The 129,099-nt window shown below is 37.1% G+C and overlaps 3 protein-coding genes and 1 long non-coding RNA gene across 6 annotated transcripts; 1 reads left to right on the top strand and 3 right to left on the bottom strand.

Annotated features, from left to right (window-relative positions):
• Positions 1-23,569: 23,569 nt before the first annotated feature.
• On the bottom strand, positions 23,570-43,319 carry LOC121390357 (TBC1 domain family member 25-like). Its single transcript, XM_041522152.1, is given in 6 exon segments — positions 23,570-26,018; positions 26,020-26,510; positions 28,680-28,832; positions 31,911-32,059; positions 36,540-36,649; positions 43,181-43,319. Coding segments are annotated over 6 exon segments (2,310 nt in total). The 5' UTR covers positions 43,235-43,319; the 3' UTR covers positions 23,570-24,665.
• Positions 43,320-61,952: 18,633 nt separating this feature from the next.
• Positions 61,953-77,141, top strand: LOC121390346 (mitochondrial tRNA-specific 2-thiouridylase 1-like). Its single transcript, XM_041522141.1, has 8 exons — positions 61,953-62,176; positions 62,856-63,021; positions 63,838-64,022; positions 70,657-70,829; positions 73,460-73,513; positions 73,930-73,996; positions 74,480-74,580; positions 76,673-77,141. The coding sequence occupies exons 1-8, from the start codon at positions 62,092-62,094 to the stop codon at positions 77,015-77,017; spliced, it is 1,176 nt and encodes a 391-aa protein (XP_041378075.1). The 5' UTR covers positions 61,953-62,091; the 3' UTR covers positions 77,018-77,141.
• Positions 77,142-79,600: 2,459 nt separating this feature from the next.
• LOC121390341 lies at positions 79,601-83,555 on the bottom strand. The gene is made up of 2 exons (XR_005960197.1): positions 83,270-83,555; positions 79,601-79,897 (listed from the first exon to the last, which is right to left on the bottom strand). It is a non-coding gene; the product is annotated as an uncharacterized LOC121390341 (long non-coding RNA).
• A 9,606-nt stretch (positions 83,556-93,161) lies between these two features.
• On the bottom strand, positions 93,162-125,509 carry LOC121368071 (nuclear protein MDM1-like). 3 transcript variants are annotated; one of them, XM_041492601.1, is made up of 18 exons: positions 125,408-125,428; positions 123,366-123,480; positions 117,545-117,629; positions 114,886-115,127; positions 113,695-114,021; positions 112,352-112,480; positions 111,606-111,758; positions 110,769-110,793; positions 109,954-110,056; positions 109,329-109,434; positions 108,589-108,839; positions 106,578-106,712; positions 106,045-106,182; positions 103,182-103,390; positions 102,096-102,136; positions 100,125-100,281; positions 98,728-98,841; positions 93,162-97,826 (listed from the first exon to the last, which is right to left on the bottom strand). In XM_041492601.1, exons 3-18 carry the CDS (start codon positions 117,570-117,572, stop codon positions 97,690-97,692), a joined length of 2,295 nt encoding a protein of 764 aa, XP_041348535.1. In that variant the 5' UTR covers positions 117,573-117,629; positions 123,366-123,480; positions 125,408-125,428; the 3' UTR covers positions 93,162-97,689. The 3 variants fall into 3 exon arrangements, with proteins under 3 accessions (XP_041348535.1, XP_041348534.1, XP_041348536.1); XM_041492600.1 differs by lacking the exon at positions 117,545-117,629 and having other exon boundaries at positions 125,408-125,509; XM_041492602.1 differs by lacking the exons at positions 106,045-106,182; positions 117,545-117,629 and having other exon boundaries at positions 125,408-125,509.
• Between the last annotated feature and the right edge of the window lie 3,590 nt (positions 125,510-129,099).

The raw sequence follows: 129,099 nt of genomic DNA, 5'->3' as shown, positions 1-129,099 counted from the left end.
CATTCCTACTAATCTCTGTATTAATTGAGTATTCTTTTGTTAATCTATCTCAGCTCGTTGGAGATCCATTTTGTATGATGTGTGATGAAAAAGAAATCAACAAAATATAATTTCAAACTCCATGAGCATAATAACTATGGGAGAGCCACTAGTATTGCTATTTGATGTACAACTTGACCAATGATTTTACAAACTGCACATAAAAATAGAACATTTTTGTTATTTTGAAAATGGTTTTCTTTTTCTTTTTATGTCAAGCCAAAGTGGAATCATACATAAACAATAAACAATTATACTGCTTATTATTTTTTACATCCACCTTTCACACCTTTCAATTGTATCTCCGAACTTTCAACTTCTTTCGCTGTCCACCTCCACATCCCAGTCTCTCATTTTATTTTATTCTTCGTACATATTTAGAAGTGTACATAATGTATCAGTGAACACCTCCCCCCACCTTTTTATGTAATAACTTAACTCCTCCCCTCCCCCCTCCCAGAGACATACTTTATAGATTCCCCTTATGAATGACCCTGTTGACATGTACTAAAGCTTTCTAAACCTAATTGTTGTAAACCATATGGATAATAATGTAGTACCGGTAAGTTTGTATCGTGCCTTGTGCTATCAGTATGCTCACAAAATTATATGTTTGAAGCTGTATTGTAGTAAAATTCACTTGTTAAAACTTTTGACTTTAAAAATAAAAATGTTATGAATTTATATGAAGTGTAGACTGTTTGACCCAGCCTAATTGTGAACAGTTTTTGCACAAGTTGTTGACTATTATGTTTTAAAGTTTATTTAATGTTTTAAAATGTTTTAAATTTAAATGTGGAAGAAATAAGAACTACACACTAAGGATATGTTTTACATCACCGTGAATCCTCAACCACAAAATGCAGAGTTTGTCTCAAAATAGTTTTGCACAAATTGTTGAATGTTATTAAAAGAAAATGTTCTGACTTTAGTGGTTATAACATGTTTCCAGGTAACAAAAAACATTTTAATGAGTAAATTACATATGAATTAATTAAAATATTTAATATATATACAGGTATTATATATACAGGTATATATATATATATATATATATATATTATTGTAACCAATGTATCTGGTTATAATATAGTGTTTGTGATAGCTTCCAAATATGTTGGGGTTTTTAAAAAAATGTATAATACTAATTTTAGTACATATATTATAAATGAAATTTAACTTTTATGTAATTTTTATTATAAAATTAAATTTTTATGTAATTTTTTTTTTTTTAAATCGGATTAGAGAAGTAATTAATACGTATGAATTTGGAAGATATATGATAAAAAAAAACCTGATGATAATATTATAATTATAAAGAAACTGATATAATTATATCCAAGAGACATTATCTTCAAAAAAATTATTATTATCTGTATACATATGTGATAAAAAGAGTCCCAAACTAAAATTATTATTATCTGTATACATATGTGATAAAAAGAGTCCCAAACTAAAATTATTATTATCTGTATACATATGTGATAAAAAGAGTCCCAAACTAAAATTATTATTTTTACAAGCTGTACGTGTTTCTTCCTGTTTATGATCTCAAAATAAACATTTTATTATATATAGTAGGCCTATCGTATTTGACATTAGTTTATGTCTGTAACCATGGACTTAAAGATCATTCCATTTCATTTCTGGATTAAATTTATTTTGTTTCTAATTCACATATTTAGTAATTTCAGGCAAAGATTTTATTATTTGATATTTTAATGTGGCCATCTTGTATTTTTATCATTGAAAATGTATGAGTGTGTGTGTGTTTATGTGTGTGTGTGTTTGTGAGTGTGAATGTGTGTTTGTGAGTGTTAATGTGAGTGTTAATTTGTTTGTTTGTGAGTGTTAATGTGTGTGTTTGTGAGTGTGTGTGTGTGTGTATGTGTGTATGTGTGTGTGTGTGAGTGTATGTGAGTGTGTGTGTGTGTGTGTGTATGTGAGTGTGTGTGTATGCATATGTTACTCGTGTGCATGTAATGTTTAAAAATAATATTTTCCAATAGCACAAATACCTATTCAGACTGAGTTTACAGTATTAGCAATGGGGTTATCTCCCTTTATGGTTGCAATTTCATAACATATACCATACATCATGTACGGTACATGCGAATTGAATTCAAATATTGTTTTTATTTTATGTTAATTACATATCTGCACCTAGTCATTCACTACAAAACATGTGCTTCATAGTTCATAGATTATGATTTCGAAATTATAAATGAAAAAAATATTATTATACTTAGCCACGTAGGTGCACAAATATGACAGACATTCATAACATAAGTATGGGAGGAAATATTTCAAAGAAAATATTTTTAATCCTGTCCTCTCATAACAGATCAACAATAATTTGGTATACTTTGCATTACAGTAAAACTGGACATTATATTTTCATGTTCACTGCATTAAAATATTCCATGACATAATAATTTGACTGTCTCCATCACCTTACAATATACACATGTACATGTACATGCATATATATCTTATGTATCGTATGTATTGTACTGTTAGGCCTATATATGATCTCTTTATTGGAGTCAATATTTTCATCTTGTAATAATACATTGATGTGCATGTTTTCCTCAAGATGTTTTTGGGTTTTTTCTGTTTGTTTTGTTTGTGTTTTGTTTTTTAATTATTATTTTGCTATTATTGTTTAATATAATATACTAGTAATGTAATGCATTAATCTTTATTCAATTAATTTTGTATAGAAGTGAAGCTTTTTGGCTTTTACTGGCCAGTGCTTGAGTGATGAATTGATGTAAAGTTCATATTATGTAAAGGATTCATGTTTTGCTACCATTTTATAAGTCCTTGGCCAGAATCGTAGTAAAAGTGACTGTATGGTTACATTTTTACATTTCTTCCTCGCCATGTGAGAGATCAACCACCGTAGATCATTTTCATCTCCGACGTAAAGTACGTTGAAGGTCACTTTTGTGACTTGTGATTGGTTCCTCCATGGTGATGACCTGAGTGAAGTAGGAGTCTTGCAGCCAAAACGTTTGCAAATTTTGTCAGCAGAAGCTGACATCGCATTAAAACTCCCAAGGCAGGCATCGAAATTAATCGAGAATAGTCGTTCCGGTGACCACGAGGTTACCACATACCAAAAAGGTTGAGAACGGTACATCATTCGATCTCCACAACTTGCTTGAGGTGCTTGCATCGCAGGATTGAACCACCTCGGTGGATCCATTCAACTGATCGGGATTTTTCTCATTCCAACCAGAGCACCACAACTGGTCAAAGGCCACGGTATGTGCTTTCCTGTCTGTGGGAAAGTGTATATGAAAGATCCCTTGTTGCATTAAGAAAATGTAGCAGGTTTCCTCTGATGACTATGAGTCAGAAATACCAAATGTTTGACATACAATAGCCGATGATTTATTAATCAATATGCTCTAGTGGTGTTGTTAAAGAAAACAAAACAATCATTCTCCACAAAGGAGTGAGATGTAGCCTGGTGGTAAAGTGCTCGCTTGATGTGTGGTTGGTCTGGGATCAATTCCTGACAGTGGGCCCATTGGGCTATTTCTTATTCATGCCAGTGCACCACGACTGGTATATCAAAGGCCGTGGTAAGTGCTATCCTGTCTGTGGGATGGCACATATAAAAGATCCCTTGCTACTGATGGAAAAATCACCAAATGTTTGACATCCAATAGCCGATGATTAATAAAAAATCACCAGATGTTTGACATCCAATAGCCGATGATTAATAAAAAATCACCAAATGTTTGTCATCCAATAGCTGATGATTAATAAAAAAATCACCAAATGTTTGACATCCAATAGCCGATGATTAATAAAAAATCACCAAATGTTTGACATCCAATAGCCGATGATTAATAAAAAATCACCAAATGTTTGACATCCAATAGCCGATGATTAATAAAAAATCACCAAATGTTTGACATCCAATAGCCGATGATTAATAAAAAATCACTGTGTGCTCTAATGATGTCGTTAAACAAAACCTTTTTTTTTTTTATTCTTCACCATTTTTTTTTTTTTTACATAAACACCTACATTTTGCTGAAATGTGTGCTGTTTAAATATAAATTACCAGTGCACTTCGACTAGTATATCAAAGGCCATGGTATGTGCTACCCTGTCTGTGGGGTGGTGCATACAAAAACATCCCTTGCAACCAATGGTAACATGTAGCGAGTTTCCTCTCTAAGACTATGTCAGAATTACCAGATGTTTGACATCCAAAAGCTGATGATTAATAAAATCAGTGTGCTCTGGTGGTGTCATTAAACAGAACAAACTTGCAGCAAGTGATTTCCAAACATATCTAACTCATTTTCACTTGTTAGTTTCGTTTGGAACCCACTCGTAATATAAATCATCTCCTATGAACACTTGTGTATTCTTCTCTATAGTTAATACAGGTTACATAAGAATAACTTCATTCATTTGTTGCATTCAAGGTTGTTATTATGTGTATAAAGATTATGCACTACTAGTGCTAAGAACTCAAGTGCTAAAATAAACTGTTATGTTTTGAATTATCGGTGATGTTATCTTTACAGGCAATTGATTGTTGCAAGTTACAAGTTACAAGTTACATTCTTAGTGGCAGGTCCAGAGGTACCCCAGGGAATCAGCAAAACTCCCCTCCCCATCCCCTTCATCCTTCCTACAGCTATGCTGTTCTGTCCAGACATTTAAAAAAAAACCCAACAGAATCCTTTTGACATTTGCTTACAAGTAGTCATTACACGAATAAGGAATTAATTTACAAAAATTAAATGTTTTGGGTTTTTAAACCCACAAAAATATGATGTATGCACATTGCTAAACACTAACATTTATCACAAATTATTAAATAAACATAAACATGTTTTGGAAAGTTGCTCACCACTAATGAAAAAATACCTTTTTCCTAAATTCTGTCCTAATTATTTAAGCACAGCCATCTTGTACACGGTGAATTATATATAATCTTGCAATAAAATTCTTTGAAAAATAGGGAAAGAGAGATGATGGAAACCGCAAAACGTTATGAATTTATGCTAAATTGCATTCATATATACGATACCGTAATATATATCTATTTAAAATGTAAAATTATACCCAAGTTTACGGGGGGGGGGGGGGGGGGGGGGGGGGGGGGGGGGATCAATGCTATTTTACATAAATTAAATTACAATATAAATTACATGAACATTTAGTTTGTTTATAGCTAAAATTCGTCTTGGAACAACAACAACAGTCATATTTCAGACATTTTGTTGCTAGGCAACCGTCACTGGATCTGCTACTAATTTGTTAATGTTTTGTTATATATGTATCGTAACTGTCAATGTCACATTGTAAAAATCATAATGGTAAAACAATTGTTATTTGTGAAGCACATGTATACATGTATATATGCATATTAAAATCATGTTATCGATATCATAATATATTAACATGACATTTTATTGTGAAGACCTAAATACAGCTTCATTGATAATCACAATTATCAACATTATCATAAGTGTACAAACTGGGGCATGTTCAGGACAGTGAGCGATCACAGTTCCTCACTATAGACTGGTTTTCTGCACCTAGCATTAAATGAATGCGATGTGATACAAGAAGATGGTACCAATCGAATAGTTTGCGTGTGCTTACCCTCCTGAACACACCCCACCGCATTCTTTTTAATCCCCTACCGATCCCACCAGAGGATACTGCAGGTTTCATCTCCATCCTTCTGTCTGTCTGTCTGTCTGTCCATCCATCTGTCCCATATGTAGTTATCAGGACGTTTTGTTCATAAAACTAATGGATCCAAATATTGAGCTGAAATTTTGTTTATGACTTTATCAGGTACTATTACAGATCAAGTATGACTTTCATGGTGATTTACTCATTTTTGACAGAGTTATGGCCCTTGAATCTAAGAGATACGAAAATGTGTTGGGGCCCGGTATAGGACATGTATCGCTTTAGTAGAACTTTCAGAAAGAATGCTTGTTTGTTTTTGGTACCCTTCTTCTCACTTCTAAAAGCATATATCAAACATGTTGAATTGTATTTTTATCAACAATATTTTGTTTTAATGTATATGTTAACATTAACCCTCCTCCCTATGATTTGTACTCTCTTGGAAATGTTGATAATTGTGAACAACCCCTCAGTAATATTAATATATTTTTAATATGTGTGTACACCTCAAAAAGACTTTAAACATGAGCATAATATGTACAGTTAGAGGAACAGTTGATATTTTGTTGAACCTGCGACATGCAGCAACCTGTAATACAGCTCAATGCACCTGTCTGTTATGGGCACTGATGTCTTATATACAAATACAGTCAAACCTGTCCTATAGCGGCCACCTGTACTCAGCGGTCACATGCCTTAAGCGGACACTTTTTTCCCTCCCAAACAATTATAATGTAAATGCACCTGTACTAAGCGGTCACCTGTCTAACATGGCCAGCGGCCACCTAAATAGGATCCCAAATCACTTAAATACCTGTATTAAGCGGCCACAGTAAAGTTTTACTATTATATAAAAAGGGATATTTTAACAACAGCGACAAGGTGCAGCAAATAACCGATCTTCACACCTTCAGGAATACTAGTACCCATTCAGTCCCGACATCTCCACTGTGTATCAATTATGAAGGTATGACTCTGGAATGCATCTAATTGCCTCCAGGCAGGCTACACTTGACAATTGTAGGTTCACTTACTATGACAATACACCACATGAAATAGGAATTAAAGAATTAAATGGAAAAAGAAAACAAACTTGTTGAGAACGGTTAAATTAATACATTCCATTTGCATTATTTCTGAAGGAGACATGTCAAAAGTTGATTTATAGTCAACTGTGAAGCACACATCCGTTGATTAGCAGTACAGACAGTAAAACAAGAAACAACAAATGTTTTAAAGACTATATATGTGGCAACCTGTAATCAGCGGTCACCTGTGTTAAGCGGCCACTTAAGACAGGTTTGACTGTATATGTATTTTCTTTCTGTGAAAAGGTCACCTGCGTATAAAGACAGCATTCTGTGGGTTTCCAGACTGTCCTTTATTGTCAGTTTAAACTGCACCTTTATCAAAGCTATAGTATTATTACCAATAATTGATAAAACAATTATAAAGAATTATTGTGAAAACATATTTAATTGTTTTATAACTGAAACACAAAAATGATGTTTGCAGAATTGGTGGTACTTAGCATTATAATTATGATATAGGTAGTCATGCCTGTGTTAAGCAGACATAAAAAAAATTGTCCTTTTAAGGCAGGTGGCTGCTTAATACAGGTAATTCTGTATGACACTGGAGGATTTGAGATTATGAAAAGTGTCCTCTCAAACAGGTTGCTGTTTGAGCAGGTTTGCCTGTATATATTGATATTTTTTATTTCCATTGTCTTTTGATGTTAAATTTTCAGAATAATATTTATGGAAAATTACCTATCTTTTGGAGACAAGATAATACCTTACATAATACTGTACCTTTCTAGTACTAGATGGATAGTGTCTTTTGACAATCACTGAATTTGTGGCAGTTTTTGCTCAAAGAAAATTGTTTGCTCAAGAAACAAAAAATTATGTGAATTTTTACCAATTTTTACATGTCAGTGTTACTGTGTGTATACTAATTAAACACACACAGAGAAGCAGTGATTTACGAGACTTTTAGATTTTAAGGATGACCACTTATCGACAGTATGTATTACTTTGGAAGCGGGCTTATAGGTAATATTTGGAGAGTGCCACCCGACCCCTCAGCCTCTTGCTTCTACCAAATACTTGGTTCTGGGCACACACCTCAACTATATGACCTGTTCAGGGCCTTGTTTTGTGTTTAACGACACCGCTAGAGCACATTGATTTATTAATCATCGGTTATTGAATGTCAAACATATGGTCATTTTGACAATCATAGAGAGGAAAACCGCTACATTTTTTCATTAGTAGCAAGGGATCTTTTATATGCATGCACCATCCCACAGACAGGATAGCACATACCACGACCTTTGATATACCCGTCGTGGTGCACTGACTGGAACGAGAAATAACCCAATGGGCCCACCGACGGGGATCAATCCTAGACTGACCGAGCATCAGGCAAACACTTTACCACTGGGCTACATCGCCCCAACCCCCAACTCCACCCCCACCCCACCCCACCCCACCCCTGTTTTATGAAGTGCTCTTAACACTAAGGTCACCTTAAGTGCATAAAGTAGTAAAACTTAAGGTGATTTTAGTGAAAAGATTGCTTGGTAAAACTTGGTCCAGGACAGGAGTTAATAGTTAGTTGTTTGTGAAAGAGAATTCAATCAGGTAGTTTGACATTCCCCCTTACAATTCAAACTGGGCTGGAGCTATAGTAGTACAGTATAAATGTGTATACTAGAGTGTACATGTGTATACTAGCCTTAAGACACATGGCTTAACCAAAAGCTGTGAGGGACACAGTATTTATATAATGTGTACAATCAAACTGACAGGAGAGCACATACCACAACATTAGTGAATAGAGATAATTAGTAGTGAATGGATAAAAGGAATTGGTCAGAAACAGTCCAAAATGGTCTCTCGCACAGTATTCAACATAATGGCAAAAGAACATTACAATACTGAATATTTTGTGGGGAACCTTATTTTTTAGGCATATCAAGAAAAGATGGTTTCCTCAAATGGAAAAACTTTCATTTAACTTTCTGAGTGTTAGAAATGATTAAGATATTTTCCTTGAATGGGAATAGACTATAGAAGTCATCTAAATGTCTTCCATAAAGGGAAAAACTCGAAGCATTCCAAGGAATTAAATCGGCTTCTTTACGTTGTGCACATGGAGAAACTTTCTTATTAAGCCATTCATGTTCACGATGTCTAAATTCCTGACGTGGATAACATGCCACTAGCATTACAAGTGGTTCCAATAAATTCCACTTTCTTAGGTATTCAGAAAGGTCACAACAGCTTTTTCATATAAGACAACCTTTGTAAGCATTCCACAGAACAAAGAAGTGTACCGGTGTAAACGTTTTGTTAATTATACAAACAAAAAGTTATTTTTAGTATGAGATTTTGTTGTTTTTGGTTTTACTCATTGTTTTGGGGTTGGGTTTTTTCTCAAATACATACATGTCCTAATTTAAAAAAAAAAAAAATCTATATAAAAACTGATTATATGGTCTTGATTTACAATTGCTAACATGTAGTGTAGCAGACCTAGAGAGAGCACTGCAGTCTTTCCTTTGCTCCTTACTTCACTCCATTTTATTTCAACTTATTTTCATGCTTATATCCAATTATGGTTCAAGCATGCTATCCTGGGTACACACCTCAGCTATCTGGGCTGTCTGTCCAGGACAGTGGGTTAATTGTTAGTGGTTAGAAAAGGGTATAGTTGTCTTACACCTACCCATTGAGTCATTAAAACTCACTCTGGGTAAGAGCCAATACCAGGCCGCGAACCCTGTACCTACCAGCCTTATGTCTGATGGCTTAACCACAACACCACCGAGGTCGGTTTCATTCCATTCCAATATGCTTCAGCATCACCAGTACGCACCTTTGAAGATTTCGAAACATTCAAGGAGTTCCTGACCACAACCTGCAACATTCTTAAGAATTTTTTTTTTTTTTTTTTTGATACGAGTGCCTTGTACAAAAATAGCCACAAGGATAGCTGATTGTGATAAGACAAACATTACGATTTCATTGCTATTGCTATGCATTCGGTTATTCTCAGTTATTCTCGTACGAGGCACTCACTTAGTGTGGCATCACCTTTATTAGCAACAGTTCTCCATATTGCATAAGTATATGGTAACACATATCATACATTGATTATTTCATTCATCATAAGACAAACTAGTCTACTAATTACCCATATTATCCTCAGTTGATGCAGCAGGTATACTCCTCATCACCAATTCCTTCAGTATACAGGAGTATTTATGTCATATAGCAGTCATGTTAAAGGTACTTGGTATTTTTAGACGATCATGTATCTTTACTTCAATACTAATTGATAATTTTAGACATATATATTCTTATTTATGGTTGTAAAAACTTCATTTTTTTTGTTTTAATTTTATCACAAATGTTAAGATATTATTTTTAAAATGTTAAAAGATACCATAGTAATGTAAAGTATTTATCATGTTATATATTATTTAACTGTGAGTTTTCTTAAGAAGACTTGCAACATTACAGCTGATCATAACTGTTACCGGGGTATGTTATTTTATTCTGTTTGTTGCCATAAAACTGTTTTACTGTACTGTTAACTGTTGTCTGTACATGTTGTCAGTAAATGTGCCTCAGATGACAGTGTTGTGCCATGTGTGCCTTGTCCATTAAATTTACATAAATCACATCATTCGACTTTTATTTTTTTAAATCGTTTTCTTAATATAGAGTGTATGCTACCAAAGCAAATCCCATGGACAACAATAGTAACATGTGGCTAATGCCTCAGTCACAAATGCATCATAAGTGGGTAAGATGCCCGTACGGTGTGTGTTTTTGACGATATCCTACGAATATCCTACAGGCATCGGTGACATCCTATGAACATGGTTGAGTTTTTGGTAGATTTTTGGGCATCGTAGGGTCATCGGAAACTTTAATGCGGAATTTTAATTTTTTGAAGACCGTACGATTTTTAAAATCAGAAACCCACCACTGACATATCGTAGGGCCTTGAGGTGACCTTGCGGTGGCCTTGAAATATCTGGAAACATCGCAGGGAAGCCATACGATGCCCCTATGATGTTGGGACAACATACGGGCATCGTACGGTGGCCGTACGGTCATCTTATGATGTCCTTAAGATTGGATGGCCCGAAAAAAATTTGTCAGTCCGTAGGGTCCCCATAAACACACCGGATCTAATGTGATCATGGCAAAGATTTTTGGGAGAACCCTACGGTTCTTTCCTGATGTCGCGAACACCAGGACGCCGTACAGTTACCCCCCACCGCATGGCGACGAGTGCATTTGTGACCGAGGCATAAAACTCCTACCTGCAGCATATCAATCGACATTTATAAACGCCACAGATATAAATACTACCACCCCTTACCCTTAAAGTGAATCAGAAAAAAATTGGGGGTCAAGCTGCTCATTTCTAAGATAACGGGTAGCGTCTACGACTACTCTAGTTCCGCACAAAATGTTAGTACTTTTTTCTACAGGTACCCCATACATGTTTCAAGCACAACCAACACACTCACATTTATCACCAATCACAGGACTTGTGGTGTTCACTTCTCTATCAAAAGTTGTGTGCACCTCGAACTTTGACCCAGTCGGAAGTTATTTGGTTTAGTACTACCTAAAATACAGGGATTGTTTTCCCCACAGGAATATGGGAATCTCATTTCCATAAATGAAAATCACAGAAATCCAATTATTACCCAAAATAACATGTGGTTAAAAATATCTTGGTACATATCAAAGTAATATGTAACACCAAGTGGGATGCAACACTTCAACGTCATTGATTGGCGCGCTAACACCAACCAAACGAGTTAAGCGATATAAATTAAGATCGATTATGAGTAATAAATAGGATATTAAACTTGCGACCATTTTGTATCATGTTTATGTCACTCGTGAAATAATTTTCATTGTAAATTATTTCACTCAGGACATAAACATGATACGAAATGGAATGTTACAGAGCATTAGTTCGATTATTCTCGAGTCCAGTCATGACATTAAACTTACATGCTGTTAACCAGGACCAACGTGTCACGTGAGCACACACTTCGCTCTACATCACCACAAGAAAGTATAGTGCAGGTTTGTTTCGCATAGAAGCATCTGGTTTCTTCATGTAACGTTTGTACTGGTTAACAATATAACATGCAAGTTTAATGTCATGATTGGACTCGAGAATAATCAAACTAAAATTCTGTGGCATAAGATTTAGGAAAAAATGTGTGTATTAGACACAGTACCTGGCTACCATTTGATCGTCGACGATTGCCCTCCACTACAACACATCAATAAGGGGAGGGCTAGAGGTGACGACGCACTCATTTTATTTACGATTATATGGCGTCGGACATATGGTTAAGGACCATACAGGTATTGAGAAAAAAAACCTGCTGTCGTCACTTAATGGGCTACTCTTTTCGATTAGCAGCAAGGTATCTTTTATATGCACCATCTCACAGACAGGATAGTACATACCACGGCCTTTGTTACACCAGTTATGGAGCACTGGTTGGAACAAAAAATAGTCAAATAGGGCTGCCAATGGGGATAGATCCTAAACCAATCGCGCATCAAGCAAGTGCTTTACCACTTGGCTGTGTCCTGCTCCTTGTTTTTTGGATGTCAAACATTTGGTAATTCTGACATATAGTCCTAAAGAGGACTCTACATTTTTCTATTAGAAGCAAAGGATCTTTTTATTTGCACCAGAGTACAGCATCTACATGTACCAGTTTTTGATATACCAGTCATGGTGCATTGGCTGGAATGAGAAATAACCCAATGGGCCCACCGATGGGTATCGATCATAAACTGACCGTGCATCAGGCAAACACTTCACCACTGGGCTACATCCCCACCCATCCCATTTCAATAGTTAAAAGTTTGTTTTGTTTAACAACACCACTAGAGCACATTGACTTGTAATCATCTGCTATTTGATGCCAAGCATTTGGTAATTTACAGTTTTAAGGAGAAAAACCGGTTACATTTTTTCATTAGTAGCAAGGGATCTTTTATATGTATCATCCCACAGACAGGATAGCACATACCACAGCCAATGATATACCAGTTGTCGTGCACTGGCTGGAACAAGAAATAGCCTAATGGGGCCCACCAACAGGGATCGATCCTAGACAGACCGTGCATCAAGCGAGCACATTACCACTGGGCTACATCTGCACCCCTCTCCATTTCAATAGATGCAGTGCTATGACACATACTAACAATGATGAGTTAATTCAATCAAGAACAAAAACAAGACCAAACAAGAACATGAGGAAAAACAATCGTTTTAATTTCCATAGAATTAAACGACCTTCTTTCACAAGTATGGCTACATGTATAATGTGTATATGAATGACAAAGGTTCCAGTTCATTTACATAAATGTCTCAATCAGGCAACCAATGAAGTAATCTACAGCAAAAGCAAAAGCAAAATCACAATATGGCAAATGGTTAACTCGAGATCACAAAGAAGCCTGATTTATATACATTCACAAAATAAGACTATATAAAGCTGCAGTACAAAGCAGAGGTAACAATAAAGCATGCTCTTATTTCTGAAGAACAACAGAGCCATGCCTTGGAATAGTTTTGTTAGAAAACATAATATATCATCAGTAAACTAAGAAATATTGCACAAGGTAGTGTTGGCAAAGAATATATTGCCAAGTATTGTCATAAAGCAATATAACGGAGCATAAATTTCATATTACATGTATATGCGCAACCAATAAGCATGAGTAAATAATGGAATAGATTTCTATCAAAAACCGACTAAACAAATTGACATATGGTATTGTGAAAGATGTGCCAAAAATGATTATCTAAAACAGTACCCAAAAAAAAAAAAAAGACTCCATTTTGCAATACTGACATAAAGGCTGTTTCGTAATGCATATCTTTGTGAAACATTTTACTAACGTTACAAGAACCGATGACAAGAACAGATGACGCCATGAATGGAAAACATTGCATTCGAACAATTTTATAACTTGTTGATGACTATTTATATACAGACAGTACCGTATGGGCCAAATTTACGAAGCCTATTTTTCTTAAATACAGGTATTTAAGCATTGTAAATGTATGTAGTTACATGTGTGCAAGTCTAAAACACGCTTTGTAAATTCAGCTCTATGTTTTTTCAGTAGCTTCAATCTAACTATTGTTTAAACAATGATTAATTCTTAATCTTGTCACATTTCTATTCATATTTCTCTGTTAAAACAAAGTAAAGCAAAGTTAACAACAACCCAGCATAATGTTTTAATTGGGAGGCTATCTGGATGTTGTGTCAGAAAGAGTTTACTTTGGACAGGACTAGAACCCTACCAGCAGCAGAACTTGGCAGTAAGGGTTATTTACGTACACTTTCTAGCAGACAGAAAAAAAAAACCCACAGCCTTTGATATACCACTCGTGGAGCACACCATTCATGGAGCACTGGTCAAAAAGATAAACAAACCTGATATCAGTAAAACCACTCTAAACCAAACACCCAATGGACCAAGTAAAAAATCATATTTTAAGGAACCGTAAAAACATTTCCCATTTGAAGAGAATTTTGAGGGCTATTACCATGACAGATAGATCTTGTTATCCTGGCCGAGGGTAGATACAACAAGAAATAACAGACATTTGTCATCTACATCATCTGCTCCGACACACTGGCTTCCATTCCATATGGGAATCAAACTGGATTTTTAGCTGAATCTTGGCATTTCATCGTGATTTCAATCCTGCATGCTTTGAAACAAAACGTACGAGATACAAAGTCCAATGAGTACTAGAACAGAAAACATCTCAGCAGATTAGTTCTTGGGACAGAATAATGAAAATTCTCTAACACAAAATAGAGAATAACTAGTTAATGATGTAAGATATTGGCTTTATCCTGTGAAAGTAAGAATGGGAATTTCTCATTCTGCCTGAACAGGATAATCCTAATATCCTATGTTATTAACTAGTTAATATCTTTATCCTGCATATCATAAAAATTAAGGTTAAAAGTTATTATTTCTGTTATTTCAGCTACATTGTACAATGACCTAGAAGTCAAATGAGCTATTTTGTAATGTAGCTATGTGTGACGTCAAAAGTCATTTTCTGCTACCATACGTTTATTACTGCTTTATCGATGATCATAATCTGTCAATAGAAACAATGGTTGCAGAATAAAATCCAATAACATGACGATTCTGGTGCACACCAAAAGGTCATATCAAGAGATTGTCTTGAGCTTCTATAGACCATATTACAACCAGGAATACACAATATATACAAAATTAATATTCTAAACAAAAAATTACGTTTTAACCAGAAGTAATGTACAGAGGACCACATACCTGTACAATTAATTAATACTGTGAAGTGATTTAAACTGAAGAAATAAAACTTGTAATGAGACATTGCACAGTATAAACAACACTTTTCTTGTAAACCAAGAATGCATATTTGTGTATTGTTACAAAGTGGGAATAAAACGATCTGTGTTAACTTAAATACTGTTACAACCACAAATACAAATAATACATAAACTGGATTGTCAAAACAGATTACATCTTTTCTACAGGTAGTTTCACTGATTAATGCAATATCAACAGGTAATTACAATAAAGTGTCTCAAGATATCCATAAATAACAGTATCATAAAAGTGTACATGGATTTTTAACGAGATCAAATACAGTAGTTGTTTTTTGTTCAAAAACTAAATATCACTATAATAATATTTTAATTGTCACAGCCACCAGTTAATTCATTACAAAATTTTACAGATATGAAAAAAAAGAAGAAAAAACAAACATATGCCAAAATAATTCATTTACAAAATACTAACATCTGTGTAAGACTTTAAACATGCTAAAAACAATGCATTATTGTCAGGACAAGAATTTCATAAATAAATAAATATAATGGTTTTCAATTAATATAAGACTTTAATAGCAATTTACGATACAAGGATCCAATGTTATCAGAAAAAAGTAAAAAGTCCGAAGACAAGAGCGACAAAAGAAAGAAAAAGAAAAAAAAAAAAATGAATGAAGTTTGTAAAAATTGTAGTAGCAGCACACAGGAAGTCAGAAATCTGAAGAAAAAAAATGGCATCCCTGAAGAAGTCATGGACATGATTGTTTCCAGGATTTCACAAGTAAATACATTTTATAATTTTCAATAAATATAAAAATTTAAATAACAATCTATATATATTCAATTTTATGATTATTTGCAGCACTGAAAAATTAAATCATTGCTATAATGTCCAGTAACCCAGGTCAATAGCAGATAAAAATATTGACCGAAATAATAACACTACCGATAACTTTACAGAATAATGTGAAAAAGTTTCCCTCTTAAAATCAATTTGGATTTTAAAACCCCCCAGATAATCTTCTAATACTGAATAATGGACTCATTATTTTGATCAGATATTACCGTACATGTTCAAAACCAATCTGTTAAAAATAATTAGAAAAAAATTCATAAATTAATGCATAATACCTAAATATGTTACAAATGTTGTGAAACATTTTACTGCAAGAAATAAAAGTTTTTTTGGATACTATCATAGTATTAAATTCTTTCTTAAAAAATGGTTATAAGACAATGGAAGATATCACAACACTTAATTAATGGGTTATCTAGGTCATATGTGGATATATAAAATGTGTAACCTGTCCATAAATTATACCTATCTCATGCTCTGTTTTGGTGATTTAAATCAACAAACTGCAATGCGTAGCCTGACTTTTCCCCAGGGTGAGGGGAAGGTAATGCTTACACAAATAACCATTTTAAAACAATTTTCTTTAGTTTTCTTGCATTCATTATATCAATGTTATTTTTACATCTTCTTCATTTATTTTAATTTCCTTTTAAATTAAAAATGTACTACGAGAACAACAATATCTGTGGTTTATATACTAAAAATACTAAAAATACTTTTCTAAAACAAATACAAATGTTTATTTGGATTGCCCAGCATTTCACAGCCTTCTTTTTAATTGTTTCAAAACAAAACTACTCCAATATTTGTTTTAAAAAGAAAAATCTTTAAAAATATTACTGGTGTTTACTTTTTTCTGGTTTCAACATTACAATACTGGCAACATCATTTACAAATTTTACTCTCATGGGGGAAAAAAAAAAGTTTAAAAAAAAATAGCTGAGAAAAATCCCACCAGCACCTTATTTAAAACATTAGTATAAAGCCCACTTTCCACTCATTTCCGTGTGCGAGTTTATTTATACAGTGCATTTACTGGGCTTCTAGAAAAAAATTTAAGCCACTAGCAATGGGATCAGTGATTAAAAAAATGTACTAGACACGATTCAAAATGTACCAGCCATACCTTACTTTACGTTAATACAATTTTACTAAATAATAGTAATAATCAGATATGTTGCCTGAAGATGGAGATAGCTAGAGTTGAAAAAAAACTAACATTGGGGGTTGTGGTGGGGTCAGGATATTCATATTTACAAAATAGACTTAACTGCAACATTTGACAAAAAAATTTATCACTATCCGCCAGGCATGGCAATAGTAGTTATTTACTAGCCCAACATTGAATATCACTAGCCATGGAAGTGGGGCTACCATAATCTAGAAGCCCTGGCATTTATATAGCACCTTTTCCATATATGTGATTCAGCGAGCGGGTAAAAAAAGTTGACTGATGAGTGATTTTTGCACACGTTAGTTTTTCAGCATGGTGAAGTCATACCATGAAGCATTTACTTTCAGCTTAAAGTACACTCCGACAAGGTAAAATTCTGTATAGTAATCTACTTGTGAAAATGCAGCTATGAAAAAGCTCATTACCACACGTGAAATTGTGCATGGAATCATGTTAATGGAAAGAGGGTCTAACAGAACTTTATATACCAATTATTTAGCTTACAGTATACACTGAAACCCCTCTAAACCGGACACCCTTGGGACCAAGACAAATGTCCGGTTTTGAGAGGGATCCGGTTTAGAGAGGTTAAGTCATGTCCTGGTTTTTAAAAAGGGACTCTGTAAAACGTCCGGTTTTGAGTGAATTCCAGTTTACAGAGGGTCCAGTCTTGAGAGGTTTCACTGTACTTCATTTGTTAAAAGCAGACATATTTTTAAATACTGCAATCAGGATATATTACATTATGTGGACCTTAAATAAATAAAAAAAATGAATTAAATTTTTTTTTATATCCCATACATTTTTGTAATTATTTTTCATCTAGGGCATTCAGTATTAATAAGAAACAACATAAATAAGATTTAGCTACAGCAGCAGATTTGTTATCGGATTTATTACTGGTAACATATCCAGACACAATATCAATGCAACGTGTGGTAAACTGGGTTCTGAGGGAACAGATGTGTGCATCATGAATAACAGTGGACCACCACACCATGGCAAGGGCATGTAACAGCTTGAGCAAGTCAATTGGAATAACTGTAATAACAACTTTGTCGTTATACAGACACACATCTTGCCTAAAGTAACTGGGGGTGGATGGGGGCATACATTTTTTTATTTATATAATTAAACTTTAAAATCCTGTCAGGGCACAGTTATAAAGGGTCTTTTCTACTTAATACCCCAGCAACTTAAAGCCCACTTTTTGTATTTTCCTGGGAGGGCAACCGTCTTCATTGGACCCCCACCACCACACCCAAGGAACTCTTTTTATACTGAAGTAAAATACTAAGAAAATAAGTCCCACATAGCAATGTGCAAGCAAGTACAGTCAAACTTGCTATAGCAGTCATCTGTTTTAACCAGCCACCTGTGTTAAAAGGTCATATTTTATTCACCCCAATCATCTAATATAGTATCAAATGACCTGTATTAAGCAGCCACCTGTGTTAAAGAGGACACAATTTATTCTTCCCAATCATCTAATATACTATCAAATAACCTGTATTAAGCAACCACCTGTGTTAAAAAGGACACATTTTATTCTCCCTATTCATCTTATGTAGTATAAATTGACCTGTATTAAACAGCCACCTGCCTTAAAAAAGTCCTTTTTTAATACTCACTTTGGTGGTTACTTAACTATTTACATCACACTGACTTTGAGCCAAAAATAAAATATTTTAGACAATAATGAAAAGATATACAGTTGAACTTGCATTAGGCCATCATCTAGTTGATACAAGGCAATTTGTACTATCTTAGGTTAAGCAGAGTAAGATGGCCTGTTAAGATGGCTGGCTGCTCAACAGAGATTTTGACTTGATCAGGCTTGACTAACAATGAGTTGGTATGAAAAAGCAATCTCTTATATATATGTATTTAACAATTTTAACTATGGTATATATATACTCTTCAAAAAAAGAAACGCAAAAGGGTACAAATGGGTTATAACTCCGATTTTATGTTTCCTACCAGTTCATGCTTTGTGAATATAAGGTCATTGCATGTCCCAAACACATTCCCACGGTTACATTCGATAAAACGCAGCTACTGTAAAATAAAGTTTCAAAATGTGAATATTCGCAAAAACGCAGCCACGTGCAAACCATGTCACCACTGCACGTGCGTTGTCTGCACGTGCAACATGAACACCGACAGTATAAAAGTGCAGGGTGTTCGCTTGCCTGGCCTCTGTATCTGGCCGACAGTTGACAATCCAGGACATGCCACGTCTCGGTGAACCGCAGAGAAACAATGTCATCGGCCGACTAGACGCAGGCGAATCCAGAACGGCCGTTGCCAGGGCATTCCATGTGTCCCCAAGCACCATCTCCAGACTGTGGGACCGTTACCAGAAACATGGATCAACACGTGACCTCCCTAGATCCGGTCGACCACGGGTCACTACCCCCGGGCAGGACCGCTACATCCGGGTACGCCACCTTCGGGAACGATTGACTACTGCCACCTCCACAGCCGCAGCAATACCAGGTTTGCGCAGGATATCCGACCAGACCGTACGGAACCGCCTACGTGAGGTAGGAATTCGTGCCAGACGTCCAGTTCGAGGTGTCATCTTAACACCACAACACCGTCGACTCCGACTGCAGTGGTGCCAGATTCATCGACAATGGCCTCAACTGCAATGGAGACAGGTGTGGTTCAGTGACGAGTCCCGATTTCTGCTCCGACGTCATGATGGAAGATGTCGCGTGTATAGGCGTCGTGGTGAACGTTATACGGCAAACTGCGTGCAGGAAGTGGACAGATTCGGCGGGGGTAGTGTCATGGTGTGGGCAGCCATCTCACACACTGGCAGAACTGACCTGATCCACGTGCAGGGCAACCTGAATGCACAGGGCTACATTGACCAGATCCTCCGGCCACACATCGTTCCAGGTATGGCCAACGCCAACGCAGTGTTCCAACATGACAACGCCAGGCCTCACACAGCACGACTCACAACGGCTTTCCTACAGAACAACAACATTAATGTCCTTCCTTGGCCATCGATATCACCGGATTTGAACCCAATTGAGCATCTATGGGACGAGTTGGACCGACGCCTCCGACAGCGACAACCACAGCCCCAGACCCTGCCCGAGCTGGCAGCAGCCTTGCAGGCCGAGTGGGCCACCATCCCCCGGGACGTCATCCGTACTCTGGTTGCTTCAATGGGCAGGCGGTGCCAGGCAGTTGTCAACACACGCGGAGGCCACACCCGGTATTGACTCCAGATGACCTTGACCTTGGTGGTGTCTCCTATCACTTACTCACAATGGACTAGAGTGAATTGTGAACAATCCTCCAACATTTGGTAATTATCGGACTCACCATTCAATAATTAAATCAATTCTCCAAATGTTACGACAATGTGGTTTTGCGTTTCTTCTTTTGAAGAGTATATATATTTGTCATTACATCACAATGATAATGAATTAATAGTAGAAATACATAAAAACATTGTTGAAAAAACACGCACACACACTCAAAATACATTTTTGTTTTTAAAAATCTAAAAGACAATTATTAGTTGTATACTGTAACACTGTGTGTGCTTACGTTAAGTTCACAGTCTCAATACATTTTAATATCTATTAAGCATTTAATATACCATCAGCTTTAGTGTAATAATGTGCTAGACAATTTCTCTGAATGGAAATGATATCATTACACATATGTATGCAATATTAGAATGCAAATTGCAACGTAACGATGCTTTTTTGTAAATCTTTATGCTCATGTTCATGTATTCAACATGTCTTTTAATTTTTTGCGCCCAGATATTTGATTACTGCCATAAAATATGTTTCAATTCCAGGTCATCCAGGGCTCATTTCTATTAATTACTGTCTTTTTCATTTCAAATATTCTTAGCTGGGCCTCGTTCCACAAAGCGATTTTAGCACTATGATCACCTTAAGTGCATATGGTAGTTGTGCACATAAGGTGATCTTAGTGCTAAGATTGTGTCGTGGAATGAGGCCCAGGTCATTAGAATGAGAATTTGCCAAACATAAAAGTATCATTAATCGATATGAACCTACATGGCATATGTACAAGTATGTACAATATCATTATTACCAGTAGTAACATAGTGCTAACAATGGAAATAATGCTGTGCTAATAATGGAAATTAACTCATACTATATTATCATAAATGAAATAACCATTATGTAGATGATACTTGGTAATTTTGTTGCTGGGTTTTTTTGGTGGGGGGGGGTTTGTAGTTGGGTTTTTTGTTTGTTTGGGGGAGGTTTGGGTGGGTGGTTGTTTTTGTTTTGTTTGGGGGGGGTTTGGGTGGGTGGTTTTTTTGTTTTGTTTGGGGGAGGTTTGGGTGGGTGGTTGTTTTTGTTTTGTTTGGGGGAGGTTTGGGTGGGTGGTTGTTTTTGTTTGGGGGAGGTTTGGGTGGGTGGTTGTTTTTGTTTGTTTTAAGTTGCTTTTTGGGGAGAGGGATATTTTGTAAAATTGTTTTAGTTGGGTTTTTGGGGGTTGTTTTTTTGTTTTTTTTTTTTTGGGGGGGGGGGGGATGTTTGGGGGTTTTCTGTGTTTTATTCATGAACTAAGATAATAATAGACAGCTGGATATTAACAGAATAAAACGTCACATTTTACAGGAATATTAAATATACTTAAATTTAGTTCCGAATGACTACAAAGAAACCATAAATACATGTGATACACCACAGTGGTCTCCTAGATTTAATTCAGGTACAACCGGTCTCGGTGGCGTCGTGGTTAGGCCATCGGTCTACAGGCTGGTAGGTACTGGGTTCGGATCCCAGTCGAGGCATGGGATTTTTAATCCAGATACCGACTCCAAACCCTGAGTGAGTGCTCCGCGAGGCTCAATGGGTAGGTGTAAACCACTTGCACCGACCAGTGATCCATAACTGGTTCAACAAAGGCCATGGTTTGTGCTATCCTGCCTGTGGGAAGCGCAAATAAAAGATCCCTTGCTGCTAATCGGAAGTGTAGCCCATGTAGTGGCGACAGCGGGTTTCCTCTCAAAATCTGTGTGGTCCTTAACCATATGTCTGACGCCATATAACCGTAAATAAAATGTGTTGAGTGCGTCGTTAAATAAAACACGTCTTTCTTTCTTAATTCAGGTACATGAATAACAAGACAACAGTTTATGTTGAACATGAATTAAAGCAAATAAGGTTAACAAGCATACGTGAATGCGTAAACTGTCATATCACAATTTCTAAAGCAAAAAATCACAGGCATTATTAACAAGATATTATTTTTAATTTTTAATGGAGTAATCAGTGAAACTTGCACGTGTATGATAAATATTTTATATTACTTAATATATAGATCACCAAGGTTCTAGTTATTTATTATATACTTATATAATAGTAACACTGTTTAGAATTTCAAAATATGTTCACTAATAATTGCTCACCCATATGAGAAGTGGCTGTACATGTATATTTTGTCAAATGATTTATGAAACTACATATTACCACATTCAAATTTAGTCCATGTTTGTAAATGGACAGATAAAAATATTGTATCACTCTGGTTAATACATGTATATGATTCATAAACTGTTACCATTTATAATTAAAATGTGAATAAGAAATTTACAACCAACTTATAGAAGTTCTTAGTGAACAGAAAACCAAAATCTAAAGAAATGTAGGTATGTGCAATGAAATAATTAAGAGTAATTCTGTAAACATTTTACATATAAGTATCTAATTAATTTAAAACTCGGTCACATGTATATCTTTCAACACAAAAATTCTCAAAATGGCAGTCTTTTTAAAAATCACATCATTTTAAAAGAACTTGATCTCTCCAAAAACTTTTTAAAAGGAAATATTTCAAAATATTTATTAATTATTCATTATCTATGTCAACTCGGTACCCATAAAAATTGAATAAATAAACAACAAAATTAGACAGTGAAGGGGGGCTAAATGACTTCGTTTCAGTAAAGAACGTCATATTCACTGGACCATTTAAATTACAACTTGTGCATTTTTGAACATACATCATTTGCTTTCACTTGTGATGCACAACTGAAAACACTCTCATTGCAATATAAACTGTCTCCCACAAGAACTTATTTAGTAATCTCTATATACAACATTTTCTACCTTGAAAGAGTCCATGTTTTACTGCAATATCTGGGGTGGGGGTGGGGGTGGGGGGGGGGTGGTGGTGGTGATATTTTGTGCTAAAATTATATAATTCTTTTGTTTAAAGAAAGAAAAAGGTATTCAGTAAAAATATAACAATTGATAATAAACAATAACATACATGTATCTAATATCTGGGCTAGCTCTGGCACTCGCCAAATTCGCCAAATGCGAATTTTATTTTAGTTTGGCGAAATAATTTCATGTAATAATTGACCTTTTTTTTGAAAATAACTGACAATTTCTGCAATTTTTTAAGTTTAATAGACAATGTGGAGAATTGTTTTGCTCAGCCAGAGCTACATGTAGCCCTGACTATTCCATATATTACCTGAGACTAAATTTAATTTTATTGTGTCGCTCTTTTTCATAGTCGACAGCTGGTCCAAAATATAAACAGCTACAATCTTTCTCCTAGAATGGTTGCACAGACTAAATAATATATACACAAACTGTATTACACATTTTGTTTCGTTTTAACTGACTAAAATAAAGAAAAGCTGACACACAAATACAGTAATAGAGTGAACATTTTCACTTACAGAAAAAGCTGCAAACTAAATACACGTTCTTTAGATGAAATACATGTTATTTATTAGATGGAAAAGGTAGTTGCGCCATTTATAAAACAGCTCTGGAACCAAACACATATCTCTTCAAGGTGTATTCTACGAGAAAAATAAAGCTTTTGTGGTTTTAACTTAAAACTTACTGTACTAAAACATACAGTATTTAATCTCACTGTGTATTACAATATTTCAAAGATCAATCAGGGAAATGTCACTCATTGAATTCAATATCACTCAGGGCTAACGACCGATGTGTGCGCAGTTATTCCAAATGTACAGCTGTCCCTACATTTTACAATGATTCTAAGGTCAAAACATGAAATGTCACACGACAAATTCACTCTTACCAAGGGTTGATGACTGTTCTCTCTGCATTTATTCCCAATACAGCAGTGACCGTGTATTACAAATTTTTGTTGAACATCAAACATCACATCACACATCGAATTCACGGTTACATAGGGCCGACATCTGTAGTCCATGCATTTATTCCCAATACTGATGTGACTGTGTATTACAAAAAACATATTTAACATCAAACAGAAAAATGTCACACCTCGAATTCACTGTCACAAAGGGCAGACGACTGTTGTCTATTCATTTATTCCCAATACTTCTGTGACTATGTATCACAATGTTTTGAACATCAAACGGGGACAGGTCACAACTCGAATTCACAGTCACAAAGGGCTGACAACTGTAGTTTATGCATTTATTTCCAATACTGTTATGACTGCATATTACAATGTTTCGAACATCAAACAGGGAAAGGTCACACATCGAATTCACCGTCACCAAGGACTAATGACTGCTGTGTGCGCAGATAGTCCGAGTACAGCTGTCGCGCCATGTGGAGCACCTTGTGTACTCGGTGTCGCCGTACCATCTTATCGAAATGCATGGCCACCTCCTCGTAGCCCATGCTATTCTTCATGATGGGCTCCCGATGCTGCAGGAGCAGTGTCAAGCACATGAACATGAGGAAAGGATTTCCGCAGCCAAACTCCTGAGGCGGAGGCAGCCTTTGAGCAATCTTTGACGCTGTCATCGACTCTCCGGAATTAGACATTGCGTCGCTGATATCGAGTCCATTAGATGTACCGTTCTCCACCACATTCGTCATGGAACTAATTTCTTTCGGTATGGAAATGTTTGCAGGTTTTTTCTTTGGCGAAGACAGCAATTTTTTCATGCTGCTAAACAGACCACTGCCTGAAATGTTTTCGTCTGTCACTTTGGTACTTTCGGGTTTTGCGTCCTTCGTTTCCAAGGACATGTTGAACTGCATCTGCTGTTCAGTCTCATTTTGAGACGATTCTTCTACATCACTATTGGAAACGTCACACACTCCCGAGTTGACAGAATGCTGGTCATCAGTAGTGTCGCCGTTCGATCCAAAGAAATCACTTCTCATCCCATTAACAACTTCGTCGACACCTTCATCAACACTATCGTTATCCATCAACTGTGATGGTCCATTCTGAGAGGTCTCAACTCTTTGCATATCCTCCAGGAACCTATTAATCGACGATGATCGCCGTTCCATTGCTCTCACATCGGGATCATCCAGCCGAGGATAATCTTGAGTATTTCCGTTCTTTTCATCATCCACTGGAGAAGAATCGAAAAATGTCATACTGTTGTTGTTCACAGAATTGCTAGCGATCTTGTCATGGTGTTCTTTCCGATTCTTGGGTCGGACCGAACACGCGAAGTGTCTCATAGACAGCAGTTTTGCATACACGGTCTGCTGAAAGGAGACAGTCGGGGAACATGGGGAGGACGAGAGCAGCCTCACGTTATAATCGTAATCCGTGAGTTCGATCTCTCGCACTGGGGGGTCAGGAGGGAGGGTGCTCCACATCACCTCCAACATGTACAGGGCATCGTCGAAGGGGAATTCGCGCTTCAGCCCGAGCAGAAGCCAGCGGTAGCAGAAGAACAAGTCGCCCGCGTTAATGTTCTGCAGGTATTTGAAAAACACTGTGTCGTGAAGCTGCATAAGGTCGGCCAAGTGGCTGAACTTCATCATCATGGCCGCCCCGTCGGGTTTGAAGTTAACGTGCAGGTGCTTCATGAGACCACAGAAACACAGGTAGGCTTGCGCCTCGTCTTTCTGGATGACCTAGAATTGGGGAAGCAATGTCGCTCATTCCCTGGCAGTAGGAAATGTTGGGGTGTGTCAGGGCGTACGTGACCAGAATGTGAAACAGAGACAGGACATTTTTGTTGTCGTCGGCTCCGGCATAAAACTTGTGAGTTCGGTCTGTCCGCAAAACATCTTTTTTAACCATCGACGCTACGTATTTGACTTCTTCGGTAACACTGCCATTGATGAATTTCTCCTTCCACTCGTCTCTAAGATCGTAATATTCGCGTTCTTTCCTTTTTAAGTAGTCAAAGCGTTCTCGGCCCGACAGATGCAGAGGAAAGATGTTCAAAAGATGGCGCCAGGCAACACGTCTAAGCGATGGTTCGATACCACCTTGGTAAATACTGAGTCGGAATTCCTGTGGTTTTACCATCAGTCCAGCAGAGTCCAAGTAGTTGTGAAATTCCATGTCAGACATAGGTGGCTTTATTGGTCTGTACAGCTCTTCTTCCGTTTGTTTAAATCCTATAAAATAAAAAAAAAAAAAAAATTAATGGAAAGGAAATAAATAAGTAGAGTCCATAAGAAAAATAAACACCCCCCCCACCCCCCCCAAAAAAAAAAACATACACAAAAAAACCCCACAAATTAAACTGCCTAATTTACATTTACTTTATGCTCACAGGTAGTTTGAGCATAAGTAACATTGTAAATATAGTATATTTTTAACAAAACTTTATACAATTACAATGTGGGAATTAGAAATTGATGGAGGATACACTTTAGTAAGATTTGACTAGACAGCTATGACAACAAAAAAAGGTGTTTCTAGGGTCTCCATTTTTTCTTTTATATTTTTGCAATAATCATAGCTGAAAGCATACCAAATACCTTAAAGCAAACTCAATTGATAAAAATGGAATACATTTGTTTCATTAAAAGGACATTTTCACTGTGCCACTTTAGAATATGATCGAACTGTATTGTGAGAACCGTTAAATCGTAATAATCTGGGATGCACAGCACAAGTTAGGCCTTTTATTTTATGCCTGGTGGGTCTGCAGCTACTAGGTTGAAATATAATTTAATCCGTGGGGTACTGAATATATAAAATATCCCCCCCCCCCCCCCCCAACATAATCATTTTATGATAAATTCCAGAAGAAGAGATTTATGCAAAACATGAGAACTACAAATTGCATTCTACAAGTTTTATCAAGAAGAGCAACCCAACAATGCGACCCACATGTTAGCATGTCATGAAATAGTTGTAATAGTATAACCTCATAAAACTGGTACTTCAGTAAGTTACAAATCTCTAAACGAAATTTGGGATTTCAACCCCTGCAACTGCCCATGGCAATTGGCAATGTCGTGGAGTTTTTAATTCTCCACGGCACTTTTTTGACTTGAAACTATATTCAGGGATTTTTTCAACATGTTTTTTTTTGCCATGGACATTTTCTTAATTGCAGGGGTTGGGATTTTCTATATTGAGTGAAATAATTTGGCTAGATACTTTTTGTGTTTATGTGTCAAAGCAGTCAAGTACTATGTTGGTACAATCCAGATAAGGCTAATAAACTACTCAACGTGATGGCTTGTGATACAGCTTACTAGTACGGTGAAATAAATTACCCATTGTTCCCTGCAGAGTGCTTACGATTTTACCTACACTACTGGTTAGTGATAACAGGTATGCTTCCCTTTGTTATAATAATTATAAGATCACAAACACCTATAAAATATATGACTCACAGCTCTCTATATGGTATTCATTATTGAACCCGCACCATTGGTTATAGTACCAGTAATGGTTCCCTGATCTAATACTATACAACATTCACAAGTACCGTGAAACAAATTACTCATAGTTCTCTGTATTGTTTTTTTAATTTTACCTATACTGATGATTGCTGTTACCAGTAACAGTTACCTGCTCTTTTGAAAGAAAGAAAGGTTTTATTTAACGACGCACTCAACACATTTTATTTACGGTTATATGGCGTCAGACATATGGTTAAGGACCACACAGATTTTGAGAGGAAACCCACTGTTGCCACTACATGGGCTACTCTTTCCAATTAGCAGCAAGGGATCTTTTATTTGCGCTTTCCACAGGCAGGATAGCACAATCCATGGCCTTTGTTGAACCAGTTATGGATCACTGGTCGGTGCAAGTGGTTTACACCTACCTATTGAGCTTTGCGGAGCACTCACTCAGGGTTTGGAGTCGGTATCTGGATTAAAAATCCCATGCCTCGATTGGGATCCGAACCCAGTACCTACCAGCCTGTAGACCGATGGCCTAACCACGACGCCACCGAGGCTGGTTGCTCTTTTGAAAGCATGCCCTCAAAATATGTGACAGCAATCAGCAATACCGTTGTCACGAAACTGAACTGCAACAGCATTTGTATCATCATCAGGTATTTACTTTGTTATGATCTGTACTAAATTACCACCACGAGATGATCTGAATTTTGATGGCTGTAAACGACTACCACCATAAAATAAATATTAAAATAAAAGTAGTATAATAATGAATTAAAACAAAAACAAAAAATTACACATAACAATACAAATTGTTTTCTTGGTCTCACCAATATTAGTTATTACTATTTGGTGATATGAGTTATAGTTAACTGTTTGTATGATATACAAACACAAAACAGAAACTATAAAATAAATTACCCATAGCTCTCTGTACGGTGTTCATGGTTTTACCGACTCCACTGGTGATGGTACCAGTGATGGTTCCCAGCAGGGAGTTGCGCTCGATGATGTTGGCAATCTTGTGCTGGGGAACATCCACGGGGGCAATGACGTCCCACTCATCCATGCTTCCTGAAATGACAAAACAATGTTTCAGCATAAGCCACTCCATTCTGTTAAACAAGGAGAACAATGTTTGTGTAATGATAATTGGTATCACATACATGTAGTTTAAACATCTTGCTTAGACCATATGCACATTACTCCTGATTATGACCCACGAAGCTCAGACCTGTCAACCCTCCCGGATTCCAATGGAGACTCCCGGTATTTGATCAAGTCTCCCGCAGAAAAAAAAATTCTCCTAGGAAATCCTTATTTTCTAAACATAAAAAAAAATCCAAGCTACTATGGCTGTGTATTGACATTCAGTGTTGCCATATACAAAACTATTCAATTTAGTCCTAATAACACCTCTGACTTGTAAAAATGTCTTAACACTGGTTTACATAATGCAACTATGGATGGAAGTGCCAGAGTTGACAGAAACCTCATGCATCAATACACACGATGTTAAAATCACATGTCAAGGCAAGACAACAAAAAGACCAATTAGCTATATAAACAATACTTGTATCAGTTAGTTTTGTATGTTTGTGCAGTAAAATGTTGGTAACAAGAGTACACTTCAAGGGATTATTTTTGTATAATTAATAAATGTGGTGTTTGACAAAAAGTTACTCCCGGAAATGGGTATAATTCTGGTATATTTCACACAATGTCAGTAATGAGGTTTTATTTATGATCAGTGGAAATACAATGTTTACTGCATTGTTATGATGATTTTAAATAAGTACCACACCTCATTATAGTAAAAACTGAATATTAATTTATAAGATTTCTATAAATTTGTCTTATGTCTAACTTTTCACAAAACACAAATAACGATGATGCAACATAACCTTAAGTGTAATACCGTAAATGTACTCATTAATGTTTACATTTCTTGTTCATGTTCTTAACATTTTTGGATAAAATAGTTATTTATTAAAATATGTATTAAATCATAATAATATTTAAACTTTAAAAAACAACTAATAATTAATATATATATTTTAATTAATTATTTTATTTAATTTTTAATTTTTTTAAATGCCAATATATAAGGTTGACAAGTACACATGACAGTATGTAGTGTTCATATAATGTATTGTATTACTTTTTAAAAATTTCATTTTTTGTTTTAAAATTATGTGCATTTAAAAAATCTCCTACTTTTTGGCAAAATCTCCTGCTTGTTCAACACACACCTACTCCTTTTTCTCGATTAAAGATTGACAGGTCTGTAATCTTTATAATATACATGTACTTGCACTTTCTCAGAGAACTGTTTGGAACCAGAAAAAAATCAAAAGAATCCAGAGGACAATAAAGGGAGATAACTCATCACACCTCAAACAGTTACAAAAATTCATTCAAATATGGCTTCCCAGTCCCAACTAAAATAAATGTGTAAAGTGACTTAAAAATGCATTAAACGAAACATCTACATGTAGTTATCACACAGAAATAAAAAAGAAAGAAATGTTTTATTTAACGACGCACTCAACACATTTTATTTACGGTTATATGGCGTCAGACATATGGTTACGGACCACACAGATTTTGAGAGGAAACCCACTGTCACCACTTCATGGGTTACTCTTTCCTATTAGCAGAAAGGGATTTTTTATTTGCGCTTCCCACAGGCAGGATAGCACAAACCATGGCCTTTGTTGAATCAGTTATGGATCACTGGTTGGTACAAGTGGTTTACACCTACCCACTGAGCCTTGCGGAGCACTCACTCAGGGTTTGGAGTCGGTATCTGGATTAAAAATCCCATGCCTCGACTGGGATCCGAACCCAGTACCTACCAGCCTGTTGACCAATGGCCTAACCATGATGCCACCAAAGCCGGTCACACAGAAATAAATTCATACATAAGATTTTGACAACTTAAAGGGAGATATTCATCCAACTAACTCTGATTCATGGAGAAGACACACCCACTGTCCTGGACAGACAGCTCAGACAGCTGAGGTGTGTGCCCAGGACAGCATGCTTGAACCTTAATTGGATATAAGTACGAAAATATGTCGAACTGAATGCAGAAGACAAAAGATATATTTGCTGAAATAAATATTGTTTTAACCAAATTAAATTTAAATGTGATAAACATTATTATTATTTACTACTATATCTCTAAACTAAATCATTTAAAATGATTTTCTGGCTAAAATTGCTTATAATATTTTGGGTCCAATTACCTTTATTTACATTACAGTGACATGTATTTCATTAATGATTTGTTTGCAGAAAAATACTTCACAGCATAAAATATATTTAAATATTCTGCCTAATTGAAAGTGTTCTTACGTACATTATTCATATATTTATATTCAGATTTAATTTTGTATATTTTTTACATTTATTACTTTCTTTTTCATTCAGATAATTTGCAAAAAGGTTGGCAGGTATTAAAAATAACCTTGTGAGGCATAATGAAAGTTTGTCTTCATAAAAACAAAACAATTACAGCAGTAAGGCATTACTCAATAGTTAAATGTCTATAATTATTAACCTCACACTACATTTAACAAAACAGTTAAGTTTGTTTTGTTTAACGACACCACTAGAGCACATTGATCATCAGCTATTGGATGTCAAAGATTTAGTAATTCTGACATATAGTCTTAGAGTGGAAACACGCTACATTTTTCCATTAGTAGCAAGGGATCTTTTATATGCACCATCCCATACAGGATAGCACACACCACAGCCTTTGATATACCAGTCATGGTGAACTGGCTGGCACGAGAACTACATTTAACAATTTATCAAATAAATCAAGATAACTAAAAATACAGTAATAAAACCAAATTTCTATTGCTAATAAGAAGGATATACAGAAAGAAAAGAAATAAATAGAAAAAAAAACAAGAAAGAAAGAAAGTAATGAGGATCAAACTGTTAAAAATTATGAATAATTAATTAATCTCAAAATGCTTGCTATTAATTTTCATTTGGCAATGTAAACGTAATGAGAAAACAGTTTGAACGATGAATCATTGATTAATTTTTAAACATTTGCTATTAATTTGCATTTGGCAATGTGGTGAAACAGCTTGAACCCTGTATAACAGTATGTGAAGTACATCTAGGTCTAACCTTCTTCAAACGGCTTGAGGTCCACTTTAAGCTTGAGACATGGGTCGGACGCACACTGGAATGCAGCATCCATGTCCCAGTCCGACAGCATGCTGAGATACACATCCTGGCCTTCAGAGTCAGACGCCAAGTAGCTTATTGTGAAGTCACTGTGATAGAGAAAACAACAGAGTAAGATACATCACAAGGATTTCATAGCCAAAAGGGAAATAGCTTATTCTGAAGTAAAACACTACAATATACTTCAAAAGACCTCAGTGTCTAAAGCCAAATAGCTCATGGTCAAATTACTGTAATAGACAAAGGCTTTGAGCATCAAAAGGAGAAAATCTTATTATTGTGACTGTTTTTTTGTTTTTGTTTTAACGACACCACTAAAGCACATTGATTTATTAATCATCGGCTATTGAATGTCAAACATATGGTCATTTTGACACAGTTACAGAAAGGAAACCCATTACATTTTTCCATTAGTAGCAATGGATCTTTTATATGCACCATCCCTGACAGGACAACACATACCACGGTCTTTGATATACCAGTCGTGGTGCATTGGCTGGAACGAGAAATAGCCCAATGGGCCCACCGATGGGGATCGATCCCAAACCAACCATGCATCAAGCGAGCACTTTACCACTGGGCTATGTCCTGCTCCTTATTATTGTGAAGTCAATGTAACAAACAAAACAACATACGAAGATACAACTAAAGCATTTCAGTTTCAAAAGACAATTTATGTATTATACTGTATTATTACTGTACTATAAGTCCTATAGTGATCAAAACAAGACCAAAATGTAAAATAACATAACATAATATATTATAAAAGACATGATATACATGTACAAGGATGTATCTTAAAGTGTTTCAGAATCAACATTATATTTCTTTTATTAGGAATTAGAACGGCCTCGATGGCGTCGTGGTTAGGCCATCGGTCAACAGGCTGGTAGGTGCTGTGTTCGGATCCCAGTCGAGGTATGGGATTTTTAATCCAGCTACCGATTCCAAACCTTGAGTGAGTGCTCCGCAAGGCTCAATGGGTAGGTGTAAACCACTTGCACCGACCAGTGATCCATAACTGGTTCAACAAAGGCCATGGTTTGTGCTATCCTGCCTGTGGGAAGCGCAAATAAAAGATCCCTTGCTGCTAATCAGAAAGAGTAGCCCATGTAGTGGCGACAGCGGGTTTCCTCTCAAAATCGTGTGGTCCTTAACCATACGCCATATAACCGTAAATAAAATGTGTTGAGTGCGTCGTTAAATAAAACATTTCTGTCTTTTTATTAGGAATTAAAATTATATATTGTAATGATTACTGCAGCCTTGCACAACTTAATGTACCGAATCTGTGCATATTCTCAATCAGGGCTAGCTCTGGGTGAGCAAAACATTTTGCCGAATTGTTTATTAACAGTTATTTTCTCAAAAATGTCAATTATTACAAAAAATTATTTCATCAAATTAAAATAAAATTCGCTAACTGCTTTCAAAATTCGCAATTGGCAAATTTGGCAAGTGCCAGAGCTAGCCCTGTTAGTACACTTAGTATACTTAGTATAGCATCAATAATCTCCATGTACTAAAAACCCTAATCAATAATGTTGAATTAACTATCTTTTCATCTGAAAAACTTAAGCCCTGATTCCAAAGGAAGTGATTATGCCATAACATGTCCATGGCCAATGTGTAGTACTGGGTCACAGTTCCATTTCTTTTGTTGTACAAGTATATATAGACATACAGTAAACACAGGCAAGTATAATCTTGATTAACACCTACGCCCTGAAGCATATCTCAAAAGAAGTGATTAGAGGATGCCATGGGTATGAAGGAGGCTGCTATTTAAGCCTCTCGATTTTTATCCTTTGTTGTAGAGGTCTAAAATTAATGAGCTACTCTCGATTCACTAATATCAAAACCTATATTAGCTCGGCCATTTACCTTTCGATCGACCGTTCAAAATTGCGCCAAATCCCTCAATCAAAATTGCGCACCCTTTTCTCTTTGGCATTTAACTGCTCCATTCAAATTCCATAGCACCACCACCACCCCCACCCGCCTGCTACCGATTTGATCGGGCTGTTGGTGCTCCCTTGCACCTGCCAGTGCAGGCGGTCCCTCCTCTCCCCTCCCCCCACCTTTCCTGTCATGGACGGAGGAGCCGGCCAAGGCCGGCTCTTGTGCCCACGACAGGCGTGCGCTACAACAGCTTGTTCTGAATGTGCACGTAAAACCCTATGACATGACATGACATGACATGACATATCCTTTGTAAAGTTAAAAGCTTGTTTTGTTTTATTACACCATATCCAATGGATATTAAAGGGATCTTTTATATGCACTTTCCCACAGATAGAACAGTATGTCCTTTGATATACTAGTCATGGGGCAATGGTTGGAATAGCACAAAATATCAATGGGTCTGCCCCAGGTGAACGTACTACCAAATGAACTAAATCTCACCTCTTTATCATTTGGAAAAAAAACCCATACATTTGTACATTGTTTCAGTAAAATCTTCATTAGTTAATTACCAAATATGCTGAAGGTTTTAGCCAGGACACAGGCCTCAAAACATTGTGAGAACGATCATTTTGTTTGTGCATCAGTCAGGCGCATGCCCAATGTATTTTTGTGTAAACTATTTTTCATTTGCACATTAAATTTAGGACATCACCAATTCATTTACACAGACTAAAAGGAAATGAGCCACCTCGAAGTAGGTTGTGCCAACTGTTAGAGGCCTATGTCACCATGAAAAGTAAAAGTAAAGTTTGTTTTATTTAACGACGCCACTAGAGCACATTGATTTTTAATCTTATCATCGGCTATTGGACGTCAAACATATGGTCATTCTGACACTGTTTTTAGAGGAAACCCGCTGTCGCCACATAGGCTACTCTTCTTTACGACAGGCAGCAAGGGATCTTTTATTTGCACTTCCCACAGGCAGGATAGCACAAACCATGGCCTTTGTTGAACCAGTTATGGATCACTGGTCGGTGCAAGTGGTTTTACACCTACCCATTGAGCCTTGCGGAGCACTCACTCAGGGTTTGGAGTCGGTATCTGGATTAAAAATCCCATGCCTCGACTGGGATCCGAACCCAGTACCTACCAGCCTGTAGACCGATGGCCTGCCACGACGCCACCGAGGCCGGTCTATGTCACCATGAGGTAAATCTCAAAGGGTGTGACCCATCTCCCCTTTCCCTTCAAACGAGGCATATCTCAGATCTCCGATGGAAGCATGTCAAAAAGGAATGCAAGAAAGAAGGAAACAGGAAAAAAAAGAAGTGAAAAGAAAGAAACACCCCATATATACTAATTTTGCAATAATAATGAACGTTAAATGTCCCCAAAAATATATTAATAAAGTAATTTTTTTTTAGCAATAATAACTTTTATAACGTATCCCATAAAAATATGCACCCATTTCACTCAATAACTATACAGTGAAACCCCTCTAAACTGGACACCCTCGGGGCCAAGTAAAATGTCCGGTTTTAAGAGGTATCTGGTTTAGAGAGGTTATTTTCTGTATTGGATTTTAAAAAAGGACCGTGGAAAATTTACATTTTTGGAGGAATTCCAGTTTACAGAGAGGGTCCAGTTTTGAGAGGTTTCACTATAAGTGAATAAATCCTTAATTGATAATCTGTATGATATAATTATGTCAGTCTAGATCAATATATATATTTCCTGAGATTTATCCCTTTATCTTATCCGAAATATATGGCTTAATTTAGAGCCTCAAATGGCCTCGAACTTAATCACTATAAAAGATCAATCAATATCTCAAGACTCAATTTCAATATATATTTTACCATGGAGTTCATCAAGAATCTGAAGGGTGGATCAAAAATGTTATCATGGCCACATGTTTTTTTCTTTCTGTTACTTCCCCCCACCCCCCACCCCCTAGCTTTATGTATTTTTATTCTAGGAAGGAAATGTTTTATTTAACGACGCACTCAACACATTTTATTTACGGTTATATGGCATCAGACATATGGTTAAGTACCACACAGATATTGAGAGAGGAAACCCTGCTGTCACCACTTCATGGGCTACTCTTTTCGATTAGCAGCAAAGGATTTTTATATGCACCATCCCACAAACAGGGTAGTACATACTACAGCCTTTGATATGCCAGTCGTGGTGCACTGGCTGGGACGAGAAATAGCCCAATGCCCCCCCGTCCACACACACACACACACACACACACACACACACACACACACACACCCCCACTGTTTTATAGGTCCTGTGTAATATATACACATGTATATATATTATCTGTCACCTGGTCAAGATACGCAGTATTTAACAAATAGGTCATCTCTTGAAAAACTTCCATTATGCAAATACAAAGATGGCACAAGACACCAATGACATATATACATGTATATACCAATAAGTACATGTACATCTATTATTAAAATTAGTGATAACATAATGACCTTATATCACAAAGGAGTCAGCAATATTACCCCAAAATATATCTTAGAGAAGGTAATTTGAAGACTATGTTAGTAAGAAAACTGCTGACTTTTAAACATATTCTTTTCATAATATATGCACCATTCCAGTAACCTTCATTAACACTACTGATCAGTTAATTACCCTTTAATCTCGAAGGCTTTAGCCAGAATCCCCTGAAGCATCTCGAAGGATGTGATCTGGGGATCGACAGAAAACTTCTTGTATTCCGGCTGTAACAAGCCATCGCACTTCTGTAAAACAAAAAAAACACTTGGAATAACGACGCTGTCTGGTACAAGAATGAACCATCTGCAACAAGAACCCATGAGTGCAAGTAGATCAAACCACAAAATCAATTTATACATTCTTGCAGTAACAAATATAACTACTACTGTGAAATCACTTTTGTTCTTGGTGGTCTACTTTTCATGTAATTTGAACACTAATGCAGTCAATGAATTTAATAACACAACTACAATATAATACATTATAGATATATAATATAATTTATGATAACTTTTTGATTAATAAATTTAAGTACACAATAAAAATAGTTTTTGAGCAAAACCACAAAAATTTCAATTCCTAAAAATAATTATTTTACAGTATTATATCAGTACCAGTATATGTTAAAATGAGATACATATATAGTCCATCCCACAGGGATAGCATTTTTTTCATACTATGTAATTTACAACAAGTTACTTATTTCCGAGCCGATAATTTGTAAATTGCACACACAAATTGTATTTCTTTGTTATTTCCAAAACAATTTTACTTTTCTTCTTACGTCAAACCAAACTGAAATTATTTACAATTTTTTTTTTAATAGAATGATGGGATGGACTACAAGTCCTATAAACATCTGTAGCTGGTTAAATAAAGTTCCTGTTAGGATAAATTAAATGAAAATATATATTCTTAAACAATATTTTGCTGGCCCATTTAATAAGTCATTTTAAATAAATTGGAATTTAAAATACCATAAAATTATAAAAATATTTAATATATATATATTTTTAATGTTCATACACTTTGTAAAAGTGGAATTTGGTTGCCTATTTAAAATGCATGAACTACAATAATAATATGAATTCATGAATAAACTTTAGCTTGAAGTACATGTAATCAGTGGTCCCAGAGGTGGTCCCAGAGTTGTCCCCTTAATGCCCTAATAAATCAGGTAAATAGTGTCAAGAGTTCAAGGCTATATAAAAGCTTGGGGAGGGAGATTTTCCTTTGTCCTCAATATGTATTAGTACTAGAACAAATCCATATAACTTCACAGGAAATTCTCAGTAGCCTCGCATTTTACTAGTCTATGAACCATTAACAATGGGGAACTGCTACAGCTTAAATCTGAAATATATTGGTTGCATAGAAATGAAACCATTTGTGGGTGTGGGGTTGTAGGGGTGTACCATGTGGGAGTTTGTTGAGGATGAGAACATTACACTGACATACATAAAATAAACATTTATTCCTGCATTATGTTTATTCTAAATTATATCATATCTATAAATATACATGCATTAAAATTGTAGTTAAGATTGATTCCTGACAGAGAACCCGAAAGCACAGATGTATAGATGTGTGTTTATGTACTGATTGATTGATTGTAACTTATCTCCATGTTTTATTAAAAGTTATATCCAATTAAGGTTTAAGCATGTTGTCCTGGGCCCACATTTCAACAATAGCTTTATACATGTATCTATATAGGACAGTGGGTTAATGGTTACTAGCTGTTAATGAGTAGTTAAAACTCATTCTAAATGGGATGTGAACCCAGAAACTACCAAGTTAAGGCTGCATAAAATTATTGGAATTCCATAATCCTATTTTTTTGGTGCAACCCATTTAAAAAAATAATATATAAAACACTGCATAAATATTAAAATAAAATTTTATACAATGAAATAAAATCATGATTTTATTTACAAAAATAAATAAAATATACAATTATTAATAATCACTCAGTTGTTTTCTTCTTGGCTTTTTAATTACCAAGATGAGAAAAATACTGTTTTGCACTACAAATTTTGTGCAAATGGCAAACAGGTTATACAAAGCATGGTTCTGTGCAATTCGCATGTGATCATTGACTCAATCTGTGCAACAATGCTACCACATACTACACCACTAAGGCTGGTATAGTGCAACAGTTAAATATCCAAAGTTCTGCCATGTGACCTACTGCTTGTTATTGCTAACTTGTAAATCTTTCTTATCTTGTGTTTATCTAGAGAGTGGTCAAGATGTGTGGCCTTCAGTCCAGTGGTCAAGATCAAGTGGTCAAAGTTTACCATCAACAACTACATGTAGCACATGTATCCATGAATACGGGACAGCATCTTATCAGTACCAGTACACAAGAGTAACTGCTGTCAAACCAGCTACAAAGGACACTATAGTGTTCAGAATTGAAAGGAAAGGAATGTTTGTTTAGAAACACCTCAGTCATTTAAACTATTATTATTTGTGGCTGATTTCACCAATTCAGTGTGTCCAATTTTTAAAAAGGTCTAACATGATTTTGAAACAAGTTTTTAAAAACTAAATAATTTATTTCACAAATTTATATCTATATGTGAGAGCATTATAGATTCAATTCTTACTTTTAAATAAATTCTGATAAAAAATTAAGAAAGGAAAATGTCTTTTGAGATAGGTTATTTACTACAGGTCAAATTGTATTAATAAAGTAAACGATTATATATCTCAGTGATAGAAATAAGCAGAATTTTGCACTAGCCATGGGATCAGTGATTTTTTACAAGCCATGACTGAAAATGAACTAGCTCTACTTTAAGTAAATACAATTTTACTAATAGTAATAATCAGATATGTTACCTAATGAGGGAGATAGAGCATAAAAACCCTTAGATTGATGAATGGGGTGGACAGGATATTCATATCTACAAAATAGACTTTAATGCAGCATTTGACAACTGATTTTCACTAGCTGTCGGGCATGGTGATAGTAGTTATTTACTAGCCCAACATTGAATATCACTAGACATGGGAGTAAGGCTACCATAATCTAGAAGCCCAGATAAATAAATGTTTATTTTCAAACACAGCATCTAACTGTATAAATACATACATACATGTGTGTGTGTTGGTGTTTGTACTTGTGTGTGGCTGGCAAAAAATGTGTAAGAATATGTACGCCATGCATGTATATTACATGTACATCTATCAACATCGATAATAACTATAGCAATTAAGATACTCATTGCAAAGTATTTAAACTTAATGTCACACAGCTACGATGAAATATTAGGTAACAACTACATACATGTATAAGTAACAGTTACCTACGGGTTGTTTAGTGTGAATGGCCAATGATTTTCATTCACTGTCAACTATTGCATGAACAATACAGAACAATACCACATAAATGTATAGATACACATGGTGTCTCAAGCATGTTATCAGCACACAAAGGAACCAGTATTGCACTAATTACACACTGTAGTATCTGGCAAACAAATAAACTTGTGTACATATATATACACAGGTCACAGTGTCTGTGATAGCATCACAAAAGAACCAGTACTACTAATTGCATATATCATTTCTCTTGCCTGATTTGGTGTAAGAGTTACATGTAAAGTACAGTCTAAGCTTTGCTAGAAGCAGTTCAATGTAACAGAACCCGCTTCAGTGATAATGGTATTCCCAACGAATGTGTGTGTGTGTTTTAACGGTTCAGTGGGGAGGTGTAAGGCCATTACATCAACTTCTCACTTACTAACCATTAACAACAAACCCCTTGACTGGACTGACAGTCCAAATCACAGAGGTATGCATGTGCCTAGGACAGCGAGGTATGTGCCTAGCACAGCATGCTCAAGCTGTAACTTTTGAATAAAAGCATGAAAATCAAGTCAATGAAGGAATGTAATAGAGAAAGAAAGAAAGAAATGTTTTATTTAACAATGCACTCAACACATTTTATTTACGGTTATATGGCGTCAGACATATGGTTACGGACCACACAGATTTGCAGAGGAAACCCGCTGTCGCCACTACATGGGCTACTCTTTCCGATTAGCAGCAAGGGATCTTTTATTTGCACTTCCCACAGGCAGGATAGCACAAACCATGGCCTTTGTTGAACCAGTTATGGATCACTGGTCGGTGCAAGTGGTTTACACCTACACATTGAGCCTTGCAGAGGAATGTAATAGAGTATCAGAAATGTATTTAGCCTTTAAAGATGGCTGGCATGATTTAAAAACAAAAAACAACTTTACTTCTCAAATTATGGCAGATCTAGCTATAGCTACTTAACAGGGGTGACTGCTAAACAGAGATGGCCATCTGAGCAGGATCTATGTGTAACGCTAACAGTATAAATGTACAGGTACATGTCAGAATGATTTTCACTTTGATGTGGCATGTTCTGTCTGTGAAAATTATGTTAAAGGCACACACCCTAGTTTCAGCCAGTGAAAATGGACACTATGTTTAGTTAATCTACAAACCTGAAACACATAACTGTATAAGGGTATAACAGAGAGAAGCTAAAGTCAGTGATATTTAAACAGGGAAATGGTGTCTAAAATTAACTAGAATTTAGCTGATAACCATTACTTCTTAGACAAATGTGCATTTTTAGAATTATGAAAAATGCATTTTGGCGTATTGTTAAAACCTGAATGACCAGAACCACTTCAGGTGTATGGAAATTAATATTCTAAATAATAAAATGTAAGTACTTTGTAGTGATTAAAAACTAGGGTCTGTAAACTTTAATCATCAAGGAAAAGTAATGGTACATGTATTTTAAAATATAGATATTTGATTTAGAACTAACATTGAAGTTATGGTTATTTTTACAATTAGAGAGAGAGAGAGAGAGAGAGAGAGAGAGAGAGAGAGAGAGAGAGAGAGAGAGAGAGAGAGAGAGAGAGAGACAGAGAGAGACAGAGACAGAGACAGAGACAGAGAGCAAGCTCAGTTGGTAGAGTACTGGACTCTCATAATGAGTCTGTGGTTCGATTCCCCTCAGTGGAGGTTGATTTTTATCCGTTACATTTGGAGTCCACGTAAGAACTCTAACCCTCTCTTACACAGACATAATATTTTTAAAATGTTGAAAATGGTTTTAACATAAACAGGAATACAAAAGTGTCACAAAAGAAAAAAAATACTAACATCATATAATGAGCTTTCAAAAACAAACATTTGGAAAGTCACTGTAGTATCTGTAAGTACTATCGATAAAGTGAAAGTAACTTGGCCACCGCAAAGTGAGAAAAGGAACCTTTAGCAAGCATTAAAGAAACTGTTTCATAAAATGTTTTCTTTTGTATTTTGTTTTAACTTTATATATGAGCTAAAAAAATATGTATTTAAAATATAATTTTAATGTAACTTTGTGGTAACTGATCAGGTGTCCCACATGTTAACCACATATAATTCACGTAAACGAACAATTGGTTACCTAGGTCAAAACCACATGAACCGACTTCCAGTTACCTCAGATTTTGAAATATTGCCCCCTGTATCTCCCAATATCCAAATCAGCCTTACATGTCCATGTCAGGGCTTCTAGAATTTTTATAAAATCCACTAGCCATGGGATCAGTGATTTTAAAAATTTACTAGCCACAATTAAAAATTAACTAGTCCTACTTTACTTAAGTTGATACAATTTTACTAAATAATAGTAATAATCAGACATGTTACCTAAAAAGGGAAATAGAGCTTAAAAAAAACTAACATTAGGGGGTGCGGTGGGAGCAGGATATTCATATTTATAAAATAGACTTAACTGCAACATTTGACCAAAACAAATCACTAGCCGTCGGGCATGGCAGTTGTAGTTATTTACTAGCCCAACACAGAATATCACTAGCCATGGGAGTGGGGCTACCATAATCTAGAAGCCCTGCATGTAGTGATTTTACATGACAGGTATCTGTTTCCATCACCCGAATGGCTGCAAATGTGCATATGCACGAAAGAAGTGCTGTATCATTAGGCCATCAGTTAGTGGAAATAAGCCAGCACCAAAACATTGATTTATTAGCAAATAATTTTAATTTTACCAGTTTCATAACCTGTATATGAATTATGCACGACAGAGTACAGAAACTGAAACAGATGTGTAGGCTTTAAACTTCATGTTGGCATTATCAGTCTTAATTTTCTTGATAGTTAACATGCTGTTACTTTGAAACATTATATCACAATGACCTTTTTTTTAAATTGTGAACTGTGACGTTTTATCACACATACAGGCCAAAATATCCAGAGAAAGAGTTTAATTAACTGAACTGGCCTTGGTGGTGTCTTGGTTAAAGCCATCAAACAGAAGGTTGGTAGGTACTGGTTTCACAGCCTGGTACCTGCTTCCACCTAAATCGAGTTTTAACGACTTAATGGGTGTAAGACCACTACACCCTCTTCTCTCTCACTAACAATTAACAACCAACCCACTGTCCTGGACAGGCATTCCAGATAGAGAGAGAGAGAGAGAGATGGGGGAGGGGAGAGGGTGATAGAGGGGGAGGGGGAGGGGTGAGGGTGACAGGCAATAGGCCTACAGTATATGTAATACTGAATATTTTGGGACTTTAAAATGCACCATTTGATCATATAATTACTGACATCCTGATTCCTAAAATATTTTAAATGTATTGGAGTCACGACCCAAATCAGCTGAGTGATGTCTGTCAAGAAAACCCAGTGGTTACCCACAGAGGGCCTTCAACAGGTGCCGACAAAATAGTAACCAGCTGTAGAATTATATACTAAAAGATACGTACCTTTACTTTGACACGAATCACCTCCCTGTTTTCTAGGTTGTAGAATCCGGCCATAGTCACCAACAATGCATAGCATTTCTCAGTTCCATCGGCTTAAAGAGCAAGCCAACAACATGACGACAACTCATCACATCGATCTTCTTGCAGACGCCATTTTCCAGACAGCCTCGATCTGACAAAATAGGAAGTTTAATGGACCAATAAAAATGTACAGCTACAAGGGGTTCTGGGTTGTTCTCTAGGATTTTGTGATAACGTCATTCTTGGTAATACAATTAAGAATACTTATTGAAGATAACAAAGTTAATGAAAATAGCGTATGAAAAAAATATATATTTACAAGAAATATTTCAATATTTGAAAGTATATATGCTTGTTTTCACAAACCTGATCCCCTACTAATGACTCGTAGTAATAGATTAAGTAAAAAATGAACTCTTCTGTAATTATCAATAATTTCTGTTTCTTCATAAGCATAATAATTCAGAGGGGTAGTGGTAATAAACTGTTATGAACTGGGTTCGCATCCCAATACTGACTTCAATCCATAGTGAGTTTTGTACACAACAAAATTATTTCTGTTCTCGGGAGGGACGAGGTGGGGGAGGCAGCTGAGTAATAGCTAAGCCTATTGCTTTTCACCTCTTGAATATAAACAAACAAATCCAAAAAGTTCTAACCATTGCTCCACAACTGGTATATCAAGAGCTTTGGTTGATGTTGCCTTGTCTATGGGAAGTGTCCTTCAGGTCAGGGGCCGTTTTCCACGAGTGCGATTTCTGGTGCTGCGTGGGCTCGGTGCAAGCACGAGACACGGGAAACGGTCCTCTCCAGCACAGCGCCAAAAACTGAGCATATGTATGAAAAAAAACAACCTTATGGGCACATGGAAATTAATCGGCCCTTGAGACGCACTTTGCTGCTAATCTTTAAGAGATTATATGCAGCAGCAGTTGCGGGTTTGTTAGTTTCTTGTGTTTTGCTTTGTTTTGCCCTCGCATCTCATTATATAGACCATGTGTCTACAAAATAACATTAAATTACAAATTTGTGGTTAATTTAAGGGATATTTTATCAGCAAAAGACTAAAAATTATTGCCACTTTGTATAAACATTAGCAATTGGCTAATTTGGCAATCAGTAAGGTAGTTACTGTTTTAATGGCTGTTATTGTTTATTTCTTAAACAAATAAGATGCAAATAAGCAAGTTTGAAAAGAAGACCTAATAAATAAATAATATTTTGTTGGTCCATTATATTGTTTTGTTGTTTTTGATTAATTATGTGGAGCCATTTTACACAAAATCGAAGTTGGCAGTTAGTAGTAAATACCATATACGGCTCTTGTCAGGTAAAATGGAAATAACAGTTGACAGGTATTATGGGTCTCAATAACGATATGCTGCACAATAACGTGTTCTGGTTTTCAAACTGTCAAAATAAAGTTTTAAAACAAAACCCACTGTTTTTATGCTATAGTCAATTCGTTTTCTATATAGGCCTACTGGAATGAAATGACTAGGGTACGAAATGACTAGGATACGAAATGACTGGGGTACGAAATGACTTTTCACAATGGTACGAAATGACTAGGGTACGAAATGACTTTTTGCAATGGTACGAAATGACCAAGGTACGATATGTCTTGGGTACGAAGTGACTATGATTCGTCTCAAAAAAACTAAAAACTACCATTTTACCATTGGCAGCCTTTAAATAGCACTGGCGTTGGAAGCGGGGAGTGCCCCCTCCCCCTTTCTTGATCCAGTAGCAGCAGCGATGGTTTATATGTATTTATGTGTGTGTGTGCCCCCCCCCCCCCACCCCCACACACGTTTTGTTTTGGCATCTTCTTACACCATTGAATAACTAGCTTCACGTGAACTTTACGGAAGATTTCATTTTCGTTCTAAAATCTCCAGTGAATATCGAAACACGCCGTTGTGGTCAGTACGTGCATAGCTATAAATACGGACGGGTTAATTGGGTGTTAATTGCTAGTGGTTAATGAGAGAGGTGTCTGTAAAAGTCATTATGGGCTAGGGCTTGCACTGGCATGCCAGGCCAGTTTTGGTAACCAGTGACGGTAGGTCATAGGAAGAGCTAGGAGCGTTCAGGTACAGAAAAAAATGTTTTATTTAATGACGCACTCAACACATTTTATTTACGGTTATATGGCGTCAGACATATGGTTAAGGACCACACAGATTTGGAGAGGAAACCCGCTGTCGCCACTACATGGGCTACTCTTTCCGATTAGCAGCAAGGGATCTTTTATTTGCGCTTCCCAGAGGCAGGATAGCACAAACCATGTCCTTTGTTGAACAAGTTATGGATCACTGGTCGGTGCAAGTGGTTTACACCTACCCATTGAGCCTTGCGGAGCACTCACTCAGGGTTTGGAGTCGGTATCTGGATTAAAAAGTCCATGCCTCGACTGGGATCCGAACCCAGTACATACCAGACTGTAGACCGATGGCTTCAGGTACAGGGTTCGGGGGATGTCTTATATATGTGGGCATATACGTGCATAATAATAATTATATATATGTATTGTATAAAGTTCCTACAGAGCCGATGTTTTACTGTACATTTTAATGCCCTCCACAGACTAACCCACCCTACCTTACCCGCATCCAGCAAAAATCTCTTAACTCTAGAGGTGGATTCTGGGGCCGCCCCCTAAATATATTCAAGCGCCTCTTTTTTCTGTGTTTTTTTTAATATATATATTTTTATTGGGATGCCCTTTTCACGAGTTAGCCCCTACCCCCTCCCTAAAAAACAAACCCACCCCTTCGATCCGACCCTGCACACGCGCCTGTAGGTGGAGACACGAATTGGCCGGTGGTTCATAACCATAGATCGGAGTTGACGTTCGGTGACGGGCTAATCCCGGACTGACCCCGACTGTGGTTTTCGACAGATATAGATGGTCGGACTCGCGGGATTAAATTTCAAAATGATCTGTCACTTACATAGCCGGGACAGTTCCACTAGTGACCACTTGTGAGTTGGGGGTGGAGAACCCAGACACATGTCTGCTGGTTCGTTCGTTCGTTCGTTCGTTCGTTCATGCATTCATTCAAGTGTAGGCCTATATAAAAAAAATCCTATGTAGCTGATGATAAAATGAAATCGGGTTTCTAGAATTAACAAGTCTTTCACATCCAATAGCCGATGTGCTCTAGTGGTGTCGTTAAACAATACAACCTTTAATATTTTCATTCATTCATTTATCCACCCATTCAAGTGTCCATCCATCCATTCATCTACCCATCCATGCATTACTTTTTTCGTCTATTAATCAATATCTATATCTATTCATTCATTCATTCATTCATTGTTAATGCAGCATTAAATTTGATATTTAAAAGGGCTCTCTCTCTCTCTCTCTCTCTCTCTCTCTCTCTCTCTCTCTCTCTCTCTCTCTCTGTGTGTGTGTGTCTGTCTGCCTGTCTCTCTCATTCTCTCTCTCTCTCTCTCTCTTCTCTATCTCTCTCTCTCTCTCTCTCTCTCTCTCTCTCTCTCTCTCTCTCTCTGTGTATGTCTGTCTCTCTCCTCTCTCTCTCTCTCTCTCTCTCTCTCTCTCTCTCGTTTTAAAATGACATTTTTCACACAATAATTTTGCAAACACAAAATAATCGTTACAATCTTGGTTTTAAAGATGGGGGGGGGGGGGAGAAGAGAGAAAGAACAGCAACAATAACAACAACAACAACAACAACACCAGCACCACCAGCAGCAGCAATATAATCTTATTAAGATGTTGAGTAAACGGACAAAAAGTAAATATGGACAGTAAAACATACATCAGCATGCACTTTACACCTTACTTTGAACAAGGTTAAGCTGACATGACTGTGACCCGGAGTATGTTTCTTTTACAATGTATTTTGCTAAGCTTATTTTATTGTCCAGTTAGTGTTACACATTGCCTGGTTGACCCGGACAAATGTTTGCCTCAAGTGACACCTCAACTAACCACACAATGTGCATGACGACACATAAATTGTCATGGTTGTTTGCACGTGTTTTGTCATATAAAGGAGGTAATAAATAATATCTGTCACATGTTTACAAGTTTTGTTCTAGTCAGACAGCATGCCTTGTCAGCATTTATACTAATGAATAAACGGCTGATTGTTACATGTAAAACTCTTGACAGGTAGAATTAATATATCAACAGGTCTAAAGTGAGTCAGGATGTTATCAGTTGTTCTAGATAAATATTAGTTTTCGATGTTGTTTTCCTCCGTACGTAATACTATCGGATGACTGATACGTAAAATAAAATAAAATAAAATAATATAAAACAAAAATAAAATTAAATGAAATGAAATGGGCTTGGACTGAACTGAACTGAACTGAACTGAACTAAAGTGAATTGGACTGAAATGAATTGAATTGAATTTAAATTGAACTGAATTTAAATTGAAATTGAATTGAATGAAATTAAATTTAAACATTTTAAAAGTCCCAATTTTTAAAAGTAGAATAGCGAAACACACATACACACCAGAATGTAGAAAATCTGCCCACCCCCCCCCCCAAAAAAAAAAAATTAAAACAAAATTAATAAAATAAAATAAAAAGTATTATTATGTTGTCTGTTGACCCATATAGTTAGTAATGTCAAAACAATGTTGTCATCGAGAAACTGCTCAACAGTTTCACCATCTTCTGTCGCAGTCCGTACTTTTTTGGGATGAAATGCATTTCCATGTGTGCATGCTCGAGAGTTCTTTTATCAAACATTTCCACATTTTCTACACTGTGAACTTGACCCCACGACCGTTGTCTGTATTAGTTACATTCCATACGGTTTCAGATGGGAGACTTAAAAGGGAACAAAAAGCCTCCGAACAAGCAAAGAATTGCATTTCAGCCTGCGAAAATGACTACGAACTGTCGTTGAAGAAAATGTTGGGCCAATCGATTATAGTTTTAAGTACGTCATACGAAGTACATGTTGAATATATTATTATCAATTGTATGCCTTTAAAAAAAAATGAAAAAAAAAAAAAAAAAAAAAAAAAAAAAAAACCCATCAAATTTTGTATCGCACATCATTTTAAAAGTATTACTAAACAACACAATAAACTGGAATTGCAAAACTTTTTAATATTTTGAATAGCATAATGTTTCGCTGTTGAAAAAGTGGGAGGTTGTTGGGTTTTTTGGGGTTGTTGTTTTTCATAAATGAAAAACAGTTATAGGAACATCTATCTATAAAGGGTTAATATGTTTTAATTAATTATGTAAAGGTTACGTGTAGTTGCGTAGTTGATTTATCACATACAACTGTGTAAAATTGCAAACTATAACATTTGCAGCTACGATAATGTATCTTTAAATATAACATTTAATTTTGATATTCATTATTTTATGCAAAGGTTACTTGTCGGGGCAACTAATTTGCAGCTGATTTATAAAAAAAAAATGTGTAAATTGCAAAATATAATATTCGAAGCTACGATAATGTATCTTTAAATATAACATTTAATTTTCCTTAATGATTGGTGGTTGCTTGTAGTATAGGCCTATTTATAACAGTATAAATATGCATACATTTTCTTCACTCTGTGGTCACAGAAATATCAATTTTTAATGGATTTTTTATAACTGACTGAAAGTCACATGCATTTTTTTTCTCTCGTTACACTAGAAGGCCTACTACTGTAGAATTCATCAATGAACTTAATCGCACGGACAAGTTTCAACCGACATATATACTAATTGCCGCCAGTCATCAGCTGACACAAATACTTTTGTCATGCTATCTGGGTTCAGTTTACACTAGTTGTGGGACTGCTTTCACCTATCAGTACCTTGGTACACATGATCTTATTTGGCGGGTGTCTTTGCTCTATCGGTGACTACGATCTGTCCACGAATCTCGTGCCATACACGTCACGCTAATTCGATTCAGCAAAACGACGTATGGAGGCCTTGGACATTGTTAAATCAGCAATGAACTTATTAATAATTATAGAGGCTGATGTCAACAAGTTCGGTGATTGCCCTCTGGGTGTGGGTGGTTGGTGGTAATTTTAACTAATTATTAGCATAGCGTTGTTGTTTTTATGTTTTGGGGTGGGGGTTTTCAGTGATGTTTTTTTTTTAATCAAAATTATTTCAAAAAGAGCTGTCAAAATTAATGGCTCAAGGCTGCAATCTTTTCCAGATGAGTTAAAGTTTGTTTTGTTTAACGACACCACCAGAGCACATTGATTCATTAATCATTGGGTTATTGGATGTCAAACATTTGGTAATTTTGACATGTAGTCTTTGATAGGGAACCCGCTAGTTTTCCATTACTATCAAGGGATCTTTTAAAAAGTTTGTTTTGTTTAACGACACCACTAGAACACATTGCTATACTAATCATCGGCTATTGGATGTCAGACATTTGGTTATTCTGACATATAGTCTTACAGAGGAAACCCGGTAAATTTTTTCATTAATAGCAAGGGATCTTTTATATGCACCATCCCACAGACAAGATAGCACATACCAGGGCCTTTGATATACTAGTCGTGGTGCACTGGCTGGAACGAGAAATAGCCCAATGGGCTCACCGACTGGGATCGATCCTAGACCGACCGCCCATCAGGCGGGCTACTACTAAGCTACGTCCCATTCTTTTGAAGATTAGTGCAAATTTTAAGTTATTGGTTAAGGGTTGTTTTTGTTGTTTTTTGGGGGTTTTTTTTGGGGGGGGGGGGTGGTAGTTATTTTTGTTTGTTTTGTTTTTTCGTTATAAAATATGAACCAATATGATCATTTGCGAAAAGCTACGTACGTTTACTCGTAAAGTAAAATTATGTAACATTTTCACATACATGTAAATTTATGTGATGTGGAATTACTGAATGCTTAGCAACATTCCATTATGAAAAATATATCGGATAAAGTTGTCAGTTTTGGGGGTATGGAGCAGGGAAAGGTCTTGCCTGTTAGCCAATCCAGTATTACTGTCTAAATATTATTTAACCAAAAGGGGCCGGTGGTAGTAGAACCTGCCCCTACCTCTCAAACAGCCCTGTATCTCCCAGTTTGATACAATGTGACAGCACAGATGCACCGGACTATGTCGCTCAAGGCGGCTAGGCTGTCACTAACATAAGATTATGTCACCGCTCGGCTGAAAGAACTGAGATAACGGAGGTTTGTAAAGCTTATAGTGTAATATTTACCTTACGCAATACATTATTCGGCGGAAGTACATGCATATATACATAGGTTCACAACAAAGCGTAATGTAGTTACAGACATACGTAATTCTAAAGCTCTGATTAGTTAGCAAGAAATATCTGTTTATAATGATGCTTCCCTGTGATACACTAATCTATATTTAAGTACACAAATCTACACCAATTAGTATAACAAACGTATTATAATATGCATATATATGTATCTATAAACCAAATTAAATTATTTGTTTAAATGAATTTATATTTCTATTCATTCTGTAATTTTATTTAATTTTCGTACTCTCACACGCACATTTTTCATTTCACTTCAGCTTGTTTTTTCGTCCTTATATTCAATTAAGGTTCAAGCACGCTGTCCTGGGCGCACACCTCAGCTATCTGGGATGTCTGTCCAGAACAGTAGGTTAGTTGTTAATTGTTAGTGGTTAGTTAGAGAGAAGTGGGTGTAGTGGCCTTTCACCAACCCACTGAGTTGTTAAAACTCGCTCTGGGTGGGAACCGGTACTGGGCTGCGAACCCTGTACCTACTAGCCTTATGTCCAATGGCTTTACCACGACGCCACCGAGGTCACTCTCTCTCTCTCTCTCTCTCTCTCTCTCTCTCTCTCTCTCTCTCTCTCTCTCTCTCTCTCTGTCTGTCTCTCTCTCTCTCTCCTATTTTATATTATGAAAACATTACATTGGACACATTATGATTTGTGGTACTAAAGAAATAATACATTGTATTATAATTAATACATAGCTTAAATATTCGTTAAGAAGGCTCGGTTAGGTGAAAAGCATGTTACAATGGCGACAAATTCCCTGCTCTCTTTTCGGTTCATGCACTCTGTACAGGACACACTCGACTAGTTATATTTATGTGGGTTGTTTATTCAATAAAGGTTTTAATGTCTCTATAATATAGAGGCTACTGAAAGAAAAGTCTGTGCCTATTGTCCAGTGGCGGCAAAAGGAAACCGACGAATTGACATATAACTATGCATGTATATATATATCGTATAATGCTAAAACTCATACAAAAACATATTATTAACTTTCAAACCCATACCAACTCTCATAACATATTTTTGCAAGCTACATGTATGGAAATAAAAGGTTTCTTCACAAACTATCATCAAATTGTATAGATTAAAAGCGCAGACCGTAGTTTTAACCCGTGAAAAATGGACACTAAGTTTAGATAATTTACAAACCTGTAACTCATTTGGATAAAGTTACAATAGAGTGAAAAAAGAGTTTGTGGCGTTATAACAGGAAAGATCCTTAAAATTAGACTAGAACTCGAATCAATAAACTGCTACTTCTCAGATGCACGTGCGTTTTTAAAAATATGAAAAAAAATGCAATTTTTGGTACTACAAACACCAGGATGACCAGAAACACTTCGGTTCTACGGAAATTGATAATCTAAAGAATAAAATATAAGTAATGTTTGATTTCAGTGATCATAGGCGGCTCTAATAGTGAAAAATATGTTGTAGTATTTAAACACTAGGGTCTGTCCCTTTAAAGCTCATTTAATAATACAATATATGGAGACAGAATTGAGGGTGTTTCACCTGGACTATCCCATCAATTGTTTTCATCCCTGTATCAAAAGCTGAGACGTTTAAAACCTATGCAATTTGATGGAAATTTCTAAAGAAAGGTTGGTTGTTTTTATTTACACTGAGATTTTTTTCAAAATATGTTTTGCGAATTGATATATGTATTTTAATGTTGTTCGTGCCTTAGTTACATGCCAATTTACGGCCCCGTTCCACGAAGCGATCTTAGCACTAAGATCATCTTAGTGCATAAGTTAGCTATGCACTTACGGTGATCGTACGGCTAAGGAGTAAACCACAATTCTTATTACTGTTACAGCACAACAAATATAGTTAGAAATACACATATTTCATTTCCCTTCGTCCTTAAAATGTTCCATTTTCCATAATGGTGTACTTTTCTTCACGAAATAGATGCCAAACACGTATAAAAGTATGCCAGACATAAACTTACGATGTTTTGTGAAACTGGCTCCAGTTCCGTTTTGACACAAACGGATTGTAGCTTGCACTCTCCCTGGTTTATACTGGGTAGACCTACTGGGATTCAAAATTGGCACCAGTTGACGAGCCTTAAATATGATAGCTTAAAGGTTTTTGTGATTCTTTTAAAAAATATATGGTACCTCCGGTTGAAAGTTACATAATAATAATGTCACATTTGTTATATATATATATATATATATAATTATGTTGCCCCGTTTCTACAGTCTGAATGCAAAATGCGTTAACTGATAACGCATTTTTAACATGTAGGCCTAATTAAGCATTTACAAGTTTCCGGACAAAATCTTTTCTTTTTTATTGTGATGTGCTAGACGTATTTGTAAGTGATTATGCATTCGGAACTAAAATGCACACGAATAGGGATGGACAAGAAGTACAAATGTATTTTAAAAACACTGACCCCAGTGATTAGACATTGTACAATGTTACATAGTTTTTTCACCGTACACTAACACATTATACTTAAACATATATTTATATCATCAGTTACGGCAAATCTAATCACCTAACGTGTTTTATGTTGTCCTGATGATTGTAAGAGTTAAATAATTAGTTTTATGCTAAAAAAAAGAAGAAAAAAAGGTACATACCTCAGAAACTAAGGTAGCGGTATTAAGCAAGAAACTATAAAATTATATGTACTATTAATCAGAAATATTATACCACATTGTAAAAAGTCTTTAAACTTCGTTAACTACCGCGCCATCAAAACCGGTGTCGAGACGCTACTAATTAATCTACGTATGTCAAGGCCGGCCACGAATTAAAACAAAGACGAGAAGGTTGTCGAGTTCCTCCATCACGACGTCTGATATGCGCGTGCACTTCTGCGGGTACACATCCGTATGGTTGACCGTAGGGTTCATTACCCTCGTGTATGTTTTTCTCAGCCAAACTTTGAGACCTTGATCTTCAGAGCATGTTTACTGTATCAAGCAAATATATTATCACCAAGATATAGACAATAGGATATTGTTCACGTCGTTCAACAAATCATAGGATTACCGTACCGAAAAGGCTGATAGGCAAAATAAAATCTTCCTCAGTACACATACATGTATGTAGTTTAATCCGCGGCTAATATATGATGGCCTAACTTGCATGCAAAGTTGCATGTTGCTATCACATGGTTTTGCACTATTATATTATACTAGTATATTGTAAAACTCTAGTAACCTAATAGGTACTAAACATATATGGTATCGCAACATTTGATCTATGTTGTTTAGAAAGAAACCAACTGCTACATCTTAAGATACTAAGTAACTTCGTATACGATTAAATACTTATAGTTATAGTGTGTACCATAAAAATGACTTCCACATTCATAAGAAGGTGGAAATATCGTGTCGTGGGCCTACTATATGAACTTCTGGTATTTTCTTTAAATTATATAGTACGTTTTCAAAATGTTTTCCCCTTTCACTGTACTTCTGGGTGTTTTATTGCTGCCATCTTATCCAACTTGGGCTCAAAACAGACCAAAGTTGGATCTGGATCTGGATCTGGATCTGGATCTGGCAAGTGTGATGCATTTGACGTCTGCTTCTGTAACTGTAACGTGCTTTCAATATTTATTAACTGCGTTCATATCTTTAGATATATTTTCTTCTATAAACACCAGCCGTAACTGTGAGAACACTACTTTGATTAAATATGGGCCAAATTTACGAAGCCTGTTCATTGTCTTAAACGCAGGTGTTTTTATGCATTGTAAATGTATGTAGTTCTACGCGTGAAAGACATTTATAAACACAGGCGTTGTAAATTTGACCCTTTATATCTGTCCCGTTGTTTAAAAACTAAAGGAAAACAAATTAAATACGGTTCATACAGGCTGCAGCTGCCAGTCTGTCAGTGTGGAAATATAAAACACGTTTTATGTCATCTGTTGCCAGATCTGTTGTTCTCGCCAGCACAGTTAAAAATTTGTTTTGTTTAACGACACCATTAGAGCACATTGATGTATAAATCATCGGCTATTGGATGTCAAACATTTGGTAATTTTTACATATAGTCTTACAGAGGAAACCTACTACACTGGTCTATTAGTAGCAAGAGATCTTTTATATGCACCATCCCATAAACAGGATAACACATACCACGGCCTTTGATATACACAGTCGTGGTGCACTGGCTGGAACGAGAAATAGCCCAATGGGCCCACCGACGGGGATCGATCCGAGATCTACCGCGCACCAAAACGAGCGCTTTGCCACTGGGCTACGCCAGCACAGATGCGGTGCATTGTCACATTGGATTTATTCAGTGCGTTTCATTTTCGATTGGTAGGCTACCATACTCACACCGTGGAACGGTGTACGGCAGGAGTTTTTCTTTCGTTATCACCGTCAGATTTTAAAAATATATATAACTGACTAATTTGTATGAAATTTTAGGCTGTAACAATATACAGTTTAATTGACTTCCATACCGAAAATCGCATGCTTTTCTTTTGCCATTCACGAACAGCATGGATGGACGGTACTGATTCGATGTCCACCGTAGCACTTCAGCTCTTTTTCACAACACAAACCACATAATGTCTTTCATAACATCTAAAATTTAATACATAACCTTTTTCGTAGATGATCATTGAATCTTCATGTAAAATATCTAAGCTTTGTGTTTAGTATTAACTACACAATCCGCTTCTAAAAGACGAGCCTTGTGAATACACCAGTGTACGACGCGCACAAGGCGTGTGCGCAGGGGGTGGGGGGGGGGGGTCGAACCCCCCCTGCTCAAGGCGAATTTTTTTTTCATATCCCGATTTTTAATGTAATTTCTTTCCCCAAAAATGTGGTCAGAAAGCAGCTCGGCTAGCCAGCAGAAAACACCTCAGAATAGCCCTAGAAGGGGTCAATTTTTCAAAATTTTCGGGGGGAGGGTCCCCCAGACACCCCGCCACGAGCTTCGCGCCTGCGGCGCTCGCGGTGTCGGGCCTCACCAGACACCTCGACCACCCCCCTGCAAAATTTCCTGCGCACACCCCTGCGCACCCATTTGCCAATTTTCCAATCTAATTAAAATTAGCTCCACTATTACATGTGGATCTAACAGCAGCCAGTTGGAGCTCATGTCCACCAATCAAAAACTTACTTGCAGAATCATGCCAGTGATTTAAAAATAATTTGAAAACATTCCGAATTATTCTGAGGGTATACATGTGTCGTGTGAATTATGTTTCTTTTATAACTACATTTCTATCCAAATTAACATACAAAGTTTGTTGTATTTAATGACGCCGCTAGAGCACATTGATTTTTTATCTTATTATCGGCTATTGGACGTCAAACATATGGTCATTCTGACACTGTTTTTAGAGGAAACCCGCTGTCGCCACATAGGCTACTCTTTTTACGACAGGCAGCAAGGGATCTTTTATTTGCGCTTCCCACAGGCAGGATAGCACAAACCATGGCCTTTGTTGAACCATTTATGGATCACTGGTCGGTGCAAGTGGTTTACACCTACCCATTGAGCCTTGCGGAGCACTCACTCAGGGTTTGGAGTCGGTATCTCGATTAAAAATCCCATGCCTCGACTGGGATCCGAACCCAGTACCTACCAGCCTGTAAACCGATGGCCTGCCACGACGCCACCGAGGCCGGTAAATTAAATTAACATACAGGTACCACATGTATATGCATGTGACTGTTGAACTGTGTGTGTGTTTGTGCGTGTTTTGACCCATATTTATTTGTTATCAATAGCATAAACGTCATGAAATGTTCACAATTATTATTTGTGTGAAATTATGGAAAATGTAGCACCCTGGTTTGTGGCCATGGCTTAAGGTATTAAAGTTACATTCTCTGGTTACCATATTATAACATCATGTACAAATGTGAAATATAAGCTCAAATGCACTTTTAAAAAAGTCGTGTGTGTTCGCTATGAACGGATATCGTCAAACGTATACGCTTGATTCGTCGCCTGTTCTGCCATAGCTAGGCAAAGCACAAACGACAGCCTGTTGTCAGTTTCAGTTAATACGTGCGTTTGCCGATTTCAAATTGTAGGGTTCGTCTCAAAAAATTAAAAGAGAAATCTTGCGCTGTACGAAGAACGTTCGGTTGAGGATGCGGTACTAGAGTCTTTAGTTAAAACCGGTTTGATCTTGACAACGTATTATCGACAGTCGTACCTTCCTATTTCAGAATTGATATTTTATAAAGTGTTAGTAGAACTTTCAAAGTTTAGTTTGTATACTAGTAACACATTAATCATGTATATATTTTAAAAATAAAATATACTAAAGTAGACAATGAACGTTTTCACTTCTTAATTTTACGTGTTAAAATCGACAAATTCAGATAAATATTATTTCGTTTGGAAAGGGTAAAAAGGGGGGGGGGGGGAGCGGTGTTGTTTAACGACATCAAAGATAAAGCATATTGATTTAATAATCATCCGACCCCATACAACCGTAAATAAAATGTGTCGAGTGCGTCGTTAAATAAAACATATCCTATCCTTCCTTCCATCTGCTGTTGGATGTCTAACATTTGGTAATTTTGACATATAATCTTAGAGAGGAATCGGGTGCATGTGCAGAGGGAGGGTATTGGAGGTCGAAACCCTTACTTGCCCAAGCTTAAAAACAATTGAAATGTATTTTTTGGGGGAGCATGGCCCCATATAAACTTCGCTCAACACAGTCTATAACCTCAACCCCGCTGAAATCCCTGCACACGCGCCTTGGAAACCCGCTACATTTTTTTTAGCAAGGGATCGTTTATATGTACCCTCCCACAGACAGGATATCACATACCATGGTCTTTTTGTATACCCGCCGATGGGGATCGATCCTAGACTGACCGCGCATTTCCAAAAAACACCTTTTTAGGTCTAAGTAATGAATAGAAATAACATATAGTCTTGAAAAATGTTACGTAAATCGAACACAGTACCCTCTTCCTCTACCCCTAGAGCGTTACGTAATTAGTAACACCCCCTTACATGTAACGCGTATGCCAACAGCTGGCCACTGTGAACATTTCAAGGCAAATCCCCCACTCACCTACCCCTGGAAAGGCGTTGTACCATACCTCTATGGATATAAATATGTTTTGGAGATATGAGACGACCCCTCAATCAAGACAGTTAAATTTGTTAAAAAATAGCGAAATCTCATGTGATTTTGTTGGGGAATTCTATACTTGTGATAAGCCAATGAAAACCGAGATCGGTACGAGCCCGTCAAAAGTGTCCCACTTTCAAAATACTGGCTTTGTTTTTGACCTGGATAAGCCAGCGTAGTGAAACCAACGGGGAGTGCGGCGTCATATATGCACCAAACGTAATTAGATTTTCTGTTCTATATGCTTAAATAATAAAAATATTCCAGGGAATGTAGTTATTACCTTTTTTATTCATTCCAACTTATTTTCGTGCTTATACCCAATTCGAGTTCAAGCACGGTGTCCTGGACACACACTTCAGCTATCTGGGCTGGCTGTCCAGGACAGAGGGTTAGCGGTTAAGTGGTGATATATATATATATATATATATATATATATATATATATATATATATATAGAGAGAGAGAGAGAGAGAGAGAGAGAGAGAGAGAGAGAGAGAGAGAGAGAGAGAGAGGCCTTAACCTACCCGATGGAAGCCGGTACCGGGATGCGAACCCAGTACCTACCAGCCTTATGTCCGATGTCTTAACCTCTACGTCACTGAGGCCAGTGAATATTACCTTTCTGAATGGACCACTGGACATCAGTGGAATAAATTTAAACGACAACCAATCAAGCTGTACCAGTCACATCTACACCAATCAAAGACCGGACCGTATTGTGTAACTCGTGCGGGCAGACGTTTTCACGTAGGCAGAATCTTCGAAGTCATCAGCGTGTAAAGCGTGACAATAATGCTGCCTACAGCTGCACACTACGTCCGAAAAGGTTTATGAGAACATGGACATGTCAATTGTCATACAACAGTGAAACTGTCTAGCAGCTGCTGCAGCTGTAACAAAAAAGAAAGAAAGAAATGTTTTATTTAACGACGCATTCAACACATTTTATTTACGGTTATATGGCGTCAGACATATGGTTAAGGACCACACAGATTTTGAGAGGAAACCCGCTGTCGCCACTACATGGGCTACTCTTTCCGATTAGCAGCAAGGGATCTTTCATTTGCGCTTCCCACAGGCAGGATAGCACAAACCATGGCCTTTGTTGAACCAGTTATGGATCACTGGTCGGTGCAAGTGGTTTACACCTACCCATTGAGCCTTGCGGAGCACTCACTCAGGGTTTGGAGTCGGTATCTGGATTAAAAATCCCATGCCTCGACTGGGATCTGTACTGGGTACCTACCAGCCTGTAGACCGATGGCCTAACCACGACGCCACCGAGGCCGGTCTGTAAGAAAACGTTTGCTTTTAAATCAGCTCTTAGGAATCATACCAAAAGTTCCAATATGCCCAGTAGTATTCCAAAATTCGATTGTGGTCAACGTACTAACTCGTTTTCCTACAAAAGATATAAAAAGAATCACGTGAAAAGTATGCACTCACTCTAGTTTCATTATGTGAATGTGGAGCATGGTACAAATACCGTTCTTCCTTGGAAAAACACGGAGATAGAAGATGCTTGGCGCAACGACAAGTTGATGTATATTTGGTTTTGCCATATGTCACAGTGGATCTGTGTTATGATATTTCATAGTTGTAGTATCTGTTTCAAGCCATCATGTTCACATGTTTTTTATATTTCATAGAAAACGTAGATCTTTGTGTTCAAGTGCACGGACTGATGTCATACTGTTTTCCATGTCATTTTAACTGAATATCAGTTTACACAAAAACGTTTTACTATTTTGTTGTTTTACAAATGTACACAATCAGTACATCTTTGTCCACCCAGAAGATAACCACAATTTGTAGAAGAAAGCATTGTCGGGCATATTTTTATTTTGATCTTACTTATTACGAGATTAAATGATGTTTTATTTATAGTTTACTCAAAATCTATGCCTAGTCTAATGTCAGGTATGGTCTTTGTCTCTAGAGGAGAGAGGTGGGACGTAGCTCGATGCGCGGTCGGTGTGGGATCGATCCCCGTCTGTGGGCCCATTGGGCTATTTCTCGTTCCAGCCAATGCACCACAACTAGTATACTACCCTGTCTGTGGGATGGTGCATATAAAAGGTGTCAACAGCGGGTTTCCTCTCTCAATATCTATGTAGTCCTTAACGATATGCCTGACGTCATATAACCGTAAATAAAATGTGTTGAGTGTGTCGTTATATAAAACATTTCTTTCTTTCTAGAGGCGACGCCACACGATCCGAGTGTTTCGTACAACGATACTCACGAGAATAGTCGAGTGACAAGACAAACATTACGATTCCATCGGTTGTTATGTACTCGGTTATTTCCGTAGCTATTCTCGTACATGGCACTCGTATCGTGTGGAATCAGTTCGCAGAGAAATGCTGAATGTTTTTGGCACAGTCATGACAGTAGCAACTGAAATACGTTTGCCCTCTGCTTCGAACCTTGATTTTGATAATTTTGAAGATGGATTATTACCTAAACAGTATTATTTTATTACGTCACTGAAGCTTGTATTTGCCTAATTATAATGTTTACAACCATGTGGTTTTAATGTAATGCTGGTCTACAAGAAACATTAAAAGTAGTATATTAGAACTATGCATTAGACGGCATTTTTCAAAAAATTGATGGGTGCACGTCGTACACTGGGTGGGTATTGGAATCGTACACTAGTTAAAACCTGCATTGTGTGCGCGTCGTACATTGGATTTTTCAATAACTCTTTTTATAAATACAATAATGTGGTTAATATTGGCGGCAAGAATACAAACGTTTGCATGCTTAATATAAATAGACATATTTTGTATCCTATATGTTAAAGTAAATATATATTTTCATATTTTGCAATATTTATCTAACATTACTGAAGAAAGAAAAAAAATCACCATTTCGGCGGACGTTTCGCCCAAGGATTAACTTATTTTTTAACATTCAGTCGCTAAACTTCGAAAACAATATCATCTTATATCTTTATTTTACTGTGTAAAGTTTCAAATACATTAGTCTCTTATGTTTTAAGATATTTGCACAAATGTTACGGTGATAACGAAACAAATGGAGCTTACCTAAGCAAAAATATCGTGTGCAATTAATTCCTGCCGTACACCGTTCCTACAGTGTGATACTCTCCAGACCCAGACACAAACCCAGCTTCGGTGTGTATTGGGCCTTACACAGCAGAATCTGGTTTCTCAGTATTCTCCACCCGCACTGTATATGACGGCTCTTTAAACAAAACAAACTTTAACTTGTTAAACTTTTGGAATTTGGTAAAATAATATTTTGGAAATAACCCCTTATATGTTGACTGGGAGGGGGGGGGGGGGGGTTGTGCCCCTCACTTTTCTATTCTATATTTGATAAAGATACAAATCTGGCTTATGCCCCCACTAGAGATTGTGCCACCCTTAGCGTGCTTAAACCTTAAGTGGATATAGACAGAAAAATATATTAAAAATTAAATGTAATATCGTTACGAAATGTACCAATACATGTTCACTTCACCTTTAAAAATTCTCCCCTATCTCCTGAGAAGGGACAAAGAAAGTGTGTTTTGTTTAACGACACCACTAGAGCATATTGATTTATTAATCATCGACTATTGGATGCCAAACATTTGGTAATTTTGACATGTAGTCTTAGAGAGGAAACCCGCAAAAAATGTTCCATTAGTAGCAAGGAATATTTTATATGCACTATCCCATAGACAGGATAGCACATACCACGGCCTTTGATATACCAGTCGTGATGCAATGGCTGGAACGAGAAATAGCCCAATGGGCCCACCGACGAGGATCGATCCTAGACCGACAACGTAACAAGCGAGCGCTTTACCACTGGGCTACGTCCCGCCTCTGGGAAGGGAGACGTCCGTTCTCTTACTTAGGCCTATAGGGCTTGCTATGCATGAAACGTTGAACTGAATATGGATTAGCTTGGGTCTATTTTGTAAAATGTGTCTATCTTCTGTGTCCAGAATAGCCTGCACCATCCCACAGACAGGATAGCATATACCACGGACTTCGATATAACAGTCGTGGTGCATTGACTAGAATAAGAAATAACCCAATGTGCCCACCAACGGGGATCGATCTTAGACCGACCTCACATCAGGCGAGCCCTAAATACTAGTGGTTTATGTCCGTCCTATCGCTGAGCAAGTCTCTTGTTCGAACAGTTCCGCAGTGTGTATCTTCAACATAGGTAGTGTTCTACCTATGTTTGGTACCGGGACCAATATTATCTTGCGACCCTACGATTAACCATTGTAAATTTGCACCGCCACTGTCTGTGGTCAGTGACTCGAGTGAATACTCCTTATTTTTTTGTAAGCAGTATATATTAGGTGCGCTTGAATAAGTAGGTGGATCACAATGAAACGTGACGTATAATACAAACTACAACAACACACGTGGGTTGTCTGCTATGAGGAAACTTCAATGTCAACATTTCAAATTTTTGAAAATGAAACGATGTAACTGATTAATCGTTTGTCGTAGTTTATTTTCGCATTTTAAGCAATCGTTTGTAAGATAGAAGCCGGTTTATAATTACAATGACATGAACAGAATCGTCAGGAGAGTAGCATGCGGAATTTCTGGAGGGGTAGACAGTGCAGTTGCAGCCCTTATTCTAAAACAAAAGGGTTAGTGAGTGATAACTGTCACAATAATTATGGCATGACACCACCTTATACTCCCCCAGACACATATTTTTGTTTAGGATATAGATTCTATTTTAGGTTTAAAATAACTTGATCTGTGTACATATAGCGTATTTCTATACAGTTTTAAAATATAAACTGTTTAACATTGAACAATGTCAACTTTTGGGTATAATATCCGCCCGGTCCCCTCCATTATTATTTTTAGTTAGGGTTTAGGGTTAGGGTTGGGGTTACGGTTAGGGTTGGGGTTAAGGTTAGGGGAGGGGGGGACCGGGCGGATATTTTTCCCAAAGACTAACAAAATACCAAATTTTTGACATCAAACAGCCAATGATTAATAAATCTATGTGGTCTGGTGGTGATGTTAAACAAAACAAACTTTAGCTTTAACAACCATCTATTTTTTACAGCCGATTGGGACCGTAAACCACTGACATTTTTTAATTTATAGTTTTGAAAGAGTTTTAATTTTTCGCTTAATACTGGAATGCTTTTAATTATTAAGGTGAAATAACCTTGACTGACTGTGGATATAGGACTACGAATGACTTATTGCAGTTTCAAGATGCTCTTACTGGAATACATGCCTCTTCTATAAATCAATCCAAGATCCACCCTTGAGTTGTATTATAGCTTATATTTTAACATTCCATTTTAGGGTATGATGTGTTTGGCTTGTTCATGCAAAACTGGGACATTGCTGATGAGACGGGGAAGTGCCAGGTAGACAAGGATCGCGACGATGCTCGGATGGTGTGTAGCCATTTGAAGATTCCATTCCATGAAGTCAGCTTCGTCAAGGAATACTGGAATGATGTGTTCTTGTATGTAAATTAATTTACAAAAGTGTAAACTCAGGTTTTCAAATCTTAGTTTATAGGCACTGGCCTTTGTTGAAAACTAGTTGCATTAGTTACAGATTTTTACTTTTAAATTAGACATGCCTGACAACTACTTACCATTTTGGCAAATCCAGTGTGTTTCTGATCATCCTGACATTTGTTAGATGCTCAAAATACAGTTAATGTTGAACAGAAAAGATGTGTATACATGTACCTTGAAAACTTTGGTTAATGATTTCGAATATGTCTAATAGAATTCTGTGCTCTTGCTAAAATATAATAATATATTTGAAATGACCCATCTACAAAAATAGTTTTTGTTGTACATCGTGCATATTTACATACTTTGACACCCAATAGCCAATGTATAGTTTTGTGCTGGGGTGTCGTTAAACATTTGGGTTCGTTCACTTGTTCATTTGTTCATTCATTATTGTACAACACAACACATTTTAAACAAATGGCTATGTGGTGTCTAACATGGTTATTTTGACATTGGCGAGAGATGGGAGCGGGAAGAAAGGTGATGAAGAGAGGAGTATATATTGTTCTGTCAGTTGGAAAGTACATATTAAAGATGTCTTGCTACTGTAATGATACAAGTAGCCTATGTGATGGCAAGGGTTTTCTTCTATCTCTCCCAACCAAGAGTCGAAATAACCATATCTTTGACCCCAAAAAGCTGTAGTTTAAAATTTGCTGAGGTGTCATTAAACAGACAATCCTTTCCTTTAATGAGCATGTGCTGGGCTGTCATTAAACATTCATTCATTAATGAGCACGTATTTTTGTTTACAGATCAATGGTTAAAGAATATGAACAAGGTTTTACTCCTAACCCTGATGTCATGTGCAACAAGCACATCAAATTTGATGCTTTCTTCCATCATGCCATTTATAAACTAGGTGCCGACGCAATCGCGACAGGACATTATGCCAGAACAAGCTGTGGTTTTCATCTTGATAAAGTGAATTATAATGAAGGTTTGTATTAAATTGCCATTTTGTGTCATCGGAGAAACATTGTGTGTATTTGGAGGGAGGCACTTACCTGTTTTGAGATCGATCCCCGCAGATGAACATATTTTGCTATTTCTTGTTTCAGCTAGTCACTAAGTGCTTTACAACCTGTGTAACAAAGGCCATGGTATGTACTATCCTGTCTGAGATGGTGCATAAATAAAGGATCTCTTGCTGTTAATTAAAAAAGGTAGCATATGGTGTGGCAGCAGTGGGTTTTCTCTTATCTGTGTGATCATAACTATATATCTGATGCCATATAACCACAAATTAAATGTGTTTTGTGCATTGTGAAATGAAACATTTCTTTCTTTGCATTTGGAGGTTATATTTTGTCAGTGAAATTTTAGAAAAAAAAGGTTGCTAGTAGTCTTTCGGTGAATAATTTAGTTTCTGCACAACTCCGATCCATTGGATGGATTTCTTTGTTTCATGTTTGACACCCAGTAGCTGGTGGTGTTACACGTCACTTTATTTATTCATCGATTCATTCCATCATTTTGTTATTTCCTTCGTTGGCAATTGGTACTTGTTTTCGTTTTAGGTTAAAGGCTAAGTTAAATAATCACAAAGGTACCAATCTACATATCATCATGAGTTATCTCCCTTACCAATAATATCCCTAATAACTTTATATTAAATTTTTTTTATATATAGAGGCATAAATAACGCAATGTGTATTTTACTGAATATTTACTTATTAAAATGTTTTATCATGTATATTTAGCATGTGAACATTAGTCACTTTTGTTTCGTGTTTTATAACATGCAAAAGCAATCATTTGAAATGTGTATAAATTTGTTATGTGATATAGTCTTATTCAACTTACTGTGCTAGCACAACAAATATGCTATTCAACCTGAGTCATACCTACACACTGCAGAATTCTCTCCCTTGCCGGATATGTGCAATGCTATCCTTGCACGGGCTACCTGTAACTTCATTCTCAATTCTGCAGTCCACCTGTTAAGCTTTGGCAAAAAGTTTTCTTTACTTGTAATTTTGTGTTTGTTTTTTGGTTGAACTTGACATACGGTTGGTAGTTGGGAATTCTGTGTTGAATTTACCATGTCCGACGCGAGTTCGTTGACAGCTAGCGCACGGAAAGTTTGTGCGCGTGATGGTTGTCCATTTCCTTTACGACGTAAAGACACACACGTGTTGTGTCCGGACTGTCGGTCTTGTTCTCAAGACCGTCAGTGTGATATCTGCGCCATGTGGTCTCCTGACCAGTGGGTTCGGTTCGGTTCGCAGACTCAGGTTTCGGGTACCAGCAAAATCTTGTCGTCTGCTTCGGCAGTAGTCGGCAAGTCGGACTTAGTGGTTAGGTCCCATAAGTCTGTAGACACTTCGAAAAGTGTCCGGAAAGGGGGGAAACACAAGGGTGTTTCTTCGTCGGTCCGTGTTACGAGTACAGTTACAGATACTTTGGGAGCGCGCCCCCCCCCCCCCCCCCCCCCCCCCCCCCCCCGGGCTTCTATTGTGACCGTGGTACGTGAGCCGTCTTCGTTAGTGATGGCGCCTTCTTCTGTTTGTGTGGCTGCGTCGCCATCGTCGTTACGGTTACCTTTACAAACAGAAGGGGGGCAGGGTGGAGTCGTCGCGGCACCACTTTTGACGACTTCATCGGTTACCGAGCACATGCACTCCGTTGTGCGTAGGTCCACTGCTTCGTCCGCAGAGCAGGTGGCCCCGACTTTGCCTTCGATTGCTGACAGTCGCTTCGGCACCTGAGCATTCTCAAGGCCCGAGGAGAGTTCTGCCAGTTTGCTTCGAACTGAGCCAGTTTTTCCGATGCCGGGATCTGTCTCTGATGGCATCCCGACCGATGTTTACCGTTGGGTGGAGGACTCATCCCGTTTGGGTCTTCCGTTTGCATATGTTTACCCCAAGGGTCCTCACAGTTTGCACCGTCTTTGGTCCCTACCTCTTCGACTTTACTCGATAGAGGACGAGGTTCGCGCAGATACCCCTTGGCTGGGGGTACTCTGTGGCCGCAAACTCCGACCGTTCCGCACTTGGCGCAGGAACGACCGTTAGGCTTTCAGGAAACGTTGTTTCGGAGTTTTGTGGAATTTTTTAACGCTTCGCCTCAGTTGGGATCATTGCTTTCGCAGACGGGACCGTCGGGTGCGGCTCCCATACCTCCCCTCCCCTGGTTTTCCGCCAAAACCAGCAGAAACTGCGTCTCGACAGCAGTTTGACGATGCAGTTAGGGATTGTCGTTCGGTTCCTATTGTTTCCGTCTCGGGAGACGCTGCCCCAGGGGCGTCTCGATTAGGGGGAGGAGTCCATATAGATCTTCGGGATCCAGTGGACAGTGACCTGGCTTCAGAGGAAGCGTCGGTTGGACCGGATTCTGTCGCTGACCCAGCTCTCTCTCACTTCGGTTCGGAGATAGAGGAGGAGTGCGATTATACGGCGGTTCTGGCTTTTGTCAGGGACCAGGTCCGACAGGTATGCGGGGACGCTATACCTCAGGTTGAGGCCCAGCCTACATTCAAGGGTGTCTCCTTGGGGAATCGTTCTTTGAATTTGGTCACTCCTCGTGAGGAGTCGGGTTTACCACTTGCACAGGAGGCGCACAGTTCACTTTGTGACTTTGATGTGTTGATCACTGGCAGTGATCGTATCCTGGGTGTGGGTGTTGATGAGTACCCAACGGCACTGCCTACGGGGAAAATCTTAACGGGAGCGCGCATTTTTCGTGCCGACTCCTATGAGATGGGGACGGATTTTCTCGAACATCCGGCGGTCGTTCCCGCTAGTGTCCGAGCCGCTTGTTCCCCATCGCCGCATGTGTCATTGCCAATCGCGGATCTGGAATCGTTCGAACGGCTGGCTAAGTCGATGTTCCAGGTTAATAACCATTTAGGTACGTTCCTATATGGCTTGGATAAGGCTGTCGAGAGCCTTCCCGCGATGGCGAAAGGCTGTTTGGAGGCTGCGTCAAAAGCCTCTAAGCATATCGCTCAGTTATCTGGCCGATTGTTTGCGAACAGTCTTTTGTTACGGCGTGACCATTACCTGGCGGAAAGACGCATACCTCCATGTCCCGGTGCACAAGGCGTTTTGGAAGTTTCTGCGCTTCCTGTTTGACGGGAAAGCGTACGAGTTTCGTGTGCTCCCGTTTGGTTTGGCGACGAGTCCCCATGCTTTTACACGTGTGGTAAAAGCGGTGGTAGGTCATGTTCATTTGTTAGGGGTTCGAATGCATACCTATCTGGACGATTGGTTGATCCCAGCTTTGTCGCAACAGGAGTGTCATACCAATGTCGGATTGGTTTTGGACACGATCCTCCAATTGGGTTTTATTCCCAATTGGGTGAAATCAGAGTTAACGCCGGCTCAGATTTTCACATATCTCGGAGTGGTCTTCGATCTTGTGGTAGCGTCGGTTCGTCCCACCGATGCGCGTATCCACAATTTCCAAACGTCGGCGCGACGTTTCATGGGGGGGGGGGCAAAGTACTACGGTACGATCTCTCCACGTGGTGTTGGGCCACCTCGAATCTCTGGCCTCATTGATCGTGCGGTTCAGACGATTCAAACGACCACTCCAGTGGCATTTGTCCCCACGGTGGGACGGTCACAATTGGGACACGATAGTGCCTCTGGGCCCATGGTTCACTCATCCGATACAGGAGTGCCTGTCGGACAAGTGCATGTCCCTATCGGTTCCGTTGCACCCCCCCCCCCCCCCCTCCCTGCTCCGGATCTGATCCTGTTCACGGATGCGTCGCTGCACGGGTACGGGGCGCATCTGTTGGATCAACACATTTCAGGGGTATGGAATCTCTCCGAGAGGAAGCTTCATATCAACTGTTTGGAGATGGAGGCAGTGCATCTTGCCTGTCTTCATTTCCGGTGTGTTCTTCGACACCGTCGAATTCTGTTGAGATGAGACAATACGTCGGTAGTGGCATATCTCAATCGTTGGGGTGGAACCAAATCGGAGACTTTGGGTCGCAAAGCTCTTGCGATTTTGGAATTCTGCGACCAACTAGGGACCACTCTGTGGGCGAAACACATTCCTTCATCGGTGAATGTGTTAGCAGATGCCCTCAGTCGACATACCCCTGTTCAGACGGAGTGGATGTTGAACAAAGGGGTGGTTGCAGCGGTTCTTTGGGTGTGGGGCAGTCCACAGGTGGACATGTTTGCCACACGGTTGAACAACCAATTGCCGGTATTCGTGTCCCCAGTACCGGACACATTGGCGTTGGAGTACGACGCGTTAAGTATGGATTGGACGGGACTGGATTTTTATGCCTTCCCTCCTCCTATCTTACTCGGCAAGGTGTTGACCAAAGTGGTCCAGGAACCTTGTCACGTGACGTTGATAGCTCCTCTGTGGGTGGCGCAGCCCTGGTTTCCACAGCTCCTGTCACTGTTAGTGGCAGTCCCGTTCCGGTTACCAGTGTTGTCCGATCTACTCAGCCAGCGACTGAGTCAGACGGTGTGGCATCCGAAGCCGGAGGTCTTCCGGCTTCACGCGTGGAGGTTATCAGGGCTTCCTTGCGACGCAGAGGTTTTTCGACAAGAATTGCGCATCTCGTCTCTTCAGCAAAGCACAAATCTACCGAGTCGGTTTATCAGTGTCACTGGCGTATGTGGGTTCGTTGGCCGAACGCACGGGATTTCGATCCCTTATCGCCTACTGTCAACAATTTAGCGGAGTACTTTCTGGCGTTAAGGAAACTTAAAGTCACGACAGTGAAAAGTCACAGAGCTGCGATTTTCACTACTCTTAAACAGTGTGGATGTCGTGACTTTTCTACGAACTTGGTGTTGCATCATTTACTTAAATCATTACAATCCACGGTTGAACGACCTTTCATTATTCCGAAATGGAATGTCTTTCTGGTGTTACATGCTCTTAAAGGTGCGCCTTATGAGCCGTTGAGGTTTGCTAGTCTTCATGCCTTGACGTGGAAGACTCTGTTTCTGGTTTCACTGGCAGCTTGTCGTCGGATCAGTGAGATACATGCTTTTTTGCATGACTTGGTTGATTACAATTCGGACGGGTCTGTCACTTTACGTACCGACCCTATCTTTGTTGCTAAAAACCAGTCTCGGATAGACTTCTTTGCCCGGTGAGAGCATTGAAGTATTATTTGGAGCGTACGAAAAACCGGCGGCAGGGTAAAAAGAGATTGTTTATTTCTTATACCATTAGGCCGGGTGATGTCACAAAAAATGCTTTGTCTCAATGGATAGCAGCTACCATCCAGCTAGCATATGAGATGGCGGGTGATCATGTGTTACGGAATTTCTCTGTTAAACCACATGAGATCCGGGCCATTTCTGCTTCCCTGAATTTTCATGACTCTTTAGATATTATAAAGGTCATGAATGCAGGGTTTTGGAAAGGACGGCCCACTTTTGACCGTTTCTATTTCCGGGATATGGCGGTTGGTCCTGACGGTACGCGTAGGATCCAGACAGTCATTGCGGCTCAACACGTCGTGTCTGTGCGCAGGGCAGTGGAAAGGGGTCGACCTCTTTTCCGTCCGACTGCCATCGATTCACGCTTCGGACATGTTTAACACTCCACCCTTTTCTGAGGGATGGTTTTTTTGTAGTGTTGTCTACCGTTTCCTCTCCCAGGGGAGATGTTTTTCCTCCCTTTCATGGGGATGAGTTTTTCTTTTGGGAAGCCCCTTTTTATTCCCAAAAGTTTTTTTGACTCCTTGTTACCGTATGTCGTGGTTCGTCCTATCTCCATGTCATTACTTCAAAGGAGCTTTTTGGGTACGGGTAAGTCCTCTATTTTCTTACCTCCTCCCATTAATGTTGAATTCACGTGCTCTAACGGTGTCATTGCACGTCCGTTATAGCATATTTGTTGTGCTAGCACAGTAAGTTGAATAAGACTATTAGAAAATTTGTTTCTAATTTTCATTATTATTAATACTTACCTTGCGCTAGCAGAACAAACTATACCTCCCACCCACCCCTATGAGGCTTTCCCTCGGTGGGTGGACTTTGAACCGAGAATGACGTTACAGGTAGCCCGTGCAAGGATAGCATTGTGCATATCCGGCAAGGGAGAGAATTCTGCAGTGTGTAGGTATGACTCAGGTTGAATAGCATATTTGTTGTGCTAGCACTAGGTAAGTATGAATAATAATGAATAACAAATTTTCTAAGTTTTTCTCAAATTAATGTGACAAGTTTTTTCTCAAAATAAATTCATACACATAAGAATACCATAAGGGGCCTACTACAAAGTACTTCCACTAAAAATGTTAAAACGTTTTGGTATGTTTCATCAATATCCAGCTTCTCCCTATGAGGTCGTAAGTCAATAACTGGTCACCCTAAAAAGGTGGAGCCGTTGCAGTTTTTCTAAAACACCAGATTTTAAATGTTGGTACAGCCCATAACAATGGTCCTTTTCAATGATTTATCTCTACCTGTAGAGATGAATAAAGTTTCAAAAATAAATTCATAATATTTTTTTTTTTAAACCTGCATGACCTACCCTATGTAATTTTCTTTTCAGCCTAATTTTGTCATGTTTGATCCTAAACCATTGTCCCGATTTCGCTGTTATTACAATAAATGCTTTAAAATGTATTAACTATTTTTCAGGTGTCAAATTGCTCACTGCGGTTGACAGTGCCAAAGATCAGACTCTCTTTCTGTCACAAATTTCCCAGGATGCCCTGCAAAGGACAATCTTTCCCATTGGTGATCTCACAAAAGATGTTGTGAAGAAAATCGCTGTACAAGCTGGGTTAGCCAAAATAGCTGAGAGAAAGGAGGTAATGCCTTAAAACAGAAGTTTTGAAAATATTATTTTCAATATTGCTTTAACACTAACATTTTTAATAGGTGTTTGAAAACATATTGTTAGTCCCCAACTGGTCCAACCAGAGGTGGTTTTAGGTTTTGACTCCATCCATCTGTCCATCGGTCTCTCTGTCACACATATAGTTTTCAAGACTTTTTTTTTCGCAGTGCCTCAAGATAGTAAGCTGAAATTGTGTGTATACACATGTATCTGTATTATGTACAGTTCATGGCGATTTACACAATTTTGACAGAGTTATGATCCTTGAACTTAGGCAATAAGAAAATGTGTTGTGCCCATAGGGGGACATACATTGTTTTAGCAGTACTCTCAGAATGCTTGCTTGTATTGCTTTAAAACCTGACACTTTCATAATGAAGTATTTTTGATGAAGGAATAGCCTATGTGGCCGGAATAAGTTTCTCCTCCTGTAAGTCATCTGTCACAGCCATGAGTAAAAGTGTGTTTAACAGACCCTCAACACATTTTAAAGTTTGACTATTTTGGAGTCCAGGGCTTCTGGAATTGTTATGAAAATCTACTAGCCACGGGATCAGTGATTTAAATTTTTTAATAGCCATGATTAAAAATTCACTAGTCCTACTTTTAAAAGTAGATAAATTTTACTAATAGGAATAATATAAGTTGTAGGTGCATCACGAGGGGTATATGGTTTTTTATGTACCCTCTGTGTGTTCTTTTACCCCGAGCCGAAGGCGAGGGGGTAAAAGAGCACACAGAGGGTACATAAAAAGCCATATACCCCGAGAGATGCTTCTACAACGAATTTATCTTGCCGACATGTTAAACCATATAGCCAAATAATCAAAATAACGCCAGAAAATAATTGTTAACAATTTATTAACGGAGCCGTACCACGCGGACGCGAACGAAACCACTTGCCAGTGACGAAAAATAGTTCCGTCGATAAACGAGTTTTTAACTTCAAATGTTTGTAATACGAAATTGTCTGAAACAGATATTAATAACAAAAATAAAAAACACTTTTTTTTTATTAGAAATGTATGTAGTAAAAAAATAAAAATATTAAAAAAACAAAACAACAACAACAACTGTTGCTAATCGCGCATTAATACAATAACACCACGACCGTAATTAGGTGGCCGAGTTCAACATTGCAGCTTTTAAAAGTATTGAAATAGTGTATTTTATAGTAAAAATAAAATTAATTATGTATACTTGGTTGATTATCAATGTTATTTATAATCTAATTATTGCTTTAGCATTAACTGGGGCGGCTGGAAACTGTTGGAAATTACAGACGGGGTATAAGAGAATTTGGCTCCGCCCACAGGGGGATAAGGGATTTGTCCAACGGCAAACAACCAATGGGATTAAAGAATTTTACATGAAGGCGAGATAAATGGATATGTCACCTAAAGAAGGAGATAAGAGTTTAAAACCCTTAGATTTAAGGGGAGGAAAGGGTAGGATATTCACATTTACGAAATAGACTTAAACGCAGCATTTCACAAAACAAAATTCACTAGCCATCAGGCATGGTGATGGTAGTTATTTACTAGCCCAACACTGAATATCACTAGCCATGGGAGTGAGGCTACCATAATCTAGAAGCCCAGATAAATAAATGTTTATTTTCGAACACAGCATCTAACTGTATAAATACATACGTGTGTGTGTTTGTACTTGTGTTTGTGTATGGCTGGCAAAAAATGTACAGGCATGGTGATGGTAGTTATTTACTAGCCCAATACTGAATATTACTAGCCATGGGAGTGAAATCTAGAAACCTTAGAGTCTAGTTATGTTTTTTAACATTCTCCCACACTTTTCCCACAGACAGGATAGAACATACCCCAGGCTTTGATGCACCAGTTTGTATGGCAGGGATTGAGACGGGGGTGGAGGGGAGGAGGAAGGCCAAGTACATTGTTGATGATTGATCCACTGACCCATTGCACCTCAGGTAAGCATTGTACCAATGAGGGGGTAGGGGGCAGGATTTAGCTCAGTCCGTATATTACTTGCCTGAGATATTTTTCTGTGTCTCACCCAGTGCCCAACAACTGATATATCAAAGGCTGTGGTATGTACTGTTTTGTCTGTGGAAAAATGCATGTAAAAGATCCTTTTGCTGCTAATAGAAAAATGAAGCGGGTTTCCTTTGAAGACTGCATGTATGTTTTAGAATTACCGAATGTTTTAACATCCAACGGCCAATGATTAATTAATCAATGTGCTATAGTTGTGTCTTTAAACAAACGAAACTTAATTTTCTATCACTTAGCTACCTGTACATCCCATCCCATCCCATCCCATCATGTTCACAATGTATTAAACCACATGTACCTGACAACTGCTGATTAAATAATATGCTGGTATGTGACCCGTCAAACATTCCTTTCTTTTTTTATATTATTTAATTATATAACTAAAAATACAACATCTGTTCAAATTTTGCAAATTTCTTCTGGATGTCAGATATTTGATATGTTTAATTAGTAATATATTGTTTGTATTTACACGTACATTAAACAAATATAAAGCTTTCATTTATAATATTATTCTGCAATATGTTTCAGTTTTGTCATGTTTACCGATAATATGTATTTATTTCAGAGCATGGGTATATGTTTCATTGGCAGCAGAAATTTCTCAAAGTTTATTGAAGAGGTAAGCTACTTTGGAGAAACATTTATTGTATTAACTACTATAATTGGAAACATGCACACAACTGAACAAATACAAGTCAGTGCCAGAACTGTACTAGTCTTAATATAATGTGGGACAGGAATCTAGGAACAGTAATATGGTCTTTAATCATGTGTCTGGTGCCACATAATCATAAATAATATGGGTATTTTTAAATTAAAAAGGGCACATTGCTATATTTTTTGGGTTTATGTACCCCACCTTTACTCCTAGATAGTTATGACCCTGAGTACGTGATTACAGAATAAATGATATAACTTGCAAATAATGAAAGACATCCGTGGAATTGTGTCCTCTTGGCTGGTAGTTTGGTGCAGCAGGCACTGGAGTTCAGTTATCATGATTTCTTTGTCATTCATATGTTATCTGTGTTTCAGTACATTGAGCCCACTGAAGGTGACTTTGTGCATGTGGAAACAGGAAAGGTTGTTGGCAAGCATAAAGGTAAGCCATGCTTGGTTTTTTCTTGGACTTTATGAACTAAAGAGAGAACAAACTATTTGTGGTCTAACACCTATTAATGGTTTCATTACTTCTTTTTTTAAATTTTATTATAATATTATGTCATTAACACTTGTTTTACCATAGTATACAGAATTTGGCTTTTTTCACAATGTTAATATTAGATGCAGCTTAAATTGTTGTGATGCGAGATTTTCAGAGCACCGCATAAAATTATCCACTGTTGCTGAGATTCTAGTAAATAACTGTTATAGAAGAGGGCTTCGTAAGTTGTCAAACTTGTGCCCGATTCTTTTGTTTTTTGTACAATAAAATATGTTTTCAATTAATCAATAACTGTTAACTGACTTTTTAAAAATTAATAGGTTAGAGAGGGTGGTACGAGAGTTTTCATATTTTCATTAAGATGTATTGGTTTTGAACAGTATTAATTCATTACTACAGCATGTTAGCTTGATCCTACAGGTACCCATTACTGGACCCTTGGCCAGAGGGCGCTGATCGGAGGATTAAGCAAAGCCTTCTTTGTTGTGGAGGTTCATCCAGACACACAGGAAGTGATAGTGGTAAGAATTTACATATTTAGCTTCTGTTTCTGTCAGATTTCACACAAACGGTCATTTGTAGTAGTGTGTTGTTTATGAATTAGCAAAATTACAGAACTGAAAGCCTGTTACCCATTATGATGTAACATAACCATTACCATTAAAGAAAAACACTTTTTCGATGAGTTCTGATGATCACCGGGTTTTGAACTGAAAAAGTGTTTTCTATAAAATTTTAAAATCCTGAGGCGTGGAATATTGGTTCAGAATCTTGTGTCTGAGGGATGAGAACATTACTTTGCCAAGGCGCCTATGGTACTGTCACTACAACCGCTGTAATGCAGCTATAGTTGTTCATGTTGAGAGTTGGATGAAATTTTGGGATTGATTATCAGTTGCGATGGAGGTAGCTCAGTTGGTAGAGCACTCACCTATAATGCTTGGGACGTGGGATCAAAACTCCTCAGCAGACCAATTGGGTTTTTTCTCTTTCCAAGTAATGTTACACGACAGGTATACCAAATGTGGGGCACTGGTTCGAATAGGCATTTTGGTGGAGTGCAATCATCTCAAAGAAACAAGAAAAGGTATATTTGAACTTTTATGGCATTTTCTTCATGATACTGAATTTTATTATAAATTTAAATATTACATATCTGTGATATTTGTATTTTTGGCACAGTCCTTTACACTGTGTTTTAATTTAACTGTTGCATTTTTATCCTGATGTTGATCATCACATTCCTTTTGCATTTACCATAGTTTGACACCCAATAACCGATGTATTTTTCTTGCTGGGGTGTCATTAAACATCTATTCTATTCTGGTTGGGATGGGGGTAGGGGAAATCAATGGGTCTTCCGAGGAGGTTTGATCCTACGATCCAAGTATCTCGGGTGAGTGCTCATTTGAGCTAAATCCCAATGAAAAATAGTGCCAGCTTTACTAATAATATCTTATGTACAATGTGTCCTTGATGCCCAAGTTAAAGATATGTTTGACCTAATTATGGTAATGTATGACATAACAGCAGCTGTCGTTCTTAACTGACTGTTTAACAGAAAGGATCAATACATTTTAACAGGTAACAGGTGCTTATGATTACTAATAGGATGAAATTTTATTTAATCATTATAGGATAGGCTAATGTTTGTAATATGTATAAATTGTGTAATCACCTTGTTATGGTACTAGTTGGTATTCAGTCATTGTACTTATATGTAAATAACTGAAACTTGAAATCATAAGGCCTTGTATAACAAGGAAGTCAACACCCATACAAGCAGAGAGATTTGGAGAAAGATTTCCTAGGTAAAGATACATTTTTCATGATGGCATGTTCATTGTTGTACTTTGACATCACGATATGCAACAAAACCTGAAATTGATTTCCATCAATTGCATGGTGATGGTGTAAATGTATTTGTGGTGTTTAACATCATTTAGCCACATTCACTGATATGGTAATACTGATCTTAAGTGTCTTTAACTATAAATTGTCAATGGATTCTGGAAGGGTGTGTGTCTGAATTTAGATGATGTTTCAGTGTTCACCGTCTCTTGTTCTCTGCTTGACAAGCTTGTAGATAATAATAATGTTCGAAAATGTTCCATGAAATGACATCAGAATGACAATGGTTAATAAACAGAATATTTACAGGGTTGTAAGAACCCTGTAAATATTATGTGTTCTGGAAAATCCTTAAATGTCCATGAATTTTGTGATTTTAAAATCCAGGCCTGGAATGACTTGGAAAAAGCATTAATTTTTTTTTTTTTGCATCTTTACTTTCGCGAAATGTTTAACCTGTCTAAATTCAGACAACAATTTGTTATAAAAAAATTAATTGATTGAACATTTATGTCCCTGTTAAAAAAAAAAAAAATCCTGGAAATATTCTTGAATCTTATGTTTTTTCAAGTGTAAGAACCCTGGAATACCCAACATGCTACTTGGCAATGATGTTTAACTTACATTTTATCAAAGACTCTTGAGGACAACATCAGTTCACTCATACAAGATCCATGTAAACAGGATTATCTCTTAAAGTTTATTATAACCAGAGTTGGTTGGTGGGGTTAAAATAATGATATTTCACTGTTCGTATTGCAGGCCCCTGGAACAGACCATCCTGCTCTCTTCTCTCAGAGTTTTAAAACCGAGCTTGCTCACTGGATTCATCAACCACCTGCTGAGTTTGTCACCAGCTGTAAATTCCACGCCAGCTTCCGGTACCAGCACTCACATCCACTGATTGGCTGTACTGCTGAAAAAACTGACGCCGACTCTCTCGTCGTGTTTCTTGATCAGCCGATGAGGGCAGTAACACCAGGGCAGTTCGCCGTGTTCTATCAAGGAAACGAGTGTTTGGGAAGTGCAAGGATAACAGAGGGCGGACCTTCATTTTATGCACTGAACATTAGAAACAGGATTAAGATTTCTAATGATTTTAGTTAAGGAAGGAAGAAGAAGAAGGAAATGTTTTATTTAACAACGCACTCAACACATTTTATTTACGGTTATATGGCATCAGACATGGTTAAGGACCACACAGATATTGAGAGAGGAAACCCGCTGTCACCACTTCATGGGCTATTCTTTTCGATTAGCACAGAGGATCTTTTATATGCACCATCCCACAGACAGGGTAGTACATACCACAGCCTTTGATATACCAGTCGTGGTGCACTGGCTGGATTTAGATAAGGAGCTAAATCAGCTCAGAAGTGTTCTTGAATGGATCACATATATAGTAGGGTGGAATGAGAATGAAACCCCAGCACAAAAATACACATCGGCTATTGGGTGTCACACAAGGTTGGGTGGGGTGAGAGTAAATTTTTCAGATCGTATTGCCCATAACGCAAATGACTTGAAAGTGTTTGTATTAAAAGACATTTCTGCTCATGCAGTAATACTGGTGTCCTCCTGGGCCAGGCCTTTCCCTACAGCTTACTTTCCTTTTATTCCTGACTCTCAACAGCTGGTCTAACCCATGACATTACTAACTTGGTGGTAGGGAATATTGAAGGATATTACAGATGCCTTTTAACAATGGTGTGGAGTGGGACGTGGCCCAGTGGTAAAGTGCTCGCTTGGTGTGCGGTCATTGTGGGATCGATCTCTATCAGTGGGCCCATTGGGCCATTTCTCGTCTCGGCCAGTGCACCATGACTGGTAGACCAAAGGCCGTGGTATGTGCTATCCTGTCTGTGGGATGGTGCATATAAATTATCCCTTGCTACTAATGGAAAAATTTAGTGGGTTTTCTCTCTAAGACTATTTGTAAAAATGACCAAATGTTTGACATCCAATAGCCGATGATTAATAAATCAGTGTGCTCTAGTAGTGTTGTTAAACTTAACAAAATTTAACTTTAGCAATGACAGTGACAGAAATGTGTTGACTGAACAGTCTTAGAAGTGGTTGGACCAAGTCCATGGCATAAGCTGATGTATGGTATGGATCGCCACAAGAGACGAGGACTGGGATGTGTTGAGATTAACAGAGAAAAGAAGGACTGGGATGTGTTGAGATTAACAGAGAAAAGAAATTGACTGCGACGAGGTGCTGTCAGATGGGAAGAAATGTGATGGATATCGATGGGGAGAAAGGAAAGCAGACCGTGACCAATTCAGCTGTAGCAGAACACGGAGGATATGTTATTTACCTTTGATGTCATGATAAATTAACGAGGCCTAAATTTTAATATTGTTTGTTTTTCTAATGCATTTTCAAAATGCTTAGTAATATATTTTAATATTAAATTATTAATCTATTTTGTTTTGTATCTATTTTTACATTTTAGATTTACTGTGCTATTAATAATAATATAATGAGAATGATAGGCAGAGGTTGATAGATGAGAAAGATGAATGAAAGTGTGAGCCAGCTTCGACGGGATATGAACCACTGTCGTCAGCTTGATTACCATATTTCAGATTAAAATCACATTGTATTTAATTTTGTGTTTGTTCACAAATCCATATTTTACAGGGTTTCTGCCCTACCCATATTATTTTGCAGATTTTACTTTTTTGTTAACCTTTTAACAAAATTAATTACTCTTATCATTACTGTATGATTTTCTTAACCCTAAACGTAACCCATTTTCTTTCTTGGGGACGCCCCCCATAAACTGTGGTTGCATTCAAATCCATAATGCCATACCCAAAAAGTTCTTTCAGGCAGAAACACTGTGTTATATTGTTTTCAGTAATTAATAAGTCTGTGTATAACTGCAGTAAATCTGATTTTATAACAGTACTTGATTAAATTGCCATGCAACCCTACACTTTTAAGCTGAAGGCTAAAGACAAAACAGTTTCATAGCCGACTGCAACAAGATTAGGATTGGACTAATATATCCATTTGAGGGCTGGTTTTAGCTCGGTCGGTTGAATGCTTGCTTGAGGTGCTTGTTGTTGCAGGATCAAACCACCTCCGTGGATTCATTCAGCTGATTGTGTTTTTTTATCTCAATCCACCCAGTGCACCACAACTGATCAAAGGCCGTGGTATGTGCTTTCCTGTCTGTGGGAAAGTGCATATAAAAGATCCCTTGTCGCATTAGGAAACATGTAGCAGGTTTCCTCTGATGACTACGAGTCAGAATTACCAAATGTTTGATATTCAATAGCCGATGATTAATTATTAATCATTGTGCTCTAGTGGTGTCGTGAAACAAAACAAAGTTTAACTTTAATATATCAATTTGAATGGCTAAATCATTTAATGGAAAATATGGTTATATATAAGCTAGGTTTAACTGGGCCTGGGTATGCCCATCACTTTAGAATTCTATTCGATGGGTCTTTGTCATGATGTTGGCCTATATGAAAATCAAATGAGAAACAATTTCTTGGATTGCTTTTATTTTAACTTTTAATTTATCCAATTGAAGTGGCTAGATCTTTAATGGAAAATATGGTTATATATAAGCTAGGTTTAACTGGGCCTGGGTATGCGCATCACTTTAGAATTCTCTGCGATGGGTCTTTGTCATGATGTTGGCCTATATGAAAATCAAATGAGAAACAATTTCTTGGATTGCTTTTATTTTCAACAGTTTAACATGATGCACTGATTATTCTTATGTTTTCTTGTTTGCATATCCAGCCTTTAATTATAATTATCAACAAAGTTGTTTTCTGTATACGCAAGTGCGTTCACTTGTTTGCTGTTCTACGTTGTGTACTTAAGAAAACTCAGTAAAGTGTGGGGCACATTTGTTAGCTCGATCTTTCCGGCGTTGACATGCCCTCCTACAGTAGAGCCAGCAACTGTGGTTGTTTTTGAAGAAATTCTGATCTGCGCATTGGGTGTAGACCGACCAGTCTGAAATAAAGAAAGTCTGATATAGCAGGGCTTATAGTATTTTTATAAAATCCACTAGCCATGGGATCAGTGATTTAAAAAATTTACTAGCCACAATTAAAAAGTCACTAGCCCTACTTTACTTTTAAGTTGATACAATTTTACTAAATAATAGTAATAATCAGATATGTGACCTAAATAGGAAGATAGAGCTTAAAAACACTAACATTGAGGGGTTGGGTTGGGGGGCAGGATATTCATATTTACAAAATAGACTAGCCGTCGGGCATGGCAATAGTAGTTATTTACTAGCCCAACATTGAATATCACTAGCCATGGGAGTGGGGCTAGTAAGGTTTTTACATGCCTGTGTTTGACAGGTTGTGGGGACGGAATGTAGCCCAGTGGTAAAGTGCTCGCTCGGTGCATGGTTCTTTGATCAATCCGAGTTGGTGGGCTCATTGGGCTATTTCTCATTCCAGCCAGTGCGCCACGATGTATATCAAAGACCGTGGTATTTGCTATCCTCTCTGTGGGATTGTGTATATTAAAGATCCCTTGCTGCTAATGGAAAAATGTAGCGGGTTTCCTCTGTAAGACTATATGTCAAAATTACGAAATGTTTGACGTCTAATAGCCGATGATTGGTAAATCAATGTGCTCTAGTGGTGTCTTTAAACAAAATAAACTTATAAACTAAGTCTTGTCTTTGACTGGTCGTATTATGGTATGACATTGTCTGTACGTCTATCTATCTATCTGTACATGTGCATGTCCGTCCATGAGCTTTACATTTCCTGAGCATATCTATCTTATCAATTCATATAGGATCATCGGACCTTGCATGCAGGTACAACTTGGAATGGCGGTGTGTCATGTACCATAACTAGGTCACTGTGACCTACTTTTCATGCATTATTGCACATTAAAAGATATCCTTGTCCAGGCGATATATTCTTAATCACTTCATATAAGATCATCAAACCTTGCATGCAAGTACAACTTGGGATGGCGGTGTGGGGTGTACCATAACTACATTGTAGGTCACTGTGATCTACTTTTGACAATATTATCACCGATACCCTTGTTTAAAATATATACCCACCATCCACAAAATAAAAGTTTCCTTAAACTATGTGGAAAGATGTGACGGGCCTACCAAGCACAACATTTTATTATGCTAACACAGAGGGTTTGCAACCACACCAAACATTTAAAATGCTTAAATACATGTGACTAAGGAAAACCAGTTTCGTAAATGAGGCCCAATATGATTCGGTAATAGTATTAAATTATAGAAATTGTTTATCTAGTTTTACACACTTAAAAATAGTGACTTTAAAATGGCGGCATCCTCAGAAGTGTTATTTATTAGTATCAGTATTCAGCAGTCTCTTTAAAGGTAGTCCGTGCACCACGACTGGTATATCAAAGGCCGTGGTAAGTGCTATCCTGTCTGTGGGATGGTACATATAAAAGATCCCTTGCTGCTAATGGAAAAATGTAATGGGTTTCATCTGTAAGACTGTGTCAAAATTACCAAATGTTTGACATCCAATAGCCGATGATTAATAAATCAATGTGTTCTAGTGGTGTCGCTAAGTGAAACAAATTTTAACTTTAAAGGTACAACCTTGCACAATATTTAAAACTCAGTTTTGTGCTAAAAATGGGAAATCTTCATCAATTGAATGTTATTTCTTTGAAATCTTGTGCATTTGTTTGATATTCTACAACTTATGTGGAAACAAGTATAAATGGTTGGTTGTAATCCGTTGAAGTGTTTTCAAGTGTCATATATCTTAGTGATTCAACAGGATTTGTTTCCTTAACATATTTACAAAACTAATATCGTCAACATTCTGGCTTGTGTTAAATAACCATCACAAAGAAAAAAGAAAAAAAGTTTGTTTTGTTTAACGACACCACTAGAGAACGTTGATTTGTTAATCATTGGCATTTGGATGTCAAACATTTGGTCATTTTAACATATCGTCTTAGAGAGGAAACCCGCTACATTTTTCCATTAGTAGCAAGGGATCTTTTATACACCATCCCACAGAGAGAATGGCACATACCACAACCTTTGATATACCAGTTGTGGGGCACTGGCTGGAACAAGAATGACCATTACATGTCAAAACACTGCATTGAAGGAAGGAAGGAAGTCTTTTATTTTACGACGCGCTCAACACATTTTATTTATGGTTATATGGTGTCGGACATATGGTTAAGGACCACACAAGTATTGAGAGAGGAAACCCGCTGTCTCCACTTCATGGGCTACTCTTTTCAATTAAGTCAGGTCAGGTCATAGGGTTTTACGTGCACATTCAGAACAAGCTGTTGTAGCGCACGCCTGTCCTGGGCACAAGAGCTGGCCTCGGCCAGCTTCTCCATCCAGGACAGGAAAGTCTTCAGTTAGCAACAAGGGATCTTTTATATGCACCATCCCACAGACAGGATAGTATATACCATGGCCTTTGTTACACCAGTTGTGGAGCACTGGCTGGAATGAGAAATAGCCCACTGGGTCCACCGACGGGGATTGACCCTAGACCGACCGCTCATCGAGCGAACGCTTTAAAACTGGGCTACGTCCCGCCACAAACACTGCATTGAATTTTTATACACATAATTTATTGCTAAGATAACCAAAAGCACACTGTATATGTACATGTATGTACAACTGTATGTACATAAAGAAAGAAATGTTTTATTTAACGATGCACTCAACACATTTTATTTACGGTTATATGGCGTCAGACATATGGTTAAGGACCACACAGATTTTGAGAGGAAACCCACTGTCGCCACTTCATGAGCTACTCTTCCGATTAGCAGCAAAGGATCTTTTATTTGCACTTCCCACAGGCAGGATAGCACAAACCATGGCCTTTGTTGAACCAGTTATGGATCACTGGTCGGTGCAAGTGGTTTACACCTTCCCATTGAGTCTTGCGGAGCACTCACTCAGGGTTTGGAGTCGGTATCTGGATTAAAAATCCCATGCCTCGACTGGGATCCGAACCCAGTACCTGCCAGCCTGTAGACCGATGGCCTAACCACGATGCCACCGAGGCCAGTGTATGTACATAAATGAACAATCTAATTTTAAACCAGAGGTACTGTATTATGGATTTTTTCAGTACTACATGTACCTGTATGTTTGGCTCTATTAGTACTGTTTAACATCCAATAACCAATGCTTAATAAATCAGTGTGCTCTAATGGTGCACTTTAACTATTAGTACTTCAACAAATATTTTCTAGAGATCGACCCATATAAAATAAAATGAAATGAAATGAAATAAACTAAATAATATTAGAATATCAGAACTACGAAACTAAAAAATAGTTCAAACAACAACAAACTCCCACATTACAACTTACTGTTCTTTCGACTAATAGATACTTCTTTGTGAGTACATTCGGAGGACGTCATATGACCAAATCCTAGGCACAGGTTCTCTGTAGAGAGCATGAAACAAAGAAAGAGGACTATTGCTCTGTTAGCCATCTTGGATGCATTGGCCACAGTAGCAATCAACTGTGATATTTATCCCATCTAGCAAGCCCCTGCATGGCACATGTTACGCCAAAGTTGATTTGCTGTCCATTTTAATCAAAATATGATATTTTATGACATCGATTTACACAGAGAAAAACTAAATTTAAAGAACAGATTTATTTGTCAACATAGTCAATGTGACAGAAAAGTTAACAGCTGGTGAATGTTACTCAATATTTTAACAATTTAAAAAAAGAAAAGAAAAAAAAGGCTTTCTAAATGATAATCATTTCCATGTAAAGTTGAGTCACGTCAATTCTGATTTTTCACTACCTTTTTTTTTGTACACACCAACAATATATTTTCACATTATAAAGTCTTTTTTTTTTATTAATTCTAAGTAGATATAAAGTTAAATCATGACGGACCAAAATTTATTTTAAAAATTACAATCGCATCTGGTTTTCTGGGTCTCCATAAGTAATATAGGGTCTCCACGAGCAATATAGGGTCTCCATGAGTATTATAGGGTCTCCACAAGTATTATAGGGTCTCCATGAGTAATATAGGGTCTCCATGAGTATTATAGGGTCTCCATGAGTAATATAGGGTCTCCATGAGTAATATAAGGTCTCCATGAGTGATATAGGGTCTCCACGAGTATTACATGTATAGGGTCTTCACAAGTAATATAGGGTCTCCACGAGTAATATAAGGTCTCCATGAGTAATATAGGATCTCCACGAGTATTATAGGGTCTTCACAAGTATTATAGGGTCTCCACAAGTAATATAAGATCTCTGTGAGTAATATAGGGTCTCCATGAGTAATATAGGGTCTCCACGAGTATTACATGTATAGGATCTTCACAAGTAATATAAGGTCTCCACGAGTAATATAAGGTCTCCGTGAGTAATATAGGGTCTCCATGAGTATTATAGGGTCTCCATGAGTATTATAGGGTCTTCACAAGTATTATAGGGTCTCCACAAGTAATATAAGATCTCCATGAGTATTATAGGGTCTTCACAAGTATTATAGGGTCTCCACAAGTAATATAAGATCTCCATGAGTATTATAGGGTCTCCATGAGTATTATAGGGTCTCCATGAGTATTATAGGGTCTTCACAAGTATTATAGGGTCTCCACAAGTAATATAAGATCTCCATGAGTAATATAAAATCACCGTGAGTATTATAGGGTCTCCAAAAAAAAGTTTGGTTTGTTTAATGACACCACTTGAGCACATTGATTTATTCATTGATGTCAAATATTTGGTAATTTTGACGTATAGGAAACCCGCTACATTTTTCTATTAGTAGCAAAGGATCTTTTTATATGCACCATCCCACAGGCAGGATAGCACATACCACAGCCTTTGATATACCAGTCATGGTGCACTGGCTGGAACAAAAAATAGCCCAATGGATCCACCGACGAGAATCGATCCTAGACTGACCGCACATCAAGCGAACACTTTACCACTGGGCTATGTCCCATCCCTCTGAAAACCTGTACAATGATCAGCTATAATACAATGGACCGGCCTCGGTGGCGTCGTGGCAGGCCATCGGTCTACAGGCTGGTAGGTACTGGGTTCGGATCCCTGTCGAGGCATGGGATTTTTAATTCAGATACCGACTCCAAACCCTGAGTGAGTGCTCCGCAAGGCTCAATGGGTAGGTGTAAACCACTTGCACCGACCAGTGATCCATAACTGGTTCAACAAAGGCCATGGTTTGTGCTATCCTGCCTGTGGGAAGCGCAAATAAAAGATCCCTTGCTGCCTGTCATAAAAGAGTAGCCTATGTGGCGACAGCGGGTTTCCTCTCCAAATCTGTGTGGTCCTTAACCATATGTCTGATGCCATATAACCGTAAATAAAATGTGTTGAGTGCGTCGTTAAATAAAACATTTCTTTCTTTTTCTATAATACAATGGACAATGTAGGACAATAATTTAACAGTAGATAATCAACGATATAAGTTAACAATAGTTATATGATCATACACTAGTTTCTCTTTTTAAGTCAACACAATGCTGAGCATATCAACCGGTTTTTACATTTTGGCATCCATGATCCGTGCTGGAATTAAAATGCATAATGCTTTTTTACTTTATTCCTTAGTCTCATCATAATCTAGTGTAAGTGTCGGGTACTCGGGTCCGGGTCGAGTTTGACCCTCGAGTACTCAAGTCCAGTATTTTGGTCTCATGGAGGCCCTAGATACCAATAATGCACCAAAAAGGTGTAATATCTTAAAAGTGTAGAAGCTTTAAGCAAATGCAGGTTGTAGGGGTTATCGGTTTGAAAAGGGCACTTCCTTTCTCATTCATTTTTGTAGGTGCTAATTTCAATGTGTACATGTAGGTTTGTTACTAGTAATTTTTTGTAGATATTAATTTCCTTAAGTTATGGCTTTTCATATTTATTGTCAAATTAGTCAATTTAATCTAAAATACTTCGTCCATGCCAGGCCAATGGCAGTAATATTATCCCCCCCCCCCCCAAAAAAAAAGGGAAAAAAAAGATTAAATAGATAAAATTAACATTGAATTGTAACAAGTTGCACAATTTACTCAAAAATACAAATAATGACTTGTTACTGTGAATAAATTATGTAATGATGATTTAATTTAAAAAAAAAAGGAAGGATATTCTATTGAAAATAGGATAAGAATGTAGCATGTATTATTGAATTTGGCTACTTCTCACCATTCATCTAATAATGAATGAAACATAATTCTCCATAAAATAATGAATGAATGTTTCACGACACCCCAGCACAAAAAATAGACATTGGCTATTGGGTGTCACAAAAGGTAACCATAAAATAAGGAAATATAACCAGTATATGTACAGTGCTTTTGAAAGAAAGAAAGAAATGTTTTATTTAACAACGCACTCAACACACTTTATTTATGGTTATATGGCATCAGATATATGGTTAAGGACCACACATATTTTGAGAGGAAACCCGCTGTCGCCACTACAGGGGCTACTCTTTCCGATTAGCAGCAAGGGATCTTTTATTTGCGCTTCCCACAGGCAGGATAGCACAAACCATGGCACTTGTTGAACCAGTTATGGATCACTGGTCAGTGCAAGTGGTTTACACCTACCCATTGAGCCTTGCAGAGCACTCACTCGGGGTTTAGAGTCGGTATCTGGATTAAAAATCCCATGCCTCGAGTGGGATCCAAACCCAGTACCTACCAGCCTGTAGACTGATGGCTTAACCACGACGCCACCGAGGCCGGTCCAGTGCTTTTGAAGTAAAACATTTATATTTCAGAAGCATAATGGCAGTGATCATACACTTGTCTGTGGCTATATTTTTGCAACATACTAATGATATAATTATGCAATTTACTGATAGCTACACTAACCACTGGTCCAATGGTGGTACTGGTCAAGTGGCTTTAGTGCCATGGAAACCATAACACGATTATTATAAATCTGCCATTAGCGTATTCAGTATCATATCTCCACACAAGAAAGTGCTTTACCTACTAGGATAATATATGGTTCCATCTCCATCTGGCTATCTCTCGCTCCAGCCAGTGCACCATGACTGGTGTAACAAAGGCCGTGGTATGTACTATTCTGTCTGTGGGATGGTGCATATAAAAGATCCCTTAGTGCTAATCGAAAAGAGTAGCCCATGAAGTGGCAACAGCGGGTTTCCTCTCTCAATACCTGTGTGGTCCTTAACCATATGTCCAACACCATATAACCATAAATAAAATGTGTTGAGTGCGTCATTAAATAAACCATTTCCTTCCTTCCTTCAATCTGTAGGACTGCCAGTTTATAGCATGCATGGAAAACTATAACCACTACACCATCATTGAGGGTGGTGACTAGTGACAGCTTGTTAAAGATCAGGGCCCCGTTCCACGAAGCGATCTTAGCCCTAAGATCAACTTAAGTGCATAGGGTAGCTATGCGCTTAAGGTAATCTTAGGGCTAAGGTCGTTTTGTGGAATGGGGTCCAGGTAGCTAAGCTCTTTACACAAACAACACTGATTCATAAAAACAATTTGTTGCTCTGCCTTTATTTTCAGCCATCTAAATTTACTACAAAGCGCTCCATTCTTCTTCATATTGTTTATGACTGTTGACAGTTGTACGTCAGTAAATCTGTATTGTGAGCTAGTTCCAACTGTATGCCAGTGTGCATTGTCTCATACTCTTTTTAATTCACAGTCTTATCTGAAGTAGTGCAAACAGAGCCGTTGTTTAGACCTTCTCATCATCCTGCAGGCGAACTTGCAAAAATCTTTGCACCTGTTGTTGCGATGGAGGAATCTTCTATTGAGACACTGGTTATATATGCCTATAACTGCAATACAAAATATTACGTTTGTGTCTCTCTCTCTTTTTATGTACAATGCTTTACATCCTACATGTTACATGTACATATATATGTATAGTCTGTTTGCGTGAAAAGGGAACCGATGAATTGGCATATAACTCTATAATGAATAATGTAAAATAGTATATTAAAACGTATTAACTATTAGTATTACTGAGTTTTTAAACCCATACCAACTAAAAAAAAAAAATTCTTATGTTTTTTTAACAACTGGCTATCAAATTATATACATGTAGCGTATATTGCTGTGTATTAGCTGAAGTCTAGAAATACTTTCTTGAAAGCCAAGTTACATCCCTGTAGCAATAACATTTTCTGTAGTATTAAAATAAAATAAGTAATAATAAACTTCAATTATTGTTAATAATGTATTTTAGACCTTATTTTCAGAATGATGAAATTTTATAGTGATAGACTTAAATGTAAGTGAAATCAGATGCTTCATTGGGTTGAAAATAGATGTTTTGTGTTGATTTCTGTGGATTTTGGTGACAAAATTCAGATGTGGACCCCTTTCTTCAGCCAACATAAAAATAAAAATAAATAAACACCTATACAAACACCTTTTACCTGCCCCTTCACAAATCCCTGAATCCTCACCTGAAATTCACCTTCTATTGGTACCAAAAAATATTTTCTACATGTATCTATTTCAGCTCAGCCAGTGCACCACGACTGGTACATCAAAGGATGTGGTATGTGCTATCCTGTCTATGGGATGGTGCATATAAAAGATCCCTTGCTGCTAATCGAAAAAAGTAGCCCATAAAGTGGTGACAGCGGGTTTCCTCCCTCAATATCTGTGTGATATGTAACCATATAATCGTAAATAAAATGTGTTGAGTGCATCGTAATAAACCATCTCCTTCCTTCCTATTTTGGCTCAGCTACATGTATATCTCATGTTACAAAGATGTCAAATATATTAACGGACATAAAGAAAGAAATACTCCGTACCGTATATCTTCACCTATAATTCAGATTGTTTTCTCACAAAAATTATAAGAGGGTCAGAAAATTTAACAAAAAAATATTACTGCTTATGGGATGATTTTTACAAGTTTTATTGTTGAATTATGCCCTGCATTTGTACTCAAATATGTTAATTTGACAAATTTATTTTTTATAACTTTTTTTTTTGGCATTAGATCGGTTTTGGTTATGGAAAAAGACTTGCATGCCAACAGCAGTCAATTATGTTTTCAGGGCTTGAAATTAGGGACTCTGCTTCTAGCAGAGATCAACTTACAGTACGTGTAGGCCTATGAATACAACACAAATTACAGTTCTTGCAACATTAAAAGTATATTTTATATTATTTAATACTGCAACAATGAGTAAATTAATGATATTCAGAAATATTGATTAAACATCTTAGGTCAAATGCAAAAAATTTATTTTAGGAATTATAAATAACAGCAATGAATAAATTACATCTATTTAACATTTTTTATTAAGTAAGTGTAGTTTTGTGTATATTTTTAAAAGATTCCTTTTTTTGAGTCTCAGATTTGTTATTATTTTAATGAAAAGCAAACTTACATTTTCCTTCAGTAACAGATAAAGATTTCCGAATACATCCAGAAAACCTATACGTTAAATGAGTTGCAAAAATATCATTGGACAAGATGAACAAAATGAAGACGAGAACACAGGTTCGACTCAGCATCGCCATAACGCTCGTTACAATGGCATTGACCATCACTTTTATTCTGCCTGTCGAGGTTGATAAGCCACAGCTATTGGCATGTCGCAGCTTCAAGGCTAGCTTGTCAGCTTTTAAGTACAGAATAAAATACAATGCACTTTTAAACTACAACTGGTAATTAATTTATGAGGGATGGGAAGGGGGAAAAGAGTGTAATACAGTGAAACCACACAAAACCGGACCCTCTGTAAACCGGAATTCCCTCAAAACAAGATGTTTTTTTGCAGCCCCTTTATAAATATCTGTACAGAAGAGAACCTCTCTAAACCGGATATCTCTGAAAAACCAGACTTTCTACTTGGTCCGAGGGTGTCCAGTATGGGGGGAAAGGGGGGGGGGGGGGGTCATTGTGTACAAAATATTTTAGACAGGTTTGTTTTGGTTTTTAACTTTTTACAACTAGTCTTGGAAGTGGCAGTCTCACTAAATATACTCTTCAAAAAAAAAACCGCAAAAGGGTACAAATGGGTTATAACTCCGATTTTATGTTTCCTACCGGTTCATGCTTTGTGAATATAAGGTCATTGCATGTCCCAAACACATTCCCACGGTTACATGCGATAAAACGCAGCTACTGTACAATAAAGTTCCAAAATGTGAATTTTCGCAAAAACGCAGCCACGTGCAAACCATGTCACCACTGCACGTGCGTTGTCTGCACGTGCAACATGAACACCGACAGTATAAAAGTGCAGGGTGTTCGCTTGCCTGGCCTCTGTATCTGGCCGACAGTTGACAATCCAGGACATGCCACGTCTCAGTGAACCGCAGAGAACAATGCCATCGGCCGACTAGACGCAGGCGAATCCAGAACGGCCGTTGCCAGGGCATTCCATGTGTCCCCAAGCACCATCTCCAGACTGTGGGACCGTTACCAGCAACATGGATCAACACGTGACCTCCCTAGATCCGGTCGACCACGGGTCACTACCCCCGGGCAGGACCGCTACATCCGGGTACGCCACCTTCGGGAACGATTGACTACTGCCACCTCCACAGCCGCAGCAATACCAGGTTTGCGCAGGATATCCGACCAGACCGTACGGAACCGCCTACGTGAGGTAGGAATTCGTGCCAGACGTCCAGTTCGAGGTGTCATCTTAACACCACAACACCGTCGACTCCGACTGCAGTGGTGCCAGATTCATCGACAATGGCCTCAACTGCGATGGAGACAGGTGTGGTTCAGTGACGAGTCCCGATTTCTGCTCCGACGTCATGATGGAAGATGTCGCGTGTATAGGCGTCGTGGTGAACGTTATATGGCAAACTGCGTGCAGGAAGTGGACAGATTCGGCGGGGGTAGTGTCATGGTGTGGGCAGCCATCTCACACACTGGCAGAACTGACCTAGTCCACGTGCAGGGCAACCTGAATGCACAGGGCTACATTGACCAGATCCTCCGGCCACACATCGTTCCAGTTATGGCCAACGCCAACGCAGTGTTCCAACATGACAACGCCAGGCCTCACACAGCACGTCTCACAACGGCTTTCCTACAGAACAACAACATTAATGTCCTTCCTTGGCCATCGATATCACCGGATTTGAACCCAATTGAGCATCTATGGGACGAGTTGGACCGACGCCTCCGACAGCGACAACCACAGCCCCAGACCCTGCCCGAGCTGGCAGCAGCCTTGCAGGCCGAGTGGGCCACCATCCCCCGGGACGTCATCCGTACTCTGGTTGCTTCAATGGGCAGGCGGTGCCAGGCAGTTGTCAACACACGCGGAGGCCACACCCGGTATTGACTCCAGATGACCTTGACCTTGGTGGTGTGTCCTATCACTTACTCACAATGGACTAGAGTGAATTGTGAACAATCCTGCAACATTTGGTAATTATCGGACTCACCATTCAATAATTAAATCAATTCTCCAAATGTTACGACAATGTGGTTTTGCGTTTCTTCTTTTGAAGAGTATATGTTATTGTTTTTGTTTTTTTTAACAATATACCACTAGAGCATAAAATTGATTTATTAATCATCAGCTATTGGATGTCAAACATTTGATAATTCTAACAGTATTAGTTTTATTATATTTTGTTTAACGATACCACTAGAACACATTGATTTATTAATAATCGGCTATTGGATGTCAATTGATAATTATAACAGTTTTATTTTGTTTAACGATACCACCAGAACACATTGATTTATTAATAATCGGCTATTGGATGTCAAACATTTGGTAAATCTGACTCGTAGTCATCAGAGGAAACGAGAACGTTGGAACGAGAAAAAACCCATTCAGCTGAATGGATCCATCGAGGTGGTTTGATCCTGTGACGCAATCACCTCAACCGACAGCTAAATCCTGCCCTTTTTCCATTAGATATAAGAGATCTTTTAAATGCACTTTCCCAGAAAGAACAGCACATAACACAGCGTTTGATATACCAGTCATGGAGCACTGGTTAGGATGGGGGAAAAGCCCAATCAGACCATGGGTCCTCTGGGAAGTTTTAATCTGACAACCCACACACTTCAGGCAAGTGCTCCATTGACCAAGCTAGATCCGACCCTCTTCCTAAATATTAAAGTTGTTGGAAGGATGTATTGTCCTGGACTGGCTTGTGCAAAGATATGAGGGCAGGCACCTTGCATCCATTGCCATGACGCTAAAGTTTCAATACATCACTGGAATCTGGACTTTGCACGTTTTCATTATGTTTTATATAAAGATATAAGGACAGGACGTAGCCCAGTGGTACAGTGCTCGCTCGATGCACGGTCAGTCTAGGATCGATCTCCGTCGGTGGGCTCATTGGGCTATTTCTCATTCTAGCCAGTGCACCACGACTGGTATATCAAAGGCCGTGGTATGTACTACCCTGTCTGTGGGATGGTACATATAAAAAATCCCTTGCTGCTAATCAAAAAGAGTAGACCATGAAGTGGCGACAGCAGGTTTCCTCTCTCATTATCTGTGTGGTCCTTAACCATGTTTGATGCCATATAACTGTAAATAAAATGTGTTGAGTGCATCGTTAAATAAAACATCTTTCTTTCTATATAAAATAGATTATTGCACAAGCTGGAATGCTATACAGATTTATGAAATGAATTTGAGAATTATTTTATTCCCCGAACAAAAGCGAGGGGTGTAAAACAATTCTCAAAAGTTTGTTTTGTTGACACGACTAGAGCACATTAATTTATTAATCATCGGCTATTTTATGTGTCATTTGATAATTTTTGACACAATGTGTTAGAGGGAAACCTGGTACATTTTCCCCCATTAGCAGCAAGGGATCTTTTATATGCACTTTCCCACAGACAGGACAGCATGGCCAATGATATACCAATTGTGGGTCACTGGTTGGGATGGGATAAAAACAGAAATGGGTCCACTGAGGTGGTTCTATCAAACTACGCGAGCGCTCTACCAACAGAGCTAGATTCCACGCTTGTCTTGTGCAAAGCTACGACTTTATTGAAGGTTTCTATGCACACCATATTACCGGCCTCGGTGTTGTCGTGGTTAAGCCATCAGACACAAGCCTGGTAGATGCTGGGTGAATTTTAACAACTCAGTGGGTAGGTGGAAGACCACTACACCCTCTTCTCTCTCACTAACAACTAACCCATATAGATAAATAAAAAACATCAATTAAATCATGTGCTGGGTTATCACTTCCTGTTCAACTGCTAAACAAACAATGATCAAGAAACAAAAACATCATTTAAGTAATTTTATTACAGAACCGACAGATGTATACAATATAATAATAAAAACAAACACCTTTATTTCTTAACAATATATAAACTGTCAGCTAATACAAAAATAAAAACAAGGCACATTTTTTGTGGACAGTTTTAAAAAACCTCATTACATTATGATTAATCTCAGAAATTAAAATATGACGAGTAAACGACTGTCTAAATTATTGTTTTAATACATGTATATACTGACATTGTGTACAATATGTATCTAGTTTTAATAAATACAATTTTAAAAATCATTTGATTTTTACACGTCATTGATTTTTACCTTCAATCTATTTCCCCCACAAAACCTACTTCAATAATTATTTGTATACAATAGCTTTTTATATTTTATTAAAATACCCCGAGTAGATTTGTTATGCAGTGCAGAACTGATGAAATAATATCTTCAGAGGAGACAACCAAGTAATATTCAGGCCTCATCATGTAAGGGGAGCTATCACTCTCGCTCACCATTACTCTCCTGAGCCTAGTTCTAGGAGAGTTATTTTTAGCTCCCCTTAGCATGTGAAGTTGTATGGTGTCAATATGGTAATATCTTACATGGGTCCTTATAATCTAAGTTAGAGAAACAATTAATCATGAACTCCCCTCAGTTGTTTTCCAGACCAGGTCTGAAGACAGATATTAAAGTTCAGGAAGTTACTGTTAAAGCATTACAGAATAAAGGTTGCTTGCCCATATTATAACACAACAAATAAATTAGGACAAAACAACTGACTTAAAATACATTATGAGTGCAAATATGATCAATATGAACATTTTCAGTTCGAGTCTGAATGTAACAGGGGTGGGAATTGGTGAACTGTAAAAAAAGAGGAAATCTAGAGGGGTCCCAGAAATTCTTGAAATCCTAGGTTAAAATCTGTGCCATGTGACACATTTTGGAGGAAAGGACGATTAAAATGCGAGGAAACGCAATATTCCATGAGAGGAAAAGAGCTGATCCGAGGAGAATTCCCACCCCTGATGTAACTCCTCAAACACTATTTTATGCACCAACAGCAAGTTTAAACAAAATATGATGCAACTGTATAACTCATCGAGCCATGTTATAACAAGCCTGTTTGAAACAATTTTAAACTAGGGGAGCCATAATGAAAATAATACTGATAATGGAAATATATAGCTATTTGTGAGGCTCCTATTAACCTTTTTGCTTTTAATCAAAGATGTTGGGTGCATTCTCAGACATTATGAATACATTTTTCTAACATGTCAAAACTGCGATTGCTATAACATACAATTACTGTTCACTAACAATGTAGAGCTGCATACAGGTATATTTAATATTTGTGTTCATAATGCACTTCAGTTCTAGTTAAAACAAGAAGTTACGTTTAAAAAAGTACAGCAATAATTATTTTAAAACATTTTCTTCATGCAACAAATATAAACATTTTGCACCCCAAATTACAACTACTTGCAACACAGTAAAAATATAATGGTATGTTTTACAAAAGACTAAGAAGTAAGATTAAATTTGCACTAAAACATGTGTTCCCTACGGTCTAAACAATCCAAATATAACATCTAATAAGTAAAAAACACACATACTACACAGACACAGCACAGGTTTTGGAAACTGTCCCAACTAGGAGGGTGGGGTTGGAGACATTGTGGCCATCTTGGCTTTAACTGGGAATGGAGCAGTGGCCTTTCCCGACCCCTGATTCTAATGCCTATGCATACAGAAATTACAAAAAAAAACCCCACAAAACATTTCTCTTACACTATAAAAATAACATTAAAAAGTTTGTATGGATGAATCATGTCAAATGTTTGGTAATTCTATCACATGATTTTCAGCAAGAATCTTTTACATGAAATTTCTCAAACAGGACCGAATATTTCCATAGCCTTATGAAAAATAGCCTAAAAATACTGTGCAGAAACATTTGCTAAGGATGCTTTTGAATCAATGTCTCTCAGCCACCCTTCTATTAACTATTTCCCACACTTTGTACCTACCTACCGTTGTTTTTAATAGGTGCTGATTTGCCCCATGTAAACAAACATTTCTAACAAAGGACAAATATCTACACAATTAAAAAAAAGTGTACCATAGCTAAAATGTGAAGCAAAATGTTAACCTGGGTTGTTTAAAATCAGTAATGGAAGAAAGACCAAGCTTCACTTTTATCATGCTATCTTTAACCAGGGTAGGTTTGGGGGTGGGTGTAAATGAACTCCTTTTGATGATTTCATATATAAAAACTAACCTCATTAAAACTTTACTTGAAATGCACATTATTTTATGTGCTCCAACAACAATGTTAAATCATAATGTTGTACATTCCATGCTCAGACAACAATGCTAAATCATAATGTTGTACATACATTCCACCAATTGTACACAGGATTAAAAGAACAAGGGTTATTTTTAGCCCTAGATAAAAATACTGCCATGTAGATAATTGAAGACTCCATTCTAGAATTATTTTGTTGGTGGGAAGTCTTCTGTGGCAGTTTGTGAACAATATCAATTATAAATAAAATAACCTAATCAAAATGAAATGCGACAACTTTGTACTTGCATAATCATCTATGATCAGTTTTAAAATTTGGTCTGTGCAAAAAATAAGTGTATTATACCACATAATAAAAAGCATGTTGACAAATGTTGAAAACAACAATAACCACAACCTGCCAAAACTGGATCTTCTTGGGACCATACAGTTTTGACATGTTTTAGTGTATCATATAACAGTAAATAAACTGTGTTGAGTTCGTTGTTAAATAAAACATTTCTTTCTGTTTGTGTAGGGTAATAGGGCATGAAAGATATTTTTGTAAAAAAAAAATTAAAATACCCCAACAACAAAAGAATTATATATAATTATAGACATTTCACTGAAAATAAACATTTAAATGATTTCCTATCTAAGCACTTTTGATATTATTACAGAAAACACACATTAACAAATAATATCACAGAATGCTTGTATCAGTGACAAAAGAATCAAGTTGCTTGTAGCACATCAATTTGTTTAATTGTAAATTAAAAAAAAAAAATCAGAATGTTTTAAAGGGACTATCCAATGTCTGTAGCGAATGTAACATGTGGCAACTGTCTATTTGAATCCTTTAAAATTATTAATTGATCTTCGTACTTAAAAATATCTCTATATTCAATTCATTTATGCTCATCCTAATGTTTCTTGTAGCAATATGGATTTTTGCCAATATTAATTTAATACGTAACAATCTTTATTTTTTGTAACCATTTAACAACATTTGAAATAACTGGGTTGAAATGAATCTTCAGTGTATTTATTGGTACAACACTAGGTTTTATTACCTAAATGTATTACTTTTGAGCAGGATAATCGACTGTCCATCTTACAACCTTTGGATAGTCCTTTCAAAGATAGTTATATTTGCCAATGAGTAGATTGATCCACTGTCTATTTGAATGGTTACAAACTCAGGACGGTTAGTTAAGATTTTTAAAATGTAGTAACTTAGTGTATTATACAATGAGATCTATTCCTAATTTTAAAATGTAAGTATCAAGCAAATAAGATATCACTGATGGATGATGACAATTCATCAAGTGAAATAGTATATAAATGGACTGACAAATGTTAAAATTCAGGAAGCAAAGACTAAAGGATTTAAAAGTGTAATATGAGACCACCTGAAATGAGGTTTGTCAACAGTATAATATTCTTCTTATATTAGGCGACATAACAATACCAGAAGAAAATTAAATACAAGAGCAAGCTATGATTTCACACTACTGTAATATTTTGTGTATTGTTTGCTGCACATAGAACATCAGATTGTCCCTTCAGACCCCATTCCCCCAATTAGTGAGTTGTTTTCACCTTTGAATTGCTATGATTGAATTGGTATCATTATGTATGCACAGTTACAAAAAACAGGGTGCAGAGCTTTGTATGGGGAAGTTATGAACTGGGCTGGAGATAGTAGATAGCAAGAATATCTCACAAGCTTTTGTGTAAAACAAAATGGGTCGTATATCCCACAGCTGTAAGATAAGCTGCATGGGGGTAATTTCAATGTTTAAAAACATATAGCCGGTGGGCAATACACAAGAAATTAAGGTACAACATTATTTCATCACTATTCCATCGAATATGCTTTAGTCTACCAAGTAACTAATAAAATATACTTAACAACAACAAATAGTGCATATCAATCTAGTCTAATACTAATTATACTTTGTAAAAAGTTGTAATTTTGCTTACAGTAACTCAATCCACTAACAATTTAATAAAATCCTATAACAAATATCAAATATGGACGGAATCTTGAGATTTTGTGAAAATTTTGCATCTGTTACATTAAACAAATTAGCTGCATTATTTTAATCCATGTTATATCTATAAAAATAAGTCTGCGTGCATATCCTTCAACTGCTAAGCCTTTAGACCGAAAGTTGTCCTGTCCCTTTGTAACATCTAGCAGTTTGGTCTTTTAGACCAGAAGTTGTTCTGCTTCTCATTAGATGTAGTTCACTTGGTGGCTACACCTTTAGACCAGAAGTTGTCGCGTCGCTGTTTAGATCTCTCGTACACATCAGACGCCAGCGAGCAGCTGGAGGCAACCGACCGGACAGAGATAGAGAGAACATCATCATCTTTCTCAGCAGCTGAAAATGCAAACATGACATGTCAATCATTTAACAGATAAACCTTTTTTTTGCTTCTAGATAAATAACAAATCACGACTTACGAGTTATAGGGTTCTAATCAACTTATTTTTTTAGATTAATGCACTGTACTCATATACTTGGAATTTTAAAATTATTTTGTTATACAATAGAGAATAAATGCAATAGAGAATAAATGCAACACTCAATGATGTAGTAAAATGACAGAACCATGTTCAAATCATACTGTAATTAAAAATAAAACATCTAACTTTTTGAAGTTGAAGAGCAGAAAAAGTAACAAATACAGAATAATGAAGTTTATTATGTTGTGTATTTATGGTAAAATTTTCAGTTTGATACATCGACTCCTTTTTTGACCCAATTGTCAATGAGAACCATGTTATTCTCAGGACGCAAAATGTACAAAATCTAGCCATCAAAAATACTTGTGCTTCAACTTTACTGAATAAATATAATGAAAACTCATGGAAGGACCAATGGGTTAGGATTAGGGCCAGGGAAAAAGTTTATTTTAATTAATGACACCATCAGAACACATTTATTAATCATTGCCTATTGGCTATCAAACATCTGATCAATGTAACATATAGTTTTATAGACAAAACCCACTACATTTTTTGATTATCAGCAAGGGATCTTTTATATGTATTTTCCCACAGACAGGATAGCACATACCACATCCTTTGATATACAAGTCACAGAGCACTGGTAGGGATAGGGAAAACCCAATTAAACAATGGGTCCACCAAAGGAAATTGAACCTATAACCCTATACACCTCACTCAAATGCTTTGCCACCGAGCAACATCTTGATCTGGCTACTTGATCCCCCCCCCCCCAGAACAGCAATATTGAATAATTATAACTGATTAGTTACCTTGGTCAAGGAAGTTCGGTCTGTTGTAGGTTTCACCCATTTGTTCTTTGATAGTTCCAGGAATAAAATGAGGCTTATCTCGGACTTTCTTCCGGGAATGGCGAGTTTCCTCCTCTGGAATTAATGTAAATATAACAATGTCTTTATTTTTTTTGTTGACAAAAGAATGAAATAATGCAAATATATTTCAAAACATTTATCAGAAACTAAAATCTAGGTCTTGAAAAAATCAAAGCTGTTCTCTTAGTACTCAAATAAACAACAACAAAAAAAGAAAAAAAAGAAAGAAATGTTTTATTTAACGACACACTCAACACATTTTATTTACGGTTATATGGCATCAGACAAATGGTTAAGGACCACACAGATATTGAGAGAGGAAACCTGCTGTCGCCAATTCATGGGCTTACTCTTTTCGATTAGCAGCAAGGGATCTTTTATATGCACCATCCCACAGACAGAGTAGTACATACGACAGCCTTTGATACACCAGCTGTGGTGCACTGGCTGAAATGAGAAATAGTCCAATGGGCCCACTGACAGGAATCGATCCCAGACCGACCGTGTATCGAGCAAGCGCTTTACCACTGGGCTATGTCCTGCCCTCAACAACAACAAACATTTGCCAACACAAAAGTCTACAACATATTAAAGCATCCAGTTATATACTGCACAAATATCCATCAGACCAAACATGAAAAATATACATCAAAGAATTCACAGTGACTTGAAATACTGGCACAGCTTGATTTGCATAAAAACTAGAACAGATACACAGAATACTGTAATAAGTAACAGCATAAACCGCTACTAAACCTATGGTTAATTCTGGGGCCGCTAGTTAACCAGCAGAAACATTTACGTTCAAATCATACAAAAAGCAGTTTAATTTGCCTAATTTACTCGAAGATCAGCTAAATCTTTGTAATCTGAAATACACAAATTACCTAAAGAAGAAATGTGTTTCCCTGTATAAGACTACATGTATGTTTGACAGGTACAGGAACCTAAAAACTTTATGGCATATCCTTTTCCCCACCTCCTATTCCAATGGTCTGGTCCAAATGTCCCAAAAGCCAATAAAATTATTATAATTTTCCATTGATACACTAACTCTGATTACATGCTTAACTCATGTTGTTGTTTTTGCCCCCAATTATCAGCTTACAATATGAAAAGAAATCAAAATGTTTATAGATTCATCAAAACAAAAACTGATTTTAATGGACCATAATTTAAAGCATGAGTGCAGGTATAAGGTTCTATCAATTGTACACATGATGCCACATGGGTTAAAAGCTGTCTTACCACTGTCACTTTCTTCAGACAAGTCCTTCACCAGTATAACGTTCTATCAATTGTACACATGATGCCACATGGGCTAAGAGCTGTCTTACCGCTGCCACTTTCTTCGGACAAGTCCTTCACCGGACTGTGTACATAATGTGTTCTGAGGGGCCTATCTGACATTGCGAAATCATCTCTGAGGCAGTGAGTATCTCTCGATGGCATTCCACACGTTGGTGACGGATTCAGCTTTCTCAACTGGTACGCCTGGTGAACGAAAACATTGTAATGCATAAACTTTACCTCTGACGTTTGATTATTTTATTTTATATTTTATTATTGTTTATTATAATTACTTTTATTAAAGTGACTTAAAAATGTTACAGATCGGCCTCGGTGGCGTCGTGGTTAGGCCATCGGTCTACAGGCTGGTAGGTACTGGGTTCGGATCCCAGTCAAGGCATGGGATTTTTAATCCAGATACCGACTCCAAACTCTGAGTGAGTGCTCCGCAAGGCTCAATGGGTAGGTGTAAACCACTTGCACCAACCAGTGATCCATAACTGGTTCAACAAAAGCCATGGTTTGTGCTATCCTGCCTGTGGGAAGCGCAAATAAAAGATCCCTTGCTGCCTGTCGTAAAAGAGTAGCCTATGTGGTGACAGCGGGTTTCCTCTAAAAAAACAGTGTCAGAATGACCATATGTTTGACGTCCAATAGCCGATGATAAGATTAAAAATCAATGTGCTCTAGTGGCGTCGTTAAATAAAAAACAAACTTTTAACTTTTAAAAATGTTAGAAAAAGAGTTTAGCTTTATAAATGATTTAGAATTTATTGATATTCAAAATTATATGAGATCTTAAGAATAAAGTGCCTTAGTTAATAAAATAACAGATTACTGTAAGAATTGTAAAGAAGAAATGATGAAAAAAGGAAAATGTTTTATTTAACAATGCACTCAACACATTTTATTTACGGTTATATGGCGTCAGACATATGGTTATGGTCCACACAGATATAGAGAGAGGAAACCTGCTGTCGCCACGTCATGGGCTACTCTTTCCGATTAGCAGCAAGGGATATTTTACATGCACCATCCCACAGACAGAACAGTACATACCACAACCTTTGTTATACCAGTTATCTGGCTGGAACGAGAAGTAGCCCAGTGGGGCCACCGACGGGGATCAATCCTAAACCGACCACACATCAATTGAGTGTTTTACCATTGGGCTACGTCCCACCCAAGAAATGATGAAGACAACTTGTCAGTGAAAGATACACTGCTAAAATTCCAATGGGTTTACTAGCATACTTTATAACAAAAGCAATTAAAGCATCATAGATATATGTATATTATTTTATAACGGTAGACCACTGCTCCCCATGTAGCTATGGATTCAACAGACTTTCATTTCTGAAAAACCTTGAAGAGTGTGATAAATTATAGCAGTTTCAATATAAGGAGGGGAAAATCAAATTCCACAAGATAATGGGTTGTACATAACAAAGTTGTTTTTACCATTGCAAAACTGATATGGTAAACTAAAATGGCAAAGTTTGAAAAAGGTGGATGCTTCATTTGTTAGAACTCTATGTAAGGGCACCTTAAGATTAAGGTTTGATGGGAGTGGAACAACACAGGCCTCAAAAACAAGTCTGAATCAATGCAATATATACATACTGTTCCTGTACCGCAAGTGCTAATTATGGCATGAATACCACGGCTACCCAAAGCAGCAATGGTCACTAATTGCCACTCAATAACACAAAGCACATTTACTGTATGCCACCAGTGGTCATCAGTGGTATATTTTCACCAATCAACAGGTTAATTAAAGCACTATGATCGGTTCAAAAAGGACTTTGTCGGATGGCAAGGGTGGCAGTAAATCAAGGGAATTAAACAGACATACAAACAGTACTTGAAAACAAGTTGGTGGTAGGCGAGGTTGGCATTAAATGGGGGGGGGGGGGCCAATAAATCGAGGGTATACTATACTTGAACCATATTAAAATAAAACATGCATAATAGTGATCTGTTTGTAACAGTTAATCAGTACAATTAACAATATTTACCCGTCCAACTTTTCGGCACTCTTCACTGTCATCGCTGTCAGCTGAAAACAAGAGAAATAATTTGTACCCGTGGAGATTCAAAATAATCACTTCTCTTTACTTAAAAAGAAAAATAAGAATTCTGCAGAATTAAATATCTCACCAACATTAAACAGCTTAATGAAATTCAAAAACACCGAAACCTGCAATTTTACAATGTAAATGAATAAAACCATAAATATAAAAAAAATTTAAGTCCAGTGTTATTTACAGACAAATGACAAACAGGTCAGCCCTGACAAAATAGGGCATAAAATTGGAACATATTCCTCCCTCCCTTTGTAACAGGGCAGTATTTATTTGTAATTAGCAGGTACCTTTTTGGGAGGGGGGAAGGGGCAAATGGCTATTATTTACTGTACTTAGCAGGTAACATAGCTAGATGTCTACGTAACTGTTATTTTATCATATAATATCTTACATTTTCAGTGCAATCAAAGTATGTGATATTTTTCAGATCACATACTTTAAGAATTTGATAACTTTGCAAATTAGATGTAAATTAGTGGAGGTCTCGGCACTAGGTTTATTGACATTTAAGCAAACGTACTTGGGTGACACTCCATGATTGACGTATGCATTCAGTCATCAAATAAAAACATTTCAATGGCAATTTGACACTGAAAGCTGTCCAGCGTTCAGAAAACAAAAAACGTTAGGCATAACTTTATTTTGATGTAAGGACATCCAAAATGACGTCATTCGAGTCTGACTTCATTTCCATTCAAAAATACACCGCGCCACATATTCTTACGTCATTTGAATATCTAGTAATGGCGGACTGGAATTAAAGTTGCGTGTACAGTTTACAAAAACACGCTGTATTAAGCTTGAACTTATATGATAAAGAGATTATTCCCTCATGTATTTCGGTATTGTCAATATCATATATTAGGAATAAAAATATGGTATTATGCTCGCATAATACAATTTTTATTCCTAATATATGATACTGATGATACCGAAAAACTCTCTGGTAATAGCCTCTATTTATTAGTATTTTTCCTGACTATTATTTTATTATTATTTTTCAGCCACAACACATACCTGACCATGCTGATACAGCCTTCTGTGGAGGTGGTGAGGTCAAAATGGCTCCTCCGACAGCAGGAGTTGTACGGGCAAGATGATGTCGGACTTTCTTAAAAGGTTTGTTGACACTTCTCAGCTGTGGTGTGGGCAGCCGTCCGAGGTACTCATCGGGTGTAATGGTACTGGCATCATCGTCGTTTTCTCGTTCTAGTATGTCGGCAGCACTGGAAACAATGAAAACATAAATGTTATTGACAAATTTATGTAAAAAGAATTTAAAAAAAGAGATCTGATGCAGAGATAGATGTGCATTAGAAAAAAACAATAACCTCCCATGGGCTTAATGAATACTGTTCAATAATTATTATTAATTTTTGACCAGCCCATCTAAATTTGTGCCTAAATTATATTATATTAATAATTTATATAGGTTAGGAATGTTAATATTTCTCTTTAAGGGCACAGTCGAAATTTATTAACCCCAATTTTCCCCTTTTTTATACTTTTGGTGTTAACATTCAAAATTTCAAAATTGACCATATTTATTAGGTTATCCCTATTCCAAGTCAGACCCCCGATCCTATCGGAGGCCGGACTCGGGATAGGTGTGTTCGAAACCCTAGTGGTATATGGACATGTTAAACCAGTTATCAAGCTAAGAAAAAACAATCTGGAAATTTTGGATTAGGTACTAAGATTAGACGTATGGTTAGGGTTGCACAGTGGTCTAAAATTGTGATCCTCATTCAGAATTTGTGCACAGTATCAGCTGAAACCATATCGTAAGTTTTCGATGGAGAATATAGAACATTTTGAACAAAAAGCCCCCTCCCTCCCCCCCCCACCCCCCGGAAAATACAGAATTCTTTATGTTTTTGTTTTGTTTTATTTGAACCTTAATTACCCAGATCATTGGCAATGTCAAGGTTGGGGAGCCTTGAATCATTGTCTTACAATGTACAGCAATAATAAAGTTATAATATGTGATTGCGGGTAGATATGTACATTAACTAATTGTATGATGAAGGTTTTATGACATTTCACTTTTTTATAAAGATGTGTGATAAATACAGAAAAATTTAAATTTCATCTATCAAAACAATAAAAATTATTACAGAAAAAAAAATGTACCAAAATTAAAAATAAGGAGGTTTGAAGGAATTGTTTTTAATGTCCTGCAACAGATTAATAAAGTGCTACAGAGAAGCTACAGCGATTTAATCTGAAAAAAAAAAAAAACAAGAAAGAAAAACAATTACATCTGAAATCTTTATGTCAGAGAGCACCGACTTAATTGGGAAATGGTTTTATTAACAATAATTGAAGTAGAAAATGCCTATAGATAAAATTGTTACTGAAGAGTAGATTTAGAGTAGGATTTTATATCATTTACTGAGATTTCCCTCCCTCCAGCTGGTATTAAACATATAGGTTCCAACCACTCAGTATCTATTAAATGGTACTTTGGCAAATTTAAGCATTTTGCTCAACCCCATACAGAAAGAAATGTTTTATTTAACGATGCACTCAACACATTTTATTTACGGTTATATGGTGTCAGACATATGGTTATGGACCACACAGATTGAGAGAGGAAACCAGCTGTCGCCACTTCATGGGCTATTCTTTTCGATCAGCAGCAAGGGATCTTTTATATGCACCATCCACAAGACAGGGTAGAACATACCACAGCCTTTCATATACCAGTCGTGGTGCACTGGCTGGAAGGAGAAATAGCCCAGTGGGCCCACCGATGGGGATCGATCCCAGACCAACCGCGCATCGAGCAAACGCTTTACCACTGGGCTATCCCGCCCAACCCCATACAGCTTCACCAAGGTACATTTAATATTGGATCTTACTATCTTATGACTCCAAGACAAGCTACTACACCATGTTCCATCAGACACATTTATACATGTACATGTGTTTATCCCTTAGCAACTGACATCTGGCATTTTCATTTCATTTTAAGCTAATTTCCATGCTCATAGCCACATGAAAATTCAAGCACACTGTCATGGGCACATATCCTGGCAACCTGGGCTCTCTAACCAGGACACAGGTTAATATTGTCAACTTTGTGACAGAGAACATAGTAGATGCACACTACCATTAACTTTTTCAAGCATTTAAATGTAATTTTTATGTCAGAAATATTGTTCTGTGAAAAAACATGCACAGATGTTATCATTTAGTCATAAAAATAAGCAACTTCAAACCAATGTGTTATTTTTATACTACAGAGGTCCATCTCCTTGAAATCATCAAAGAACGATTTGAAAAGCCATTGCAATAGTACGTTCATCCAGACGTTTGCTGGTAACAAAACGAAAAGACCACTTCGGAAACCAGTCAAACTAGTTTGCAAATTATTAATAAAAAAACGGCCGGCTGAATGTAGGCCAGTATTTCACATTAATTTTCGTTTATTTTATTGAACACCTATTTTCTAAACCATACTATATATTAATTAAGGTGCTACACAAAGTAATGGCATGGGGAATGGAATGAATGAATGAATGAATGTTTAACGACACCCCAGCACGAAAAATACATCGGCTATTGGGTGTCAAACTATGGTAATGCAAATAAATAAAGTGATGATCAACATCAATATAAAAATTCAAGGTTTAAACAAAAACAGTGTAAAGAACTGTGCAAAAATACAAATACAAATATCACAGAATTTTACGGACACCGAATTTTACTCTAAACTTCAATTTGTGCTGTATGTGGCATGATAACTGGTGTGGTGGCGGCTTTACACCTCATCAACGAGCCGTTAAACCCACGACCTACCAATCATGAAATCAGTGACTTAACACACCACACCACCGAAGCTGGTGACATCATCCTTCATCATCAGACAACTTACCTCCCTTCACCGGCTGTGTTTTCATCGAGGCAGACTTCATCAGGCTCCCCCTGAGAGACCGAGTCGGCAACCGAGAACTTATCAGAGTCAACATTATCGACTTGTTTTGTCTCGGTTAACTTCTCCTTCTTTCCCGCCCTAGGAAATTACCGAATCAGCTATAATACGGTAACACTATATGTTAAAATCAATTATTACTCAACCTTTGAATAATCAATTCTTAAATTTTTTTTTTTTAAGAAACACTCATAAAATGACAGCTAAAATTTAAAATATCTAGTACTATTATATTTATTTTTTGTCAAGAGCTATTCACAATTACCATTTTCACTAGTGTACAAACAGTACTCTCCTAAAAATGATAATTTTATAAGGAATATTTTTACCAACATTTCCTTTTCTTTTTAAAAGCATATGCTGGAATTAACTCCCTTCATCCCTAGCATAGTTTGTATTTTCATGAAAACACTGTTAATTGTGAACGACCCCTAATGGTTCCTCATCTAACCAAAACACCATGTCGTGGTATTTACCTCTCCTCCCACGAAGATATTCGACGGACAGAACTTTCGTCATCTAGCTCAGTTACTGAATCTGCCATAGTGGCCTTACAGGAGTCAAAATCTTCCACCACTTTTGTATTTTTTAACTTTCCTTTCTTCTTCATCCTAAAAACAAATAAATGTGAGAGATTTAGAATTACATATTCCTGAATGGCAGAACATTTTATAAAACTATAATTCAAATCTGTAAATATTTTTTGTTATACAGTGAAACCTTTCTCTAAACCAGAATTCTCTCCAAACCAGACATTTTTCATGGTCCCGTGATTTATGCATCTTTTAACACTAAAATTTACCTCTCTAAACTAGAAACCTCTCTAAACTGAATACCGGACAAATAATTCAGTCCCAAACACTTTATTTAGTGCAATTTGTACCTCTGAAAACTGCTGTCAATCATTAATTATTTTGTTTATTATATGTTCACTGTTTTTGGCTGTATTACCTGACTGCGAACATAGCTAGTGCTCAGGTTTGCCATTAGATGCATAATCACTGTCACATATGACTGGGTACAGTTGGCAAATAACAATTAAGAAATTAAAGGTCAAGTGGCAGTCTAGATATTCTTAAATATGTTAAACTTTAAAGTTTGCTTTAAGGATCGACAGAACAATGAATTTAATCCACTGTCTTTCTATTGTTTAAATTTGAATATGTTTTAAAATTGTTTATTTAGCAAAATACAGAGTAGATGTTTGCTTTTATGGTGTCGAAAAGATGTCAGTAGCGCTTCACCGACATCAATTTTCAACAAGGAATGACCAGCTATACGTCACCCTATTGAAGTACCACTCGATGAAAAACTTAAAATCATTCAAAGTTTTTAAAAGTATATATTATTATCTGTTGGATACAACTTCAGTATATATACAAAGCCAAACATGAATAGGATACCAGCGGAAACACCAGACAGAATACAACAGTAGCTTTATATCAAGGCAAACCCCTGAAAACCGGACACCTATGAAAACCGACAAAAGTCTTGGTCCCATGGATGTCCAGTTTAGAGGGGTTTCACTGTATAAGCATGGAATAATCGAAATGATATCCTATGACTTAAAAACCCATGTTCTTAAGCGCATGCACCTCAATTTTGCACTACTTTTAACAAACCTTAAAAAATTACATAATTTCAGCTGTTTTCTTTATTGTTTAAAATTAATAAAACAACTACTTACCGTATCTGTTAATGTTGAATCAGTAAATATTATTTACTGAATTAACATGCAAACATATTTCTAAAAAGGTGTTGCTTATAAAAATGTGACAAAATTATATTACAGCCATTCCAGAATCGATCACCTTATTATTTTATGTCCGAGAGTGATGTTCCAGTGATTGATTATAATCATAAATTGATTGGCTACCGATTGATGATCCATTATCAAAATCCATAATCGGTTGGGTGGTCTGTAATGATTCCTCCAGTTTTCATTACGAAACTGGTGTAAATATGTTGGGGATGGTGTTGTTTTCATGTGTATAGAAATAAAAAAACAAATTAATAGTAACTAAAGGTAAAATTAGCAATTTGTACAATCTATCCCGAGGTGCAGGGTGCTTGTAAGTTAAATCCTTCTTATGTTCGTATAATTTTAACCTATTGTGTAACTGAAAGTTGATCAGTGGGTGCACACCGATTACAACCGATGATCGATGATGAAATTCCAACCGAGTCACAACACTAATATCTGGTGGATTCTCTACAATTTTTTTCTCTATGTGAACTAAGTTTAAGTAACATTTTATTTTGGGGGTGGTGGGTGTACAAAAACATTGTCTTCTGCTCTCCCCCTGTCATGTAATCCATTCTGGAATTTTGCAGGGTTTTAACAAACAGGAAGTTCCAGTGAACCTTTCCTCAAAGAACAAAGAAAAAAAAGAACAGGTTTAGAGTGGAACAAAAATATGGATCTTAAAGAAAATCTCTGAAGAGCTCATAAATTCTTAAGAGAGAAAAATCAGAGTGACCACCTACCGCTGTTCAATGGATCCTGGCCCAGAGTCTAGCGACAGGGCTGACAGTGTGCTGGAGGTGCGGTGGGTGGGTGGGTCGTCCCAGCAGTTGGTCTGTTTGGCGAGGAGCTGGACGAGGTGTTCCCGGGAGAAGTGCGTGCCCTGGGCTCGCTTCTTGTACTCAGCAGCCTTCTCACGCAGCTCGAGCACCTCCGTGAACCAGCTCGACACCTTGCGATCCTGATTATTGTTACTGTCCGTTACGTTTTCATTCTGCCAACGTAAGAGTTATATTATTAGAGACACAGAATGCTGAAATGTAAGCATTATATATGTTAAACTATACACCCATACAAAATTACTATAGTAACTATAGTCCTTCCCACAGGGATCACCTTTTTCCATACTACAGAATTTATAAGAAGTTATTTACTTCTGAACAGATTGTTTTCTAAATCACAAACAATTTTTTATTTTTTTGTTATTTCCAAAACACTTTTAATTTTCTTCTTATGCGATGGACTATAAATAATTTAATTTAACTAGCAGAATTTTTTGGGTTTAAATTAAAGTATCTTTAACTGACGACTGATGGATTTGGGTTCAATCAGCTGAGAAAAACACTTTTTAACATTATGCCAGGCAGACAAATTTGCTATCTTCCTGTAACTCATAAATCTTAGATGGCCCTCTTCAGTCAACCTGGAAGATTAGAATATTTCTTGACGGTCTGTAGAAACTAAGTAACGATTCAGTTATTACCTTCTGTGGGAAGAGCTGTGGAGGATCTGCTCCTTTCCAAGCCCCTTTGCTGTAAGTGCACTTCAGTGGAGATTTAAAATTAGACCTGTATTCCGTGGTCACTTTCCTATTAAAACAACAACACAAAATCTAATAAATTACCTTTAAAATAACACCCCAAAAAACCCTCCCCAAACAGGAATAATTTTGCAATATAAAAATCACTATACATTAATATACAGTTGAATCCTGTTGGTGCTCGAGAAAGTGTTTGATCCATCAGGTAGTTCGACCTAGCCATTCGGTCAACATCGTGTAAGTGTAACTAGGGACTTCGTTTTTGGTTCGAGCATTGTGGTATATTCGACCCCTCCGAGTTTGACCCAACAAGATTCTACTGTATATAACTTTTTATTCACAGAACTTCTGTTTTTAGTGTTTCAACTAAACTGTATGCTGACTGTGATTTCTAACAAACCAAAGACAAGTAGTAACATAAACAATCTTGCTGGTAGGCACAATCTGCCACAGCTGAAGAATAAACATAATGCAGAATGCTAGTTTTCTAATAACATATTGACCACGCAAGTCAAATACTGACACTAAAAATGACAACAACTTCACTGGAACATGTTACAATCTTCACCTGAGTTTTCCATGATGCGGCAGTGGGTTGGGGACTGGTTGAGATTCTTGGTCAGGTTCCGAGTTGTACTGCTTGTCGTCAGCAACTGCGTGCGATAGTTGAGCTGAAGTTATAAACGTTAACTATTACAACGAGTAGTCTCTTGTGTATTCTCTCTCATTAAAATACTTTACATTAACCAAATACTGAACAGAATCATTTAATAAAATTTCAAAACAATCGGCTGGAATTCAGATGGACCAATCAGAAGTCAGCTTAATGACACCTCAGCATATTATAACCTAGATATAAATTACAGTTGAATCCCGTTGGCTTGAACCACGTTGGTGCTCGAGAAAGTGTTTGACCCATCAGGTAGTTCGGCCTAACCATTCGGTCAACTATGTGTAACACAGGACTTCGTTTTTGGTTCAAGCGTTGAGGTGTATTCGATTCTTCCGAGTTCGACTCGGTGAGATTCTACCACATTTGATGTCTCACATTTTTGTTAATTCAACACTTGGTGTGAGAGAGGACACCTGCTGAAGACACGTGACCTACTAAATAGCAGCAAGGGACCTTGTTATTCACAGACATATGAACAGAACATACCATGACATTTTATGTACCAATTGTGGGTCACTAGTTGGGATAGGAAGAAACCCAACTGATCCATCGAGAGCATTGCACTTTAGGTGAAGACAAAGCTAATGTTACGTGCCACCTGCACCATTCAGTGACACAAGAATAATCACATCAGTGTGCAGAACTACATTAAGAGTTCTTGAAACCCACGAAAGGATACTTAATATATAAATATTTTAACATACACTCACCTCCAACACTTTTGCTTCTTTTAACCTGAAATTAAATAATGAAACATCAATACTGAATCAAAAGAATATGCCAAAAACACTGATGTCGTAAATCTGACAAAAGAACACCATATGGTGTGTATCTATGTCAGATATACATTTAAGGAAGAAACTTACAAGACATTCAAAAATCATTATAATAAAATATTTATGCCATGGTGGAAAAACACTAAATAAAGTTTTAAAAAGAGGCTATTTCATACAGGACAATTTTTACTATGCATGTTATTTAGTACTATATTTTTACAAGATCTGATGGCTGCACAGTCTTCACTAGCTTAGGAGAGGATCACTTGTATACCTCTTTGGCATGACAAGTTTTTGGAGAGCAACAAATCGTTCACTTTGCAATAAAATGTTTAATAAATCTCATTTAAAACTTCACATCACTGCTCACTATAACACCATTTTAGGAAAGGTTATAATTGAGCTTACCTTGACATTTATAAAAAAAAGTTTGTTTTGTTTAATGACACCACTGGAGCACATTTATTTATTAATCATCTCCTATTGGATGTCAAACGTTTGATAATTTTGACATATAGTCTTAGAGAGAAGAAAAACGCTACATTTTTCCATTAGTAGCAAGGGATCTTTTACATGAACCATTCTACAAGCAGGACAGCCCATACCATGGTGTTTGATATACCAGTCATAGTACACTGGCTGAAATGAGAAATATGATTTTTTTGTTTTTTTTCATGGCAAAGACTGAAATACAACAGTTGTAGTATATTTACGATATGAAGATGACCCCTCACTTGATATAGCTGACCACTTGAACAGGTTTAATTGTACCTTTGTTTTTCTTTTCTGTTGATCTCCAGACACCGGCTGTGACTTGGGTGCGTCCACGCTGATAGACATCCACGGTTTGAACTGAGCTGTATACTCTGTAGTCTTTGGAAGACTGGCAACGTTCCCAGGTCCTACTTGGTCTTTGTACAACATCTGAAATGTTAAAATAAACCACATGTATCAAATGTCAGCAATACCAAAAAAATGTAAAAACCCCCCAAAAAACCAAAACATTCCTAAGAAGTAAACAGACCACAATATCTTGAGATCATGAGTATTTAAGGCAGGTTGGAACTGTCATAATAGTAATATTCACAAATCAATTATAGAACGAACAAGTTTAATTTGAATAGATTCAGTAGTGCATAGAAACATGAGTTATGCAATAAAAAAGTAAAAAGCAAAAAACTGCATGCAGCATATGGAAAACAGCTATTAACCTACTAGTAGAATTCAGCAAAATATGTCTCACACTTTTATAACTTTAGGTCGCTACAGTTTACACTTTACGTTTTTGTATTGGACATGGTGGTAGAGTGATTATGCCATCGAATTAAAGCCGCTACCTGTTCACACCCAGGGTGACTACTAACAGCTCGATGGACTTTCACTAAGCCTACTACTTGTATAACTTATGTATGCGTGATTAAATTACATGTTATAATTAGCAGAATAAAGTAAGCCGTAGTAAAGTTTATCATCACCACTCAAAGAGCATAAATAAAAATGTTTCATAACTCCCATACATCTTGAGCTGCCAGAAGAGGGGACGACTTGATACCGTTCTTCCACTCGAACTCGCGCTGGTACTCCGTCATCTTCTTGCCAGGTCGAGGAGGTACAATACCCGCCTTGTATTTCATGGCGTACTCGGCCTGCAAAACGTGAAATCAAGGTCTTGTTGACACATCAGATGAGCACTCAGTAAGTCAGATTATTAGTTTAAAAAACATTTATCACAACAAAATAAACGAAAGTGAAAAGAACCTAAAATTTCTCTTAAAATTAGTAGACTCAGGTGATCATGGTCATTGAGATAAACAGAAATTATGGAATCACATATCGAAAAATGTCTGTGTCTCTGCATTATGTAGTTATGAAGAGTAAAACTATTTAACATTAGGGTTTAACAGCTTGTTAAGTAACTCATATTTACAGATCCTTGAGTTCAAATGAGGAACCCTCAAATACTGCTACCCAACAGGGTAACCAAGACATACATGCACTTTTAAGAAAACACAATGATACAGCAACCATCAGAGGTCGGTTAATAGTACTGGACCCAGTTTCACGAAAGAATCATAGCTAAGGTTAATTGTAGTGACTTACAGCTGGCACCGTAAACTTTACTGCTGTTTGACAAAGCAACCTTATGGTAGTCTAAGTGCCCCTTTAATGATTAAAATCTTCTTTGTGAAGAAGTGTGAAATAGTTAAATAATAAATTGGTTACTGACTTTTCGAAACATCTTGAATGTATTCATTGGTATCGGACATCTGACACGTTACTGGAAACGATCGTTACCATGAAATCAAAGGGCCTGGAGCAGATCCCGTCAAAGCTGGCTCACACATTCATTCATTCATCTTTCTCATCTATCACCCTCTGCCTACCATTCTCATTATCTCAATAAAAAAACCTTTCCAATTTCTCCCACGATTTCAATGTTTCGACCCAACTCTGTTTTCTGAGCTGTCCACACCATCGCCTGTCTCAACTTCCTCCACGGGTGCAGTCTCTGTGTACTTCCCGGCACCCACCTGGCATCCTCATCCTCTGCCGCTAATAAAGCTGGTCTGACCCACGGCACTAACTAACGACCACCGGTAGTAGGGGAGCATAGTTGGTAGTTACAACTGCCTCTTAACAGTGCCAGAAGTAACTACTGAACACTCTCTGAAGTGGTCAGACTAAGCCCACAGCTAAAAGTTGATGTGGAAGGACTGGGATGTGGAGGTAGACAGCGAAAGAAGTTGAAAGATAGGAGGAGTTACCAGATTGGGAAGAAATGATATCGAATTCAAAAGGAGTAAAAAGGAAAGAGGTCAGTGTGATAAAAAATAAAAATAGGGCCTGGAGCAGCACTTACTGGAGCCTCTTGGGCCGACTGAGCGACACCTTTAGCCATGTCAGTCTGAACGAACGCATTCATGTTGTTGTCCTTTGTCTTGGCAAGCTTCTCGCCCAGGACATCGCTCAGGTTCTTGTCCTTCAGGGCAGCTTTTAGTTCCGGAGCCTGCATGTTTTTAGGTTTCCTCGGTGCAAGAGGTGTCACCAGCTGTTCCGAATCCTCGGAATTCTTCTGGACGGATACATTGGATGCTTTCTTTGTTTTCTTGGAGGACTTCTTCGGTTTATCGAGTTCTGTGAATTTCAATGTATCAACAACGGGTGCAGGCTTATGCTTATTTTCTTTCTATTAAAAAAAAAAAGAGAGACAAAGAAAAATCAAACAAAAACTAATTCATGTAAGATACACAAAAAACAAAAGTAAATAACACAATCTGTTTTCAATGGGTTTTTTAAAAGTTTAACAACAAACGTTCCTACCATGCCCAAACAAGTGGGCACAGCTGTATTTGTTATTACTATATAGTTACCTTTTAGGGTAGTGGTATGGGGTGTGAATCTATTCAGTTAATAAAACAAAACAATTATGTCATATTTTCAAATCATTTTCTAAACATAAAACCCAATAAATCAATATGGTTACAAAAGGTAATGACTGTACATAATTCATTAGTAATTTTGTGATCTTAAAAACTAGTCCAAAGAAAACAACAAATGAAAGCTATTGTTACATAGAATTACAGTGTATACTTGTGTTGGGAACTGGATACAATTGTGAGATGACTGATCATCAGTTTGCATAAAACGTGCTTTAGGGTACTAAATCTGTTACCTTATGCCAAGCAGGTTGGAAGTATAATTTTTGTTCAACATTAAAACTAATTAAACACCTTTTGTTGAGCAAAATAATATTAATTATATACTTACAAGTATTATATCATTCTTTGTGTATCAACATTGCACCAAAAACCATGGATCTAGAAGGGCAATAACTCTGTACTGCAGAGATCAAGGTTGCAGGTTTTTAAAGTTGATCCTCGATGCTCTACTACTAAGAGTTAATCAGAATATCACTAAATTCTACTGTACCATGTAACATGTTTTCGCCAACTTCCGTTGTTTTGGACGGCAAGCCTTGCAGGTTTTTAAAACAGGCCCTCGCTACTGTACCACTAAAATTTACTCATACTATCACAAAATTCTACTGTACCGTGTGACATCTTTTCTCCAACTTCTGTTGTTTTGGAGGGGAAGCCTCGCGTTGCTGCAGGTTTTTGAAATTGGTGGCACTGCGACGAGGCCGATACTGAACATTGGGAGCAAATTTATCCTGCTGTCCGAGAAGAGCATATTCGTCTTCCCCGGCTCCGCTACAGTAGAAATCAAGGGAGTAGGAAACCGGGGGCCCATCCACGCGCTTTTTATGTTGAAAAGATGGCTCACAGGTCTTGGCTGAATATAAAAATATTTTATAACAGTTATCTACTTATGTATATATTTACATGCACAGCTCAACACAGGCCTATGTCAATATTATTATGATTTATATGTTATGTCCCTAGTTAAACATTTAAATGTCAACTTTGTAAATGACACATGCAGTTTTAAATAAATGTGTGTTAAAATCAATATTCATATATTTAAATCTTAATATACAAATATGAACACCATCTACATCATAAGTACAAATGTATGCTAAATCATAGAAAAATGTACTTTGGTTCTTGATTAATCTCTGTTAGTAATTACATACTTATTTTATGAAAGGTTATGAACTGACAATTTACACAGCATTCGATTAATACATATGAAAGTACATTATTACATACAGCTAAACTGTTTTTCTTTTGTCACAAACAATCCCCGAAAAGAGGCTAATGATAACTGCAATTCATATCTAGTTAGTTTACAATTAAAAGCAAAAATACTACTTTATAAGTATTACTGTCTAATGAAATAGCCAAGTATTATACTATTACGGTTCTTATGATTGTGATGATCATTAGAGAGGTTGAGAACTCGAACATGTATACATACACCTTCATGTCGCTGCTAGGAGAAGGCTTAGTAAGTTGGCAAACCTGTGCCCAATCTGTTTGTTGTTTACTCAATAAAATATGTTTTCCATGAATCGAAAAACGTAGCTGCATGTACATGTACTGACACGACAATTTTTGCACAGAGATACACATGAACTTGTACGGGTGTTATCATGTTCTTGTTACTGAAAATTAGGAAAAGGCTGTGTATTGATTATTGCCAATTATATTATTACAAAGCATTACAATTATAATCAGAATCAAAACATGCAATCTGTTCCAATTAATGCACTAATGTTATTGCTACATTGCTATATTTTAGGCTGTTTATAATTTTAACCAAAGTATGTACTTAATCAGGGATCTATCCAGGAAATCTGTGGGTCCGAACATAGAAATGTAGACCCCTTCCCAAAAGAAAGTGGTATTAAAAATTCCTAATTTCTTACATAAAAATTCCCAATAGATTATGTCTGTTCTAATAAATTAATTTAACAGTGGTGGTGACCTGAAAATATATTCCAAGTATGATTTATTCGTGCTAATTTTCCCAATCCCATCAGACATGGGACCATGGCAAATCCCTGTTGGTGGAAACACGTTTTATCACAGTCCATATGATATTAATATCGAGATACGCACCACAATTATTTTAAACATACATGTAATATCTAAAAATATGTATTTAAAGCAAAAAGTCATTTAAAACTACTTAATATGTGTATTCCAAACTCCATGTCTTCTCCATAGTGTGCATATTTCTATGACTCATTCATGGAAGATTTAAACAGGAAAGGAAAGGAAATGTTTTATTTAATGATGCACTAAACACATTTTATTTATGGTTATATGGCGTTGGACATATGGTTATGGACCACACAGATATTCAGATAGGAAACCCGCTGTCGCTACTTCATGGGCTACTCTTTTCGATTAGCAGCAAGGGATCTTTTATATGCACCATCCCACAAACTGGATAGCACATACTATGGCCTTTGTTACACCAGTTGTGGTGCACTGGCTGGAACCAAAAATAGCCCAATGGGCCCACCAATGGGAATCGATCCTAGACCGACCGTGCATCAAGCGAGCGCTTTACCACTGGGCTAAATCCCGCCCCTAAATTTAAACAGACATACAAGATCAAAATCTCAACCTCCATATTATTATTAGTAGTAGTAGTAGTAATAATAATAGTAGTAGTGGTACAATGTAGTACTAGTTAGTAATAGAAAATGAGGAAAAGACATATTATTACAAAGCATTATAATTATAATTAGAATCAAAACATGCAACCCGGCCGTTCCAATTAATGCACTAACATCAAAGAAAGAGAAAGAAGAAGAAAAACAAAATCAAAATCAAATATAACATTAACATTAACTATACATGCACATGCATAGACAGGGATGTGCCCACACTGAAAGGTGCCAGACACTGCTACCCATCATTTCAAATCACCACCCAGTACTTTTAACCAGATTAGGCTTTTAAGTTTTTGCCTAATATTTTGTTAATAATTATGTATATGATTTAAAATCCTGCTCATTGCTGTCCAGCACCCAAAATTGTTTAGGCACAACCCTGTAAGAAGTAACTACGGCAATAAATAAAGTCATGTCAAGTATTAGTTACATTTAAACAGCAGACTAGAAAAGAAAGAAAACAGAAAAAGAAAAATGTCAGAAATCTGCCAAATAAATCAAGTACCTACATATAACTACATGTATACATTTAATAATGTTCCATGAACTACAGGTACGTGTGCATGTATTAACACAACAGTGGACAAATACTGCACCGAACTGAACTGAACCGAACTGTATGTACCTATTTTGAAAGATTCCACGTCGACCATACTGGACTCAGATTCTTAATGTATGGTTCACAACACTGATGATGAATCACAAATATTCTGCAATCAATAGGCAATGATAAATAGTAAGCTAAACACTCAACGGGTGTAACCACGGGTACTAATTAGTCGAGACAGACAAAGGGACAAAACCTCGTTAACTGGAGCCACCGGAGCGAGGTACATGTATCTTAATTAACTACAATAAAGTACACTGTACATGTACAGGACCTATGGTATTACCAGACTACTGGTATACATTTTAGCATGTACATTTGTGTATGTACAGGTACATATATTATAATACATGTAAATTACTTGCAAATTTAATTTTGAAATTTGATTGAATTTTCGGTGCTTTAAAAAATTAATTTCATTATACACATGTACTTCAAAACATAACAAACATTTGCTACTGTTTATTTTTTAGAGTTCAAAAATCTTGTCAATATTTTAGAGTTGAAATTGAGATAAAAATAATTTCATTATGTTTGGTAGATATGTACCTCGATATCCAATTACCAGTAAATGATTTTCTTCAGTATAAATTATGATACAATGTACATGAAGGTTGATTGGCTACTTTTATGATTTGTATTTATTTATTTATAAACACAACTAACATTTAACATAGAGACAAAGACATTTTTTGCTTTAAGACATTACAAACATGAATGATGATGAGATGAATGGTGAAGCCGCAGTATTTCCATTTAAGTATGGGACTACTTGACAGGGCTGTGTACCAAGCTTGCTGTCAGTTGAGCTATCTCGGTATCACCCAAATCAGGGGTACACAGAACCTGCCGTGTATGCTGGGTAATCATCCCCTATGTGGGGTCATACACTCGGGAGACACACCCATAATCGCATCCATAAAGTGGGTGAAACTCGGTGTATGTGGTCTTACACCTACCCATTGAGCCTAGCGGTGCACTCACTCTGGGTTGGAGTCAGTACTGGCATGAAATATCGCCCATTGCCTCAGATAGGATACGAATCTACCAGCCTCAAGTCCGATGGCATAACCATCACTGAGGCTGGTCCTTTTATGAATTTTGATATTACTTTAAAGAAAGAAAGAAAGAAATGTTTTATTTAACGATGCACTCAACACATTTTATTTACGGTTATATGTCGACAGACATATGGTTAAGAACCACACATATTTTGAGAGGAAACCCGCTGTCGCCACTACATGGGCTACTCTTTCCGATAAGCAGCAAGGGATCTTTTATTTGCGCTTCCCACAGGCAGGATAGCACAAACCATGGCCTCTGTTGAACCAGTTATGGATCACTGGTCAGCGCAAGTGGTTTACACCTACCCACTGAGCCTTGCGGAGCACTCACTCAGGGTTTGGAGTCGGTATTTGGATTAAAAATCCTATGCCTCGACTGGGATCCAAACCCAGTACCTACCAGCCTGTAGACTGATGACCTCACCACTATACCACCGAGGCCAGTTACTTTAAACAAAGATACACACAGAATAGGTAAAATATAATATGCATATCAGTGTATTAAATAATATATCAGTTACATAAAGTAAGGATTCTGAAAAATCACTTGCACCCATACAATTGGCATACAATACAGTAACATGGTTATTGAAACAGCTTTTAATGATAACTTAAAATGTTAATACATAAATACATGTATATACTTAAAAAGGTCAAAAAGGTATTTTGCTTTAATATCAGTACATTGTATACATTATGTACATGTATTCTAATACCATCCAATCAATAACAATGTGCAACTAATCAACTTGTGGACTTAATCGTTAATGACTTGAACCAAATGAAGAACATAGACAACTGAAAGAAAACTAACATTGATGTTAATTAGGGGAACTGAAGAAGTAGACAGAGTTAAAAAGCATACACAGACATACATGTAACATTCAGTGGTTTAATAACTGACATAACAGGGTTAAGTTGTCAAGATAGTATACATTTTGTAAACGTCATGCCCATGCTTGTGATAAAATAGCAAGCATTGTTGTTTTTAGCAGTTTGGCTGCCACATACATAGATCTATTAACACAGTGCTTAAGATTTAAGTTCAGTTTGAGAATTACCTTGTTTAACAAAAAATACATGTATGTATTTTATTGTATAAATTTATAATATTAATAAACATTTTGCTTGCCTACATAAAACCAATCTTGCAACACTTTGTCAAAATTAATTTTCTAAAATTAAATAGAACTGCTAAAAGTAAAACCACTTCAAAGTTGTTGACAGCTTAAACAAGGCCAGCACCTTTACGTTATTTATATATATATATATATATACATGTATTGCAGAGCCCTCAAAAGTACCCGGTCTCCGGCGGCAAATCGCCGCCTGAAACAGCTTTTGCTGCCGCCTACTTTTCGTAGTGACTGATTTGCGCTAACAGAGGCCATGAGAATGCATCTCAGAGGTTCGATTTTTCAAATGTTTCTTGGGGAGGGCCCCCAGACACCCCGCTTTGCCCCCTGCTATCATCACTGTTGTAGTCTGCTACTTCTTAAACTATTGAGGGCGCTGTGTATTGTTTAGTTTACTGGGTAATACCACACAACAAATACACTGATCATATTGATCACACAATGCATATATGGGCCATTCCATGGTAATGATTTAAGCCAAGATGTGACATTCTGACTCTTATGATTTCCTTCACTAAAAATCCTTTTAAAATGGAAATGCAGTTTTATCATATATAGACTCATTACATTTAGTAGTATAAGCACGTCAGGCCTAATTTTGTTTTTGTGAAGAAAAAAAAAAAGACTTATAAAGTGAAAAGTAAAATGTGCCAGGATGTGACGAAAATGGACATCACTTTTTTAACAATGCAGTAAATTCCAAAACTCTGCTCTCCTGATAGAATGTTTGCTTATTGAAATACACTCTTTAACACAATATCCAGGCTATTTCTAAATGCCGTATAGCAATTTACTAAAAAACATTCTTTATGATGTAACATTTACTTTTAAAAATTTCAGTAGGAGCCAGTTCACTTATAAAACTAAAAAATGATATGTATATCAAATACTAGTAATGAAACACTGTTAATTTATGAAATCAATGATACTTACTTGTTTTAAGTGTTTTTATCATCAAAATAAGTGCATAAAATCCCGAACTGTCATTGTGCAAAAAAAAGTTCTCATACAATATTCATACTTTAATATACTTTTATAACCAGTGACCATACTGTCAACAGCATTGTTTATTCTGTTGTTGCTAAGTCTGGTGATTTTTTTCTTACCTTTACATTACAATACATGTACAAACTAAAAAGATGAAGTATAGGTATAACTTTTTTGTTGGCTGCGGCATCAACTTTTGCATTTAGCTCAACACTGATTGCACAAATGTAGCTACATTTCTCATAAATTACATGTCCTGCATCAGTTCATTTATAGTTCTATCTATGAATGTTCACCTCAGTGCACATCAAAATTTGTATGTGTATCTGAATGTATAACAAGTTCACAATACAATAAAGTCAACTGCAAGTATCAGCTCCAGGGACAGATTATTTTAAATTACAGAGAAACATACTGGTTATATCATTATCTGAAGCATACAAAAAGTAAAATTGCCTGTATTTAATATGCCAGTCGTGGTGCACTGACGAACGAAAAATAGCTTCACGGGGATCAATCCTAGACAGACTGTGCATCAGATGAGCACTTTATCACTGGGCTATATGAGCTGCTCTATACATCAGCAGCATTCCACTACTACTGTATTAGACGAGTGAAAAATAGACCCCCTAAAACAATGTCATACATGTACCAATCTAATTAAAATTAGCTCCACTATTACATGTGGATCTAACAGCAGCCAGTTGGAGTTCATGTCCACCAATCAAAACCTTACTTGCAGAATCATGCCAGTGATTTGAAAATAATTTGAAAATATTCCGAATTATCCTGAGGGTATACGATATGTTTCATGTGAATTACGAATGCCTTATTTAGACCAGTAGAACTAATTTTAATCAGATTGCTAACAACACTGTGTAGTCTCCAATGTCCAGGTAACATTTCGTCTGTAAATAATAATTTAAATATTGATCAATCACACTTCACCTTTTATAACGTTATTTGGGAGCATACAAATTCTAAAAATATCGGGCGAGTCTATTTTAGTGGCCGCAGTACAGCGAACCATACCAATACGTACGGGATGGGTTATCAGTCTTCAATTTTACATTAAAAATTATTTATTTATTTATAAAACCCCCCCAACTAATCAGTCTTCAGTTTTACATTACAAATTATTTATTTTATAAAATAAAACATGTTTTAAGGCATTCGTAATTCACACGAAACATGTCGTATACCCTCAGGATAATTCGGAATGTTTTCAAATTATTTTTAAATCCCTGGCATGATTCTGCAAGTAAGGTTTTGATTGGTGGACATGAGCTACAACTGGCTGCTGTTAGTTCCACATGTAATAGTGGAGCTAATTTTAATGAGATTGTACATGTACAACACATAAACACATAAAGTACATTTTAGCATATATTTTATCATCATAAAACACGAGATTAAAAACAAAATCTTTGGACTGAAATGCCAATAAAAAGTTGGAGAATACATATTTAGATCAATTGGTGAAAGAAACTCAACAAAAATAGCAACCCAGGACTAGTCCTGAGCTCAAGTTGTTTTTCTCAAAGGTGAACACACAAATGCAGTGGTTATTACAGGGCACAATATTACCGTTAAGTAAACTGCAAATTGGTTACATTGTGACCTGTAGACGTTCAGAAATTAAAACTTGCAAACTTCACAATTACAGGAAGTTTATTATAATTTATACAGTTGAGTATTGTAATTTCGAGACCCTAAAGTTTGACTAGTATTTCGACAAATGTTTTAGACAGATTTTTAGATGTACTTGAAGTGCAGCAAACCAGAAGACAAAGTTACATTGCAACAGTTGTAGTCTCAATGCTCAGTTTTGAGTCGAGCCAAAGGTTTTAAAGAAATGTGCACAGACTGCTGGGGGCGGCTAAATTATCTACTGCTATTTTATCTCTAAAGATATATATATTAGACATAATATTTTACAAATTATGTTGAAAATGGTTTTAACATAAACAGAAATCCAAAAGTGTCACAAAAGTTGAAAAATACTAACATTGCATAATGAGCTTTAAAAAACAAACATTTGGAACGTCACTGTAGTATAGAAGTACATGTACCATCGATAAAGTGAAAGTAACTTGGCCAACGCAAAACGAGAAGAGGTATCTGGAAGTTTACCTATTTTGTTTCAGTACTGGGGCTGATATTTAGTCCTTTTACAATATTGTTAAGTTTAGCAAGCATTAAAGAATCTGTTTTATAAAATGTTTTCTTTCGTATTTTGTTTTAACTCTGCTTGAGCTAAAAAAAATATGTATTAAAAATATAATTTCAACGTAACTTTGAGTTAACCGATCAGTTAACCCACAGGTTACGCAAATATAATTCACATAACCGAAACAATTGGTTATCTAGGTAAAAACCATGTGAACCGACTTCCAGTTACCTCAGATTTCGAAATATTGTCTCCTGTATTACCTAGCAACTCTTAGGGCCCTGTAAAGTGGAACCCTTCAAACCAACCACCTATGTCTAGTTGACTTTATTGTTGATTTGTGTACTGTGCATGCATACAAATGAAAAGGTAGTAACTAAATACATGTATATAATTACTAGTAAAGGTCATAGAATAAAACACACTATTTAAAGTTTCTGACGCCTAAAATTAAGCCATTGAAAAAGGATTATTATACCCACAGGCAAAGACAGAATCAAATCCTGCTGATCTTGCTGCCTGTTCTGGCTTTGGAACAAAATGTTTATCTCTGAAAGAATCAAGCCACTTGAAGTTTCTTTTGTAGTCAGAAGTGCCCTGAAACCATACAAAGATAAAACTGTAAACAGATTTAATTTTACAACACTGACTATGGTGTCATCATCAATTTAAATAGAAAATTAAGAAATCATTAACAACTTGTTTTTTTTCTCTTACAAAGAAAAAAGGAAAGAACTGTTTATTTAAGGATGCCCTCGACATATTTTCATCTACGGTTACCAAATGTATATATAGACCCAGTGGTTTTCCGTTTCCAAAAAAGCTATTTTCCGTTTAATGTTTTTGTAAATTCCGTTTCATTTCCGTTTGAGAATACAATATCATGAATATGTAGGCCTAATTAACAATTTAAATAACACAAGTTGTGACAAATTAACATAATAGGCAGACAACGCTGTTTACTTTTTCATAATTCTTGACAAAATATTAATTTTCTGAAGTTTTAAAAGATGAAAAAAAAAAAAGAAGTACCTTTTGTCAAATATATTATATATATATATATATATATATATATATATATATAAAAATTACCGTTTGTCCATTTTATTTACTTTGTACGAAACCAAAACAAGGGTCCGAAATTGACTGGCGTCGTGCGTCGTTATTTTTTGTTAAATCAAAGTAGGCCTTCATATTAGTAGTGAAAAATCGGAGCAAAGGTTACAATTATAACAACTACATAAAGCATAATTGAGAGCACTGTTTTATTCAACAGGGCTTAATGTTAACAAAACGTAAACATTTGTTTCACCGCTTTGACAGTCTAACGTCGTCTGCAATGTGAAGTATGCGCATGACACAGCGGAAATAAAGTAACATTGCAACGTTCAGCCAGCCGTTTTTTACTAAACGTTTGCAAACATATTTTGACTGGTTCCCGAAGTGGTCATTTGGTTTAATGTGTAGCGTAAAAATCAGTCTTCCAAGACAAGCGTCAGCGACAAACCGCTGGCTGAACTTACTCCTGAAAAAAAAACCTGTCCTGTCTGCGCAGGTGCAACAGACTAAGCAGTAAACCAGTCCCAAGTTCAGCCAGCAAACGTTCGCGAAGTATTTGGTTAGCAACGTGGCCATTTGGTTTACCGTGAAGCATATAATCCAGTCTCGCGGAAAATCACTGGGTCTATATATGTTGTCAGACATGGAGTAAAGAACCATAACTGTAAATCTATATAGAGAGAAAACCTGCTTTCGTCACTGCTATTTTTTCAATTAGCAGCAAGGGAACTTTTTATGTACATGTACCATCCAACAGACATGTTAACACATGCCACAGCCTTATTACATCAGCTGTGGACAGGGATGTGAGAGGGGATGGAACAAAAAAAAAGCTTAATGTGGCTGGGATCCAGGGGCTGTTCAAGGGCCCCCGAAGGAAATTTGTTGTTTGCAACCCCTGAAACTGCCAAAAATTGCATTTAATTTTAACAAATCTAAACTGATTATAACTTACAATAAAGGCACACATCATAAACTTGAAACCGTGAAAACATGCAAATTAAACTTGTGTGGTCAACAGTATTGAACATCATGTTTTGGGGGTTTTCAGACGAAATGAAAAAGTGCATTTACATGTTTCTGCATAGGCCATAGCTCTCACATCCCTGTGTGAAGCACTCAATGGAACAAGAAATAGCTCAGTGATAATCAATGGGTCCACTAAGTCTAATGCCAGTAGGCTGATGGGGATCAATTTCTTCTATAATTACAGTTCATGTAATTACTCATCTCTAACTAAAGTACTTGTAAACAAATATAAATAAAAAAGTCTTGACATATTTAAAATTCCACATGGGAATATTAATTTTAATGGCACACCAAATTCAATTATCACCAAACGACGCTGGCGGTGAAACATAAACATGTTCATTCATGAAACAACGAATTCAAATGTTCCTGCCAAATGCTTGCAAAATGGTCGCTACAGTATAAACATAAATACTATTAAATTCACCACAGTTACCTTAAACTTAACAGGCATTTCTTAAAGTGATAAAAGAGTTAAAAACAATAATAAAAGTTCAAAATATCAAACAGGATGTTTTGAAGGAGAGTCATCCACGACAGACATGCGCAACTTAATTGTTAGTTGTTTTGTAAATTCCGCCTATTTCAGTTCGGCGATCCTTTTCAAATATACACTAACACGAGCACGAAAGAGAAAGATAGAGAAAGAGAGAGAGAGAGAGAGAGAGAGAGAGAGAGAGAGAGAGAGAGAGAGAGAGAGAGAGAGAGAGAGAGAGAGAGAGAGAGAGAGAGAGAGAGAGAGCGCTCTCGTGCCCTCCGTCTCGAGAACGCGCACTCTCTCTCTCTCTCTCTCTCTCTCTCTCTCTCTCTCTCTCTCTCTCTCTCTCACAGACACACATACACACACACAAACACACACACACACACGTACCAGTTGCCACATTCTGCCCAAGAGAAATAACACATTAATAGGCATTGATATTGTGCACTGGTTGTTTGTTTGTTGTTTTATTAAAATGTTGCATACATTTTTAAAATATAAATCACCCGATAAATTAAAACAACACATGCCACAGTATTTCATTATACCAGTCTTAAAGCACGTACTAGCACTGGTTTAAGCTGGAAATTATGCATGCAGTGGTTAGTTAGGTCCACTTAGAGTGGTTCCATCCTACGATTGGCTGCATTGCAGAAAGGTTCTGTAGTGGGCAAAACATGGCTCAGTGTAAAACGCTCGTCTGATCAATGCGCGGTCGGTGTAGGATCGATTCCTCATTGATGGGCCCTTTGGGTTATTTCTCGTTCCAGCCAGTGAACCAATACTGGTATATCAAAGGCCGTGGTGTGTGCTATCCTGTCTGTGAGATGGTGCATATAAAAGATTCATTGCTACTAATGGAAAAATGTAGCGAGTTTCCTGTCTGTGGAAAAGGACATATAAATATTACATGTTGTTAACTGAAAAAAGGTATTGTGTTTCCTCTGAACACTGTCAGAATTAACAAATATTTGACATGCAACAATAATTGGTGATTGATAAATCAATGTGCTCTAGTGGTGGCGTAAAACAAAACAAACTTTACTTTCCAATAGCCGACGACGATGAAGCAAATCCTAAAATTCGAGCAAAAACGATAAAGATATTCGAGCAAAATGAGCTGGCCTGAAACCTTTTCACCGTGCTTGTGTTTGTATAATTCTAACCACAATATTAGTTGTAATCCATGTAAAAATGGGGGGGGGGGGGGGGGGGGGGGGGGGGAAGGGGGACCAATTTTTGCCTGAATTAAACAAAATTACCCGTATCTGGATAACAACGTTGATTCATATTTGTATTATTATCAGACAGCTATACATGGTTCTAAATTAAATGAATCACTACGCATTTTTACATGGGTTACAACAGATATTGTGAGTAGAAGATGGCAATACAGGGATAAACGTTTTTAGACCATCTCATTTTGCTCGATTTTATTTTATTTTATTATATTCTTACCACTTGTGACATCCAAAAGCAGGGCCGTAGCTAGCATGGGGGCAATGGGGGCAGTTGCCGCCCAGAAAAAATTCGGAAAGCATTATAGAAACTTAAAGAAAAGGAGTTTTAGACTATTAACTACTCAGTTGCCCCCACCCACCCACCCACCCACCCCCCCCCCCAACAAAAATCCTAGCTACGACCCTAAACAGTCGATGTGTATTTTTGTGCTGGGGTGTCGTTAAACATTCATTCATTCATTCATTCGTTCGTTCGTTCGTTCGTTCGTTCATTCATTAATTCGAATTTTCCCATCTTATTTGCCCGTACACGAAGATTTGCTCTTTCAGTGAAGGGAGGGGGAAGTAATCCCCCCCGTCTCGTACGCTTATGGGTGATACAGATAACTAGCAGTGGCGGATCCAGTAAATCCATTTTTTGGGGGGGGGGGGGGCAATGACATGAGGCGGAATGCCAAGGGAACTCTGGGGGAGGTTTGGGGATCGTTGAAAAAAACAACAAAAAAAACATTATAACTCACAAAATTTAGGGGTTCCCCCTAGATCCGCCTCTGACTAGGTGTATATAATATATATATATATATATATATATATATATATATATATATATATACTCCGGTTATAGAGGTTGTTACCGGTTGTAATTATATATCATTTACTCCCCCTAGTGTACTCTACTAGAGGTATATATGAATTATATAGTTGTGGAGATATATTATTCTATATATATTATATATATATAATCCTAAACATTATAGAGAGGTTGTTTCCTGTGGAGATGCGACTTCTGTGAGTTGGAAGTAAATCCTGTTCATTATGATATCCTGAAGTACTTAACCTACAACTAAATAGCGAGTAAAGCGATGTGTTGTCTATCTGTCTTCTGTCTTTTGGGAGAGGGATTTAAACGTCCTATGTCAAAGTTGATACTACAATATTTTGTAATTTTCACATTTATTTGTAATAAATAACTACAAATTAATCAATCCCACGCATAATCTCAAGATTCACCTCTAAAACATCTTTTTTTCTACCAGTAAATTGAATTATTTGGTTGTAATTTGTGTATAGGCATTTAACTTAAGGTATAATCTTTATATTTCAAAGCAAAAATTGATAAATATTTTTGGCGGGAATCGCCATTATTGCAACTTTGAAATCAAAGATTATTTTGTTATAATTAGAAGTTATTATACGCGTCCGAATGAAAAGTACAGTGTAATAGCAACAATGTTATATTTCCCTTTTTGTTTTTAGTAAAGGTATTGAAGGTATAATATTTACATTTGAAAGGAGAGAGAGAGAGAGAGAGAGAGAGAGAGAGAGAGAGAGAGAGAGAGAGGGGGGGGGGGGAGGGAGAGAGGGCACGAGAGCGCTCTCTCTCTCTCTCTCTCTCTCTCTCTCTCTCTCTCTCTCTCTCTCTCTCTCACACACACACACATACACACACACAAACACACACACACACACGTATCAGTTGCCACATTCTGCCTAAGAGAAATAACACATTAATAGACATTGATATTGTGCACTGGTTGTTTGTTTGTTGTTTTATTAAAATGTTGCATACTTTTTTTAAAATATAAATCACCCGATAAATTAAAACAACACATGCCACAGTATTTCATTATACCAGTCTTAAAGCACGTACTAGCACTGGTTTAAGCTGGAAATTATGCATGCAGTGGTTAGTTAGGTCCACTTAGAGTGATTCCATCCTACGATCCGCTGCATTGCAGAAAGGTTCTGTAGTGAGCAAAACATGGCTCAGTGTAAAACGCTCGTCTGATCAATGCGCGGTCGGTGTAGGATCGATTCCTCATTGATGGGCCCTTTGGGTTATTTCTCGTTCCAGCCAGTGCACCAATACTGGTATATCAAAGGCCGTGGTGTGTGCTATCCTGTCTGTGAGATGGTGCATATAAAAGATTCATGGCTACTAATGGAAAAATGTAGCGAGTTTCCTGTCTGTGGTAAAGGACATATAAATATTACATGTTGTTAACTGAAAAAAGGTATTGTGGTTCCTCTGAACACTGTCAGAATTAACAAATATTTGCAACAGTTGGTGATTGATAAATCAATGTGCTCTAGTGGTGGCGTAAAACAAAACAAATTTTACTTTCCAATTGCCGACGGCGATGAAGCAAATCCTAAAATTCGGGCAAAAACGAAAAAGATATTCAA

Source organism: Gigantopelta aegis, chromosome 3, assembly GCF_016097555.1.
Source record: "Gigantopelta aegis isolate Gae_Host chromosome 3, Gae_host_genome, whole genome shotgun sequence".
Lineage (NCBI taxonomy): Eukaryota > Metazoa > Mollusca > Gastropoda > Neomphalida > Peltospiridae > Gigantopelta > Gigantopelta aegis.
The sequence above is the reverse complement of the archived record's forward strand: the minus strand, read 5'-3'. Positions and strand labels throughout refer to the sequence as shown.

Excerpts from the sequence above, each read along its gene's own strand:
- LOC121390346 (XM_041522141.1), top strand. The coding sequence starts at position 62,092 with ATGAACAGAATCGTCAGGAGAGTAGCATGCGGAATTTCTGGAGGGGTA. Across the intron at positions 70,830-73,459 it reads AAATAGCTGAGAGAAAGGAG|AGCATGGGTATATGTTTCAT; the intron begins GTAATGCCTTAA and ends TATTTATTTCAG. Across the intron at positions 74,581-76,672 it reads ACACACAGGAAGTGATAGTG|GCCCCTGGAACAGACCATCC; the intron begins GTAAGAATTTAC and ends TTCGTATTGCAG.
- LOC121368071 (XM_041492600.1), bottom strand. Across the intron at positions 103,391-106,044 it reads AACACAGCCGGTGAAGGGAG|TGCTGCCGACATACTAGAAC; the intron begins GTAAGTTGTCTG and ends CATTGTTTCCAG. Across the intron at positions 102,137-103,181 it reads GGCTGTATCAGCATGGTCAG|CTGACAGCGATGACAGTGAA; the intron begins GTATGTGTTGTG and ends TCTTGTTTTCAG.